Below are 115,000 nucleotides of genomic sequence, written 5' to 3'. Positions count from 1 at the left end.
CTTTCTAAGAATGTATAATCCCAACAGAGTGTCCTCACTTAACGTCATCCCGGTGAATGTTGTTTCATTTATCACGTCTATAATAATTAAATATCAAGGCTTCAAAGAACATCGTGATTATTTACCCATAACTTTATATTATGCCTTTGAGATATATATATATATATATATATATATATATATATATTTATTATGAGATAAATTTATCCATTTTACGTCGTCTCTCACTTAACGTCGTGCTTTCAGAGAATGGAACCATGACCTTGTCCTCGGACCAAGTGTGTGTGTGTGTGTGTGTGTGTGTGTGTGTGTGTGTGTGTGTGTGTGTGTGTGTGTGTGCGTGTGCAGGTGTGTGCTTGCGTGCGTATATACAGTATATGTATCTATCTATAATTCCAGTAATCTCTGTGTGTATGTATGTATGTATGTATGTATGTATGTATGTATGTATGTCTGTGACCGCTGTTTCTCGACAACCACGGGTCCGATATACTTTAAACTTGCCAGGTATATTGCTGGGGACCCGAGGATGTGCCTTTTCAAGGTTTCATATTAATCGGACAAGTAGTTACCGAGCTATGTCCAAAAAACGATTCAACCAATCAGAGAGCAGCGAGCTATCACGTGTGCCGAACGTGGCGAACAGACTCTGCCTCGGACGGCACATTTGAGAGCGTATTCATTTATTTCACGTTGGCAAACTATGTTGCCGCTATGTTGGCGTTAAACGATGTTTTAAAACTAATTAAAACTAATTTGCGATTCTTTCGCTTTCCTGCGCGTTTGTGCATGCTATGGCGATTTCTTTACCAAACTCCGCAAGCCGTTCGCTTTGGACCAAACCATTTCATGTAAATAGAGGGGGGGATTGTCACCGTACTCGCAAGCCGTTCGCTTTGGACCAAACCATTTCATGTAAATAGAGGGGGGGGGATTGTCACCGTACTCGCAAGCCGTTCGCTTTGGACCAAACCATTTCATGTAAATAGAGGGGGGGGATTGTCACCGTACTCGCAAGCCATTCGCTTTGGACCAAACCATTTCATGTAAATAGAGGGGGGGGGATATAATTTTAGATATATATATAGTACGGGCATGCCCTAGTATATATAAACATAGGAGGTTGACTCAACCTGTCATCCTTCCGAGGTCGGCAAATTTGAGTACAAGCTTGCTGGGATAAATGATCCCGATGTGTACCCCGATTTAGAATAGGTACACCGTATCCCTGCGCATCGTAAGAGGCGACCAATGGTTGCCGTCAGGAAGGGCATCCGGCCATAAAAACATTGCCTCAAACAGGGAACCATGATTGTCATGGGGGGCGCAAGGCTAACCCCTGCTCTAGCAGGGAAAAATGGCCTTAAAACGATCATTCATATAAACATAGGGTGTCACAACATAAACAAAGGGTGTCACAATCACATGCATACAGACTTTAAATATAAAAAACGATACTATATTGCCGTTCTGCACTGACTTATGAGAAATATCTGACTGATGACATAAAATCATTCCATCACATACATGCTAACATCATCTTTTAGGTATCAATGCCACTCAACATCACCGTGATCTGTATACATTTCATTGAGGCACCATGTGTGCGTGTGCATGCGTGTATATATATATACTGGTCCAGAAACGCTGGGCACATTTTGAAGAACGATACCTGCAACAAACAACTAAGTTTATTATTGCTCTTTCGTGCAAATCAAAACATGATTACTCGTTAAACAGACTAATCAGTCTAATATACATGGAACAGATCAGTTCAAATGTTCAAACTGCACTCTGACATACTCTGACACACAGTTCTGCATGTTTCAGTCGTTAAGGCAACAGTCTCATTACAGATTAATTGTTTCAAGCCTCTCAAGGGTCGTAGGATTCCTCATAGGATTCCTCACAGGTCGTAGGATTCCTTTGTGTTTGACGAAACCCCAAAGGAAGAAATCACGGGGTGTTAAATCACAAGATCACGGCGGCCATTCAACCGGAGAATGACGGCCAATCCATTTGTCTGTAAAGTTCAAATCAAGGGCCTGGCGTACACTGGCAGCATAATGAGCAGGCGCACCATCATGCATGAACCACATTTGGCCATCATTGAGTGGAAATACATGCTTCTCCAACATTAGAAGGTAATTTGCAGCATTCACATTTTCTTCGAAAAATATTGGTCCAACAATGCCTCCAGAAGAAATGCCTGCCCAGGTGGACACGCTAGCCTGATACTGGAAGAAATGCCTGCCCAGGTGGACACACTATCTTGATACTGGAAATTGTGCTCAACAGTAAATTGTGGGTTGTCTACTGCCCATATCACACTGTTATGATGATTCACAGAACCAGATAAAGTAAACTTGGATTAACCTGACCACAAGAACCTGTTCTGCAAAGCATTGTCCATATCCATTAACCCAAGCAATGTCTCACATGCCTCAACACACCTGTCAAAATCATCCTCAGATAGTTGGTGAATTAATCTGGTTGTGTATGGTTTCGCATTAAGGTCTTTTAGTATTCTTCGAATCGATGATCAGCTTATGTTGGTGACGTTTGATAAACGACGAGTTGATAATGGTGTGTTACTGTTGAGTTGTTGTTGAATGACCGCTCTGCTTTGCTCAGTTTGAACAGTACGAGGCATACCTGGTGACTGTTTTGGAAGAATGCTGCCGGTTTCATCAAACTGCTTGTTTATTCTGCCGATGTTCTTCTGTCGATTGTGTCGGCGCCACATTCTTTGACAAGTTGTCTGTGAACTTCAGCCGAATTTCCAGATACAGAATACAAGCGTACAGCGCAAATTTTCTGTCTCATGATATCCTCCGTCATATTAGGGCATCTAATTCACAATTAACTGAACTAATGCAAAGACAAATGCGTGCAGCACAGTGAGCGAAGCTCACCTTGATCCATATCACGTGATGCACCTCACCCTGTTGGGTATCACGTGATGCCTGTGCGTGTTGAAGCGGTCACATCCATTTACGAGCAACCATGTTTTGTCTTGCACCAAAGAACAATAATAAACTTAGTTGTTTGTTGCAGGTATCGTTCTTCAAAATGTGCTCAGGATTACTGGACCTCCCTATATGTATGTATGTATATATATATATATATATATATATATATATATATATATATATATATATATATATATATATAATAATAATAATAATAATTCATTTATTTTGTATAGCGCTTTTCCAGAAGCCCAAAGGCGCTTTGACAGAGTGGCAAACATAATGCATAACAATACATGAAAACAACAATTTCAAAAAAGACAAGAATCAATAGGGAAATATTTAAAGCAAAAGGAGGGAGAAGGAGAAGAGATAGTCAGGGGTTAAATGCTGTGGGTTGAATGTTGAATGCAGTGTTGAACAGGTGGGTCTTTAGTGATGTTTTGAATGTGGTGAGTGAGGAGGAGTCTCTGATGGTGTGAGGTAGTGAGTTCCAGAGGGTGGGCGCAGCGATGGAGAAGGCCCTGTCCCCCCAGGATCTGAATTTGGTCCGGATGGAGGGGGTCAGGAGGTTTGTACCAGCAGAGCGGAGGTTGCGGGTGGGAGTGTGTCTGGAGAGGAGGTCAGCCAGGTAGGATGGGGCCAGGTTATGGAGGGCTTTGTATGTCAAGAGGAGGATTTTGTACTGGATTCTCTGGGGGATGGGGAGCCAGTGAAGCTTGTAAAGGACGGGGGTGATGTGGTCACGGGTCCGGGAATGGGTGAGTAGACGGGCAGCGGAGTTCTGAATGTATTGGAGTTTATTGGTGATTTTTGAGGGTGAACCATAGAGGAGGCTATTGCAGTAGTCCAGACGGGAGGTGATGAAGGCGTGGATGAGGGTTTCTGCAGCCGTGGAGGAGAGGGATGAGCGGAGACGGGAATGTTTTTCAGGTGAAAGAAGGCTGACTTTGTGATCTGTTTAGTGTATTTGTCGAAGGAAAGGGTTTGGTCAAAGATGACGCCAAGATTCCGGATGTGAGGGGAGGTGGATACTGGGATACCGTCGATGTTGAGGGCAAAGTTATGGGTGGATTTTGTGAGCGTTTTTGGGCCAATGATGATTATTTCAGATTTATCACAGTTAAGCTTGAGGAAGTTGATTTGAAGCCAGGATTTTATTTCAGTGATGCAGTTTGTCAGGATAGAGTGGGTGTCGGTGGAGACGAACTTGGTGGAGATGAAAAGCTGGATGTCATCGGCGAAGCAGTGGAATTGGAGACCATGACGGCGGATTAAGTGACCGAGCGGGGACAGGTAAAGGATGAAGAGGAGGGGGCCAAGAACTGAACCTTGGGGGACACCTTGGGGGAGGGGAGCAGTGGGGGATTTGCAGTTATTGATGGAGATGAACTGGCATCTGTCATAGAGGTATGATTTAATCCAAGAGAGGGCAGTGCCGGTAACGTTAAAGGTGGATTCAAGTCGGGTGAGGAGGATAGTGTGATCGATGGTGCCAAAGGCAGCGCTGAGGTCGAGGAGGACGAGAATGTTGAGGTTGCCAGCGTCAGAGGAGAGGAGGAGGTCGTTGGTGATTTTGAGGAGAGCAGTTTCAGTACTGTGGTTGGACCGGAATCCGGATTGGAATGTTTCATACAGGTTATTGGCAGAGAGATGATGTTTGAGTTGAGTGGCTACAGCGCGTTCCAAAACTTTTGACAGAAAGGGTAGGTTGGAGATGGGTCTGAAGTTGTTTAGGGTGTCAGGGTTTAGACCAGGTTTTTTTAGAATGGGGGTAACAGCAGCAATTTTGAGGGAAGGTGGGACGATGCCTGTAGACAGGGAGGAGTTTATTGTTGCAATGATAAGTGGAGAGAGAGCAGGGAGGGAGGCTTTGACAAAGCTGGAGGGGATGGGGTCAAGAGTGCAGGTGGCAGTTTTCATTCCTATGAGGAGTTCAGAGAGGTCAGTAGGGGAGATTGGGGAGAACCGAGACAGGGGATGGCAGGACAAGGGGGGGCAGGTGGTTGGAGGGGGAGCGGGTGCGGCGGTGGTCAAGCTGTTGTAGATGTTGTCAATTTTGCGTTGGAAGAAAGAGAGGAAGGAGATGCAGTTGTCTACTGTGAATGACTGGGTGGTGGTGTTCAGGGGGCGGAGGAGTTTGTTTATTGTCGAGAAGAGTGCTTTTGGGTTTCCGGAGCCAGAGTGGATAATTTGAGAGTAGTAGGCAGAGCGGGCGCGGGAGAGGGCATCTTTGTAGTGTTGTAGGTGGTCCTTGTAGGCTTGGGAGTGAACTGTGAGACCCGTTTTATTGCGGAGTCTTTCATGTTGGCGAGCACGAGTTTTCATCAGGTGGAGTTCAGGGGTAAACCAGGGAGCAGAATGGGTGAAAGAAACTGTTTTGGTTTTTACAGGCGCAAGCTGGTCAAGGCAGGAGGAGAGAGTGTGGTTGTAGTAGTCAGTGAGGTCAGAAGGGGTGTGGAGGTCAATGAAGGGAGAAGTGGACATTTTTTCAGAGAGGGTGGATGAGAATGAGGTAGGTGAAAGAGCGTTTAGCTTACGGAAGTTGATTGTGCGATAATGCCTTGGTGTTGGGGCGGGGATGTTGATGGTCAGAGTGATGGCTAAGTGGTCAGAGAGGTGAGGTCAGAGCCATAGAGATGGTGCAAATTTAATCCAGTGGAGCAGACAAGGTCCAAAATGTGACCACGGATATGGGTAGGAAAGTCGACATGTTGAGTGAGGTTAAAGCAGGTGAGTAAATCAGTGAAGTCAGTGGTTATTGTGGAGTCAGTGGAGTCCATGTGGATATTGAAATCACCAAGGAGGAGGATTGAGGGGGAGAGGGAACATAGCTGGGTCAGAAAGTAGGAGAAGTCAGACAGGAATGATGGGTGTGGTTTGGGAGGGCGGTAGACGACAGCCATGACTGACTGCGTGTGACCAGAGAGTTTTAAAGCCAGGTGTTCAAATGATGGAGCAGATGAGATGGAGATGAGGTTGGTCTTGATGTCTTGACGGTGGATAACGGCAATTCCACCACCTCGGCCCTCCGAGCGTGGTTTATTGACGTAGGAATATCCATTGGGTGTGGTGAGGTTAAGTGTGTAGTAGTCCAGAGGTTGTTGCCAGGTTTCGGTGAGACAGAGAAAGTCCAGTTTGTTATCCAGGATGTATTCGTTCAGGATGAGGCATTTGTTGTTGAGGGACCGGGTGTTGAACAGGGTGAGCTTGATGTTGTTTTGAACAGCAGGGATGAATTCAGGTGATTTAGCCAGGGTTCGTAGGCAGGAGGTGCGATCGTGTGCGTTGCTGTGACCAGGTGCGCTGGGACGAAGAGTGAGAGTGCGCTGAGCCGACCAGAGGACGGGGATGGAGTGACCTGATTGCAAATAAACAAACTTACGACCGGAGCCACGGTGAATGTACCTGGGTCGTCGGAGGAGTCCATTTGATTTGATGGCAGAGATGCATGATGGGGTGGAGCGGGTATTGAGCAGGAGAAGCCTTGCGGCGGAGTACCTCAGAGCCATGCCAGGCAGGAGCGAAGGGACGAGTACGAGGCCAAGGTCGAGGAGGCAAAGCGGCAAACGCAGCGGCAAACGACTGCAGCCGCTAATCAAGACCACAGCGGCAAACAGCCACCGCCGCAAACAACGGGAGCGGGCCTGAGGAAACAGTGGAGGAGCCGGGCAGGCGAAGCCAGGAGCAGAGCCGGGACCGAGCAGAGGGCAGACCCAACGGTCAAAAATCCGCCACGACCACCAGAAAAGCAAACTATGTACAATGGCCCAGTCGGAGAAGCGGCGAACAAGTAACGCCAGCGTCCTCTCCAGACCGGACTCCCATATATATAGTGTATATATATATATATATAGTGTATATATATATATATATATATATATATATATATATATAGTGTATATATATATATATATGTATATATATATATATATATATATATATATATATATATATATATATAATATATATATATATATATATATATATATTATAGTATATTATATATATATATATATATATATTATAGTATATTATATATATATATATATATATATTATAGTATATAATATATATATATATATATACTATAATATATATTGTATATATATATTATACTGCATCTGCACCCTGTATGTTTATGTTAAGATTTTACAGATTTAAAGGAAACTGGTCTTGGAAAGCATGCTCACATTTTATGATTGGACATCATTAACAATGTCTCAGTTGCAGTAGGGGAGCTTACTGTCCTGTTAACATAATGCTTGTGCATCAAATATACTGTAATGCCATTTGGATTAAACAATAATGTCAAAGAGTGGTGAGATGAACAATGATGGTTACTTATTCTCTTTAGCCCGTCCCCCATGCAGCGTGAGCCGGGGTTCTGCAATCACTTGTGTGTGTTTGTGTGTGCACATTGTCGGGACCGTAACTTTTTTACCATTTGAGATTTAGTCATCAAATTTTAAACAAATAATTATTATGAGAATATGGAGAAGGCAAATTCAGAATTTCTTCAAAAGGTCAAAAGTCAGCATCACATAAAATCATCAATTTTCATCCAGTTTACCTCAATTTTAAAGAATTTCCATATTGGGTGGATGAATTGGTTCACCACCCCCACTCCCCTCTCTTTCCCACCCCCACTCCCCTCTCTTTCCCACCCCCCACTTCCCTCTCTTTCCCACACCTCACTCCCCTCTCTTTCCCACCCCCCACTCCCCTCTCTTTCCCACCCCCACTCCCCTCTCTTTCCCACCCCCCACTCCCCTCTCTTTCCCACGCCCCACTCCCCTCTCTTTCCCACCCCCCTCTCTCCTCTCTTTCCCACCCCCCTCTCCCCTCTCTTTCCCACCCCCACTCCGCTCTCTTTCCCACCCCCCACTCCCCTCTCTTTCCCACACCCCACTCCCCTCTCTTTCCCACACCCCACTCCCCTCTCTTTCCCACCCCCCACTCCCCTCTCTTTCCCACACCCCACTCCCCTCTCTTTCCCACCCCCCACTCCCCTCTCTTTCCCACCCCCCACTCCCCTGTCTTTCCCACACCCCACTCCCCTCTCTTTCCCACACCCCACTCCCCTCTCTTTCCCACACCCCACTCCCCTCTCTTTCCCACCCCTCACACCCCACTCCCCTCTCTTTCCCACCCCCCACTCCCCTCTCTTTCCCACCCCCCACTCCCCTCTCTTTCCCACACCCCACTCCCCTCTCTTTCCCACCCCCCACTCCCCTCTTTTTCCCACCCCCCACTCCCCTCTCTTTCCCACCCCCACTCCCCTCTCTTTCCCACCCCCCACTCCCCTCTCTTTCCCACCCCCCACTCCCCTCTCTTTCCCACCCCCACTCCCCTCTCTTTCCCACCCCCCACTCCCCTCTCTTTCCCACACCCCACTCCCCTCTCTTTCCCACCCCCCACTCCTCTCTCTTTCCCACCCCCCACTCCTCTCTCTTTCCCACCCCCCACTCCCCTCTCTTTCCCACCCCCCACTCCCCTCTCTCTCTCTCCCACCCCCACTCCCCTCTCTCCCTCTCTCTCTCTCTCTCTCTCTCTCTCTCTCTCTATATATATATATATATATATATATATAATTTGTGACCTGACCGGCAGTCATGGCACACATATATATTTACCCATGGAATTGATTCTGACAAAAAAAAAACTACCATCCTGGCACAGTGCAGATGAAGAGTGCTGCAAGTCGAAGCACGCTGTCCTTCTGATGGCAATGCACAGCAGGTTGTCCTTTCTGTATTTGGGTTGTGGATGTTAAATATCCCGTGGTACACCATTGTGCACTAGCTCCCTGACCAAATTCTCCACCTAGATTGAATGGAGATATATAATTTGTTTCAAGAGATTATAGATCCTGCATTAGATTAAGTGAACGATAAGAATGGTATTATTGCATATAGTCACATTGAAGTAAATTTCAGAGAGATTCAGATACATTCATTGGTAGATTCAGATGAGAGGGTGTGGATATGACACACACACACACACACACACACACACACACACACACACACACACACACACACACACACACACACACACACACACACACACACACACACTATGGGCCAAACTTTTGGAAGGTCTAAACTTATATGAATTTATTATTCTACCCACAGCTCTTTTGGAGCTGATATATTGGCTGCACCTCTTGGGCATTGCACCTTCTTGAAGAGTGTTAAACGGGCGTTTTATTATCCTTGCACTCATTGCTTTATGTTAATTACACAATATACTCAGCAAGCAGTAAACCCAAGCCGGTTGACTGTCAACTTCCTGGTTTTCACTTTCTGGAATTATTCATCCTTCGATAGCCATCAGGACTTGAAAGCGGGACACTGATTGGTTCATCAATTGCAAACACTAAAGTCCCTTCAAAGCAAACCTTTTATCTTCCTCTTTTTTCCTTTTCATCCTTTTTTCTTCTTCTCCTTCAACACCTGCAAGATCAGACAGATACTTAAACATTTTCTTTATTATAAGGAACAGTTGATTGCACAATAAACAGCACTTCATGTTATAAGTAATGTTTGATTCCCCTTTCCCATCAGAAAATCTTGTGGCTAATGATTGCACATGGCCAAGGGGGCCATATCTATTTAATACGTATGCAAATATGTCATAATTTTTGACCGTTTCTTTCATTTAGGCTCCATGCATGTCCCTTTCTTCCCTCTCCTTAGCCTTTTCACCTCTCAACCCTCCCTCTCTTTCATCCCACTTCTCCCATACTCTCCTACCCTATCCTCACTCCCATCAACCCTTCTGTTCCTTTTTCAATATAATTATTCACCTTTTAGCACCATGAGTCCATGATAAATATATTTCCCCTTAGATACTGTGGTTACAACTAGAGCTTGTTGACACTCAAATAAATGATAATGTGTACACAGCAGCGCAATTCATTATCATCTGCTTATTCTCGCAATGGCTTTCTTGTGAGCCCAGCACAGTCATCATTTTTATCAGTGTCCTGGCAGATGAGCCCGCTAACGAGCACACTGCCTAGCGATTGGCAATAGTATGTCGATACTTTGCTGTGTAGTTCTCATTCCATGTTCTCCTCCCTGCCCTCTCCCCCAACCCCTCCTCTTTCCTGTCCAGCCCTCAATGAGCCCACCATCGACTACGGCTTCCAGCGCCTGCAGAAACTCATCCCCCGCCACCCCGGAGATCCCGAGAGGCTGCCTAAGGTGAGTGGCAACCTGTCGAGACAAGTTGCTAGGAGTGAGAATATTGCGGAGATTCTGGGGTAGGGAAAACGTTGGGATGTACCTTAAGAGTACAAGAGGAGACCACATTGCTATAGTAAAGAAAACAAAATGTCCTACTCTGCGCAAGAGGCTTCAATGAGTCTCCTATAAGAATCATGTCTTCCTTGTATCATCACTCATGATCTTACACCAATTTTTTAACCAAGCTGCTGACACGAGACACCATCTTGACATTTCAATATGCACTGTTTACCCAGGGATGCTACTTGATGGTTCTCATGCATAACTGTGATCCCTCTGGACATTAATGAAGGCGTGTTGTGAGTCGTTGGCTTAGGAGTTATCTCCAAACAACTCACTCCCCCATGACCCAATTTCTCATTTGATCTTTCTCTGCAGGAGTCTTTCCCTCAGTATTATTATGCTTCATGAAATATTTACAGATATCCACCACGACTAAAAAATTGCTCCATAAAGTTAACCATTGTTGTTGTGTGTTGCATCGACAAGAATGTTCTGTTCTTCCATTTCATTTTGTGTGTTATCAGTCGTGGGATCTGTTCTTTCCTCACTCTATATTATTACGTTCCTTTCAAGTGGCTGACATTTCCAATGCGGTGCTCTCCAAATTTGAGAGTGCGTCCATGACGGGGAAGGGCATACTGAGATGCCAGGCCGACTCTGGCAAGACACTCTGCCGGCCGTACCGACATTGGCCAGCTGTGGTCCGGGGTCGTTGGCTACCTGGGTAGAGACGGGAGGCGATGCCAGAGATAAATAATAGCACAAGCAAAAAGTTATACTCCAGATAATGTCTGCTCTTCAATTTTGTCAGGGACATGATTGCATTGTGAGAAGGCAACCGAAGCTGAAATGGCTTTGTCTTTCAAAATCAATGGCGGAATAATCATTGTCATGATGAGGTATTTTTACATTGGAAAAGGGGGTTTGGTTGGTTATAGGAAGTGGGACAAATTATTTAATAATCCTGTTAGAGGTGTTGTTTTCCTTAAAAAAAACCATTAGTAGGATATAATGAATAAACAAGTTACGGAACCATCTCTTACAGGATGGGAGCTAATGAACAATCTGTGCAGAAAGTTCTTACATCATTTCCAATTAGACATAGTATATATGGTGATTTTAAAAAATGGCAGTTGTTTGATCACACTATTTGTACATTTGTATTCAAGTCAGAAATACACCTTTCAACATATTGATTCAATACATGCGGCAAACTTTATGATTCTCCTTTGTGCAACCTTTTTAGTTTTTCATCAGAATATTGTTAACGTTAGAAAATAGTCGTGTTTAAAATTCAATTGTCATTTATTAACATCAGCACCCCATGAAGAAAATGCTATTTTTTCCACTGTTTTAGCATTAAATTATGTTTCTTGGATTGTTCAAGTACCAACATTTCAAAATACTAGAAGCACCCACTACCTTCGGGAGCATTGGGAAGTCGTCTCCCCCCACCCTCCTTGCAGGGAGTGAGGGGAGGGGGTTACACTGGGTCGAAGGGGGAGGGGACATTGTACCCATGACCTGACCCTGGGTACCACCAACATGTGTGCAAAATTTGGTGGAGATTGGCCCAAACCTGTTTTTTTCATTATTTTCAGATCCACATACATCGATTCATATACATACATAATACATATATACATACATTACATACAAAGAAATGCCTTATTTAATATAGTAGGATTATTGAATGAATCGGGATCACAGAGCTACTAATACTACAAGTTATTCAACTGCCCTGTGTATCCCCATCGTCTTGTAGCGTTGGCCAGAGGAAGGTTTTGGCTCAAGTCTTTCATCAACCAGCTGGCAAGACCTGATGTTTGAATGAAGGTTCAGGAACTTGTAATTTGGCCAAACTGTACGCAATAACTCACCTTCTCTTGGCAAAACCCACCATTGGATCTTTAATGTCCACCGATGATCAATGTCGGTAGATGGGTTCTCCAGCTTAACGTCCTTCCAATGGATGGTGCACACTTTGATACCTCAAACCCTCCATGTGAAACGCCAGGGTGACAGTTTATAGCTGGGCCGAGATTCAACCCCAGGTTAGACAGCTCAAAGGCAAGTAGGCATACCTCTAAGATAACCTGCCAGACAAACAGGGAACACGTATACGTTTCAAGAAATAGAGATCATGGTCAAAACTGAATATAAAAAAATACTTTTTCCCACTACAGATCCACCCAAATAACCTTTGACCATTAGATTCCTATAGTTTTGTTATCAGGCGGCAAATCTGATTGGATGCTGGACAATTAGGAGAAATATTAGTCGGACCATATTCAGTAGTTTCCCAAAAATATTTCCATATCAGTAAGAAAGGATTCTGGGGGAGAGATATTGGTCATTTCAGTTGCTCCCTCTTGATCCACTAAAGTGTAGGATAGGGATAGGATAGCTCATGGCATTTAATGCAAGTAATAGTTGTTTCATTGGTTGTAATGATGGATGATGAAGGCAATAGTTTGTGAAATGTCTCCTTACTCTTCTGTTTTTGACGCGTGTCTACGTACCGTAATTTGTGTGCTGCATTTTACTCGGTCGATGCAATTCTGTAAAACAGAATGTCAGATATGATCTCCAGTTGAACACTCACCATTCATGGAATGCCTCATCAGACTGCTTCAGCAGTTATAAACTAGGAATTTTTTTTTGAAAGGTGCTAAATTAGCTGTGGGAAAACCTTAAAATGTAGTGCTTCAAAAAGAGGTTGTGGGACCATTCTCGTCTGCAGGTACAAACAATCATGAGATAGTCCAGTTGTAGATTCATCTGATAACGGATCTGCTCCATAATACATTCTCCTGGAAATGAGCATATGACAGCTTTAGTCACATCCACTTTATATTTCAAGGAATTCAACACAGGACCAGACGGCTCATTGGCAAACATGCCACCAGCATATATAACCTGCTAGGCCTGAAATTGAATGTACTCGTGGAATATCATAATTCTATTACGTTGTTATAACATTAAATTATGCCTTGTAATGAGGCATGTTAAAGGCCTATCGAAGGCCTGCCTGCCTTATTGTTTTTGTCGACGAGATGAAAACGTTATAACATCACCAGCGACTGAAACAAAATCGTTTCGGGTGAGAATAGAGCTGACGCGTGATGTTTTCCTATTTCGATGTTACAGCGGTTGAAAAATGAAACTGCTCGAAAACACTTAAGAGGCCGTAGTGCATTTCCTAGATTGTAAAGGTGTTCAGATGAAAACAGTGTAAGAACACATCAGCTAGGGTCAGATCAGTTCGGCGGAAATTCTTGAGTGAGTCCAAGCAAAGTGGCAGTAACTAAACTCAGGCATAATTAGTGAATTATAAACAAAGAAAAATGTAGAAATAGAATTTTAACATCGATGAGTCGCATTCTAGTATACTGATCAGATGGGCATTTTCGGGTTAAAATACGCAAAACAAAACAAGCAAATCTGACACAAAATCACAAATGATGTCACAAAAAGTGCTTTTGACCAACTTTCTTGTTTCTTGTTCGATAGGCTTCTGTGGCCTTTAAATGAACACAAGCTTTTGTCGAGTTTGCTCAGTTATGGCTTTAGTCAGTGTGTTTTTTTTTTTTTTAAGGTTGAAGGCTCCAGCCACGGACTATATAGTCCTCATCGAGGCCAGGCCTTAAATACAAGAAAATAAAAGTGTATGATGTTTGTTTGCGTGAAAGAGAGATTGAAGCTAGCCCGGTAGCTATAGTTTGAGTGAGACAGAAAGTAAGATCAGCAACCCTGACACGGAGAGTGTAACATTGTTCCGGGCACCACTTTAACACTCCTAAGTCGGAACCGTAGTACTGCCCTGAGCGGTTGCTGTCCACAACTATATCATATTAGGTGCAACTGAAAGTTGTTTTTTTTTCATTCCTATACCTAACTTGAGAGTGCAAATGCCATGCACGGATTCTACCCCTAACTTCATCGTGCATACCGGCATTGCCCGATACTCTGTAATATCCCTTACCAAGTGCATATGCGATTGCAAGGTGGCCAATCCATGAGCATTTGGGCATTAGGCTAGCAAACAGGTCAATCTAAGCTCGGCTATGCAGTAAGACTGGACTTTGCAGGCCATGGAATCATTACAATAGTCGGCGAGAGCTCGTTTCCTCTTTACAAGTGCTAATATATCATCACTTTCTGATAAAACACCCTATCGCTTAGAGACTTGTTCAGAGACTATGAAGCTTATTTATCGAAAGCCTGAATGCCAGCAAGAGGAAAAGGAAGAGTCACAGCACGCTTGGCCCACTGCGCAATTTCAAGCACGCGGACTGGCGAGGAAAGTGAGATCTGTTCAAGATAGTACATACAACAAAGTTCCAGCCAATAACCACAATGAGAAATATTTTTGGCTTTCACTCTTTTTAGAGCTTGTTTTCTCCAACATCAAGCAATGAGTGCAGTTAAAAATCAGAATTCTAAAAAAACAAGAACAAAACATTTGTTTACAGCCAGAACAGTCACAATTCATGGAAGTTGTTGGCGTTGGAGTTCCTCGTACACCCAATGTCGAATCACAAATCGTTCCTGATATGCTTGGATTATCCTGTTTGTCTTGAGCACCAAGACGAGTGCGTCTTGGTTTATTGAGCACACCAAAACTGCCTTGAGAATAAGTCCTCCATCTGAGCTCTTCCCGGGTGCTGGATGGAAATTACAGCTTAAATCATCACTCGCTGTTAAAGGGATATCAGATGATGAATACAAGCAGCGAAATAGAAATATGAATAGATTTGAAATTTTTCTATTGAAAAAATAACCTCCTGTAACACAAGCACACTCTGATTATAATTTGCAAATTTTTAACTATCCACGAGGAAACCATCATGGTTTAGTTGTAATTGAAAGTCAAACTCCATTTAAAATTGCTCATTTCAAGTCTCCATTAAATTACCAGGATGACATAGGCTAGTTCAACGAACTGTTGTCAAATTAATAACGCAGAAGTGGACGTACGTCACCTTAGCACAGAAAATGATGGATAAGCGGTGAATAACTTTTAGCCTCAGGGTATGCTTTTTAGGGTTTTAGCTCTGCAGGATTATTTATAATATCAATTTTGAGTCGTGGCCAAAAATATTGGCACCCTTGCACTTTTTCAAATAATGCACCATTTCTTCCAGAAAATTGTTGAAATAAAAATATATTTTGGTATCCACATATGTATTTCTTTGGTTTGCAGTGGAATAAAACCAAAAAAGCTGAAAAATTACTAAATCTTAGCTTATTCCACACAGAAATCCTAAAATCGCCCAGACAATATTATTGGCTCCTTTTAGAAGTTGTTAGAAATAATTAGATTTCAAGCAGGTGATTTTCCCTTACTTTGGAATTGAACTCACCTTTGGTGAGTTGCAGGTGTCTGCAATATAAAAATCACTCATTCAACCAGTTTGAATAGAGAAAAGGAGCCATTCTGCTGTTTTGTGTCACTGTGTCTACCGCAATGAGCATGGAGAAAAGAAAGAAAACCAGAGAATTGTCTGAGGAGGTCAGACACAAGATTTTAGCCAAGCATGGACAACCTCAAGGCGACAAGTCCATCTCCAGAGACCTTGATGTTCCTGTGTCCACCATACGCAATGTTATCAGGAAGTTTAAGGCCCATGGCACTGGAGCCAACCTCCCTGGACCTGGCCGCAAGAGAAAGCTTGATTGAAGATTGCAGCGAAGGATTGTTTGAATGGTGGAGAAAGCACCTCGATCAACTGCCAAACACATTCAAGCTGACCTTCAAACACAAGGTACGACAGTTTCAACTCGCACCATCCGTCACCAACTCGATGAAACAGGGTTCTATGGTAGGAGACGCAGGAGGACCCCACTGCTGAGAGAGAGACATGAGAAAGCCTGACTGGAGTTGGCCAAAACACACCTGAACAAGCCAAAATCCTTCTGGGAGAATGTCCTGTGGACAGAGGAGACCAAATTAGAGCTTTTTGGGAAAGGACATCATCTCTATGTTTACAGAAAACAAAATGAAGACTTCAAAGAAAAGATCACCTCCCCTATAGTCAAACATGGAGGAGGTTCAGTGATGTTTTGGGGTTGCTGTACTGCCTCTGGCACTTGGGTACCTTGAATGTGTGGATTGCATCATGAAATCAGGAGATTATCAAGGCATTTTAGAGTGCAATGTTCAACCCAATGTCAGAAAGCTGGGTCTCCGTCGAAGGTCATGGGCCTTGCAGCAGGACAATGACCCCAAACACACTTCAAAAAGCACCCAGAAATGGTTCAAGATAAAATGCTGGACTGTTCTGAAGTGGCCAGCAATGAGTCCAGATCTAAATCCCATTGAACACCTGTGGGGAGATCTGAAAACAACAGTTGGGAGAAGGCACTCTTCAAATCTGGGAGAACTGGAGCAGTTTGCACAAGAAGAGTGGGCCAAACTGCCAGTAGCGAGGTGTCGGAATCTCATTCATGGCTCCAGGAAGCGCTTGACTGCAGTTATTTTGTCCAAAGGCCGTGCTACCAAATATTAAGTCTTGGGTGTCAATAATTTTGTCAATGCCATTTATTTTTATTTTTTGATTTAAAAGGATATATTAAGTTCTGAATAAAAAACAAAGCTTCTGTAATATTAACAGTGAAATAAAGGATTGTGGAGACCAAATACTTTTGTCAATTTCAACTTATTTTTAGAGAAAATTGTGAGTTACTTGAAAAAAGTTCAAGGGCGCCAATATATTTAGCCACGACAGTACGTTTGTAATATTTATTTATTATACCATTGAATGGTTGTTTCATTATGATGAGGCATTGGTTCGGTGGAAATCATTGACCAACTTGTGTTCCCAAAGCACACTAAGACTGTTCATAAAGTAAATAAATGTGTTTCAGATGTACCTAAATTGAAGGGAAAGCCTTATAGTTTTCCTTTACAACTGATAAAATCTCATTACCCTTCAAAAAGCTTCCACGTACCAAATCCAGGCCATTCTATCACACCACTATTAAGCCGATACATTCTTAACCGTAAGGTCAAAATAAACGGTCTCATGAGGTCTTCTAAAAATTCTGCAACAAGTAATTTTTTTTAGATCCTACTATAAATTTGCAATTGGTCACTGGCTTTGCCACCAATATTGCAGACCCTAGGCTTCAAAACGCTACGTATATCGAACAAACTGCTTCAAATGGAGCGCCGTGCTGCCATTAGAGCATTTGAATTGCATCAGATGCGGCAATAAGTGTGAATTGTTGCTCCCAGCTTGCCGACTCGATGACAGAAGACGCCATTTGCATTTTTGTTGCACTCATCCCTATCCCGATCAGAATCCCGTGCAGGCACGGGCAACTCGGTCGTTAAGCAAACAGCTTGTGTAGCTAAATGATTACTACTGAATCTTGCAAATATCATATTAAGAACTTTAGAACCTGGGTTTAGTCTTTTTAAATAAGGAAGCATTGTACAATGGAAGTAAACATCAGTAGTTGGACAAAAATTCAGTGGCCTGCAGATGTGAGTGTATGTACGTGTGCAGAGGAGGTATGGGAAGGAAAGCATCGGAAAGGTTGAGTGTTGTGGGTGCTGGGGAGGGTGTAGTCATGAAGCAGCGATATCCGGCCTTCACTTCAAAATGGTAGCATTAGCACCCAGAACATTGATCATAGCACATGAGTCTGGTTGATTTCCCAATCGATTGCACCACTTTATGTATTCAGAGGGACCTGGCTTTCCCAAGACAAGCAGATGTGTGTAAAACACCTCTTACGATGCACTGAGCTGCAATGAACGATGACAACTTGTCTAAAACATTGGATGAAGAGTATAATGGTTGAGTTATATATCTTGTTTGGTTATAATAACAAAATGAGATGATGATTCTTTTAAAATACAACATCTATGCTCATTGAAGATTAAGATGAAAGAGGGTAAAAAACAATGTATTGCCAGTCGAGTAGTGGGGCCACAGTTGGATACAACAGGCCAGAGAATAAACAAATAGGAAGAAACAAAGAAACCTGCAAGTAAGAGATAGGGTTGGGACATATATCCGACCATTCAACAACGTCTACCTGGGCTACTGTCTGTTTTCCTTCCCTTATTCTCCCTCAATAAATTTAAACCCCTCCACTCCTTACACTGAACTTGTTCTGCTCACTCTTCCACTCCATATTCTCTTAGTATATCCCTGTCTTCCTCTATCCCAATTCTACCATTCATACCCTCCCCATCATTCCTGCTCATCAAAATTTATTTCGAATTTTCTTTCTGTGCCACATGATTCATTTCTTCTACTTTTGTCACCAGACACCATCCCCGCATACTGTACGTGACTGGTCCTGGAAGGAAAGTCTTGTTTCTTCTTCATCCTCTCCTCCCTTTCTCTCCCACTGTTTCTCATTCTCCTACCATGCATCTTCCTCTTTTCACGCATCTCTTCCTAGGCCGTATATAAACCCACTCACATCAATCCATCACATCTTTCTCTGAGCATCCAGTAAACAGGCTCTTCACCCCAATCCTGATGTGTGTGACTGGGTTGCCAATGGCAGTATTCAGAAACAGAAACCGATTTGTGATAAATGCAGACACATGGGTCCATCATTCCCTCTCAACCCCTTCTGGCCTTCTGCCTCTTCAGCTGTCACCCCTGCCCACACCCCCACTCGCAAGACACACGACACCCCCTCCTCCTATAACCATACACCCACCCCTCACACGGCCCTCCTACCCTAATATGCTTCCTTCTTGCCCCACCATACTTCCCACTAATCCTACCAACAATCACAATCATGTAGCTACGTCCTTTCCCTTTCATTCTGGTCCATTAGCATCAGCGGTCTCTGTATGTGGCCACCTCATCCCAAATTCATCGGTCTCTGCAGGTGGCCTCCTCATCCCAAGCTACATGTCATATGTTTAAACAAACTTTTCTTTCACAGGATATTATGCATGCACTGATCTGTCTCCTCAGTTATTCCTGGTCACACTTTCAGAAGTCCAATGGTTGTGTTGGTAGTTAGTAGTGTCATGGACTACATCAGGAGCTCCCTTCCCCATGCCCCACCAGGTGTTATTGCAGACACACATGGGGTAGACACACTTGAGTCAAATCTTTAATGTCTCGCACCATCTGCAAAATCGTGGTGGCAGTGGGTGAAGTTCATCACCATGACATGTACCTCATTTGTTCCTTTCTTCTTCAAAGATAGAGTCATGAGAGACACTGCTCTTCCTAAATCCGTGTCTTAACTCTGTCTTTGCAGAAAATGCTATGGGTCTCATGTTCTCCTCTTCTTGGACATGTGCTACCCTCACCCCCTTATGTAAACTCCTTTGAATACATGTGAACTTCTTTCCCACGGAGGTGGAGAACTTCCAAGCAAGTCTTGACTCCTCCACTGCAAATGGGCCAAATGACAGAGTACACATACCCAGAGTACCTGAATTAATTCAGACTTGTTCATCTGCTCTACCGATTCCTTTTTCTGTCCTCTTTTCCAGGTCTTTCTCTGAAGTCCACATGCATGCATCATTTAAAGTTGCCAAAGTTAGCCCAATTCATAGTATGGTTGCCAAAAATGAAAATCTCAACTATAGATCAGTCAGCCTTATCCCATCATATTGAAATAATTAAATCAATCATCACTGCAGACCTCCAGACTCTTCTCTCTAACTCTCTGATCTCATCAGTTTGGCTTCCACCAAGGTCATTCCGCTCCAGACATTCTGCTTCCATTATGTTAACAATAGATGGATACCCTCAATCTAAAAGAAAAAAAAAGTCAGAGTCGTCTCACCAGACCAATCCTAACCCTTGTATTTGAATCTGTCTGGCTCCTTGTCCTGCTTTCCAAACTGTCAGCTAATGGTATTCTATGTCTCCTCTTAAAACTACCTGTCAGTTTTCCTCTGTGTTCAGAAGTACGGTATTGCGTTGCTTTGGATGATATTCTCTCACATGACATAACTGTAGAGGATGGCATCTCTTAAGGAGCATTCTGGGACCAGTCCATGTTCCTTGTGGTACAGGGTGTGCCATAAGTCGCATTATCCCCTATATGTATTGTTACAGACGCGGTGGTGGATGTTAGTTTACCGAGCGGTTTGGTATGACCACGTCTGCACAGTTTACCCGATTATGCTCGAACGTTGACTAAGTCGCGCTATACTAAATCAATGAAGGAAAAGGACACACGGCTGGGATTCAAATGACACGACACCAGGGGTTCAGTTCTCAAGACCTCCGGAGGAGGTTATATTAGGGCGGAAGGTTAGATTACAACTACAAGAGGTACAGCATAGTAAGATAAGCACTTAGACACACTCTTATATTATTCCCAACAGACGACAGATAAACGGGACAAAAGGCTGACTCACACGGGGATTGATGGCAAGGAAAGGCAGGCAGTCGATGGCTCAAGGTGCACTCTTGGCTCAAGGCAGAATCGACTCGGTCCGGTCCAGAGATGCAGGGAGGTCACAGCGCTCGGAAGGCAACGTTCTTTCTCCAAGCTGGGGGCGCATCTGACGTCACGTCCGGTACGTGGCCGCGTATATCCGGCGGGGAGTGACACGCCCTCGGCTCGTTAGCTCCGCCCCAGATGGAATCGGCTCGTTGCTTCTCATTGGGTGCGTGCGGGGGGGGGGGGGGTTACCGGCTCCACCCTTGACGAGGGGCTGACAGGGAGCCCCTTCGTGGTAACCCCGTGGAGCGCATGGTCATGGCGGCTAACCGAGCCGGTGTGAGGACGCACACTCCCCCCGCGCGCCGTGGTTGTAGTTGTTGTTGTAGCTGTAGTTGTTGTTGTTGCTGTAGTTGTTGTTGTTGTTGTTGTTTGGGGAAGAAGATGGGAGGAGGTAAGGGAAGGTCCTAAACTCACTACTGGTGCCATATAATCACATTCTGGTGCAACGAAGAGTCAGAATTAATGGAAACGAGTCCTTAACTGACATAGACTAAGAATAACTAGCAAGATGTCCGAAAGTTGTCTACGTGAGATGCGGTGGACCTGGGCACGACATTTAATGGGGGAAAAAGGGGAAGGTCGGTTCTACAGAGTGTTGTTTACAGACAATGGGACTAGGGAATGGGGGATTGGGGATAGTTGGGGAGTATTGGGGAAATAGGGGACTATTTACAAGCGGATATGGAGGCCAAATTCCATATTCGCAACATTGCACCCTTCTCTACCCTCGGGGCGTCCCGACCCGATAAATTTTTACCTATTTTAGTGTGGCACTCAGATGTAGTTCCCTCTACTATTAACTCTACCCTGAGTGCGACAGTTTTACAGATATTCACAAATGAGTAAATATGTCCCCCTGCGACGTTGCACCCTTCTCCTCTCAGAAACACACCCACAGGATAACCGAATCCGGAAAGAATTCGCAAACTAAACATACAGCCGGTAGGGAGCATTATTTACAAGACTACGCTGCTATTTACACTACGATCCAGGACCTGTTTTTGGAGGAACACATGCAGATGTTATGCATAGAGAGCGCACGCATGCCAGCATCGATACACCAACCCACGAGTGCTCTGTGGCCTACGGCCTTTAATAACGTGCAGAGCACCCTTTCCCAGTACGAAAAGCACCACCCCATCACAAAGCACCACCCCATCACACAGTCAGCACCATCCGGTGCACCAATAAAATGTTTAGTGATCATTGTGTGGTGTCGCAGCCGGCCGATGTTCTGCCGCTGGTCTTGCCTTCATGTGGTGCACTTGGCCTTCTTACTTCTTTAAAAAATCAAGAAAGGCGCCAACCGCGTCCATTTCTGTATTTTGTGGCCGTCAGGGGGCCAACTGTTAGTGGTTCACCTTGTATGGCATAGGTGCCACGTTGACCCATAGGTCCTTCCACGGGTGGTGCTTGGCCGCAAAAGAACTGCGGTCCATTGTGGGTGGCCACAAACATTGCGGTCCATATGGTGTATCGATCCAGGCAGCAAGCAGCGAAAGTGCAGGCCCACAACTGCGAAGCCAGCACCTCTCTCTCCTCTCTCTCTGCCCCAAAACCAGATCCTCGGAGGTGGGAGACAAAAGAAGAAGACAAGTGAGTAAGGTGGTAAGGGCGCAAAAGTGCACGCAATACAAGGTGATGCACACTGGGGGCACATGGGAACCAGGTGAGACAGGTACGTTCCTATCGTACGCCCCCCCACCCCACCAGGTAACCTACATGGCCCCTCCCTTACCCCTTACTGTATCCACAAAACACAACACTACCCATAAACATCTACTTTACAAATCAACAAACATCCCTACTGTCTTCCCCGTTCCTCCCATATACCAAATTCGTCTTCTCTCCCTCCTAACCAATCAAATTTGCTATTCCCAACTCTCATCAAAATTTGCCATCTCCAACTCAACATCAAAATTTGCCATCACCAATTCATCATCAGTCCCTCCTAAGGAGGGAGAGATGGAATCACCCCAATGTCTCATCCACGTCGTGATGCGTCTCACAAATCCACAGCAATCTCATTTCCTGCAACAAAACAAAGAAATCACAGGTGTGGAGTCATCATCATCACCACAGGTGAGTGGCTGCGTATGGTGCGACAGGTTCATCAATCCTAACTATTTCCTAAATGACTTTAACAACTTTACACTACCCGGGGTCTTTCTCCGGCCAAACCATTGGCCCTCTTACACTATGGGTTCTAAAAACCAATTCCCATTGGCCAAACTGTGGTGCTTTTCAATTTGGGGTCTCACTCCCCCGATTCATCTCCCGGTGCCCTCGCACAATTTCTGGGCTGTGGCGTGTACCTCTCCCAGCGGGTCTACCCACCTGCACACCTCCACCACTGCAGTTGCCTCCGAGCTTACCTGCTCCTTACCCTAACCTAACTACCTGGGGAAGGCCCTCTGGCGCTCTCCCCACTCGGTGCCCTCTCTGGCACTGGGCTGCCCGATCCACACCCGGGATCCTCAGGCACCCACTCACAACTACCGGCTCCCAGAGCCCACCTGCGGCCTCACCTGGCCGACATCCTCACAGTGGTGGGGTGCCCAACCAACTACACACACTAACAGGCTACACGCCCAGCCATTTCCACAACACTAATGCACCCATTCACAACACCATTCTGCAACCGCACCACAGATGCCAATATCCAACCACAATTTACCTATACCCTCTACCTAACACTTACACTACCCGCCCCGGGTATCCGTGATGGGGGTCCACTCTTCCCCCATTCACACCTTCGCACCATGCACACCACTCCGTACCACTTACTCCAACTCTCTCTCCACACCTGTACTTGCACACCTGTGCTCTCACACCTGGTGCCACCTGCACCCTTCTCTCCCCAAGCGCATTCGCGCTGATCCACACACTCACTACTCATACACTGCTCCACACACCTGTCCAGTTCTCACACACACGGCATCATCTCAGCTAACTACTCCCTTCTGAAACTTGCGCTTCCCAGTCGTCCCTTTAAACTTTTGCGCTCCCTCGTCATTATCATCCACACTAATCTACCTGCGTCCCCACTACAGGTATCAGTCACTAACTAAACTTAACGTTACCTTAGGTCATCTTCTCTAGATCCCTATCAATATAACCTAACCCACCCGGGCTAGTTTTCACTGCCATACACCCCATAAGCTATTGCTCCTTTGCCCCCTCGGGAAGGGTGGCAGGGATGCCACCCTTACCCACCGGGCCCATCGCTCACTACCAATTTGGCACATCAAATTTCCACAAATCAAAAATTTGCCAATCACTACCCATCATCTGCCAATCACTACTGCCAATCCCTTGCCAATCATCAAATTTTGTTTTTCTCTAATTTTGGGGCCAAAACACTAACCTCATCACCCAGTCTACTCACTAATACCTCTCGGTGCGCCAATCCCTGTCCAAAGCCCGGCTTTGTAAAGCCAAGCCATGAATGCGGGTTGTTCTGTGCCAGCGGCTGGATGCGTCCGGCACTCGGTGCAGGGACGGGGGCTTACCCGGGCCGAGATCCCACGCACCATCTCGGCGTGGAGCCATCCAATGTCCCGATCTCGACCTGCCGGACTGCCTCAACAAAAAGTGGTCGCCATGACGACCCTTTCTATCGGGCTGCCCGCTCCGCCTAGTGGAGCACGGACGCGGCCGTTCAAAGCGAGGCCCAGCACGCACCGAGGGCCCGATTCGGCTAAAAGTCGACCTAACCTCTAACCCGTGTAACGTCGATGCTTCACCTGCATGCTTACACCCCGCAGCCCGTTCCTTGCTCACACATCCAGCCGTGCCCATGCTCCTCGTACCTTTCCTTACACACCCAGGTACACCCATTCCACTCACAGCCTTGGTCACACACCTGACCACCGAACACTTTGGCACACATTCGTTGGTCGCACACCTCACCAAAACACCTCTTCGCGCCCCCTCCTCAGTCACCTCCTCTGTGACAATCACAGGTGTGCCCTCATTCGCACACCCAACCACGTGCCTCACTACCAACTCAAATGTGCCTTCCCACACACGCTCTACCATTCCAGGTGTGCATCCTTCCATCCCAGGTGTACATCCTCGCTCACCTGTCACAACCAGCTCACTCTCCTTGTCACTCTCACTACTCTCACCTCCATTCTTGACAGCGCACTCACCCTTACTCTTGACAGCGCACTCTTTCCTCATGCACCTGTCTGTCACACACCTTTCTCGCGCACACTCTCCAGTTACACCCTCTGTAACACTCACCACAGGTGGACACTCTTCCTTACTTCTGACAGCGCACTCTTCCCTCATGCACCTGTCCGTCACACACCTTTCTCGCGCACACTCTTGCGCACACTCTCCCGTCACACCCTCTGTAACACTCACCACACCGCGCTTCCACATGCTCCCTCGCACACGCGCTACGACCGACTCACTCTCGCCAGCACACTCACTCCTTGGCACGCACTTTTTCCTCACACACCCCAGAGTCGGACTTTCTTGCACACCTCCTTTTTCGCACACCAGACCGGTCGCACACTTCACCAACGGCCTCTCACGAACACCCGGGTCCATCTCGACCCCCAAGCTTCTTAAATCCCCTGGCGCATCATACGCACGACCATATTGGTCACCACTTACACCAGGTCCTCTTCCTCTTCGCTTCTCCTCCATCACCTGCGAATCCCTCATCCGGTTAATGAGCACATCATCACGATCCAAACACAGACTTTGGACCAATTCTTTTATCTCCTCTTTTATTTCTTTCTTATCCCCTCTCCGTCGCTTCTTAATTTCGCTCATCCCTTCTTCCACTTCTTCTAGTTTCTGCTTCACCTCTTTCATTCCCCGGTACGTCTCCTCCAGCTCATCCTCTAAGGCTACCTTGACCGTTTCCAGGTGCATCCTCACCTGCCGGTCCTTCGTCTCCATTACCTCTACCACCTCGTCCAACCTCGCTGTCAGTCCCTCACGTACCATCTGACATTCCCTCTTTGTCGCTTTTAAGTCGTTTTTTATGTCGTTTTGTGTCGCTTTTAAACCTCCTAATACCGCAGTGTTCCTCTTTACCTGGTCCGTTAGTTCTTTTTGTCCCTCTGTTAGCTGCTCCACCTCCTGCGTCAGGTCCTCTATGCCCCCTTGTAACTTTACAGTCCCCTTTCTCACCTCCTTCTCCATGTGCTCCTTACAGTGCCTCACCTCCTCGCGCACTCCTCCGACCTCCTCACTCACTCCTCTTCTGATCTCTTCTCCCATCACTTGCATCTCCTGCCCAGATGCCACCCTCATCTGCTCCATTTCCTCCCTGTGAGCATCCAGTTTGGTTTCTACCCCCATTCTGACCCCCTCTATCTGCTGCCCCATTTGGTTAACTTCCCTTTCCGCTTGGTCCCTCATGTCCCTCAATTTGCCTTCCATCCTGTTTTCTAACCCCTCTAACCCATTTTTCACTCCCTCTATCTGATTCTCCTGGGCAGCCATTCTATTTTCTACCCCCGTTAACCCCTCCTGTATTTCCCCTAATCTATTGTCTAATTTCCCAAATTTCTTGTCTAATCCCTTAAAATTATTGTCTAATTTCCCAAATTTCTTGTCTAATCCCTCACCGGTACCCCTCGCTTCGTCCCTCATGTCCCTCAATTTGCCTTTCAATCGCTCACTATTAGTCCTCATTCCCACCATTATTCTGTTTTCCATTTCTTCCTTATTCTTGTCCATAAGGGCCTTCATTTGCATAAAAAAACAAGTTCAAATCCACCGGGGGCGCTGCCACGGTCGCGGGCGCGGTGACCAGCGAGGCGCCATTTTGTGCGTTTGCTACCCTCGCTGCTTCGCTCTCCTCGCGTCCCTCAATTTGGTCCTGGACCGACCCTGCCTCACTCTCCCCTACCGGACCCCAGCTGTCTTGGTCTGCCATAGCGCGACTTTCAAAATTCGGGTTTTTATTTCCGTATAACAAAATCAAATTTCGCCGTTATAATTTCGCGCGGGAAACGCGCTCCGAATCGATTCTACTACAAATTTGGGCCTAATAACGCGCGGGAAACGCGCTCCGAATCGATACTACTACAAATTTGGGCCTAATAACGCGCGGGAAACGCGCTCCGAATCGATTCTACTACAAATTTGGGCCTAATAACGCACGGGAAACGCGCTCCGAATCGATTCTACTACAAATTTGGGCCTAATAAATTTAGTCCCGGGTTCGAATTCCACTCCTCGACACCAATTGTTACAGACGCGGTGGTGGATGTTAGTTTACCGAGCGGTTTGGTATGACCACGTCTGCACAGTTTACCCGATTATGCTCGAACGTTGACTAAGTCGCGCTATACTAAATCAATGAAGGAAAAGGACACATGGCTGGGATTCAAATGACACGACACCAGGGGTTCAGTTCTCAAGACCTCCGGAGGAGGTTATATTAGGGCGGAAGGTTAGATTACAACTACAAGAGGTACAGCATAGTAAGATAAGCACTTAGACACACTCTTATATTATTCCCAACAGACGACAGATAAACGGGACAAAAGGCTGACTCACACGGGGATTGATGGCAAGGAAAGGCAGGCAGTCGATGGCTCAAGGTGCACTCTTGGCTCAAGGCAGAATCGACTCGGTCCGGTCCAGAGATGCAGGGAGGTCACAGCGCTCGGAAGGCAACGTTCTTTCTCCAAGCTGGGGGCGCATCTGACGTCACGTCCGGTACGTGGCCGCGTATATCCGGCGGGGAGTGACACGCCCTCGGCTCGTTAGCTCCGCCCCAGATGGAATCGGCTCGTTGCTTCTCATTGGGTGCGTGCGGGGGGGGGTTACCGGCTCCACCCTTGACGAGGGGCTGACAGGGAGCCCCTTCGTGGTAACCCCGTGGAGCGCATGGTCATGGCGGCTAACCGAGCCGGTGTGAGGACGCACACTCCCCCCGCGCGCCGTGGTTGTAGTTGTTGTTGTAGCTGTAGTTGTTGTTGTTGCTGTAGTTGTTGTTGTTGTTGTTGTTTGGGGAAGAAGATGGGAGGAGGTAAGGGAAGGTCCTAAACTCACTACTGGTGCCATATAATCACATTCTGGTGCAACGAAGAGTCAGAATTAATGGAAACGAGTCCTTAACTGACATAGACTAAGAATAACTAGCAAGATGTCCGAAAGTTGTCTACGTGAGATGCGGTGGACCTGGGCACGACATTTAATGGGGGAAAAAGGGGAAGGTCGGTTCTACAGAGTGTTGTTTACAGACAATGGGACTAGGGAATGGGGGATTGGGGATAGTTGGGGAGTATTGGGGAAATAGGGGACTATTTACAAGCGGATATGGAGGCCAAATTCCATATTCGCAACAGTATTATATACAGTCACGTGAAAAAGTAAGTACACCCCATGTAAAGTTTTGACTTTTTCAACATATTTCAACATACAGCTATTTGATCTTCATTTCAACAATATTGATAGATAAAGGTGATATAATATAACAATTATCATGAAACATTTACATTTTGAAGTCTATTGCATAATTTAAATAAACATAAATGCAAATTTCGCATGTGGAAAAAGTAAGTACACCCTTGGCTCTAATAGGTGGTATTGCTCCCTTTGGCAGAAACAACCTCAAGTAGGCGTTTCTTATTACTGTCTACCAGTCTCTGACATCGACTGGGAGAAATTTTTGCCCACTCCTCCATGCAGAATTCTTTCAGCTGTGCGATGTTTGAGGGGTTTCTTGCATGCACAGCTCGTTTCAAATCCCCCCCACAACATCTCGATGGGATTTAGATCCGGGCTTTGACTTGGCCATTCCGGAACCCTACATTTCTTTCTTTTCAGCCATTCCTTGGTGGATGTACTGGTATGTTTCGGGTCATTGTCATGTTCCATTGTCCACCTTTGGTTGAGCTTCAACTTTCCGACAGATGGCCTCACATTATCCTCAAGCACCCTCTGGTACAATGAAGAATTCATAGTGGATTCTATGATGGTGAGCTGCCAAGGCCCTGATGCAGCAAAGCTGCCCCAAACCATAATATTTCCACCACCATGCTTTAGAGTTGGTATCAGGTTCTTGTGGTCAAATGCTGTCTTTGGATTTCGCCAAACATGTCTTCTGGTACTGTGGCCAAATAGCTCTACCTTTGACTCATCTGTCCAGAGCACATTGTTCCAGAAGTGCTCGTCTTTGCCTAGGTGTTCATTGGCAAACTTTAGTCTTGCCCTGATGTTCTTTCTGGACAGCAAAGGTTTCCTCCTGGCACACCTCCCATGTCGATCAAATTTGTGCAGCCTCTTTCTAATGGTAGACTCATGCACTTTGACATCAACAGTGGCAAGAGCTACCTGTAGGTCCCATGATGACATTCTGGGGTTCTTAGAGACTTCTTTCAGCATCTTGCGGTCTGCTCTCGGGCTGAACTTGCTGGGGCGGCCTGGCCTGAACAAGTTGGCAGTTGTTTGGAATCTTCGCCACTTGTAGATGATCTTCCGGACAGTCGAATGATTGATTTCAAATTGTTTGGAGATCTTTTAAAATCCCTTCGCAGACTCGTAGGCATCTATAACCTTCTTTCTGAAGGCCTCAGAGAGCTCTTTTGATCTGGGCATGGTGACGCCGCACACTTCAACAACAAAGAGCAAACCAAACTAAATGTCTGAGGTTTAAATAAAACAGGTTCCTCCAAGATCCTCTCTAATGATGTTCTAATCATTTGCACCTCAGCTGGTGCACCTGATTCTAATTTTAGGTATTTGAAGTAGTGATAAATGTCGGGGTGTACTTACTTTTTCCACATGCGAAATTTGCATTTATGTTTATTTAAATTATACAATGGACTACAAAATGCAAATGTTTCATGATATTTGTTATATTATATCACCTTTGTCTATCAATATTGTTGAAATGAAGATCAAATAGCTGTATGTTGAAATATGTTGAAAAAGTCAAAACTTTACATGGGGTGTACTTACTTTTTGACGTGACTGTATGTATATGTGTCAAAGACCCTCTATGGAATATTAATAAATACAGCTATATAGGTGTCTACATACCTGTGTATTCCGTACATATAAGCATGCATGCAATACTTGTCGGGGGTAACGAGACTTATGCATGCAATACTAGTAGTGGGTAACATACCCTGTACATGAGCACTCTATCTTTGTCACTCAATATCCATTGTTTCATTTTTCAGACATCTACAGCCTGCGCAGGGCTCTTCCTCACCCCTCTTCCAATTCCTCTTTGATCATATAGACAAAATATGCAAGTGGTCATTTACCTGGAACACGTCTTTTATTGCGGGAGTCTCACAATCTCTTTTTGTCATTTCATATAAAAACAGCAGAATAATCCACCAACCCATTTCTGTGGTCAGCCTCTGAGAGAAGTCAAGTCTCTGGATCTCTTGAGCCTCACCATCAGCTGTAACCTGTCTTGGGAGGATCACATCCCCCAGCTGGTCTCCAAGGCTAACTGCCACCTTGGGATGCTGTGCAGGGACGAGTATTTCCTCTGCCATCCTCAACTCATAATGGTGTATAATGCTTTAATCCAAAGTGCCGTGGAATATGACTTCCCACTTTGTGCTGGTTCCCATATTGACCTCTCGAGTCTGCAGATGGGAAGACCCTCTATGTGGTTGGCATCTCACAAGAGCAGGCTGACTCTCAAGGTCTGCTTCCTGCTCGCCACAGGCAGGTTAGTGGAAGTATTTTAATGACTGTCTCTTGGTGTTATTCCTTCTGTCCTCTTCTGCTTCTCTGTCCAAACTCTGCGCCTCCAGGTCACACATGCTCACTTACTCTGTTACCCTCCCCAAGTCTTAGCTTAATCCTTACCTCTATTTTGTCATCCTCCTCTTCTTTCACCCATGGATCTAACTTCATAATTCTATTGCCTCGTGCTCTTCACTTCAGCCATTCGAGTTACCTGCTAACCACCACCTCATGGCCTTTTCCATTTCTACCTCCTAGCTTCTCCACATCCACTAAGACAATTCCCTTGTAAGTCATTCCCTTGTGCTGTCGTGCTCTTCTTCTTTGTGGTGACCTGATCCAGATGTTTATCCTTCACCCCACTTTGTCGACCATTTGTCCTCTGTTCTTCTGCTCTTCAATCAACCACCTCAACTGTGCAAAAGCAATAAGATAAACTTGTTAACTATGTTAGAATTTACACAGTCGCAAGTAAATTCAGTATTTTTTCCTCTGCAAAAATATGACCAAAGACAAACTCGAAGACATTCGGGGTTGCATCTTGTACTGGGTTGCATCTTGTACTGGGTTGCATCTTGTACTGGGTTGCATCTTGTACTGGGTTGCATCTTGTACTGGGTCGCATCTTGCACTGGGTCGCATCTTGTACTGGGTCGCATCTTGTACTGGGTTGCGTCTTGTACTGGGTTGCGTCTTGTACTGGGTTGCGTCTTGTACTGGGTTGCGTCTTGTACTGGGTTGCATCTTGTACTGGGTTGCATCTTGTACTGGGTTGCATCTTGTACTGGGTCGCATCTTGTACTGGGTTGCATCTTGTACTGGGTTGCATCTTGTACTGGGTCGCATCTTGTACTGGGTCGCATCTTGTACTGGGTCGCATCTTGTACTGGGTTGCGTCTTGTACTGGGTTGCGTCTTGTACTGGGTTGCGTCTTGTACTGGGTTGCGTCTTGTACTGGGTTGCATCTTGTACTGGGTTGCATCTTGTACTGGGTTGCATCTTGTACTGGGTCGCATCTTGTACTGGGTCGCATCTTGTACTGGGTTGCATCTTGTACTGGGTTGCATCTTGTACTGGGTTGCATCTTGTACTGGGTCGCATCTTGTACTGGGTTGCATCTTGTACTGGGTTGCATCTTGTACTGGGTTGCATCTTGTACTGGGTTGCATCTTGTACTGGGTTGCATCTTGTACTGGGTTGCATCATCACGAAAGGAGGGATAACGAACGCGTCGCCCTGTAAATAATCGTATATAAGAAGCAAATCAGTCTCACTGATTCGAAAGAGAGAGAAAAGTATGAGTGTGAAGGACACAGTGAAACAGTCTAAATAGGTAGACAAGAAGAGAGTGAATCAGTCCTACTGAGTAGCACACGGAGTGCATCAATTTTGTGGGCCTGGAAAGGGCTGCGGCGGAATCATGTAAATGGCATTGCGTACCAGAAACGGGAACAGAGACACACGTTGAATGGCGATTAATCTTTGTTAGGTGGAGCCGTGTAATCTGTCATTGTTAGAGCGCCTGTCGCTGGCTGAACCGATCACACTTGCCACTTAATTCACTGAACTCTCTGACTGCTTTGCGAGAAATTGCAAAGAGAGCCAGTGAGCATGTGGAAGAGAGGGGATGGAGGGAGTCAAAGTGGGAAATGCGGTGATTGGGGGACTTGAGGAATGAGACAACATGAGTGGAGGCATGCACCCGAACATTTATAGAGAGAAATTGAGAGTGAGAAAGAGAGATGGAGGGAAGGAGGAGCGAGGGGAGGTTGGTTAGGGTCGAAGGACAGAGATGTGCATGGTTTTAGAGTGAGGAGGGCTAGTTGATGCCATAATGCAGGGGCAGAGCAGGAATGGTGGTGAGCCTGAGACTTGAGTGGGGAAAACGTGGCCGACATGATATGACAAACACGAAACGACATGAATCACTTGCTCCCTGGTCTGTCAACAAGTGCGGTGGTGACAGCGGTTAGGGCTGATGAACCCTTCGCCTCCTCATCTGAGCCCCGTTGCAGTTGATGATAATATCATAAAATGGATTTTTGCCGATCATCAATAATACATGAGCTTTGACGGGAGGTCTGCCATGACAGGAAGTCGATAATACGCCTTTCTACGCGCGCTGCACAGTCGTGGTGATTGGCGGTGCTGGCTGAGTGGGTCCATGGTGAGAAAAAATGGTGCAAAGGAAGAAATGCGTAGGAGGGTTAAACTTTATTTGTTGTTGTTGTTGTTGCTGTTGCTGTTGTGTTGTCAGGTTTGAGACTTGGGGCTCCCTGCTCTGTGATGGTGTACTCCTAATTGGCTGCTAAGTATGTGCACAATGGGTAGAAATGCTTCCTGTTACCAATGATGCACTTCTTCTCATGTTCCTCTGTGCTTTATCGTGAGGTCGCATGTGTGCTGGTGCATGAGGCACACTAATTGCCAAAAGCAGTCCACAAAGTATTTGGAGGAGATTTGACATCAAGTATAATGATATGTTGTGTAGATCTTTCAGTGCTTTTTTTTCCATTTTATTTCTGAGACGTTTGACATTTTGTCCTGTAATCGGTGTCCTACTACTACTACTACTACTTTAATAGCACCAATTACTCCCACCTTATTGTGGGGTTAGCCACATAAAGTTTTTGGCCCAAGTCTTTTAGTACGAACTGGCTTGCCTGGCCTGACATTGGACTGAAGGTCATTTTGGCAGGAATTTTTAATTTGTACCGGGGCACCTCCGATAACTTGGCAACTCTTCACGAAATACACTGTGAGATCTTTAACATCAACCATCTAATGTTAATTAATAGATCGAACACCTACCTTGATGTCTATCTGAGGGATGGAACACTTTGCGATTTGCCTGAGAAGCACCATCCGACAGTTCTATAGTCGTGTCGGGAATCGAACCCAGACTAGCCAGCTCAAAGGTAAGTGCGCTACCTTTCCGCCATCCCATCAGACCCATCTTGTAACTGAAGTATCTGAATCTGAAAATCCGAATTCGTGTTTAATTAACTAGCAACGGTACCCGCCCTATGGGCGGGGCTTCAATTGGGAGGCCCAAATGAAAAGGCAAAATATCAGAAATTGAAGGGTTTTTTTGAGAAAAAAAAATCGTGTTTGGAAAAACTGGAAAATTGGAAAAATTGGAAATTCGGAAAATTGGAAAAAAAAATTGGAAAAACAATATAGCCTATTTTACTCCAGGGGATCCCAGGATTACCCACTCAAAATTTCGTTGCGATTGGTTCAGCCGTTTTTGCGCTACATGGGAACGGACGGACAGACAGACAGACAGACAGACAGACAGACGGACGGACAGACATTTGGTGAATTATAGTAAGATACTTAATAATATTAAATAATGCATCCATCAGTTGTGTTGAAATTGTAGTTGAGGAGATTGTTCTCACCTTTGAGCTGTCGTGACTGGGTTCGATTCCTGACCTGATGATAAACTGTCAACCTGATGCTTTGTGTTGCCTCAAAGTGCACGCCGTCTTTCGGAGGGATGCGAGGATGCGCTGTTCAATGTGTTGGGATTTCATTGTGGATGTTAAGGATTTAATGATACCTTTCAGAAAGGTCGGACATTGTGTGCCAGGTATGCTGGTCAAATTCTGAAGTCCTGCCACAAATCCATGAAGATACTGCGTCAATGGCAGAGCCGCACCATCAATGGTATCATGGCACAGCCTGCGAACTGATCTGGTAATTTAGTCCTTGTCAAATATGACAGATACAGCAAATCCATCAGTTGAAGTACAAAATTAGTATGGTATACCCTTTGGTATGATACCTTGACCATCCTCAATTGACTCTTGCAATACCTTCAAGTCAATATATATGATATATACATGACTCAATATTAATTATTTTATGTCTTAAAATAAGGATGAAGGCCCAGCTCCGATACCAACCTTCATGGCTGTGCAGAACCCCTAAAATTGCATCCATACATGCTCTTTACAGGGACAATCATTAGCATAAACATACGCATACACAGTATATATATATATATATATACGTAGGAAAACCTATTTTATGATCTCTTCATTTAATTACCACATTGGTCGTCGTAAATGTAGGAAGCATAACATTTTATGGCCTCATACAATTTCACCAAAACAGAAGACCTTTCACTGAAGCTTCTTTGGGATTCATATCAGGAGTGGCGAGTACTTTGGACTCGATCTAAACTGTAAAGGTATTTTCGAAGAAGCAATATGAGAGAGAGCGAGGAGGAAACGTTCTCCATCACTGTTTTAAATTCAAATATCCGGTCAGAAATTATTTTGATAACTCTGAATTTTTATACAATAATACAAATGCAACTAGAAAAAGCAATCAGGGATTGCAGACCCTTTGCAGGACTTGCTTTGAGTGGTTTTGTGTGGTGTTTTGTATGGTGTTTGTGTGGTTTGGTGTGGTGTTTGTGTGGTTTGGTGTGGTGTTTGTGTGGTTTGGTGTGGTGTAATATGTGGTATTTGTGTGGTATTGTGGGGTTTTTGTGTGGTTTGGTGTGGTTTGGTGTGGTGTAATATGTGGTGTTTGTGTGGTATTGTGTGGTGTTTGTGTGGTGTTTGTGTGGTTTGGTGTGGTGTTTGTGTGGTTTGGTGTGGTGTAATATGTGGTGTTTGTGTGGTATTGTGTGGTGTATTATGTGTGGTATTTGTGTGCCTGTATGTTTGTTTGGTGTATTTTGTGTTTGTGTGGTGTTTATGTTGTGTATTTTGTGTGGTGGTACGTTTGTGTTTGTGTGGTGTAATTTGTGTGGTGTTTGTGTGCTGGTATGTTTGTGTGGTGTATTTTCTGTGGCGTTTGTGTGCTGGTGTGGTGTATGATGTGTGGTGTATTATGTGGGGTGTTTGTGTGCTTGTATGTTTGTGTTTGTGTGGTGTATTTTGTATGATGGTGTGTTTGTGTTTGTATGGTATATTTGTGTGGTGTTTGTATGTCTGTATGTTAGTGTGGTGTATTTTGTATGCTGTTATGTTTGTGTTTGTATGGTATATTTGTGTGGTATTTGTGTGCTGGTATGTTTGTTTGTGTAGTGTATTTTGTATGATGGTGTGTTTATGTTTGTATGGTGTATATTGTGTGGTGTTTGTATGCTGTTATGGTTGTGCTTGTATGGTTTATTACTCCCCCCAGGGAGTAATGCATTCATTCGTGTCCATGTGTTTGTGTGTGTGTGTGTGTTCGTGTGTTTGTGAACAAGATATCTGGAAAAGTTGTGAACGGATTTGGATGAAAGTTGGTGGGATGATTGCCCTTCGGATAAGGAAGAATTGTTTAGTTTTTGGTGAAGCTCAGGATATTATTCCCGATCCAGGATTTTATTGAAGGATTTTTTTACCATTGGAAGATAGTGCTCATTTTTTTTAAACATTATCTTCTATATATTCTATATTTAACATTGTGATATGAAAATAGTTTTCATATTTGTTGTAAATGTAGTTTAAACTTGTGGTTATGCGTTAGAGCAGTGTATTTTTTTTAGCAGCGTCGTCTTCAATGTTCTTTTTTTTCTTCTAATAAAGACATATTCTGTCATTTTAAAACCACCAAAGTGTGTATTAGGTTTCCCCGTTTCATAAAATGTATCGTTTGATACGTGTAATGCTTTAAAACTGTTTATTTTTTATATATTTTTTATTTTTACCTCAGAAGAGATATCAACATTTAGCTCAGCGAATGTCATTCGCGGTGTCAGTATTTGATGAACTTATAAAGACTTAGTTCCAGATTTGTCAATGGCTGAGGTATATTAACAAAAGAATAAAACAGATTTGGCAAAAGTCCAACTTTTTTTTGAAAGATCGCATATTCACCCAGGGTTGTGAGAGGCTGAAGAAGAAGAAACCTCGCATGGGCTTCCCAGACCAAATAAATAATTCTGGTTCTGGCTCTGCGATTTTCAGGTTTATTACTCCCGCCAGGGAGTAACGCATTCGATCGTGTCCGTCCGTGTGTGTGTGTGTGTCCGTATGTTCGTGTGTTCGTGTGTTTGTGACAAGATATCTGGAAAAGTTCTGAACGGATTTGGATGAAAGTTGGTGGGATGATTGCCCTTGAGATAAGGAAGAATTGATTCGTTTTTGTGAAGCTCAGGATATTATTCCGGATCCAGGAATGTTTTGGGGAAATTTTTTTGGGAAAGATTTTTTCTGTTTTACTGCATTAAAGCTTTTATTCTTATTCTTAAATGATGTTTTTCTCATCTAATTCCGAGATATATAAAAATACATTCTCTGACAGTTAGGGCTTACTTTCTTTTTCATTTATTGTTTTGGGGAGAGGGGATGTTAAACAAAACGTATTATTCCAACTAAACCCACGGCGGGAGTATGCGCTCTACTGAGTGGCGTTCTCGTTTTGTATGCTGTTATGTTTGTGTGGTGTATTTTATGTGCTGGTGTGTTTGTGTTTGTATGGTTTGTAGATGATGCGTTGACGACATAGGTTTATGTTCATACAGCGGACAAACAGATCTTTTCAGTTTTAGTATCGAGATTCACATTCCAATCATATGTATTATATAGACGTACGTATTTTATAGATACTATACTGACGTAGGCATATTTTAATAGTACGTACTTTATAGACATTCCAATTGTACATATTTTATAGATGTAGTCAGTTGACAAAAAAGATAACGTGTAATACTGGCTCCCACCAGAAGGCGTTTGTGGATGACGTTATCACATTATGTGCAGACAGACAGACAGACAAACAGACCCAAATGCAATACCCTGTGGTATCATGAGGGGAATTATATTACTTTTTAAAAGATGTATTAATGGATAAAATCAACAGAACGTTGATTGAGGTATGCTAACCGCCATTGGAAGCAAGGAGAAGTCGGGGCAAAAGAGGTGTTTCGGGCATTAACTCTCTTGTGCATGGATGAAGGGTTAACAGCTGAAACGTCTTCCCAGGACGGTTAGCGTACCTCAATCAACGTCCTGTTCGTCTCATCCATTGCTCTCTCTGTCCACCGATACAGATCAGCACCAGCCTTCACCAGCAAGGCTAGTTCTTCATCTTAATTTGAAACAGATGTAAAACAACAACACCTGGAATAAGTTGCAGAAAGTGTAACAAACACCCCTGTTAAGCCCTGCTAAGCATAACATTTCGAAGCCATCTATTTATTACGTATGCAAATATGGCAGGTTTTTTTTATATAACCCCAGCACCCCTCACCTTCCTCCATCCTCGTATGCTCAGCGAATCTAACTTCCCTTCCCCTCTGTTACTTATTTTTCCAATAATTCTTCCGTTTTTTCAATTTTTATTTTCTCATTTTAGCTTTGCACACACATTATAAATAGAGGACGAATCCGAAAAAGGGAGTGGGAGTGAAAAAGGGAGTGAAAGAGGAAAGCCATTAAGCATGCTCGGGCACCTAAACAACTCTATTCTTATATTTACCCTCACCAGTGGAAGAGGGTATTCCATTTGGGTCCTTTTGTTTGTCTGTTTGCCTGTCTGTCTGTTTGTTTGTCCACACAGAACATGAGTATGCTTTTCTCTGTAACCGTATGTCTGATTGACATGAAATTCTCTTCATTGGATTGCCTCCTCCAGTAAAAAAAATTTGTGATAATTATGACGTCAGATCACGTGTTATGACGCCATCTTGGAAAAACCGAAAAACATTTGCACCTCGAAATCTCTGAAACCGCTCCATGGAAAAAATTGAAACCTGGCTCATTGTCAAGTACTCCCCATGGGGAACAACATATGTTAATGATGATTTCATCCGTGCCTTCATTATGACGTCGTAATTAGACAAGTAGAACGGTTGATCCGCTAAATTTGAAATTTCTTGAGCGTGATCGACACAAAAATTGTATGGCAGAATTAAATTGATGACGTCATCAGTCACGTGGTTCACAATCAGATTGGATTGCACATAAATCTACGTCATCAATAAACCACACAAACACAACAGCTAATAAACACCACACAAAATACACCACATAAACATGTCCTGGATAGGGTCAGCGATCTCTGATTGCTCTTTCTTGTTACCTTTGTATTTGTTACTTGACCAGGTCCATCAACTGCTGAAAAATAAATACCGAAAAATCAATTATGACTTCCTTCCCTCTCTGGATCTACCATGTACAATAGGTGTTTAATAACAACCGTCCGAGTCTGTAATCCACAGAAGCTTTCCACAAAATATGTTCACAAATCCAACATTTCAAGGCAGAACATTTCTCTAAGAGGGAGAGTGATAATAAAAACCTGCTCACTCAAAGCACTGTGGCCCAGATATCAGCAGACGCGGCCTACAGTTACAAAGAATGTCGTTAAATCACAACCAGGAAGTAAAAGTGATATTCTACAGTTCTCCTGCTTTTGGCACGGTGTGATGGCCTGCTTTTCTTTACTAACTCCCCCCTCTTCCCCCACACCTCTGGCAGACCCAATTTCTGCTGATTTTCAGATTCTTTATCTCAACCCCAACGAGTAGCCATTGAGGTTCATGTTCATGCTCCTCATCCCTTTGTTTCTGCTGATGTTACATAGGGCACTGTATTAGGTGTTTTACTTTTATTACCTGCATGAATTACCCAAAATTTGGGTTAACCCTCTGTTTCACTTTTCTAATGATTCCAGGTTGCTGAGTAAAGTCTTCCATTCTTCATAAATGCTAAGTTCTTCGTATTCCTCTACATTTGTTGCAGACAAATCTCGACTTGTTATTTGTGTGGGTCAGAATTTGAATCACTTCTTGAGTTATTTGTCTCCTGTTTTTCCTTCTTTTTAGCACTTCCTTACAATTTCAGTTTTCTCTGCAGTCTTAAAGCACACAACAACAACAACATGCAGCACGATGGTCAATATCACCTGATGCTGCACCCTCCTCTATGATATGTCAGACTTCATAAATTCTGTTTTAGGAATCCGGAATCTATTTTAGGTTGACTTTATTTTCTCTCCATTTTGTACTCACGGATGAGCTCTGGTTTCTTGAGAATGGTTTGTAGTGTCTTATTTGATGGCTCCAATATTTGAAATGAAACTCCATCAAAATTCTTTATTTTTTCAAGCAAAACTTCAACATTCACAAGAAGATTCTGATCGGACAATGCGTATGCTGTTCGCTGGTATTCTGCGAGATCAAGTATTCCATCTATCAGTTCTCTGACATTGTACAAATAATTTTCAGATCAAAATGCTCTCAAGGTGTTAAAACAAAGAAGAAAAGCTATCACTGGTAGAGTGATTAAATAACGAGGATAGACCCGAGGTCTTGTAAGGAGTGGCATTGCCAAACTCTGTGGCACAATGGTTAGAGCATCCATTTTGGAAGGTCAGTGGTTCGCTTCCGATGCCAGCACAGTCTTCTAAACACTTTTAAAATTGTACTTCCTGGCTTGACACTCAGCATTTAGAGGACAGTGCATAAACAAACCCCATGTGTTGACATGCAATGTGGGAGGAGGAAGAGGGAAGGCAAGAAGGTGGAAGGGATTTGTCAAAAGTTGTCTCATTGATTGTCGAGAGAAAAGAGATGTCACAAATTTCTCATCACTGATACCTTTAATGCCATGGGAAATTACGTCACTTCCCCAAAGGTCAAGGGCAATGTTTGGCTGAAATCAAGTCCGGTGCTGTGTCGTGTGTGTGTGTGTGTGTGTGTGTGTGTGTGTGTGTGTGTGTGTGTGTGTGTGTGTGTGTGATACACTACATGGCCGAAAGTATGCGGACACCCCTTTTAATGAGTGGATTCGGCTGTTTCAGCCACACCCATTGCTGACAGGTATATATAATCAAGCACACAGCCATGCAATCTCCATAGACAAACATTGGCAGAAGAATGGGCCATACTGAAGAGCTCAGTGACTTTCAAGGTGGCACCGTCATAGGATGCCAGCTTTCCAACAAGTCAGTTCATCAAATTTCTGCCCTGCTAGAGCTGCTCCGGTCAAATATAAGTGCTGTTATTGTGAAGTGGAAACGTCTAGGAACAACAATAGCTCAGCCTTGAACTGGTCGGACCCACAAGCTCACAGAACGGGACTGCCAAGTGCTGAAGCGCATAAAAATCGTCTGTCCTCAGTTGCAACACTCACTACCGAGTTCCAAACTGCCTCTGGAAGCAATATCAGCACAACAACTGTTCGTCGGGAGCTTCATGAAATGTGTTTCCATGGCCGGGCAGCCACAGACAAGCCTAAGATCACCATGCGCAATGCCAAGCATCGGCTGGAGTGGTGTAAAGCTCACCGCCATTGGACTCTGGAGCAGTGGAAACGCATTCTCTGGAGTGATGAATCACGCTTCAACATCCGGTAGTCCGATGGATGAATCTGGGTTTGGCGGATGCCAGGAGAACATAGTGCCAACCCGAATGCATAGTGCCAACTGTAAAGTTTGGTGGAGGAGGAAATAATGGTCTGGGGCTGTTTTTAATGGTTCGGGCTGGGCCCCTTAGTTCCAGTGAAGGGGAATCTTAATGCTACAGCATACAATGACATTCTAGACAATAGTGTGCTTCCAAGATTGTGGCAACAGTTTGGGGAAGACCCTTTCCGGTTTCAGCATGACAATACCCCTGTGCACAAAGCAAAGTCCATACAGACATGGTTTGTCGAGATCGGTGTGGAAGAACTTGACTGGCCTGCACAGAGCCATGACCTCAACCTCATCGAACACCTTTGGGATGAATTGGAGTGCCGACTGTGAGCTGTGCCTAATCGCTCAACATCAGTGCCCGACCTCACTAATGCTCTTGTGGCTGAATGGAAGCAAGTCCCCACAGCAATGTTCCAACATCTTGTGGAAAGCCTTCCCAGAAGAGTGGAGGTTGTTGTAGCAGCAAAGGGGGGGACCAACTCCATATTAATGCCCATGATTTTGGAATGAGATGTTCGACGAGCACATACAGGTGTGATGTTCGGGTGTCCACATACTTTTGGCCATGTAGTGTATGTTGCAGCTTTTCCAATAGCCCTAGACCTTGTAAAAAAAAAGAAAAAAACCGTGGGGGGGGGGGGGGGGGGGGGCGGGGGGGGGTGGGTAAGGGTGGGAACAAATTTACAACGGTAAAAATCGTTTGGACCAAGTACTTGTAGTGGTAACCTGAAGAATACCTTTTGAATTCAGAACAATGAGGAACGATTTTTTGTGCCAACAACTTAAATTAACTAAATGAAGCTTTTATGAAATGTTTCAACATTGAGGGCAGCAACAAATATATGAAGACCCTTCAACAATTTTTTAAGCTGATGGTGCTTCATGAATATTGTTTTGAAAGCAAGTGCACCAGACATGGAATTTGGCATGACTCCGTTTGGATGCCGTGAGCCATCTTGGAGAGGCTCCAGCACAGCCTGGCAATATACTCGTTTAATGGTCTCGATTTGTTGAATTCATGAGATAACAAATGTCACATAATAACATAATGGAACATATTTCAACACTTCAGATTAATGATGAAATTGAATGCATTTCAAGGGGGAAGGACATGAATCTATGCACAGAATTAAAGCAAGCTTTCAAAATTATTTTGTACTATAATATTATTGGAAGAAGGACAAAATAGTTTTAAAGTTGTTTCTGGCTTATGAAGGTCCCAATCCATTATTTTGTCTGTTGATCAGAATGCTTATATGATATAAAAATATTACCTTGGAGCAAAAGGCAACCTATAACCTGAGAGAGTATTGGCCTTATTTGCTCAGATACTTGTTCACCCACTGTACCACGAGAACTTACACATGCTAGGGTCACAGGCCTGAGAGATCTTCAACACAAAGATGACAGTCATGAAAACGTGGGTATGCAGTTCTCAAAGCAAGCTTTAACCTCCGACCTTTTGAGGGACGGTGCAGAGCACAAGGGTTGCCCGGCGCTTTCCGGGTTAGTGCAGCACAGGCAGACCTAATTACAGCACAAGGCAGGCTGTCGAGGCCTGCATCCACCGTCATTCCAGCCCTCTCCACTCGTAATTTAGTTCCCACTAGCGACGGCGTCTGACTCCAGCTGGGGCGCACGCAGCCCGTAGTGCCATGGCGGCGAGAAACGAAGCATGAAACGCGGGCGCGGAGCGGGCCGGGCCATGAATGTGCGACATAATCACGGGGGCCACACTCGAACGCATCACAGCAAGTGCCACTTCAACTAATGATTTCACGTGTCAAGTTGTCCATTCTGAAATATTAAAAGAGGTTGTTTGTTTTTCAAACCCATTAGAGGCTTGCGGTATTAGCGCATTTATCAGCTCATTTGCCTTGGCCTTTATTTTACACAAAGAGTGCCTGTTAAATGCACATTCTTGAGTTTATCAGCCTTGGTACACATTCTGTAGACTTCTTTTGGGGTTGACTTTTATTATTTCGGAATGCCAGGCACACCGTGCATTTAAATCATGGCTTCAAAAAGCAGTTTTGACACACTAATTCAAGGCAATGGTTATTTTATCGTGCAAGCTGATAAATTGTCTTTGAAAGGGTAAATGAGTTGGCGGATTTAGTAAGGAATGTGCGAAAGATGGAAGTTGAGGTGCTGGGGCTTTGATTTATAGGCCTGCACAAACGCATTTCTTTCCGCCCGTGAGTATGGCACATTTGGCATCCTCACAATATCGTTAGCCGCTGGTGAAGACAAGCGAATCTGCTTGGTAATTGCTACGGTAATTGCAGGATCAGTGCTAGGGTAACACTTGAGGCCATGCTAAAAATGTAGCAGATGTGCAGAGACGACGGTGCCATGTGAGGGCCAGAATCAGCCCAGATAACCGAGCCGCTCCATCAAATTCCTCTGTGATCACAGCGGAAGAATGGTTTGTTCCATTACCTGGGAAGGTGAACCATGATTAAATCGCTGGAGCTGTTTATTCTCTCTCTCTCTCTCTCTCTCTCTCTCTCTCTCTCTCTCTCTCTTGAGTGAGTCAAGGCAGGCAGGTGAGGAAATGTGGATAAAAGCATAAAGCATTATATCCTCTTCCTGTTTGCATTGTTTGCTTACTGGCGTTCAAACGTCAGTCTTGCTGATCTCAGATGGCGCAAAATACAGACCAAATATAACCTGGGGGAGGTGGCTTTCATCGCGAACTAATATTATTTAACCTCCGGTCTCCGATGAAGGCCACTCCATGACTCAGACATTGGACCTTCTGATCCTTTGCCCCTTCTATCAGCAAAAAAATAAATTAATATCCTTGAGTCGGTCGTGTTTTTGCATTTTCTGGTCTGCCTCTTCCAGCAAGTCCAGTTGGTTCTACCGATTGCAAACTGTTCTTTGGTGTAGTCAATGTAAATAACAACATTTCATTCAAAATTAAGACACCACAAAATAAAATAAAGCTGCCCAGTTAGGAAGGCTTGTGTCCAACATTTCCACATCCGAGTTGACTTCATCCAGGATTATGCAGGTGCCATGAGCCTGGTGTTAGATACCCTACCAAATACCCGAAGGAAAATCCTTACCACCATGCCCACCTGCAGTCTCGGAAAGAAATCACTCGGTAGTCGATGCATCCGACCTGAGCCCTTACACCTGCTGTGCGTCTCCATGGGTTGTTTCTGACTTCATTTTGAATATGCACGTTCACAACTACAAAGTTTCTTTTGTTTTCACAAACAGTACGGCAGTTGCAGTTCTAGGTCATCCTGATCCATCTGTTCCATTGCCGCCGCATGAAACAGGGGAGAAAGAGAGAAACGAGGCATGAAAAAAATTACAAACAAATATGAGAGACGGTGACTAACAATAATGGCTGCCACCATAATTTTTGATTGAAAAGCAAAGCTCGCAACTTATGAGACCGTCTTTCCAGACAGCCACAGTCGTCCTTCGCTTACCTAGTGGAACAAGAAGAAAAGAACCACCTTTAGAGGCTATTTTTCCCCACTGAGCAGAGGTTGGCCTTTTTTTGGGCACCATGGTCCCCTTTTTTGAGGCAACGTTTTATGGCCGGATATTATTCCTGCCACCAACCCTGTTAGTCACCTTTTGCGACACACAAGGAACTACCAGTGAGCTAGTACTCAATTTGCCAACCTCGGAAGGATGACAGGCTGAGTCAACCTCCCTGACGTTAATTCAGCGATCGACCAGGATTCGAACCCAGGATCCTAGGATCCCAACCCGGCACCCTAACCGCTAAGATTCAGCGACTGACTGGGATTCGAACCCAGGATCCTAGGATCCCAACCCAGCACCCTAACTGCTAAAATTCAGCGATTGACCAGGATTCGAACCCAGGATCCTAGGATCCCAACCCGGCACCCTAACCGCTAAGATTCAGCGACCGACTGGGATTTGAACACAGGATCCTAGGATCCCAACCCGGCACCCTAACCGCTAAGATTCAGCGACCGACCGGGATTCGAACCCAGGATCCAAGGATCCCAACCCGGCACCCTAACTGCTAGGATTCAGCAACCAACCGGGATTTGAACCCAGGATCCTAGGATCCCAACCCGGCACCCTAACTGCTAAGATTCAGTGACCGACCGGAATTCGAACCCAGGATCCAAGAATCCCAACACAGCTCCCTAACCGCTAAGATTCAGCGACCAACCGGGATTCGAACCTAGGATCCTAGGATCCCAACCCGGCACCCTAACCACTAAGATTCAGCGACCGACCGGGATTTGAACCCAGGATCCTAGGATCCCAACCCGGCACCCTAACCGCTAAGATTCAGCGACCGACCGGGATTCGAACCCAGGATCCAAGGATCCCAACCCGGCACCCTAACCGCTAAGATTCAGCAACCAACCGGGATTTGAACCCAGGATCCTAGGATCCCAACCCGGCACCCTAACTGCTAAGATTCAGCGATCGACCAGGATTCGAACCCAGGATCCTAGGATCCCAACCCGGCACCCTAACTGCTAAGATTCAGTGACCGACCGGAATTCGAACCCAGGATCCAAGAATCCCAACCCAGCTCCCTAACCGCTAAGATTCAGCAACCGACCGGGATTCGAACCTAGGATCCTAGGATCCCAACCCGGCACCCTAACCGCTAAGATTCAGTGACCGACCAGAATTCGAACCCAGGATCCAAGAATCCCAACCCAGCTCCCTAACCGCTAAGATTCAGCGACCGACCGGGATTCGAACCTAGGATCCTAGGATCCCAACCCGGCACCCTATCCGCTAAGATTCAGTGACCGACCGGAATTCGAACCCAGGATCCAAGAATCCCAACCCGGCACCCTAACCACTAAGGTTCAGCGACCGACCGGGATTCAAACCCAGGATCCTAGGATCCCAACCTGGCACCCCAACCGCTAAGATTCAGCGACCGACCAGGATTCGAACCCAGGATCCTAGGATCCCAACCCGGCACCCTAATCGCTAAGCCAACACCAGGCTACTCTCTTACCTAGTGGCTCTGATATTATTATTATTTTCACAAAGCTACTACATGGCGGGTTAAAAGCGACATGCAAACCGCTCCTTTTACCCCGCAACGTGTTGTTAGAGCAATTCGCAGGTGAATGCTATTGGAAGCATGCTTGTTGTACTTTGGGAGAGACATTATAATTTCCAAGGGTTTGATGAAAAGCGGAGTGATAGGTAATTTGAGCTCAGTGTCGTATAAGAATGTGTTTTCCAAGCATTAGTGCAGGAAGGTCGCCAGTATCCACGCAGTTAGCGGTAATGGGAGCCACTTGCCGTGCGTGGCAAGAGACGGTGGAGCATAAGGGTATGCATATGTTTTGCCGCTAGTTGGTTTGGAGGAAGCATGAGAGTGAAAAGAAGCGGCGCACAACATATTAACAGTCACCGCTAGCAGGCGGTGAAAGTGTGCTTAAAAAGAGCGTTCTCCGTATTCGGTAATTGCAGCATGTCACACGCTTTGTGTGCGCATTAATTCACTCGTTGCTGCGTTAATTGGTGTCACAAAGCCAGTTAAAAAGATATTTAGCTGAATTTGCTGCCCCTGCTTCCTAGTGTCTACAAATGCATTATTATTTTATTGTGGGAGGGGGAGGCATTGCATGCGAAGGGGTTGTGAAAGTCATAAAATTGACCTCATAAATGCACAGGCATGGACCAGCATCTAATTTACTTTGGATTATTGCAAGATCATTTGTAGAAAGAAACGACTCTCGGCAGGTGCAGTTATCCGACAGGTGTAAAGGAGTTTGAGTGAGAGTTCATGCTTGTGTGGTTGTGGAAACGCTGGACTGAAGGAGTAACCCTACCCACCATTTAATTTCATCTTTCTACTGGACAATATGAAAAATGTAAAAACTTGTATTATTCACTCACTGCTTATAAACATGTTCACCTTGCCTCATGTGGCCAAGATCTCATGCACAGCAAAATCTATTGTGCTTAGGAAAGTTGTATTATGCAGAAAATTGAAGAGAAATGCAATGGTGTTGTAACTTTGATGTGCACATTTGCCAGTTATTTTATAACCAGTGTATACTTTGCAATAATGAGAAATGAAGAAATAGAGGGACTGTTTGATGAATCTTGCTCGTGTTAAAAACCTTCCAAATTCTCTCACCTGGAGGCTGATTTGATGGCATCTGTATATATATATATATTTTGTACACAAAAATACACACACACTGTATATTGTCGGCATTCTCATCGCAAACAGTGTGTGCTGAAAATGACAATTATGGTTGCACCTATACGATACACACATTGTATACTATACGAGTATATATATATATATATATATATATATATATATATATACATATATATATATATATATATATTCATACATACATACATATATATATTTCGAACATATACATACATACATATATTCATACATACATTTCATACATACATATATATATATATATATATATCAAAATGTTCACCTTTTGTTGCCTTATAGCTTATAGGCTGGAATTAAATTGCATCAAATCGGACTTTTTTCACTTCTATTTACACATTGTAACCCACAACTTTTAAATGAAAAAACAAATTCTATAAATTTCAGAAAATTAATTAAAAACACAAAAGTATAATATCTTGGTTGGATAAGTGTCCACCCCCCTGTGTTAATACATGGTGTAAGCACCTTTGACAGCAATTACAGCTGGGAGTCTGTTGGGATAGGTCCCTACCAACTTTGCACACCTTGATTGGGCAATATTTGCCCATTCTTCTGCACAAAACTGTTCAAGCTCAGTCAAGTTGTGTGGAGAGGGTTGATGGACAGAAATCTTCAAGTCGTGCCACGGATTTTCGATTGGATTTAGGTCGGTGCTCTGACTTGGCCACTCAAGGCCATTTATCCTTTTCTTCTAGCCACTTCAGTGTAGCTTTGGCTGTGTGCATCGGATCGTTCTCATGCTGAAAGGTGAACTTCCGTCCCAATTTTAACTTTCTGGCAGAGGGCTGCAGGTTTTCCTGTAGGATTTTTCTGTATTTTGCTCCATTCATTTTGCCTTCCATCCCGACAAGTGCCCCATGCCCTGCTGATGATAAACATCCCCATAACATGATGCTGCCACCCTCATGCTTCACAGTAGGAATGGTGTTCTTTGGGTTATGTGCTGTGTCAGGTATGCACCAAACATAACGTTTTGCATTTAGGCCAAAAAGTTACATCTTGGTTTCGTCAGACCACAAAAGCTTTTACCACATGGCTTCAGAATCTCCACAGTGGTTTTTTGCATACCTCAAACGGGATTCAAGGTGGGCTTTTTTGAGCAATGGCTTCCTTCCTCCCACTCTACTGTGCAGGCCAGACTTCTTGTGGAACGCTTGGGATATTGTTATAAGATGCATCCAGTGACTAGTCTTTGCCATAAAGGCCTGTAGCTCAATCAAAGCGGCCATTGGCCTCTTTGGTCAGTGTCCTCTTGCTTGGTCATCTAGTGTGAAGGGACGGCCTGATCTAGGCAGGGTCTTGGTGGTACCATATATCTTCCACTTCTTAATGAGTGTCTTGACAGTACTCCAAGGGATATTCAAGGCCTTTGAAATATTTCCATAAACATCCCCTGATCTGTGGTTTTCTGCTAATTTATCTCAGAGATCTTTTGAAAGCTCCTTGGTGTTCAAAGTTGAGTCTTTGCTGTGAAATGCTCTACCCAGCAGAGGAAACATCCAGGAACAGCTGATATTATTCTGATATAATCAGAATCACTACAATTTAACACAGGTGGAGGCCAATTAACTTGGTGTGTGATTATGAAGGTGATTGGTTACACCTGAGGTAATTTACAATTGTTATTATAAAGGGGGGGGGGGGGGGGTGGGGCTGGACACTTATCCAACCAAGATAACCTAGTTTTGTATTTTCAATTAATTTCCTGAAATTTGTAGAATTTGTTTTTCACTTGGAAGTTGTGGGTTACAATGTGTAAATAAATGTGGAAAAAGTCTGATTTTATGCATTTTAATTCCAGGTTGTAAGGCAACAAAAGGTGAAAATTTTCAAAGGGGGTGTGGACTTTATCTAGGCACTGTATATACCATTAGCCAAGAAATTGCTTCGGCAACACGATCCATCTGAAAATGCAAAAAGGAGTGGTCATCATCATCATATATGTATATATATATATATAACTAAGTCTTTGGCCGAAGTGGTTCACAAACTGGCTGGTGAGACCTGACCTTCAACTGCAACTGATTTGGAATTGTTAACATATATACTCTTGTCACATGACACCATGGGATCTTTATAACGTCCAGCAACTAACGCTAGCAGATGGGACACCGAGCTTAACGTCCATCCAAGGGACGGCACACTTTGTAATATCGCACACTGTATGTGAAGTACTAGTGGGACAGTTTGTAGTTGGGTTGGGAATTGAACCCACACTAGACAGCTCAAGGATGAATGCACTACCTCTACACCATCCTATCAGGATACACCTCCACCCCCTACACATACACACTCTCTTACACCCACACACACCCCTACACTTACACATCTTATCTTTGAATTACCTGATAGCAATCCACTTGTGGCTATAATAGAATATTACTGAAACAAAAATCATTTGTATTCAGTGTGAAGAACAAGCTTGGCTCGAAGCAAAACCCCTGGAAGCAGTATAAGAAGCCTCTTTTTCCTCTTCACCCTACAACCTGTATTACGCAGTCACTGGCCTAGGTTTCTCACATGTCCACCTGTGCTATGGGACCAAACGTTTTTGTGAACAAATTGAAAGCTGATTGAAGAGCTTCAAATTTGTCTTTTGGAATGTTTTAAAATACCTCTTATGGGTCCAGAAATTTTACGTGGCAACTTTTAGTTGGTAGTTTTTAATTGGTGAACAATTTGATGTGGCAATTTAAATTTGCAATCACGCAAGATATATTTTACTGTATTAGTAAGAAAAGTATGGGGTGGGAGGGGAGATCTATTAACAATACATATCTTTTTGGCAATGAAGACATGTTTTTGAGGATCATTACTCTGCCAAAACCTTATGTTGCTCTAATGAAGTTGAGTCTTGTAGTGAGCGGGTCGTGCATGTATTTGTCTGCAGGAGATCATCCTAAAGCGAGCAGCGGACATTGCGGAGGCGCTGTACAGTGTTCCGCGGAACCACAACCAGATACCCGCCATCAACAACTCTCCTCCCGGCTTGCCTGGAATGATGGGCATGAACTCATTTGGAGGTCAACTTGCCATCAGTGTGACGGAGACCACGCAAGGTGCAGAGCAGGGTGAGACTGCCTCCAGCGGCTGTCCCACCTCGGTGCCTTATGGCATCGTACCTTAATATATATTTTTTTCCAATGACCAAAATGCCCTTGGCTGAGTGGCTGAGGGGCTGAGTCACTGTGGCTGAGTTGTCAAATCGGACCTGTGGCTCTTGAACTGAAAAATCACGTTCGCTCTTCTCATTTACACTGAAAAAGCCCATTATAAGTCTGATTGTGATTCAGCAAATCACTGGGTCGGGAGGTATAGTCTTGGTTTTCATATTGTTTCGAGAATGGCAAACTCACAAACTTTAAAAAGAGAATCCCAAACTTTAAAAAAAAGAATCACTCTCCAAGTATAAATAATTAGTTAGGTAAAATTAGTTAGATAATTAAAAATAATTATTAAAAAATTGTTGGATCAAAATAAAATATTCCCTTAATAATTATATTTATAAGTGCTGTGCTGTGTAAGAGCAAGTCGAGCTGTTTGTTTGTTTATTATTTTGTTTGTTCCTTTTATTTTCCCAAATTCCTCAGATAATTATTTCTCTGAAATCTTCAGCACTGCATTATTTTCACTGGCAGAGCGTCAACGTCACAATAACAACTTCAATCATCAAATTTATGTAAAAACATGAAAAGAAATCCATTGCGCAATAAATCGCTGTTTGCCAGGTGCCATTTTTGTTTGGGGATATGAGCGGAGCTTGGACTACGTATTCGAAGGTCGATGCTCTGTCGCAGTCAAACTCTGCAGTTAAATATTTATTTTCCTTGCACAGAATGGAAAATAATATGCAAAAGGTCCTCAGTCTCTGGAGGACTACATTGAATCCAACGAGTGGTCGCATGATCCTGTATGACCTTAAATATGGAAATGTGGAGGCCATTTGGCCCATCATTGCCATGTTGCACTCTCGAGTTTATTTATTCTCCAGGCATAAAACTTCCATTTCTGGGTTCAGACCTTTTTCCTGTGTTTCTTGCCCTCGCCCTTTCTTCTACCAACTATCCATCTGTTGTGTCCCTCGACCTGCTATTGGTGTGTTTCCCTCCTTTCCACTGCGTTCATATATTTGTAGCGCTGCTTATTTATGATTTAATCTTAGCTGATTACAATCTTCTATATGCTTTATTTAAGTCGAGCAACCCAAGTTGTGTACTTATCTTTATATTAAAGTAGCCGGATATCTCTGTCTGTCTGCCCCTTCTGTATGCCACGCTATTTTTGCTGGTATGGCGATACGTCTGGGAGGTCATTATGGCTTTATGTCTAGCGCTAGGCTCGGCCTATATGGACGTGCACGTCATCCCGGCATTCAGCACTCGACCAGTCCCATCGCTTCACACTAATCTGACCATCTGACGTCCATAGGCGTTATGTCTAGCCCTAGCCTAGATGCACGCATGCACTCACGAACACACACACACACACACACACACACACACACACACACACACACACACACACACACACACACACACACACACACACACACACACACACACACACACCACATTCCATTATTTTACAGAATGACAGTTTTTCAGGACAACTTCCCATGAAGGTGGAAAAAATCGTGGGCGTTAAAGAAGTAGTAACCAATTTTTTTTGTAAATTGTATTAAATTAGAAAAACCTTTTGCAAAAGTAGTAAAAAAAAAATTGGACTGTGTCCTCAGGTCCTCAGGATGTCCTCAGGACAAAAAAATGTCCTCAGGATACTATATGACCATAATACTGTACCTGATATGTAAAAATCGAGAAAGAAACTAAACAATGAAATGTCTCAAAAAAAAAACAAATTTAGGGAGGAAATTCAGTGTATAATGTGTAGTATAAATTGCAATACGATTCCTTATCTTAAATATAGGTGGAAAACTATGGTGATGAAGGTTTTTGGAAAAACTTAATCAAAGTGGGAATTAAGGTGTTTTGGGTGTGGAGGTGTTGGGGTAGGGACGGACGAAAACGAGAAATAAGGGGTAATGAGTGGTTTGTTTTGTTGGTATCTTGCTCATCTATTAGTCCTGAAGTCTGTATGTTCTAGAAGATTGGGGGAAAGTAATTCCTTAAAAAAATAGAGAGTATTAAAGTGTTGCTGGAGCCCTGTCTTTAAACCTGCCCTTGCCCCCCCGCACCTCCAATCCTCCTGATTCTCTGAGTCTCCCCTAACCTAGATTCCTTGTGGCATGAGCAATGTGTTTTGTTTACCACCCCGATACCTTATTAATCATGGCTATGAGCTATATTCATGTATCATGACAAAATTTCAGTGGGGACCTGGAACAACTGGAATGGAAAACAGACGAGGTGCTGTCAATGTGGGCAATACTTTTAATCTGCTATTATGAGTGCCCCATGCTGGCTTCACCATAATGAATATTTTATAAGCTTTAGTAACTCATCTTTATTATTACTTGTTTTTTATTTTATTCTTCTGAACCGTTTTAGTTTTGTTTATAATGCCTCGCCATTTTGTAGATGCAATTACAATGAGCTAGTCTAATTTCTGCACATATCAAAAGCAACAAAAGTGTGATAATTTTAGGGAGATTATGTATATATTGTACAGAACTTTATTCAATAATTATTCTTGTCATCAGTATGTCATAAGTGAATGGAATGCTTAGATTAAAAGGTGATTAAAAACAAAGCCAAATCTAATTAATTAATAAAATAATTCCTCCATGACCATACTGTTTTAGTTCTGCCAAAGTAATTCCCACATCGCTGAGAAGCAAACATAAATAGGGCACCACTCGGTTGTAGGGTGCTGAGATTAGTGCAGGATTTTTGGAATTTGGTGAGGCTACTGGCACATAATGGCCTACTATTTTTCACATGTACCGTGCGATCATATAACGTCCACCAGTGAGTGCTAACAGATGGGACAGCCAGGTTAATGTCCCCGCCAAAGCATAGCAAACTCATTTATGATTTCTCCAACTTTATGATTTATGAGCAAACTCAGCAACCTTTGACAGCAAAATCAAGGGCCTGAGGAAGTTTTTGGGTTAGGAATCAAAGGTCTCGTGAGATTCGGGCTGCTCGATTCTGTTTCTTCCAAAAGTAGCACTATGGGCAATTCTTGGTTGGCTGTTGCTTTTTTCTTTACTTCTCTTTTTTTAAACACAAAGTCTAGGCTTCTTTGAATATGCATTGGCTTGTTTGAAATTGCATGGTGTTGGTTCACGTACTTCGGTACATAGCTGTCATTTTCTGAAATAACTGGACTTAGTCTATATCTTTACCAACACACATCTCCCAAATGGCAACAATTCATTACTGGGCTTTGTCATATCAAACGTTTTCTCCTTGTCCTGCTCGTAATCAACTCCTTTAGGTGCCTCTGACCATGTGCTGCTAGTGCATCTCTTTGGCAGTTATTAGAGAACTCAAAAGCCATAGATACGTATGGCATTTTGATAAAGCTGATTGGTTGGGTCTAAAATCTGCTCTCTCCAGTCGAGACTGGTCCATCATCACATCAGCTCCCAACATTGATTATTTCTGGAATTTATTCCACAACGGACCAAGTTATCTTCTTCACAAGTTGAAAACCATCCTGAATTCAGCTCTTACAATTACAAACCTGCTGCCCTTTATCATTTATCTCCTCCAAGAGCCTAGACCTTTTAAATGAGGTGAGGATAACTGGTACTGAGCTGCTGTTCTGCTCTGTCCACAACATTCCTCCACCGCCCTCGATCCCCAGCCTTCTCTCTCCACTCTCCATCCACCTCCAACTTTCTGGCAACCCCTTCACACAATCCTCACATCTCAACAGTGGTGAACCTCTTTTTCTCCTGGGTTGCTTTTTAACAAATCTGAGTTCTTTGGAAGTCTACTTTCTTCCATACGCAATGGGTGCCTGCTTTGTGTTTATTTACCACACCCACTCCTGCAACACACACACTCCTGCAACACACACACACACACACCATTCACACATCTCCATTACTCTTCCATGCTCAGTCACTACCCCTTTAGGCTGAAATGAACCACCAACCACACCCTCAACCTACACCATTCGACGTGCCTCCATAAACTTCCTACATATCCAAAGTGAGCCTTTCAAGGCAACCTGGGCCACCTTGTCACACATCCTCCTTCTTTCTGTACCACACACTCCAAGCCGAGCAAGAAATGCAGAAAAGGAATTGCCAATATACCCTCTTCACCCCAACTCAAATGGCTGACACGAAAGTCTCCAACCCTTCTCCCGACACTCTGCCTCCAGCTCACGGTACTTTCCTCTCTTCCTCTCGTGCACCTCCTCCATGTTCTCTTCCCAAGGTACAGACAATTCCCCTAAGATGACCTATCTTGTTGCACCTGACTGGATGACAATGTCAGGCCACAACCTTGTCACACAGATCTCCTCTGGGAATACCAATTGTGGCTTTAGGTCTGCCACCACCTGCCAATCACAAGCATCTGACAGCCCTCTTGCTTTCCACCTCATCCTCTTTCCACCTCTTACCACTTGGCCCTCTTTGACAAACAACTCCTCTCCCCCATCGGTCTCCTTCTCCACTATTCCCTCCCTTGATCTCAGCACCTCTTGTTGCACCATCTGCACTACCACCGCCAGCACCTGATCATGCCGCCACTTGTATCTTCCTGCTGCCAATGTTACTGAGCATGCACTCAGTGCATGCTGCACCATTCCCAAACTTCCACACAAATAACATCTCTCCTCCTGCAACAACCCCCACAATCTCAAGTTTACTGGTGACGGAAGCACATCATACATTTCGCGCAACAGGAAACTCAACAATATTGGTTCCATCCTCCAAATCTCTTGCCACTTCAATGTCCTCATCCGCACACCTTCCCACTTAGTCCAAGCACCTTGCTGTGCCTGACCGACTGCTTTCACATGTCTCCCCTCCTCCTCCTTTCTTCTCACCTCCCTCTCAACCATCTTCCTCCTCTCTTTCACACATGCCTTTCCCCATCGCTCATGCTTCATCCACCCCAAGCCATGCTTCCCGTGCTGAACCATCCCCACGACGTCCTGCTGTTGCAACCGCTCCTCCATCTCATCCACCTCTGCTCTTGCATTCCACTTCCGAATTCCCGTCTTCTCTGGGAGAGCATTCTTTACCACTGCATCACTTGAATCCCGCAACATCATGGACTCCCGCACTCTCACCACCTTAAACTCCTCGGCTAATGATGTGAAGGGAGTATATATATCTATATTATAATAGCCGTAGATGATTCTGTCTGTCTGTCTGTCTATCTGTTGGGTGTCTGTCCGGGGTGTGGCTTACTCGGTTTGCAGAGTAGCTCCACCCATAGCTCCACCCATTCTGGGAGTGGCTTCATATAATTATAAACAAATATCCACCATTTTATTAACTCGCATAGCTTTGAGTCCTGTTTTGTAGGCCCGTGGTGTCTTGCTCTCCCCCAGTTTTATTTCAAATCAAATTCGATAAATCATTTCATTTTTCACAGTCGCTAACATAGTTTTAGACTCGGTTGAAAAAAAACGGGAAGAAAATCCGATGAAAGTTGCCGTTTATAGAACGAAATGAATTCTCAAAGGCCTGTAACTTCAAGGCCATTGAGTCTCTCTCACGCCTTTATCTCCAATCTAACTCACCATATGATTTCATTTTTATCGATGGTTTTACTTTTAGACTCGGTGTCAGCAATAATTGAGAACAATCCACACACGCGGGAAAATGCAGAGATATATTTTTTAAAATCGCGTCATGGTGTATCATACACCGCCCAACATGACACCGCCGGCAATGTGTCGATATATATTAAAAATTCGCTTTTGCTTTTCCGTTATGATATATTACTATTTCGTTTGATGATAGTCGTCACAAAAACGTCAACAATGATGCCGACATATATTTCTTCGTTTTTATTTCATTCAACATATTAGCCGGAAGTAAAATATGTTTCAGGAAATTACCGAGAGATATTTCTTCGTTTTTTTTATTAGTTATGTGCGCATACACTTTAAATAGGTTTATTTGAAATCTTTAATTTTCCACAAACATTCCACACACGCGGGAAAATGCAGAGATATATTTTTTAAAATCGCGTCATGGTGTATCATACACCGCCCAACATGACACCGACGGCAATGTGTCGATATCTATTTTAAATTCGATATATCATTTCATTTTTCACAGTCGCTAACATAGTTTTAGACTCGATTGGAAAAAAACGAGAAGAAAATCCGATGAAAGTTGCCGTTTATAGAACGAAATGAATTCTCAAATGCCTGTAACTTCAAGGCCATTGAGTCTCTCTCACGCCTTTATCTCCAATATAACTCACCATCATGGTTTTAGACTCGGTGTCAGCAACGCGGGAAAACGCAGAGATATATTTTTAAAAATACACCATATCACCGCCCAACAGCCAACAATATCATACACCGCCCAACATGACACAGACGTCAACATTTCGACATTATCGCTTTTTCTTTAAACCGAGCCGAACCGAATAAACCGAGTGAATTCACCGTTTACCTTTGATGACAGTCGTCACAAAACGACATATATTTCTTCGTTTTTATTTCATTCAACATATTAGCCGGAAGTAAAATATGTTTCAGGAAATTACCGAGAGATATTTCTTCGTTTTTTTTATTAGTTATGTGCGCATACACTTTAAATAGGTTTATTTGAAATCTTTAATTTTCCACAAACATTCCACACACGCGGGAAAATGCAGAGATATATTTTTTAAAATCGCGTCATGGTGTATCATACACCGCCCAACATGACACCGACGGCAATGTGTCGATATCTATTTTAAATTCGATATATCATTTCATTTTTCACAGTCGCTAACATAGTTTTAGACTCGGTTGAAAAAAAACGAGAAGAAAATCCGATGAAAGTTGCCGTTTATAGAACGAAATGAATTCTCAAATGCCTGTAACTTCAAGGCCATTGAGTCTCTCTCACGCCTTTATCTCCAATATAACTCACCATCATGGTTTTAGACTCGGTGTCAGCAACGCGGGAAAACGCAGAGATATATTTTTAAAAATACACCATATCACCGCCCAACAGCCAACAAGTATCATACACCGCCCAACATGACACAGACGTCAACATTTCGACATTATCGCTTTTTCTTTAAACCGAGCCGAACCGAATAAACCGAGTGAATTCACCGTTTACCTTTGATGACAGTCGTCACAAAACGACATATATTTCTTCGTTTTTATTTCATTCAACATTTTTAGCCGGAAGTAAAATTACCGAGAAATTACCGAGTTCAGGAAATTACCGAGACATATTTCTTCGTTTTTTTATTTATTAGTTATTTGCGCATACACTTTAAATAGGTCTATTTGAAATATTAAATTTTCACAATGTAATTTACTTGCCATTTGTCATTTGATAATTATGAGACACTTCCTATTGAGGATCGTGACAATTCATGCGGTGCGTGGAAACTTCCATTTCCAAAATGGATGAAGAACGCAGCCCTGAACAGGATGCAGCAAGAAAACGAATGAGAAGGGCGAACGAGTCCGTCGTCGAACGTCAATGCAGACTTGAACAGGATGCAGCCAGAAAACGAATGAGACGGGAGAACGAGTCCATCGACGAACGTCAATGCAAACTTGCGGGGTCACCCGTGGGAATCCCTCGGGCATGGATGTGTGTGACATTTCGACATATTGAGTTAGATGCTGCACATTCATTTTTACAAAATGGTTATGGCAAGTCATCAGATCCAGAAATGGTGTAAAAACCACCGTTTAGAGGCCATTTTTCCCCGCAAAGCGGGGGTTTGCCTTTTCGGGGACCGTGGTAGTTGTTGTTTTTTTGTCCCCTTTTTGAAGCAATGTTTTACGGCCGGATGCCCTTCCTGACGCCAACCCTTTTTGCCGCCTTCAACGACAAACAGGGAATTACCAGTGAACTGGTACTCAATTAGCCGACCTCGGAAGGATGACAGGCTGAGTCAACCCCCCTGGCATTAATTCGGCGATCGACCGAGATTCGAACCCAGGATCCTAAGCCGGCACCCTAGCCGCTAGCCCAACACCAGAAATGGTGTCATGAACACAATTTATTTACGCACAAGCACAAAAGCAAGACGGGCCGATTTCCGATTCCGACGGGCCGACGGGCGAGACGGGCCGATTTCCGATTCCGACGGGCCGATTTGGAGCAAGAAAAAGAACGAGACGGGAGAAAAAGGAGAGAAACGAGACGGGGAAAGCCGATTGGAGAGGCGAGTGAGGCGCGATTGGAGAGGAGTGTGAGGCGCGATTGGAGAGGAGTGTGAGGCATGATTGGAGAGGAGTGTGAGGCGCGATTGGAGAGGAGTGTGAGGCACGATTGGAGAGGAGTGATTGGAGGGGAGTGTGAGGCACGATTGGAGAGGAGTGTGAGGCACGATTGGAGAGGAGTGTGAGGAGCGATTGGAGAGGAGTGTGAGGCGCGATTGGAGAGGTGAGGGATTGGAAAGGAGAGGGATGTGAGGGTTTGGAGAGGAGAGGAGTGCTGGGTGGAGAGAGGAGAGTGTCAGGTGGAGACAGGAGAGTGTCAGGTGGAGGCAGGAGAGTGTCAGGTGGAGAGGAGTGAGGGGTCACATATTATGTGAAATAAATAAATTGTGTTCATCACACCATTTCTGGATCTGATGACTTGCCAGTAACCATTTTGTAAAAATGAATGTGCAGCATATAACTCAATATGTCGAAATGTCACACACATCCATGCCCGTGGGATTCCCACGGGTGACCCCGCTAGTATATATATATTGTTACGGACGTGGCTTAGATGTTAGTTTACCGAGCGGTTTTGGTATGACCACGTCTGCACAAGTTACCGATTATACTCGACGTTGACGAAGCCGCGCGATGCTGGCTCAATAAGGAAAAGAAGACACCCGGCTGGATTACAATAACACAATACGACACCAATGTTTCAGTTCTCAAGACCTCCGGAGGAGATTATATTCGTACGGAAAGGTCAGATTACAGGGGCTAGAGTTATAATCACAGAAAGACAGGCACTTAGACACACTCTTATATTAACCCCGGACAGACGACAGACAAACGGGACAAGGCTGACTCACACGGGGGTTGATGAAAAGGACAGCGGGTATCGATGGCTCAAGGTGCACTCTTGGCTCAAAGCAGGGTCCAGTACGGTCCGGTCCAAAGATGCGGGGAGGTATCGTCGCGCTGGGGGTGGCGGTGGCTTCCTCTGCTCTCCGTAGTTCAGGCGCATCTGACGTCACATCCGGCGCGGGGCCGCGTATATCCGGCGGGGAGTGACACGCCCTCGGCTCGTTAGCTCCGCCTCGTGGAATCGGCACGTTGCTTCTCATTGGGTGCGTGCGGGGGGTTTACCAGGCTCCGCCCTTGACGAGGAGCTGACAAGGAGCCCCTTCGTGGTAACCCCGTGGAGCGCATGGTCTATGGCGCTAATCGAGCCGGTGTGAGGACGCATCCTCCCCCGCTCCGCCGCCATCTCCTCTGTTGTTGTTGTAATTGTTGGGGAAGAAGATGGAAGGAGGTATGGGAAAGGTCCTAAACTCACTACTGATGCCATATAATCACATTCTGGTGCAACGAAGAGTCATAATTAATGGAGACGAGGCCTTAACTGACATAGAATAAGAATAACTAGGAAGATGTCCGAAAGTTGTCTACGTGTGGTGCGGTGGACCTGGGCACGACATTTAATGGGGGAATAAGGGGAAGGTCGGCTCTACTGATTGTTATTTACATGCAATGGGACTAGGGAATGGGGGATCGGGGAAAGTTGGGGAGTATTGGAGAAAATAGGGGAATATTTACAAGCGGATATGGAGGCCAAATTCCATATTCGCAACATTGCACCCTTCTCTACCCTCGGGGCGTCCCGACCCGATAAATTTTTACCTACTTTAGTGTGGCACGCAATGTAGTTCCCTCTACTATTAACTCTACCCTGAGTGCGACAGTTTTACAGATATTCACAAATGAGTAAATATGTCCCCCTGCGACGTTGCACCCTTCTCCTCACAGAAACACACCCACAGGATAACCGAATCCGGAAAGAATTCTCAAACTAAACATACAGCCGGTAGGGAGCATTATTTACAAGACTACGCTGCTATTTACACTACGATCCAGGACCTGTTTTTGGAGGAACACATGCAGATGTTATGCATAGAGAGAGCGCGCTTGCCAACATCGATACACCAACCCACGAGTGCTCTGTGGCCGACGGCCTTTAATAACGTGCAGAGCACCCTTCCCGAGCATCAACAGCACCACCCCACCACCAATCGGTGCAGTCACCATTGTTCATTGGAATAAAAATAAATTCGACAACCCCTAACCCTGCAGGTGTCTCTTGCTCTTCTTGTGGTGCACTTGGTGGTGTTAACTATTAGTGGTTCACCTGTATGGCATAGGTGCCACGTTGACCCATAGGTCCATCCCCGGGTGGTGCTTGGCCGCAAACGAACTGCGGTCCATTGTGGGTGGCCACAAACATTGCGGTCCATATGGTGTATCGATCCCGGCAGCAAACAGCGAAAGTGCAGGCCCACAACTGCGCAGCCAGCACCTCTCTCTCCTCTCTCTCTACCCCAAAGCCAGATCCTCGGAGGTGGGAGACAAAAGAAGCAGACAAGTGAGTAAGGTGGTAAGGGCGCAAAAGTGCACGCAATGTAAGGTGATGCACACTGGGGGCACATGGGAACCAGGTGAGACAGGTACGTTCCTATCGTACGCCCCCCCCCCACCAGGTAACCTACATGGCCCCTCCCTTACCCCTTACTGTATCCACACAACACAACACTACCCATAAACATCTACTTTACAAATCAACAAACATCCCTACTGTCTTCCCCGTTCCTCCCATATACCAAATTCGTCTTCTCTCCCTCCTAACCAATCAAATTTGCCATTTTCAACTCTCATCAAAATTTGCCATCTCCAACTCAACATCATAATTTGCCATTACCAATTCATCATCAGTCCCTCCTAGGGAGGGAGAGATGGAATCACCCCAATGTCTCATCCACGTCGTGATGCGTCTCACAAATCCACACAGCGATTCATCTCCTGCAACAAAACAAAGAAAACACAGGTGTGGAGTCATCATCATCACCACAGGTAAGTGGCTGCGTATGGTGCGACAGGTTCATTAATCCTAACTATTTCCTAAATGACTTTAACAACTTTACACTACCCGGGGTCTTTCTCCGGCCAAACCATTGGCCCTCTTACACTATGGGTTCTAAAAACCAATTCCCATTGGCCAACTGTGGTGCTCTTCAATTTGGGGTCTCACTCCCCCGATTCATCTCCCGGTGCCCTCGCACAATTTCCGGGCTGTGGCGTGTACCTCTCCCAGTGGGTCTACCCACCTGCACACCTCCACCACTGCAGTTGCCTCCGAGCTTACCTAGCTCCTCACCCTAACCTAACTAACTGGGGCAGGCCCTCTGGCGCTCTCCCCACTCGGTGCCCTCTCTGGCACTGGGCTACCCGATCCACACCCGGGATCCTCAGGCACCCACTCACAACTCTACCGGCTCCCAGAGCCCACCTGCGGCCTCACCTGGCCGACATCCTCACAGTGGTGGAGTGCTCAACCAACTACACACACTAACAGGCTACACGCCCAGCCATTTCCACAACACTAATGCACCCATTCACAACACCATTCTGCAACCGCACCACAGATGCCAATATCCAACCACAATTTACCTGTAGCCTCTACCTAACACTTACACTACCCGCCCCGGGTATCCGTGATGGGGGTCCACTCTTCCCCCATCCACACCTTCGCACCATGCACACCACTCCGTACCACTTACTCCAACTCTCTCCACACACCTGTACTTGCACACCTGTGCTCTCACACCTGGTGCCACCTGCACCCTTCTCTCCCCAAGCGCATTCGCGCTGATCCACACACTCACTACTCATACACTGCTCCACACACCTGTCCAGTTGCACACCTGTGCAATCACACCTGTTCCATCCTCACACACACACGGCATCATCTCAGCTAACTACTCCCCTCTGAAACTTGCGCTTCCCAGTCGTCCCTTTAAACTATTGCGCTCCCACGTCATTATCATCCACACTAAACTACCTGCGTCCCCACTACAGGTATCAGTCACTAACTAATCTTAACGTTACCTACTGTCATCTTCGCTAGATCCCTACACACCATATCCTAACCCACCCGGGCTAGTTTTCACTGCCATACACCCCTTAAGCTATTGCTCCTTTGCCCCCATATGGGAAAGGTGGCAGGGATGCCATCCCACCCCATCGGGGGTCTCTCACTACCAATTTTGCACATCAAATTGCAACAAATTAAAAATTTGCCAATCACTACCCATCATCTGCCAATCACTACTGCCAATCCCTTGCCAATCATCTAATTTTGTTTTTCTCTAATTTTGGGTCCAAAACACTAACCTCATCACCCAGTCGACTCACTAATACCTCTCGGTGCGCCAATCCCTGTCCAAAGCCCGGCTTCGTAAAGCCAAGCAATGGATGCTGGTTGTTTTGTGCCAGCGGTTGGATACGTCCGGCACTCGGTGCAGGGAAGGAGGTTTACCCGGCCCGAGATCCCACGCACCTTCTCGGCACGGAACCATCCAATGTCCCGATCTCGACCTGCCGGAATTCCTCAACAAAAAGTGGTCGCCATGACGACTCTTTCTATCGGGCCGCCCGCTCCGCCTAGTGGAGCCCGGACGCGGCCGTTCCACGCGAGGCCCAGCGTGGATCGCGCACGGCGGTTCTTTCGAAACCGCCGTGGTTCGGATCCCCGCTGGTTCTCGCGGCACGCGAAGCCCGGCACGCACCGAGGGCCCGATTCGGCTATAAGTCGTTCTAAACTCTACCCCGTCTAACGTCGATGCTTCACCTGGACGCTTACACCCCGCAGCCCGTTCCTTGCTCACACATCCAGTCGTGCCCATGCTCCTCGTACCGTTCCTTACACACCCAGGTACACCCATTCCACTCACAGCCTTGGTCACACACCTGACCACCGAACACTTTGGCACACATTCGTTGGTCGCACACCTCACCAACACACCTCTTCGCGCCCCCTCCTCTGTCACCTCCTCTGTGACAATCACAGGTGTGCTCTCATTCGCACACCCAACCACGTGCCTCACTACCAATTCCAGCGTGCATTCCCACTCACGCTCTACCATTCCAGGTGTGCATCCTTCCATCCCAGGTGTACATCCTCGCTCACCTGTCACAACTAACTCACGCTCCATGTCACTCTCACTACTTTCACCTCCATTCCTGACAGAGCACTCACCCTTACTCTTGACAGCGCACTCTTTCCCCATGCACCTGTCCGTCACACACCTTTCTCGCGCACACTCCTGCGCACACTCTCCCGTCACACCCTCTGTAACACTCCCCACAGGTGGACACTCTTCCTTACTTCTGACAGCGCACTCTTTCCTCATGCACCTGTCCGTCACACACCTTTCTCGCGCACACTCCTGCGCACACTCTCCCGTCACACCCTCTGTAACACTCACCACACCACGCTTCCATGTGCTCCCTCGCACACGCGCTACGACCGACTCACTCTCGCCAGCACACTCACTACTCCTTGGCACGCACTTTTTCCTCACACACCCCAGAGTCGGACTTTCTCGCACACCTCCTTTTTCGCACACCAGACCTGTCGCACACTTCACCAACGGCCTCTCACGAACACCCGGGTCTATCTCGACCCCCAAGCTTATTAAATCACCTGGCGCATCATACGCACGACCATATTGGTCACCACTTACACCGGGTCCTCTTCCTCTTCGCTTCTCCTCCATCACCTGCGAATCCCTCATCCGGTTAATGAGCACATCATCACGATCCAAACACAGACTTTGGACCAATTCTTTTATCTCCTCTTTTATCTCTTTCTTATCCCCTCTCCGTCGCTTCTTAATTTCGCTCACCCCTTCTTCCACTTCTTCTAATTTGTGCCTCACCTCTTTTATTCCCCGGTATGTCTCCTCAAGCTCGTCCTCCAAGGCTACCTTGACCGTTTCCATGTGCGTCCTCACCTGCCGGTCCTTCGTCTCCATTACCTCTATCACCTCGTCCAACCTCGTTGTCAGTCCCTCACGTACCATCTGACATTCCCTCTTCGTCGCTACCAAGTCATCTTTGAGTTCTTTCTGTGTCGCCTTTAAACCTCCTAATACCGCAGTGTTCCTTTGAACCTGCTCCACTAACTCCGTCTGTCCCACCGTCAGCTGCTCCACCTCTTGCGTCAGGTCCTCTATGCCCCCTTGTAACTTTACAGTCGCCTTTCTCACCTCCTTTTCCATGTGCTCCTCACAGTGCCTCACCTCCTCGCGCACTCCTCCGACCTCCTCACTCACTCCTCTTCTGATCTCCTCTCCCATCACTTGCATCTCCTGCCCAGATGCCACCCTCATCTGCTCCATTTCCTCCCTGTGAGCATCCAATTTGGTTTCTACCCCCATTCTGACCCCCTCGATCTGCTGCCCCATTTGGTTAACTTCCCTTTCCGCTTGGTCCCTCATGTCCCTCAATTTGCCTTCCATGGTGTTTTCTAACCCCTCTAACCCATTTTTCACTCCCTCTATCTGATTCTCCTGGGCAGCCATTCTATTTTCTACCCCCATTAACCCATTTTTCACTTCTTTTATCCCGTTGTCTAACCCCTCAAAATTATTGTCTAACTTCCCAAATTTCTTGTCTAACTCCTCAAAATTATTGTCTAACTTCCCAAATTTCTTGTCTAATCCCTTAAAATTATTGTCTAACCCCTCACCGGTACCCCTCGCTTCGTCCCTCATTACCCCCATTTCGTCCCTCATTGCCCCCATACTGTTTTTCATTTCTTCATTATTCTTGTCCATAAGGGCCTTCATTTGTATAAAAAAAAGGTTCAAATCCACCAGGGGCGCTGCCACGGTCGCGGGCGCGGTGACCAGCGAGGCGCCATTTTGCGCTCCCGCAATGTCGGGCACAACGACGCTATTTTGTGCGTCTGCTACCCTCGCTGCTTCGCTCTCCTCCTGTCCCTCATGTCCCTCAATTTGGTCCTGGACCGACCCTGCTTCACTCTCCCCTACCGGACCCCAGCCGTCTTGATCCGCCATAGCGCGACTTGCAAAATTCGGTTTTTTATTTTATTTTCGTAAAACAAATTCAAATTTCGCCGTTATAATTTCGCGCGGGAAACGCGCTCCGAATCGATTCTACTTGTTACCAATTTGGGCCTAATAAATTTAGTCCCGGGTTCGAATTCCACTCCTCGACACCAATTGTTACTCTAATAGTACAATTGGTGTTCCAAAATTTGGGCTAAATAAATTTAGTCCCAGGTTCGAATCCAACTCCTGACAACCAATTGTTACAGACGTGGCTTAGATGTTAGTTTACCGAGCGGTTTTGGTATGACCACGTCTGCACAAGTTACCGATTATACTCGACGTTGACGAAGCCGCGCGATGCTGGCTCAATAAGGAAAAGAAGACACCCGGCTGGATTACAATAACACAATACGACACCAATGTTTCAGTTCTCAAGACCTCCGGAGGAGATTATATTCGTACGGAAAGGTCAGATTACAGGGGCTAGAGTTATAATCACAGAAAGACAGGCACTTAGACACACTCTTATATTAACCCCGGACAGACGACAGACAAACGGGACAAGGCTGACTCACACGGGGGTTGATGAAAAGGACAGCGGGTATCGATGGCTCAAGGTGCACTCTTGGCTCAAAGCAGGGTCCAGTACGGTCCGGTCCAAAGATGCGGGGAGGTATCGTCGCGCTGGGGGTGGCGGTGGCTTCCTCTGCTCTCCGTAGTTCAGGCGCATCTGACGTCACATCCGGCGCGGGGCCGCGTATATCCGGCGGGGAGTGACACGCCCTCGGCTCGTTAGCTCCGCCTCGTGGAATCGGCACGTTGCTTCTCATTGGGTGCGTGCGGGGGGTTTACCAGGCTCCGCCCTTGACGAGGAGCTGACAAGGAGCCCCTTCGTGGTAACCCCGTGGAGCGCATGGTCTATGGCGCTAATCGAGCCGGTGTGAGGACGCATCCTCCCCCGCTCCGCCGCCATCTCCTCTGTTGTTGTTGTAATTGTTGGGGAAGAAGATGGAAGGAGGTATGGGAAAGGTCCTAAACTCACTACTGATGCCATATAATCACATTCTGGTGCAACGAAGAGTCATAATTAATGGAGACGAGGCCTTAACTGACATAGAATAAGAATAACTAGGAAGATGTCCGAAAGTTGTCTACGTGTGGTGCGGTGGACCTGGGCACGACATTTAATGGGGGAATAAGGGGAAGGTCGGCTCTACTGATTGTTATTTACATGCAATGGGACTAGGGAATGGGGGATCGGGGAAAGTTGGGGAGTATTGGAGAAAATAGGGGAATATTTACAAGCGGATATGGAGGCCAAATTCCATATTCGCAACAATATATATATATATATTCAACGCCTCGTTCTTCCATCAGCCTGGATGTTTATAAATTAATCCCGGTGGCTATAATATCACTTGTTATATCAAAATAAAATTCCATGTGATCATAATAGTAGTCAGTTCATCATGCAAGTTTTCTTGTTTTTCAGGTTGTAAATAAACACAAAAATTGACTACAACACTTTGTCATATGGAATGACGATAATGAAATCAGTCAGCATGCAGCAGAGGAAACAGTTTGCGGAACAGAGATTTGTATCTGAGTCCACTATTAATGAAGCACACTGAAAACACCGGGAATAGTTTGATCACCAGTTTAGACAAGAAAGTGTATTGTCAGAATTTTTCAACTAAAAATTTAATAAGCGTCGATTAGCATTTTTAATGATGGTATGAATCAATGCGCATTGCTTCATGCACCTGCATTAGGCCTATGTTTGTATGAAATTTTGTATGAAGATAAGTAAATATAAATAATGCTCTGTATTGTCCTACAATTAAGGATTCCTTACACTTATACAGTGATTAATTTTTAACCCTTTTATACAGACAGTGCTTTAAGGGAGACTGAGCAGACATAGTCTGGGCCATTGCGAGACAACTTATTCGAACCTGACTTGGTTGTGTAATGGTTAGAGCATCCACTCCGAATCTGGTAGGTCAGTAGTTTGAACCCCGACTGTGTCGCCAATATGCCTCCGCATAGTACCTGCCCGTACCAATGGATAGATGCCCTGGTTCACTGTCCTAAAATAAACAAGTTTGATTTAAATCCCTTCAGTTGTTTTCACCAGACAGGACAGGTTTCACAATGATCGGTGAAGCAGTTTTCGGCTTTCAAGCTAATGATATGGCTGCCACACGATGTGACATATGACCTTTAAAATGTACACTCTGCATATGTATGGGTAGGGGATCACGTTTGTGAAGTTTCGTGTTGATCGGATAAGGTTCGTTTTTCTATCCAACATGGCTGCCAGACCACGTGACCTACGACATCATCATTTTCAAACTATATGCAACAGTGGTGTTATCTGATATATTAAAAAATTCGCATCGATAGGGTAAGTGGTTTCAGAGATATAATTATTAAATATATTCCTTCAATCCAATATGGCTGCCACACCATGTGACCAATGATGTTTTCGTGTTAAAGTTTTATTCGCCATTCCTAGTCAATGACACACGTAAAGTTTCGAGTCAATCAATTTGGTGGTTTGGGAGAACATGTTTTCTTAGATTAATAGGTTAAATCCAATATGGCTGCCAAACCATGTGACCTACGTCATAAATGTAATATTTCAATACAAATGGGTCATATATCATATGCTTGCAATTTCAGATATTTAGGATAAGGAATTCGATTAAAACATTTTTGCCTGGTATACCACTTCACCGAAGATGTCATCATTGTCATGCTTTTGTTCCCCATTGGGAGTACAGTACTTGACAATGTGCCAAGTTTCAAATTCTTCCATTCAGCGGTTTCCGAGAATTTTTTGTAAATTATTTGCATTTAAACCAAGATGGCTGCCATACCACGTAACCTATGACGTGACAATTATCAAAAAAAAAATGCATGGGTGTCACTCCTACCCTGAACGTTTCACTTCAATCGGACATGTGGTTGCTGAGAAAAACGAGGTTTAGCCCGCACAGACGTACAGACGGACAACCCGAAAACATAATGCCTCCGGCCACCTTTGGGGGTGGAGACATAAAAAAGACTTTACAATGGTACGTTCTGCTTCCTTGCTTGAAGTTCAGCTTTTTTTTAAAGATAGAGCGTGGCCAAACAACCATATGTTGCCAACCATTGTGCAGGCTTGATGGGCCTCATGGCTTTCTCCTGCATTGAATTTTCTTTGTAAGGGAACACCTTATAGTATAACCATAAAATAGGCCTCACGCTTATGCATTTACTACCCAGAGTCCCACTTATAATGCATGCAAAATATAACTCGAAAAATACATTTTAAATATACACAAAAGCGAACCAAAGTATGACAAAACAGTATTCCCTTTTACACATCTTTAGCTTTGTAGCCAGCACAGAAATCTCCGGCTGTCTGTGGTTCTGCCATTCATCACATCATTTCCCGTCACATCAGTGAGATTGATTGTAGTTTCATGATTGTGTGAATGAAACTCTGACAGTCATGAATGGGGTTGAATAGCCTTTTCCTATGCTTTGAACATTTCCATACACCGTGTGCCACTCTGTGGTTAACCACAGCGCACGGTTTCATATCAAAACGGCATTGGGAACTTCACTCACGTCATCCGTATTGTACTATGAGATCATTCGATGCCAGTCACTCACATTCTTCATTGCTCAGTTTCATCGTGATATTTTCTTGGGATTTATTGTTGTTTGGAGATTAATATTTTAATTTGCATTTGTAACTTTGTTACAATGTTCTGTTTTTTTCTGTCTCAATGCGTTCTTGTTCGCATCTCGTATATCATGAATCTCTGCGCTGTTTATACCATATTTAAATCTATAACGGCACTCAGTAGAGCGCATACCTCCACCTGGTTGGCCATATCACTCAATGGTGAAGAATCACTTTAAAATTATACTAGCTGGATCTGTATCGGGATCTTCACCAAAATTGAATCGATTCTTCCTTGTCAGACACCCAACTGGTCCAACAAGTTTCATCCAAATCCGTCCACAACTTTTTGAGATATCCTGCTATGTATCGTTTTTGGCCCTATCTCCCAATGGTGAAGAATCACTTAGAAAATTAAATAACTCATATCCGAATCCATATTCAGATCTTCACCAAAATCGAATTGACTCGTCCTTGTCAAACACCCAACATCTCCACCAAGTTTCATCCAAATCCGTCCACAACCTTTTGAGATATAATGCTATGTATCGTTTTTGGCCCTATCTTCCAATGGTGAAGAATGACTTATAACTTCCACTAGCCGGATCTGGATCTTCACCAAAATTGAATCGATTCTTCCTTGTCACACACACAAACTGTCCAACAAGTTTCGTCCAAATCTGTCCATAACTTTTTGAGATATCCTGCTATGTATCGTTTTTGGCCCGATCTCCCAATGGTGAAGAATCACTTAATAAATTAAATAATTCTCATATCCGAATCCACATTCAGATCTTCACCAAAATCGAATTGACTCGTCCTTGTCAGACACCCAACCAGTCCACCAAGTTTCATCCAAATCCGTCCACAACTTTTTGAGATATCATGCTATGTGTAGTTTTTGGCCCTATCTCCCAATGGTGAAGAATGACTTTAAAATTCCACTAGCCGGATCTGGATCTTCACCAAAATTGAATCGATTCTTCCTTGTCACACACACAAATTGTCCAACAAGTTTCGTCCAAATCTGTCCATAACATTTTGAGATATCCTGCTATGTATAATTTTGGCCCTATCTCCCAATGGTGAAGAATGACTTAAAAATTCCACTAGCCGGATCTGGATCTTCACCAAAATTGAATCGATTCTTCCTTGTCACACACACAAACTGTCCAACAAGTTTCGTCCAAATCCGTCCATAACTTTTTGAGATATCCTGCTATGTATAGTTTTGGCCCTATCTCCCAATGGTGAAGAATCACTTAATAAATTAAATAATTCTCATATCCGAATCCACATTCAGATCTTCACCAAAATCGAATTGACTCGTCCTAGTCAGACACCCAACCAGTCCACCAAGTTTCATCCAAATCCGTCCACAACTTTTTGAGATATCATGCTATGTATCGTTTTTGGCCCTATCTCCCAATGGTGAAGAATCACTTAAGAATTCCACTAGCCGAATCTGGATCTTCACCAAAATTGAATCGATTCTTCCTTGTCACACACACAAACTGTCCAACAAGGTTCGTCCAAATCTGTCCATAACTTTTTGAGATATCCTGCTATGTATCGTTTTTGGCCCTATCTCCCAATGGTGAAGAATCACTTTAAAATTATAGTAGCCGAATCCGTATCTTCACCAAAATGTAAACATTTCGTCGCTGTCACATGTACTACATCTCTGCCAAATTTCGTCCGAATCCGTCCACAACTTTTTGAGATTTTTTTTCACAAACGGACAGACAAACGGACAGACAGGGGTGAAAACATAATCTCCATGCACCTTTGGTGCCGAGGTAACAACAACAACAACAAAGATAAGAACAATGAGGTTTAGCAAAGAAGGAGGCCGTTTGGCCCATCATGTTTGCACTACACCAATACCAGTTACCATCACACATCCACAACCCTGTGCATTACTTAACATGTGCATGCATCCAAAAGGATAAACAATCTGTTCAATTTGACTCAAATTTGAAATAAGTAAAACAGGAATAATAATATTAATAGTAGTCATAATAATAATAACAGCAAGAAAGAATATGAGAGATTACAGACCCTCGCCAGGACTTGTTTTAGTGGTTTTTTTAAAGGCTTCCTTGTTAAAACAAATAAAGTGGACGAACCACGTGACCGATGACGTCATCATTATTTATTTCTCCCCCAATTTATCCCGAGATGACGCTCAAGAAATTTCATCTTGATCGGATGAAGTTTTGTACTTGTCGAATTGTACTTGTCGAGATTCATCCAATATTATGTAACTTTCATTCAAAAGAAATGAAGAATAAATAAAACTGAATATACTTTTCCATTTAATGGTTCTGCTCATTCACATGTCCCGTGAATGGTTACCTTTTTTTTTTTTTTTTTTTTTTTTTTTTTGTATACTGAATCGAGGCTCGTGAAAGAGCTAACATTTATTTCACAAACAAATCAACCAGACAAACAAAATATACAAAAAGAGGGAGCGGAAGACAAGATGGGGAGAGAAGGGGAAGCACACAACCACAACATTTGAGAGCAGGGAGAAGTGTGGGAGGGAGAGGGCTTGGGGGCAGGAGGCGTGGGAAGGGCGGGGGGGGGTGGGGGGGGGGGGGAGAGGTATAAAACACAAGGGGACCGAAACTAGCGGGGGTAGAAAATATCAAGGTTTTGGATGGGGGAGGATAAGAGATGGTGGTGAACAGCTGTTTTAAAGACCTGGAGGGTGGAGTGGGATTGAAGAGAGTGAGGGAGTTTGTTCCAGAGGTGGGAGAAAAGAGGAATGAAGGAGTGAAGGTGAGCAGAAAGTCTTGATTTTGGCAGTTTAACCATAAGAGGGTTGCAGGCAGATCTTGTGCGACCTGTTGGAATATTTGTGGGACAGAGCCCAGAGAGAGCTGGGGGGGGGCAAGGCCAGAGAGGAGTCGGTAGAAGACGGAAAGACCACCAATCTGACTGCGGTGAGTGAGTGAAAGGCCCTTGGAGTTAGCTTCATCGCGGGAGATTCCAATGATTCTGAACGCTTTGGTTTCAACAGCGTGAAGACGAGCTAGGTGTGAGGCAGGAGCACCGGCCCATAGGGGAGAGCAGTATTCCATAGAGCTGCGGATGAAAGCCTTGTATGTGGTGAGGAGCTCATGTGTGCCAAGGAAGGAATTCACACGACGGAGGATGCCCAGTCGGCGACTGGCTTTTGAGGCCAGATTTGAACTGTGGTTTTCCCAGGAAAGATCATGGCAAATAGTGAGGCCCAAAAGCTTGAGTGACAGAACTTCTTGGAGAGGATTATTCAGAAAGTGGATGGGAGGGTTTTCCAGTCGGTCTTTTCGGAGAGACATCGTAAGAGTGTGAGATTTATCAGGATTGAAAGACATGTTCCATTTGTTTGCCCAGTCTGTGATTTTGTCCAGGTCTGCAGAGAGTGAGGAGGATATGCAATATGGGATGAGCGCAGATTTTTATGCTTAATATGTACACAATAAACCTATAATATGTTACAGGTAATAAAAGTCGCTATTGATTCGTGTCCATATGGATGTAGCTTCGGCTCTTGATTAACTTTGAGCGTTTCATACCCGACAAGCTCATACCGAGTGCTCATAGTTCTCCAAAAGGAAAACGAATTTGGCCTAAACATTATTTCTCGGCTCTTTCAAACCTTTCCAGTCACTACCTGGTCACTACCTACCTTGGATGCATTGTGACAATGCGAATAATAAAATATAAAGATAGCCTACCTTGGATCTTTCTTTTTGAACAACCCTGGTGTACTCTATTTTTCAGTGTGTTTACTGTAACATTCGACACAGACATCAAGACTTTTGTCATGGGGTTTTACCTCGTAAATATTTGTCGATATGAGGAAGCCATTAAGGTTGGGGGTGGGGAGAGGGAGTGTTCTGACAAATTTGATCACATAATATGTGTACCACACCTGTCGTGTATGTTAAAACATACACTCTACATTCAGATTGCTGTGGTATTTGCTTTTCATCAACAACATTGATGAAAAGTGAACTTTGCGCTCATGATTGACGAGTTATTTTTACCTGCGACATGTCAAACAAGAGCTTCCCATTTATTGTTGTTGTCAATGTTGTTGTTGGGGTTCTTGTTGGGGGTCAATTTTTGACATGTGCACCCATTGGTCGGACAGCTGCCGGACCACACCCACAAATGTCGCTTGACTCCACCCACCATAGTGGCAAAAGGAAATGATATGGTTGCCATCTTGTTTCCAGGGCCTAGCAGATTCGGCCTATATTGGTATCTGCTGATTATAATACACTGTCCACCTTTTTTGCATCAGATTTCCATTGGCTTTGTTTGGGTCGAGTGTAAAATTATTCGTGAGGTTTAATCAAGCCCGTATGTGCGTCCCTAAAAAAAATAGCGTTATGTAATTTTTGAACAGCGCCATATACGCATTTCCCAATTAGCCGTTGCCGGATTTTTAAACCTAATTCCGTGACACTTAATGACAAATTCCTGCACCTTGAATGACCACGTACAGGTTTTTATGAACAAAATGTTTGTGATCACAGAGAGAGTGGGAGGGCGGAAACTTGCCAACTGAATACACCTCTGACGTTTTTAAGGACCGAGCCTAGATCTATTCTAACCTATATAACCCACAGAGATAATAACATAACCCTGCTGCGCCTGTCTGGAGTGGGTGCACGAGTTGCCTGAAACCAGACCCAGCTGTACGTCAAACTCGTAATTCATATTGAACCAAACTGTGAAGAACCTCGGAGATGAATTGTATTGAACCCTGCAGGGGCTACGGTTCCAGGGGGGGGGGGGCATCTACCTACACAGATCGACCTGAATCTATATATCAATCTACCCCACCGACATAACAGTAAAATACCTTCAACAGCAAGAATGCGGGAGTTGAGTGGACAGAGGAGGTGAAAAAAAAAATATATATATAGTCTCACAGGTTGTGACCACAGTGTGGTTATTCTTGTTATTTCATTAACCTTTTACATCTCAACAAGTTCAAGCAGAGCATTTATGGGGATATAATGCAGTAACTTGTGACAAAAAGTTTTATTTCATAAAATATGAACAAACAACATGGAGCTAGCAAGTCGTATCAGAGTGGGATCTCTTTTTGAAATCTACATAATACTGTTATCGTCATCAATTACTTCAGTTTATAAAAGGTGCGTTATGTCCTGCGGTGAAATAATCATCATAATACGCATTGTGCGCCGGTGTCGGACCATATTACAAACTCAAGAATCCAGCGTAGTTGTCCATCGACATCACCGTCTCTGCCGATAGACATGGCAAGTAAGGCCGAAACAATTGTCCTGCGGCTGGAAACTGCTGGCACATTAAAGTGAATGAAAAGTCAAATTTCAAAAATGGAGACTCACTTGAATAATGGTCATTATTTAATTTTTCAGGTTACATATTTTATTCAAGAAAAAAATTCACTTACCAATAACCTATAAATGTAAGGTCAGTGGATTTCCAAATCTTTCCCTATAAAATGTCTGTTTTTATAAAATATATAAAATATGCCTGTTTTGTTTTTAATCTAAAAATATCTTTCTTTTTTTTTACTTTTAAGAATGTAATATTGAATAATGATAAAATCTAGGAATTATCTGTTTTTGATACATGAGTTTGGTTTCAGGTAATTCCCTTAGAGCTGAGGTTGAGTGCTGTCCTTCAGGAAGCTGTACAGCTGTTATCGCTATTTGGTGGACATACCCTCAATTGTGATGTTGTAATTTCCAGATCACAATGAGTGACATTGCTCGTCTTTGCTTCCCCTCCCACCTCCTTTTCCTCCTTTGTGTCCTTGCCTACAGGCTATTCACGTAACAGCAGCAGCGTATCCCCGCACGGTTATGTACCGAGCAGCACACCTCAGCAGTCGCACTACTCATCCGTAAGCAGCAGCATGAACGGTTACGGTGTTGCTGGCGGCATGGGCGGCCTTGGCATGGGTGCATCTCCCGGCTACCTCACAAGCTCAGGGAGCTCACCCTATGGCAGTATGTAACACAGCATAATTCACTCTGAATTTGAACCCTTCTTCCTCTTCTTCTTCTTCTTCTTCTTCTTCTGCGTCTCTCTCTCTCTCTCTCTCTCTCTCTCTCTCTCTCTCTCTCTCTCTCTCTCTTTGTCTTTTGTTTTCCTGACCTCATTCATCCTTCAGCAGACACATGACAGGATATGTTCATGCTATACCAGATGACACCCCCTCACGCACCCTCCCCCCTCCCCATTCGTGGTTTCATTTGGCAGGAACATTTATTGCACATCGACATGTTTTTAGAGATTGTGGCAGCTGCCCCTCAACGTGAGCGGATGAGCTGTACAGTAGATTTGATTTTGGGTCTCCATCGGACTGTTTTTAAAAATCTGCTTCTTAAAGGAACAGAAACAAAACCACCTCCCAGACCCCACCAGTAGGCCTTGTGGATCACTACATCATGGCCGGATTTACCCCCATAATATTTTTTGTGTTGACCTCACTTTTGTTTATATTATTTTTGCTGGCAAGGTTACATGTCTGAGAGCATATAACTGTGATCCTTTCTTTACAATTGGTCTCCATTCTTTTCTGTTTGTTTTCCCAACAGTGAAGCAAAAGAGTGCATTCGCGCCAGTGGTCAGGCCTCAACCATCCCCTCCCCCGACCTGCACCAGTAATAATGCCAATGGCTTGCAAGGTTAGTTCAGATAGGGGGGGGCGGCACATAACAATTGCAAAACTTTTGAGTACAACTTCAAAAAATAACATTAAATGGGTAACAATTGCATTGCATGCGCAAAGATAACAGTAATAATAATAATAATAATACCATTTAAATACTCATTTACATACAACCACCATGCACTGTTTGCGGGTACGGGCTGGGAATGTAGCATGGTGCTTTTCACCAGGAGATCGTTAAACGACCCACAACCTCATTGGTTGAACTTTGCCTCCCTACAGAGAAATAACTCCCTTGCCCTGAAGTTATGGTGGCGCTGATAAATATCAACAGACACGTGACAACACCTGTGGGGAAAAGGGGACTCAAAATCAGTCCATCACTGCTACCTGCTTATAATCACTCGTGCCAAATTGTCCTGATCCAAAACTACTTTCGATCTCAAATCTACCCGTTGCTGATCGAAACTGTTTTTGAGCTGCCTCTTTGATTTGAGACTGCACAATTTGTTACTCGGAGTGATGTATTTTGTCAGAACGCTCATGAATGACTCACTTTTTTTTTTTAAAGAACTGACCGGTAAACGGTGACGGAATGCAGTTTTGCCTTGTTGATGTCATTGATATAAAGCGGGATCTGATAGGCCTCATATCAGCTTTGCAGGAGGACATATCTTTGGTGGTTTTGTTGTATGTCGTCTACTATATTGTCCACTTGTTGGAAAGAGCTGTTCTTTTCTTTCTTTTTTATTCTGTCCCAGTTCATTTGCGTCAATAACCTTTTCCAGGTCTTCTAGTTGGCCTGTGATAGAAGATTGCAATACCTCCAGGCCTCATGGTGTAGAATCGAATGCGCTGTTTGTCTGTAGCACCTTGAGTTCTAGTTAGTGAATGAACTCAAACACCATGGAGTTGTAGCAACACCAAATCAAGGACTATGTATGTGTTTGTATGTGTAGAAGGTGTATAGCTTTGTATTTCTGGTGTTAATTAATTCTAGCACATTTCAGCAATTCACCTTTCCATCTTCCTTCGAGGCTGCTAGTGGATTTTGAGGCTTGTTTTGTCCCCTTAATACAAGTTCATCGAGCAAAGTTAGTCCCCACAGTGCGCAATTCTCACGATTCCTCGGGTTGATGTCACTTGTGTTTCAGGTAAGGGCCCGAAGCCATTGCGTTCTGGATATTAGGCCTGTTGCTGGTGAGAGCACTCCAGCATGATCTAACTGTGATAAATTGAAAAGGAAGCGAGGAGCCTTTTGTCTGCAATCTGGAAGTGCCACTTTGCCTGTGCGATCGGGCCCAGAATAATCCTGTGAACGCCTTTCCCTGGCATTATAAAGCTAAGCAAGGTTTTCAGCTAAAGGTCATTTACGTTCTGTCTCATACCGTCTTATTCGTCTCTCACTGTTCATCTCATCAGATGTGAGGAGCAAATAGACTGCTTGCTTCAGTAGCAATAAAAACTGGACCGGAAAAACAAGAATGATGATCTGGTATTTCAACAATCTGATACTTTTGGTACTATGTGTAATTTAATTTTCTGTAACACTTCACCTGAAGAAGAAGAAGAAGAGGAAGAAGAAGACTTAACAGAAGAAGAGGATGAAAAGATAAATAACAAGATAAAGAAGAAGAAGAAGAAGAAGCATGGTTTAAAGTTAGTCTCTGCAGAAATGATGTTGACATTTATTCCACAGCTGTGCCTCCAATCCATTAGAAGTTGCTGAGCGGAATTTGAAGACGCAGCCTGCGGGCTACAAGGTGTACCATCTTACATGTTGAGATGAGCCTATTTTGTCTCGCTTAATGGCTGGCATAGTGCGGATCGTGGTGTTTTGTCTATTGGGCTAACCACAGGTACCCTCCCGGGAGGCTGTAACGCAAGGAGGTCTATAAGAAGACTGCTGCAAGAAAAATGAGAACAGGACCAATTCTGAAGGTCCTTGTTACTTGAAGGTCCTTGTTGAAATCGTGCCAACCGATGGCTCAGAATGGAAAGTTGCTTTTGAATATGACATTTGCACAAGGTGTAATGCCGTTCAACTATAAAAATAGGTTGGTGAGTAAGCACCTGTATTGCTGTTGATAAAGTATGGTTATCACATAACAGCACTCCTGGACACGTATTGCCTCCGCGTTGCCTAGGATAGCAGCTCTCAGACACTTTGCAGCAATTAAATAGCATTTGGAGAGTTGTGCACTTTGATATTACATAGTTTTTGGGTAAAACATGAAAATAAGTCGATGCAATGGCGTTGTGCTGAAAAGAAACCTACCCCCCCCCCCCTCTTTGTGCCCCAAAGAAAAAAATGCCCAGGATATATTGTTGCATTATATTTTTAATTTGTGTAATTATGATCTGTGAATTCCACCTATTATAATTTAGTCTCTGGAGCTTTTATTTTTACATAGAAATGGAGTTCTTTCCACGCTGCCAAGGTGATATTCGCTGAAAGCAAGTGCAGGCTTGAAATATGAAATCTTTTCACCGCGAACCATTCCTAAAAATGGTGAACGTACAGTACATTTTGATTTTTTTTATTAAAAACTGATCGTCATAACAGCTGTGTGGCCATTGCTTAACAATGTCTTGTTGCTTTACAATTCGGGAATAGCAATCAATGTGAAATTATTCCATGCAATAAGTCACTGAAACAAACCATCTTGTTCTCTTTTGTTTTGCAGTCATGTCCGGCCTGGTGGTTCCACCCATGTGACTAGGAGACCAGCAGATCGGATGTGACCCTCCTCATCCGAAACTGAGCAGAAACATTGTATGATGATGGACGACAACCTTAATAGTTTACAATATCCCCACGGGCAAAAACAAACAAAAAACAAAAAAATCTAAATCAAGAAACGAAATACGCTGTGCAAGCAGCAATGTAATTTACTTATTTTACAACCGTGGACTGGAGATGAAGACCGAAAGGTCTTAAGGCCTGATTATTTTTGTCGAGGTTTATTACATATTGACACGGAAGTTGAGACTCCATTGACCGTAACTCTTCGCTCTGATTTTGTACGGAATGCTCCATTTAGAATGAAGTTGCAGTGGCGTGTAAGGCATTGTATAGAAAAGAAAACACAAAAAAAGGTACTTCGAAGTTGACTCCTTGGTTGTGAAATCCTTTTGGTGTTTGTTTTACAAAAGGTTTTATTTCTTCTTTTTTTCCTTCTTTTTTTTCGAAATTTGGAGTTTATTCATTACCGACGTGGCACTGCGTGTTGGCAGGTAATGGTACGGTCTTACACAGAGCGGGGTCGGGGTCACTCGGACAAAAGGAGGCCGGGGGGTGGTTTGGCGGGGATGGTGGGGGGATTAAATTAATGTAGTCTCGTGGAATTACGCTATCTTATTTAGCAATGTTTTGTTTTTTTGGTTTACAAACGTTCATCCATAAAAGGAATAGAGAGCTTCCTGTGAATCGGCAAAGATCGGAATGATACCTTTGTAGCTGTGTACAGAAACGGTACTTTAATATGTACCTATATGATAATTGTAACTTTGTGATGCATAACTTTACCTTCGACATGTATGCTGTCTTTAGAGGTTGGAAAACATTCCGTAGTGTGTTTATATATGTAGACATAATTAGCATAGAATGACTGTTGTTTCACCAAACAAAACTATTTATATAAAATGATGTCTTGACATTTTTATTTTTATTTTTTTTTCTTTTATTTTTTTATTTTATTTTATTTTTTAGAAATAATGTGGTTAAGTCACTTTTAAAGAAATGGCAAAGCATTTGATATTGTAAAACTTTAAATGGACCATAATGCTTTCGTTTTTTGCCTGTAAATGCATCTATAAATATTGTAATTATTTTTGCCATTGTTTATTTGTGTCTTATGGTTTTGTTTATTGTTTTTGGGCACGCCATTACGCGGGAATCATTTTTTTATATCGGTGCAAAAATGTGAGAATTTTGAACATTTGGAAAGTTTTTTTTTGTATTATTATTTCACATAATTCTGTTACGCTCTACTTTGTTGCTTAGCCAAACCAGTGTTTATTTTTATATTTTTGTAAGTTATCAGCAAAGAAGCCTTTGTTACAATCAAATGTCACGTGCGTTTCTTCACCTATTCACACAAGGCCATTTTGGTAAAAAATAATAATCAAAAATACAGCACACTCTATCAGATATTCTTGGCCAATCAGGTCCGAGGATGTAACATTATCACTGGTGTTATTAGCTTATCTTGTTCAATAATATTTTCAGATTATTTTTTAATTTGACAAATGGCTGCATTCTGAATATCTCACCACCTGCTTTCATACGTTTCTCTTTCATATAACTGATTTGAACGTGTTTTAGAAATATTCAATTAAATGGCTGAATTTAAACGTACGTGGAATCCTTTGTGTTTCTTTTTAGCCTCACCTGTTCCCCGTCGGTGTGAGTCCGCATGCAGATCTACTTCGATGTGGATTGTTTATTCTCAGATCTACTGTAATCTATATACCCCAGCGACAAGATGCAGTTTAATGTGAGTGGGTGTATCCGCAATGATTCTCAGATCTACTGTGATCTATATAACCCCTGCGAGGCGAGGCATTGTTAAATGCTCAGTCTTGTAATTCTTCTTGTTATGAGTAAATTGATTCATACATGTAATTGTAAAGTTAAAATGCTTTGGGGGGCACTTCCACCAAAGTTCCTTTTCAAGTTCAATTAACACTTCTTCAACAATACTACTTTCACGGTTTAATTGTTTTTAGGTGTTTCATTATTACCTGCAAACAGCTATCAAGGCACACATTTAGAAGGCTTAATCACTTTTGTTGGATAAAAAAAAACCAACTAGGACTACATTGTTTCCGTTCTGACCTGAAAATCTCTTTGCTGGTTATGGAGTTTCAAGATGAAAAGTCAATTTTGCGAGATTACACTCTGTAATTCATAGAAGCTAGACATCTGTTTTTACACTGAGATTAACAAGGTTAAACATTCATGTACCATCTTCAAAGGCGCTAATCTGAAGTCATTGGGAAAAAATCTTCCTTCTGTGTCACTTTGGGGAAAGATCGACTGAGATCTTTTCACACGGGCTTTTCCGCAATGACATCAAAGGCATCGGAGAGTCGCGCATGGTCGTTTTCTCCCCTCTCCCCCAATCCCACGAGCGATCGATGCCGAACAAATCATAGCTTTTGTTTTATTTTGGGAGTCCCTTTATGGTACGACTTGCGCGATCCATACTCCATCAAGGCAGGCCTGATAATGAAACGATGGCACGGACGCTTCATGCTCATACATCTCCGCCCAACACTGAGGTCACCTAGCTAAGTAGGGACCTCATTTTAAAATGTCAATTTTCTCCTACAGTCAATAGCAGGCCGGGACCAGAATTGGACAGCCATGGGGCCAAAGCTGGCATCAATATATTTTTCAGTGGCTCCATTGTAGTGTTTGATTAGCTTTTTAACGATTATCTGCAGGTGTTTGCTATCCCCTGGGATTAAGTGAAGTGGCTGATGTCCTATCTGTAAATGAGCTGCTTGCACTCATATTTTATTAGATAATTTCATGATGTGCTTGTGGCTAAACCTGGCCCCGGTCTCATCGGCTGCTCCAATTGCTTTCCTCTGGAACAGAACGTGTAAATGAATGAATTGCCAATTTGCAGGCCGCATTATCCTTGCCACGGATGCTTCAAATGTGAAACCTGCGAAGTGTATGGTCGCAAATTCTAATTGCTCATTGCATCAATGCAGAAATATTGGTCAACCAAAATTACAGCTGCCATGATGCCATGAGTACCCTCTTGAAAAATTGTGACATTTCTCCAAAGGCTTCAAAATAAACTCAAACCAAATATATATATACACATCATGAAAGTTTTTGAGGGATGTTCTTTTCACCTTGCACTTCTTGAAGTATTAAATAAAGTATAGAGATATAATAAAGCATTTAAAAAAAAAAAAAGAAATTTGTTTCCGCAATGTAGCAAAACAATATTGTACTTGTTTGATCAAGAAATCTTGCCAGTGGTTGTTAGGTGGGGTGAAATTGTGGGCCAATGATGAAGGAAGACGAGTTGATAAGGTGTTATTCTTCACTTCCTCTCTTTCTAAGTTTCAACCAGGCCAAGAGAGCATCCAGAGTTGGGTCAACCGAAGCTGAAGGTTTGATAAGTTGATCAAATATTTGCTTCCATGTTAAATTGTTCAAATGTTCAAATGGAAAGGTATAGTTTCCTTGATTCCTTCTGTCTTTATTTTATTATCTTTCCTTCTTCCTTGGTTTCTTTGGTCCTGTAAATAGAAATAAATCATATTCGTATTTCAAACCTTTTTTGTCTTCTTCTTCTTCACATCCACGTCATCTTTGTCTTTTCCTCATTGAATATCTGTGGCACGATTTGGCCAACGTTCAGAATCGGGTCTAGTCATTGTAAAAACGGTTCGGGCCGCGGCGCCATCCGCTCGGCAAATTAACATCTTATCCGCGGTCCATATTCAAAGAAAATAGAGTTAAAATGAAAAGCCTTACAAACAATGCAGCAAAAAAAAACAACATCTGTCTCAAATTTTCATTTTCCTTTCCTCATCCCTCGTGATTAGTGTTTTCAGAGATCTTCCAGTAGTTCTGCAACACTATACTTCAGGAGGACATGGCAATGGATTTGCCAGACGACATGGGAAACTGAGCTAATACACCTCCCATGAGACCCACCGTCAGATACATTTTCATAGTCACCTCCAGGGCAAAATAAAAGAAAATAAAATCGAGTGGAGATAAATGAACTGAAAACGATGACTACTTAATGCTACTCTTAATAACAACGTGGAGATCAATGTGTAGCTGTATATTACAATGTGCCAAATAAAATGGGTCTAATGTAGTGAAAGCATATTATCCTGTCAATGAAAGGATGCACAATTGGTTGAGAATCTCAAATGGTTACTTTGCTGATTGATGCACGAGGTATAGGGAGCTGAGTATTGAGAGGATGTATAATATGAGTCCGTTACAAGGAACTTCAATGCAGGACGAGGCCAAATTAGGTCTATCAAGCCTGTGCAATGGCAACCAAACGATGGCTGTTTATGTATACTCTATCCTGTGAATGCTGAGCATCAAGCGAGGAAGCAACACATCCCATTTTAATAAAAAAAAGTATTTGGTATTACAGCTGGGGTTGTGGTCGGGTTCGAAACGCGGACCTCACAACGGACGATCCAAACAATACACCAACAAGTCTGGTACAGAAAGAGTGTTTTCTTATTGAGGTTGTGTACTGATCTCTCTGAAAGCAATTGATCAAATTGGACAACCTTTGTCGGTAAAACTCCCACACAACATTTCCACCAGCAGCTGTTTGTGCTGAGAGGTTCTCCACATTATACCTGTTGGGTGTCCAACTTTTTGCCAACCATGCGATGAACGTAAACAACAAAATGGCAGCTTGGAAGGCCTCAGCAAGACCTCAAGCCTTATTAAGCAATACCTCCATATTAGAACACATCAAACACAGAAAAACTGTTTTAGGATGTGTCATACACAGGGTTGTGCAATGAGATGTTTTTTTTAAAAATGTATTCCTTGCTGAATGTCAGGTCAGGAATGGAGAAACATTTTAACAAGGAAAGTTTTTTTTCCCTAAATGAACATCAAGGATTGTCGAAGAGTCCACTGAAAGAGGAGGGAAGGGTTATATATACACAAAGAATTAAGTTAAGCACCCCCCCCCCGTTTTTTTACAACCTCGCACATTACAAGTTTGTTGTCGTCAAAACAGTGTAATATACCCATGATATTGCTATATTTTCTGGAGAAGTGATATTATGGTCACATAAAAACATAACAATCATGCCGTTTTCAATATGTTATTCTGAATAATTTAAGGTGAAATTTTTTGGGAATTTTAGGCATATTTTCACCTCAATTTAAGTATGGAGCTATAGGTCCATCACGGACAGTGTGGATGACGTTTATGTTTTCTAACGTACAGTCATTGTTCTGAGAAGACCTCTAGCGATCTTTGCGTCAATAACGTGTGTAGGACCCACGTGATCGGATCACTGACTAAACCCTACGTCTCATAGACCCTGTAAGCCGTCGTATGCGTTGCTGTGGCAGGTTGTTCCATTCCCGATGTAATGCACGTTCGGGACATGTTGGGACGACAAATTGCGAAGATGGTCCCTCCAATAGCCAATCTGGATGAATTGGAACGTGCATTACATCGGGAAGGGAACAACCTGCCACAGCAACGCATACGACGGCTTACAGGGTCTATGAGACGTAGGGTTGAGTCAGTGATCCGATCACGTGGGTCCTACACACGTTATTGACGCAAAGATCGCTAGAGGTCTTCTCAGAACAATGACTGTACGTTAGAAAACATAAACGTCATCCACACTGTCCGTGATGGACCTATAGCTCCATACTTAAATTGTGGTGAAAATATGCCTAAAATTCCCAAAAAATTTCACCTTAAATTATTCAGACTAACATATTGAAAACGGCATGATTGTTATGTTTTTATGTGACCATAATATCACTTCTCCAGAAAATATAGCAATAACATGGGTATATTACACTGTTTTGACGACAACAAACTTGTAATGTGCGAGGTTGTAAAAAAACGGGGGGGGTGCTTAACTTAATTCTTTGTGTATATTATAAAGGACGATGAAACAATAGGAAACAGACAAGCATGGATGTACAGGGTTTAAAAGGTCGGTGTGAGCGACAAAATGAGATGGAAACGAGACATTGTTGGGCTGGAGGGAAAAGTGGGATTAATTAGTGTGAGCAGGGAAAATGGGAAACGTGTGCTGGCAGGATAGCCTGGAGGTATGAACACTCACCTCTGAGTTGTTCAGCCTGGGTTCAAATCTCGACCCAGCTCCTTCACGAGGAGCAGGTGTCCAGGTGAGTTATTGCCACCACCTTGGTCAAACTGAAAATTCCTGCTTCGACTGATTGACATGAATGCAATGGCAAACCACTTAGCATAACCTGCGTTAAGAAACTGCTTTGGCAGAGCCATTGGTGTCAAAAGTATGGTACTATGATGATGATAATAATCAATTGGAGAGAAGCAATTCCACACACAAATAGAAAAGTTAAACTTTCATTTAGAGCTCATCAAATTTACACAATGCTGTTTCCACTTCAGTTAAAACATGTACAACTAAAGAAAAGGCACGGGAAGAGAACTCAATGCAGCAAAAAAAACATTCACCACCAGAGAGAGGCATTAATTACTGTACATACCACAGTTATGAAAATAAATACCAATTAGCGATATGCACAGCCTGGTATTATCCATTTGCTCTAAAGTTTTGTGAATTTTTGGATCGAATGTGAATTACGCATTTTGGGGTTCCTTATTTGGCATATAATATATTTATGTATGTGTATATATATATATATATATATTTACACGTACATAATATATACAGGGTGGGCCAAAAGTTACTGAAAGTTTTCTTCTTTTTAAAAAACTTTTTTATTTTCAAATAAAAATTAATGAAATAAATTGCAAATGGTAGTTTAATTCATGGAAATTTTTTTTTTAGATTAATTGTGAAAAATAATGTTCTGCAAATGGCCCCCGTTGGCTTCTTCGCAAAGTCTTGCTCTTTCCAAAACGTGATCCATTACAGAGGACAAAACTCCTTGATCAATCGCTACAATCTCCTCGGAAAAATCAGGTCGTCCCTCACGAGTTGCTGCAACTTAGTTGCAAATGTTAGTCGATTTGCTGGATCTTGTGGTGGCATTTCGTGCACCATTTAAATCTTGTAAGGAAACAGCAACAAATCTTTCTGCATTATCCTTCGCAATGATGAGCTTGCCATTCCGAGCTGAGTTGCACGGTTACAAGTTCATGTTTCTGGGTTTTTGTTAACACTCTCCCTAACATGGTCAATGTTTTCTGGAGTACGACTTGTTTTTGGTCTTCCACTGCGGGCTGAGTTCTGGACATATCCTTTTGATTAAAAACGAACAATCAAGTTCCGAATCGTGATTTCTGATGGTTATTCTCAAACAATAAAATGATTGCGAAATTTGCTTTGAGTTTGAATTATTGATTTCCAACGGGAGTAATAAAATTCAACAATTCTCATGCTCTGGTCATTGGTAAATTTCTTCATAATGTATCTCCCTGGTCTTCTTTATCTGTAAAAAAAAATTATTTAAAAAAAAAAGTTATAAAAACAAGAAAACCTTCATTTAGAGCTCATCAAGAGAAACCTTTATTTAGAGCTCATCAAGAGAAAAAAAACAAGAAAACCTTCAATGACTTTTGGCCCACCCTGTGCAGATAGAAAGTGCACACATCCTTTCAAAAATTTCACCCGTTGTTACCTTATAGCCTGGAATTAAATTGCATTAAATTATACTTTTTCCACCTTTATTGACACATCGTAACCCACAACTTCCAAGTGGAAAACAAATTCGACCAATTTCAGAAAATTATATAAAAATACAAAAAAAACTAGAATATCTTGGTTGAATAAGTGTCCACCCCCCTGAGTTAATACTTGGTGGAAGCACCTTTGACAGCAATTACAGCTGTTGGTCTGTTGGGATAGGTATCTTCCAGCTTTGTACACCTTGATTGGGCAATACTTGTCCATTATTCTGTACAAAACTGTTCAAGGTCAGTCAACTTGTGTGGGGAAGCATTGATGGATAGAAATCTTCCAGACATGTCGTTGATTTTTGATTGGATTTAGGTCGGGACTCTGACTGAGCCACTCAAGGATATTTACAGTAACGTGAAAAAGTAAGTACACCCCATGTAAAGTTTTGACTTTTTCAACATATTTCAACATGCAGCTATTTGATCTTCATTTCAACAATATTGATAGATAAAGGTGATATAATATAACAAATATCATGAAACATTTACATTTTGTAGTTCATTGTATAATTTAAATAAATATAAATGCAAATTTCGCATGTGGAAAAAGTAAGTACACCCCTACATTTATCACTACTTCAAATACCTAAAATTAGAATCAGGTGTACCAGCTCAGGTGCAAATGATAAGAACATCCTTAGAGAGGATCTTGGAGGAACCTGTCTTATTTAAACCTCAGACATTTAGTTTGGTTTGCTCTTTGTTGTTGAAGTGTGCGGCGTCACCATGCCTAGATCAAAAGAGCTCTCTGAGGCCTTGAGAAAGAAGGTTGTAGATGCCTACGAGTCTGGGAAGGGATTTAAAAATATCTCCAAACAATTTGAAATCAATCATTCTACTGTCCGGAAGATCATCTACAAGTGGAGAAGATTCCAAACAACTGCCAACTTGTTCAGGCCAGGCCGCCCCAGCAAGTTCAGCCCGAGAGCAGACCGCAAGATGCTGAAAGAAGTCTCTAAGAACCCCAGAATTTCATCACGGGACCTACAGGTAGCTCTTGCCACTTTTGATGTCAAAGTGCACGAGTCTACCATTAGAAAGAGGCTGCACAAATTTGATCTACATGGGAGGTGTGCCAGGAGGAAACCTTTGCTGTCCAGAAAGAACATCAGGGCAAGACTAAAGTTTGCCAATGAACACCTAGGCAAAGACCAGCACTTCTGCAACAATGTGCTCTGGACAGATGAGTCAAAGGTAGAGCTATTTGGCCACAGTACCAGAAGACATGTTTGGCGAAAACCAAAGACAGCATTTGACCACAAGAACCTGATACCAACTGTTAAGCATGGTGGTGGAAATATTATGGTTTGGGGAAGCTTTGCTGCATCAGGGCTCACCATCATAGAATACACTATGAATTCTTCATTGTACCAGAGGGTGCTTGAGGTTAATGTGAGGCTATCTGTCGGAAAGTTGAAGCTCAACCGAAGGTGGACCTTGCAACATGACAATGACCCTAACATCTATCTATAATTCCACTAATCTCTGTGTGTGTGTATGTTTGTTTGTGACCGCTGTTTCTCGACAACCACGGGTCCGATATACTTTAAACTTGCCAGGTATATTGCTGGGGACCCGAGGATGTGCCTTTTCAAGGTTTCATATTAATCGGACAAGTAGTTACCGAGCTATGGCGATTTAGCCGTTCGCCGTTCGCTTTGGCGTTGCGAATGGACCAAACCATTTCATGTAAATAGAGGGGGGGGGGGGGGGTTCTGTGGTCGTTGCGAATGGACCAAACCATTTCATGTAAATAGAGGGGGGGGGGGGGATTGTCACTGTACTCGCAAGCCGTTCGCCGTTCGCTTTGGCGTTGCGAATGGACCAAACCATTTCATGTAAATAGAGGGGGGGGGGGGATATAATTTTAGATATATATATAGTACGGGCATATATATAGTACGGGCATGCCCTAGTACCAGTAAATCCACCAAGGAATGGCTGAAAAGAAAGAAATGGAGGGTTCTGGAATGGCCAGGTCAAAGCCCGGATCAAAATCCCATCGAGATATTGTGGGGGGATTTGAAACGAGCTGTGCATGCAAGAAACCCCTCAAACATCGCACAGCTGAAAGAATTCTGCATGGATGAGTGGGCAAAAAATTCTCCCAGTCGATGTCAGAGACTGGTAGACAGTTATAAGAAACGCCTCCTTGAGGTTGTTTCTGCCAAAGGGGGCAATACCACCTATTAGAGCCAAGGGTGTACTTACTTTTTCCACATGCGAAATTTGCATTTATGTTTATTGAAATTATACAATGGACTCCAAAATGTAAATGTTTCATGATATTTGTTATATTATATCACCTTTATCTATCAATATTGTTGAAATGAAGATCAAATAGCTGTATGGTGAAATATGTTGAAAAAGTCAAAACTTTACATGGGGTGTCCTTACTTTTTCACGTGACTGTATATGTTTGCTCCTTAGCCACTCTAGTGTAGCTTTGTCTGTAATATTCGGGTCATTCTCATGCTGAAATGTGAACTTCCATCTCAATTTCAGCTTTCTTGTAGAGGGCAGCAGGTTTTCCTCTGGGAATTTTCTGTATTTTGCTCCATCCATTTTCCCTTTTATCCTGACAAGTGCCCCAGTCCCTGCTGATGAAAAACATCCTCATAACATGATGCTGCTACCAACAGGCTTTACAGTAGGGATGGTGTTATTTGGGTGATGTGCTGTGTTAGGTTTGTGCCAAACACAACGTTTTGAATTTAGGCCAAAAAGTTCCATCTCGGTTTCGTCAGACCACAAAACCTTTTGCTACATATCTTGCATACCTCAAATGGGACTCGAGGTATGCTTTTTTTGAGTAATGGCTTCCTTCTTGCCACACTACCATACATGCCAGACTTGTGGAGTGCTTGAGATATTGTTGTCACATGCACACAATGACCAGTCTTTGCCAAAAGGCCTGCAGCTCTTTCAACGTTGCCATTGGCCTCTTAGTGGCCTCTCTGATCAGTCTCCTGTTTTGTTGGTCATACAGTTTGGAAGGACGGCCTGATCTAGGCATGGCCTTGGTTGTACCATGCACCTTCCACTTCTTTATTATTATCTTGACTGTGCTCCAAGGGATATTCAAGGCCTTTGAAATAGGTTTATACCCGATCGCCTGATCTGTGCCTTTCCACAACTTTATCCCGGAGATCTTTTGAAAGCTCCTTGGTGCTCATGGTTGAGTTTTTGCTGTGAAATGCACTAACCAGCAGAGGAACCCTACAGGAACAGCTCATTTTATTCTGAAATAATTAGAACTACAATTTAAATCAGTAGGAGGCCAATTAACTTGGTGTGTGATTTTGAAGGTGATTGGTTACACCTGACCTAACTTACAATTGCTATTATAAAGGGGGTGGACACTTATCCAACAAAGATACTGTATTGTAGTTTTGTATTTTTAATTAATTTTGTTAAATTTGTAGAATTTTTTTTACACTTGGAAGTTGTGCGTTATAATGTGTAAATAAAGGTGGAAAAAGTGGATCTTGCCCAATAGCCATGATACCGTGCAAATTGGAAGTCCAAATTCAATGTCACACAGCAGATGGTATGAGCCAGCTGATGGTGTTTGGTGGTGGGAGCAGGAGTGTGTGGTGGCAGCAAGTATATTCGTCTAGGGAGACCAGCCTCAGCCCTAACTTAACTCTAACCTTAGAAATCCCTCTACTCTAATCCATGGCTCCTGCTCTTCTAAACCTTTATCGGCTAATCTATCACCCCCAGGGCCTCTAATCCCATTAACTCCTCTATCTCCCAGAAGGAGAATCAAGGCACGTGTGGTGACTAAAACAATGAGGAGGCATGGCCTGACATAGCTCACAGGCATTGTAGCCTGATTGTGAGGGGGGCATTCCTCATCTTACACTAACAATTTGGGATGCAGTGGGTCCATGCAAAGGCCAATTACCCTTCTATGTTATGCCCAGCAGCCACAGACATAAAGAATGGTATGAAGGGGGAGCATCCCCACTCTATTGTAGTATCATCAAAACACATTTCATTTAACTTTAACTCCCCATCTACAGTGGTTTTAAGTGACAAATTTACCTGCCACTCTGCATGTTGGTGCTCTATCTGGTTTGGGCCTCAACCTCAATTTTTCTCCCTTTGCTCCGACACAATACTGGGGCAGGGCAGTGTGGCTCCCTTTTTCAAGCTTCCTGCCTGTCTGACTGGCCAAGCTACTGGGGCCACCTCTGAGCTTACCTGCTCCAAGCTGAATTCTTGGGAAGCCTTCTCTGGCTTTCCCCTGGAGCACTCCCTGGCATTTGGCACCCCGGGACCAATCCTTTGGTACATGGGCCCACAAGTCTGGATTGCACCTCTGGGCCCATGGCCTTCTCTGGGCCGGCATAACCCTGCTCCCAGGGTGCCCTTCTCCAAACAAAAATCTACCCTCAATGAGCTACTCTTTGACCCTCCGTGCATGCTTAGTGGTCTGTCGTGCATACTCCATGGAGCCCCCACATGACCCTGCACGTCTTGGTACCTCTGCCTTCCCGCAAATTGTCACAACCATGCAAATTTACCTTGCATATTCCACTCCCTTCTGAGGAGACTCCTGCGAGTAACATCCCCTTCCACAATTTCCCTTCCTGTCCCATCCTTTTCTCCAAGGCTTTTCTGTTGTGGCTCCGTTTGGAACAAATCAGTGGTAAAAGTTGACGAGGCCCAAAAACTATCACAGTTTGTGTTGAGATGACGATAAAAGGAAATCTTCTCCTCGAGCGGACGGATGCCTGAGTGGTCAATACAGTTGCCGAGGAAATTAAACTCCAGGACACCGAATATGCACTTTGTTTGATTGATTACGATGCTGAATACCTGCAAACAGGTGAAGAGGAGAGGTAGGTGTTCCTGCTGTTCTTCTGCCGTTGCACTGGTGATTATAATATCATCGATATAAGGAGCAGAAATGTAATCCCTGCAACACCTGATCGATAAAATGTTGAAATGTTTGTGTGGCATTGCATAGGCCGAACGACATCTAAAGGAATTAAATCAGGTCTAAAGGTGTGGTAACTACTGTCTTTGGTATGTCATCTGGATCCACTGGAATCTGATGGTATACACGAACGAGTGTAGCCGTAATATCCTGAATATGTGGAATGGGGTAACGGTCTGGAACAGTCGTGTTGTTTAAGGACCAGTAATCTTCACAAGGACGCCAATCCCCAGATGTCTTTTAGGGTACGCTGTGTAGCGGTGAAGACCACCTGCTGGATAATCTCGGTCTTATAATCCCCCATTGTAAGATATCGTCAAATATGGCATGGTGGGCAGGCAATACATAATTTATTGGGTGCTAGTGGTCGAAAACATGCGAAAACCGGGGAGTCCCATGGTCTTAATGTGATGCATGTTTTTTGTTTTTTTTCCAGTGTTTGATGGGCGCGTTATGGACGAGAAGTCATAAAGTACTTTCTGAAAAGGGCACGTAGGCATGGATGTCACACTTAAGCCCATAATATGCATACAAACCTGTTATATCCTGGACAGGTGAATATGTAGGGGATTTCATGAAGTCCCTATCCTGACGGGGGCAGCAGTGTTCGAGGCTAAAGACACTGTGACATATTTTCCTGGCGGCTGGTTGTCGGACTTTGAAAAACTGTTGACACAATATCCCATGATTGGACTTGGCAAAACATTCTTTCCGAATGAGGCTTATCCTGCCCTGTCAACATTGTACAGTTTCTCCTTTGGGGCAGCAGTCTGTGTCTTTGGGAATGGATGAACAAAGGATGTTGTTTTGAGTTCCTTGGTCCTTGAGGAAAGTACATTAAGCCGACTACGGGTTTTGGCTCGCTGAGATGTTGGGGGCCGGCTCTGGAGGACCATGATGTCACTGTGATGTTTCATTTGGTGTTACTAGCTTATGCACCACGCCAACATCTTCCATGCATGTATTCTTATCTATAATAAACCTCTTGTACACTGTTCGAGTTGGGCAAGGTGCTCATTCTGGGGGCAGGAATTGGAAACCCATGACAAAGATGGCAATGAGGATGGGTTCCGCCTATAGGGGAGAGAGGCGGCGTCGTTGCTCAGTGGCGGCAAGGTTTCCGGGTGCCCTATAAAGATGTGAGAACTTTCTTGGTAAAACGGTGACTTGCCACCATTGAGGGAAGGATTCTGTCTTTGTTTGATCTCTGGTGCGGATCCGAATAAAAGGTAAAGGGAACGGACATGGTGCAGAGATTTGTTAAAGATATGGAGGTAATATTCAAGTGGCTTGGGGCCCAAGCACTTGTGAGAGTTTCCAGGAGACTTGGTTAACAGCCTGGACACTCGCATATGCACCTAGGACATCCTGCTGAGAGGGCAGAGAAGGTACTCTGCCTTGAGGACCTGAATTGAGGATCTGCGTGTGTTTCAAAGAGGCAGGCTTGAAAGACAGTCTGTACACTCGCAAATGCCCCCGGGACACCCTGCTGAGAGGGCAGAGAGGGTACTCTGGCTTGAGGACCTGAACGATGGCAACACTCTGTGGGTATTGCCGTGCACCCTTCAGTAGGGGGGGGGCAGATAAGGGGTGCCCCCTATAACCTAATGGGTGGTGGAGTAAGGGAAATAATACCAGCAAGATGGGTAATGGACAAGGAACATCTGGTGGTCCAAATCCCCGCGAGGATGGGCCAGCCGCAAAGTATATGTTTAAAAAGCATGGAGGAAAAGCTGTAAGGGATATAGAATTATGGAATGTATGGATGCGGAGTAGCAAAAATAACAGATTGGTATTCCCGATTGAGGGGATGTTTCAGCATGAGTGCATTGAAAATTTACGCGAAGTATTGAGCCGAAAGGGGAAGAAAGTGATCACTAAATCTAAGGCACATTGGAAATCATTTGGCTGGTGGGCTGAGGAATGTCTCTGTCGAGAGGATCGATCTGTAAAGGCCAGCTTGAGGGGAAGCCTTCAAAATGCAAAGGATACCATAGGGGGAAGTGCAACAGATGCTGCCGGCAGTACGACACGTAGGTGCGGCAGGGCCTCCCCAACAGGGAGTGATACCTGTGGAGACCACAGAACCACAAGGGAGACCGGCCCCGCTGGGGACGGGAGTGGCTGGGAATCCCTAACGAGCCCTGATTGCAGAACTGGCCCAAATAATAGAACCAGGGCAAGGGCCCGAATCGGTAGCCTCGGCAGCGGTGTCTGCAGCTCCGATGGCCAGGGTTCGGACCCTCCTCCCATTGCCTACCCCCCTTTCCCTGTCCCTATCCCTACCCTTTCACCGTTCTCCCCCACAAACCCGTTTGGTAGCTCATTCGCTACATACCCCTCGGTTGCGGGGGTGACATTGGGAATGGCAAATGTAAAATCCCCTACTAACTATGCCAATGCATGAAATAGGGCTGAGACCCCCAAATTCGGAGGGGATCCAGGCTGTGCATACTGTACATGTACCATGGAAGGAAACCGAGTTGACAGCTATGGAATGAACCATGAAGTCCCTGTTAACAGAACCACACCGAGTGAGGGAGAAGTTAGTTGAATGGTTTGTGAATCACGGCCTTAACCACCGGGACGTAGGGATAATGTGCAACCACGTGCTTCCAAGCAGAGTTTGGCGACAGGCGAAGTTAACTGCCAACTGGCCAGAGGATCGAGCGGGAGGTGAGGAAGCAGGGGTATGGGAGGCCCAGGTCAATACCTTTTTCAATTCGATACGGGACGAGCTTCTGCCGCCTGACCAAGATTGGGATAGGGATAAGGTTTATAAAAATTCCCAGCGAAAGGATGAAAGGGTCAGTGATTTTTTGGACCGACTAACACAGGCGCTCTAGTAACTCATGGGGGGTTCGCAGATGTAGCGACTATTCCGCAAATTCTGCTCTCAAGTTTGTTCATGGAAGGACTTTTACCCCCTGTCCGAAAACATTACAAGTATGTGATGCTCGATTGGCGGGCAAAGAGAGCGCATGACTTATGCTCGGCCGCCAACCAATGTCAAGCTAGGGCAGAACACAAGGTTGAGGTAAAGGAAGAGATGTTACCAGATTTTGATACAAGAGCGAATGGCGGGGGGAGGGGGCAGAAAGGTTTGGGCCCCCCAGGTATTGGCAAAAAACAGCAGGAGGATTCAGATAGTGATGGTACAGAGACCCTAGGGTTTCCGCCGGAAGGTTTCGGCCCAGGATGGCCAGGTGAGGCTGGCGGTAGGCTGGCCCCACGTAATAAGGCCATGAGAGGGTACCCTGAGGTGCCCCCACAGTGGACGGGGCAGGTACCAGGGCAGGTGGTGCCCTCCGTGCCCCATGCCATTCGGAACATATTTCCAGTGTGGACAGGTGGGACATTGGAAAAGGGATTGCCCTTGAAGGAAGCAGGGTGGCCAGAGGTGGAGGAGGTAAGGCATGCAGGGAAAGGGCCTGTCGTATCCCCCTGGTCCACAACAATGTTGACTGGAGAAGGGGCGGCCCCTTCACAGTCTGCCCCCTCCTGACAGAGGCCCCTTCACATGAGCCAACCTATAATCTGAAGATAAATGGTAGGCCAATGCAATTTTTAGTAGATAAAGGGGCTACGCGTTCGACTATACGGGCTGGTGCCTTACCTGGCACCGGCCCGTATAGTCAGGTAAGCAGATAAAGATAATTGAAGTGTCCGGACATAGCGAAAGTATTCTGTTGTTGGAAGAACTAGCAATACAATGTGGACAACTGGAGGAGCGATACGCCTTCCTTTTGGCTGCAAACACTCCGGTAAATCTGTTGGGACGAGTTTGCTGTGTAAACTAGGCTGTGTAGTGCGCTGTTCCCCGGATTGGGTGTATTTATAAATGCCCTATGATAATAGGTCAGAGGTTCTATGCATGTTGATGCAGCCCACCCCAGAGGTATGGTGGTGGAGAATAATTTCCCCTGATGTCAGAGAAACAATCGAACATGTAGTACAGCAGGTAATGAAGATCGACGAAATATGGGAATGTAAGGGGGAAACAACAAATTAACCCCGCGGAAATTTTTATCCATTGCATTGTACAGCATACAATGACTCAGAGGGAATGGACGAGGACTATGCAGGCAAGGTGGAGGAAGAGTTGGGGTGTCAGTCCAACTTGACATTAGGAAATGTATGGATAGGACTGGAGGGTATCGGGGTTGAGGTAGAGTTGACGGCATCCCAAATGGGATTAATACAACTTCAAAATTCTTCGGTTCCACATGTTTCAGGAACAAGTGTGATGGGGCGTTGGCCGGAAGATATAGAGCCGATGATTGTTAGATTAAAGCAGCACTGGATGGGTGAAACCATATTGGCCAATGGGGGAACTATCACTAAGTTGGCAAATCAGCAGGGGGATTGTTGGACGGGGATGTGGCAGACAATAATGGGTGTGTTGGAGCATGTCATCCTACAGTCCATTGAGAAAAAGGTTCCGCGAGACTTCACAGATGGCTAATGGGAGCACTTGCAACAGGTGCATCCGCGACTGTGGACGAAGCACGATAATGCTTCGGGGCTTCCGCTTCCGGTCTTGCCGGCGAGGTTTTCGTTTATTCGCAGCTCTCCACGCTCTCCATCGAAATCGAAGTTAAGTAATTGTTCCCATCTTTATAACTGTATTTATTTTATGGTGTTGTACGTATCGTGTGTCCCGAGGAAGATTTTCGGTGCAAATCTTTCATACCTTTACACGAAAATCGTGTAAATTCGTGTCGTGTCTTTTGAGGCCTTGTACAGTGTCCAACCTTGAGGCTTTGTTTTCCTCTCAGCGGTCCGTCGTTTGTGCTCCAATAACTTTCGTTCTCTGCTTTTCCCAGTCTTTTCACCACATAGCCTACTTCCTTGTTTAAAATCAACTAAAAAAACCCAAAAAAAACATTTCCTTCTCTGTTCTTATTCTTTGTTCTCATTCGTTCTTATTCGTTCGTTCTTCGAACGATGTTCACTGTTATTACTGTTACTGTAATAACAGTTATTACTGTTATTACTGTTCACTGTTAACGTTCACTGTTATTAACCTTAAAATGTTTACACTTTCCCCTCAAGTTCTGTATTCCGTCGTATATTATAACACCTTTTTCTTCTTCTTCTTTAAAAGGCTGCTTTCGACTTGCTCACCAAATCTATTCATCCCACAAAAAAATTCCATCTCTTTCAGTGCCTCTTTTCTACATTCCCTAAACTCTCCTGCACTCCATCCTCCCTCCAGCGCCTTAAATGTATTTTTGACTCGAAGGTCACAAAAAAACTCATTTTGCAATAAATGTTCGTTTCCCATTAATCGTACACTTTCTAAAATCCAATCTCACCCCTCCCCTCCAAATCTTCCCCATAACCCCTCCCATCCAAATCTTCCCCATCAATCCTCCCCTCCAAATCTTCCCCCTTGCCACTCCCCTCCTAATCCTCCCCATCACCCATCCCTTTCAAATCTCCCCCCTTGCCCCTTCTCTCCTAAACTCCCCCCACACCCCTCCCCCCAAGACTCCCCCTCGCCCCTCCCCTCCTAGACTCCCCCCTCACCCCTCCCTTCCAAATCTCCCCCATATCCCATCCCTTTCAAATCCCTCCCCTTGTCCCTTCCCTCCTAAACTCCCCCCTCGCCCCTCCCCTTCAAATCTCCCCACCCTCATTTCTTCTCAATTTCCCCCCTCTCACTCCCCCTCCTCAAAGCATCCTCCCCGCTTCTTCCCCCTTCCAACTCTCACCTCCATCTCCCCCAACCTTCTGCCTCGCTCTTCCCCCTCCTCAAATAACACCTCATTGTGCCTCACGCAATCACCATAAAACCTTTTGTCCGCCCCATCCTTCCCTTTCTCCGAGCTATTCTGAAATCTCTGACACACCTTCAACAGCTCTCCCTACCTCTTCCACCTCTTACCCTACCCCTCCTCCCCCCTGTTCTGTATCTGATGTTCCCCCCTTCCTCTTCATTAACGGTATGGACCTCAAACATCCGGGGCATTCGTTCAAACTCAACTGATCTCTCCATACAGGTTGCTTCTGTCAAACCAGACGTGATCTGCTTAACAGAAACTTTCCTCCTTCATGATGTCTCTGATTCCTTAGTATCTCTCCCGGGCTACTCCCTCCTCCGGTATGATAGACCTGAGCCTCGTCCTGGAGGTGGGGTTGCTATCTTTATCAAAAACTCTCTTCCTCACTCGCCCTGCACTGCACGCTCTCCACCTCACCCCCAGGAATACCTCTGGCTACGGCTTCCCCTTCGCTCCCACCTCTTGTTCATATGTGTGTTGTACCATCCACCAAACAGTGATGACCATATACATCTCGCTGTCTGATAATATGGACCAACTTCTGTCTACTCATCCTAACTCTCTCTTCCTCATATGTGGTGATTTCAATTGTCACCATGCCAGTTGGCTGGGTGTGGGTACCTCTCTCACCAGCCATGGATCCTCAGCAAAGGACTTCTGCGACTTACTGGGACTGACACAATCTGTCAATTTTCCGACCCGGATCTCAATCAACGGAGCATCTTCTCTTCTGGACTTGGTTATGACTAACTTCCCTGAAAATGACTGCTGCTCTTATTCTGCTCCAATCGGCTCATCTGATCATGTGCTTGTTAAAGTGGACATCTCTCTGACCATTCTCAGGGAGCCTCCTCAGCGTCGACGAGTCTGGCATTTCACTCAGGCCAACTGGCACGGTCTTCAAGCAGCCATCAATCATCTGGACTGGTCTCCCATCTCTACCACCTCTGACATCAACTCATCCTGGGAATTCTTCCAAAGTAAATTGCTCTCTCTCATGCACAGATTTATCCCATCTCGTCGTCAGTTGTCATACCCTTCCTCCCATCCATGGTACACGGAATCTTGTGGTGAGGCTGTTGCCCAGAAACAACTTGCCTTCGTCTCCTGGAAAGCAAATCCAATGGAAGGAAATCTCATTTCCTTTCACAAAGCCCAAAACAAGTGTGTGTCCACCCTCAGGAGAGCCAGGAAGCAATATCTCTCCGTTCTCAAGACCGAACTCTCATATTTGTCTCCCTCTTCCAAATCCTGGTGGTGTCTGGTCAAATCTGTTTCTGGTGTTTGTTTCCCCTCCATCCCCTCCCTTACCTCAAATGGCTCACACAGCTGACTCCGCACGTGAAAAGCTAAATGCCTCAACTCTGTGTTTGCCTCTAAATCTTGTGTCCCAAACGCATCCCTCTCTGTACCCACCGCACCCAGTCGTACCCAGCTGCTCCTGGACTCCGTGTCCTTTCCTCCTGACAAGGTGGAAAAGTTTCTGTCAACCCTCGACTCTGATTCTGCAACTGGACCCGACGGCATCAGCCCACGGGTCCTAAAATCCTGTTCTTCCGCTCTTTCACTCCCTCTCTCTGTTCTCTTCACCCTCTCTTTTGCTCAAGGTCAACTGCCATCTGCTTGGAAATCAGCCAACATCACCGCTTTGCACAAAAAAGGTGCAAAAACAGATCCTAGCAACTACAGACCAATCAGCCTTCTCCCATTTATCAGCAAAGTCATGGAATCCATCATTGTTTCGGATATGAAATCTTTCCTTTTCTCCAATGGCTTGATCTCTGATCATCAATTTGGTTTCAGACCAGGTCACTCTACTCTGGACATGCTGCTTCTGCTGTCTCAACAATGGATGGAGGTCCTCAATGCCAAAGAGGAAATTAGAGCTGTCTCCCTCGACATATCACGTGCCTTCGATACGGTCTGGCACCCCGCTCTGCTCACCAAACTCTCCTCCTTTGGTATCCATGGAAATCTCCACACATGGCTGGCGGACTTCCTCTCTCGTCGTAGTCAACGTGTGGCCCTGAATGGATTTCTCTCATCTCCTCTTCCTGTTCAGGCTGGAGTTCCCCAAGGCAGTGTTCTGGGCTCTGTGATTTTTCTGGTCTTCATCAATGATCTCTCTGACTCTCTTGAAAATCCTCTCTATCTCTTTGATGATGACTCCACTCTCTGCCGCTCCATTCCTAATCCCTCAGATCGGCAGTCTGCAGCCTCCTCACTCTCTGCAGACCTGGACAAAATCACAGACTGGGCAAACAAGTGGAACATGTCTTTCAATCCTGACAAATCTCACACTCTTACGATGTCTCTCCGAAAAGACCGACTGGACAACCCTCACATCTACTTTCTGAATAATCCTCTCCAAGAAGTTCTGTCACTCAAGCTTTTGGGTCTCACTATCTGCCATGATCTTTCCTGGGAAAACCACATTTCCAAGCTGGCCTCCAAAGCCAGTCGCCGACTGGGCATCCTCCGTCGTGCGAAGTCCTTCCTTGGCACACCTGAGCTCCTCACCACATACAAGGCTTTCATCCGCAGCTCAATGGAATACTGCTCTCCCCTCTGGGCTGGTGCTCCTGCCTCACACCTAGCTCGTCTTCACGCTGTTGAAACCAAAGTGTTCAGAATCATTGGAATCTCCCACGATGGCGCTATCTCCGAGGGCCTTTCACTTACTCACCGCAGGCAGGTTGGTGGTCTTTCCGTCTTCTACCGACTCCTCTCCGGCCTTGCTCCCCCAGCTCTCTCTGGGCTCTGTCCCCCAAATATTCCTGCAGGTCGCACAAGATCTGCCTGCAACCCTCTTATGGTTAAACTGCCAAAATCAAGACTCTCTGCTCACCTTCACTCCTTCATTCCTCTTTTCTCCCACCTCTGGAACAAACTCCCTCACTCTCTTCAATCCCACTCCTCCCTCCAGGTCTTTAAAACGGCTGTTCACCACCATCTCTTATCTTCCCCAATCCAAAACCTTGATCTTTTCTACCCCCGCTAATTTCACCGCAAATCCACTTTTTTTGAGGTGACTTTTGTCTTCTTTCCCGGAAGTCCTTGGTGTCCTTGCGTTTTATACCTATCCTGCCTCCCCCCAGGCCCTCTCCCTCCTAAACATCTCTGGATGTCCCTGCTCTCAAATGTTGTGTTTGTGTGCTTCCTCCCCTTCTCTCCCCATCTTGTCGACCACTCCCCTTTTTATATACTTTGTTTGCTTGTTTGTTTGATTTGTTTGTTTGATAAATGTTACATCTTTCACAAGCCTCAACTCTGTATACCAAAAAAAAAAAAATGACGTCGGGAGGATCCACCAAGCAATGCCCGTATGAGTCACCATTGGTAGGGTCGGACCCTACCTTAAGGTATGCCAATACCGCATTAGACCAGAGGCCACGATGGGTATTGTCCTGGTATTCGACACTTTTCTGGAGCAAGGTGTCGTGGTTGTAACACAGAGCCCATGTAACCAGCCGATCCTTCCGTTAAGGAAACCCGGGAAGATGTTATGGCGTTTTGTGCAAGATCTGAGTGCTGTGAATAAGTTCATCGAAGGAATTGCCGCTGTAGTACCCAACCCCCCACCCTTCTTACGACAGTGCCTCCGGAGGCAGAATGCTTCTCAGTGATCGATCTGTGTTCCACCTTCTTTAGCGTCCCTGTGCTTCCAGACTCTCAGTTTTTGTTTGCATTTACATATGAGGGTCAACAGTATATGTGGAGCGCGTTACCTCAAAGGTTTTGTGATAGTCCAACATTGTTTTCTAGGGCATTGCAACAAGACTTGGCAGACGTGGTGTTTCCGGCACAATCGACATTAATTCAGTATGTTGACGACTTGCTAATCTGGTCTACCACCAAGGAGGGATGTTTGACGGACACAGTCACCTTATTAACAGGGCTTGGGGAAAAGGGCCACAAAGTTAATAAGGATAAGTTACAGTTCTGCGAGCACAGTGTGGTTTACCTGGGCCACACCCTGAGAGGGAGAGAGGGAACTCACCAGGGAACGCACCGAGGCAGTTCGAGACACCCCTGAGCCGCGGACGAAACGTCAAATGCGCCAGTTCCTCAGGACAGTGGGATATTGTCGGGAATGGATAGCCGATTTCGCACCCGTCTCACGCTACATGCAGGATTCAGTGCTCAAAGATGCATCTGCACAGGTAGAGTGGACGGAAGAACGATTATAATAGCTTTGAGTACCTCAAAAAGGCTTTAGCAGATGCTCCAGCATTAGGACTCCCGGATTATAATAAGGCATTTGTATTTTATGTGCATGAAAGAGGGGGGTTTGCCCAAGCAGTGCTGACATAGCGACATGGTTCAAAGATGCGCCCCCTGGCATATTATAGTTCACGGTTAGACACGGTAGCGCGAGGATTGCCGACGTATCTCAAATCCGTGGCGGCGGCAGCATGGGCGGTCAAGCGCATGGAAGCAGTCGTGCTGGGACACCTACTTATCCTTCGAGCACCCAATAGTGTACAGGCAATTCTATTGCAGGCACAGTCGCAGCATTTATCAACATATCGGACTTTGAAGTACTAGGGCATGCCCGTACTATATATACACTATATCTAAAATTATATCCCCCCCCCCCCTCTATTTACATGAAATGGTTTGGTCCAAAGCGAACGGCTTGCGAGTACGGTGACAATCCCCCCCCCCCTCTATTTACATGCAATGGTTTGGTCCAAAGCGAACGGCTTGCGAGTACGGTGACAATCCCCCCCCCTCTATTTACATGCAATGGTTTGGTCCAAAGCGAACGGCTTGCGGAGTTTGGTAAAGAAATCGCCATAGCTCGGTAACTACTTGTCCGATTAATATGAAACCTTGAAAAGGCACATCCTCAGGTCCCCAGCAATATACCTGGCAAGTTTAAAGTATATCGGACCCGTGGTTGTCGAGAAACAGCGGTCACAGACAAACAAACATACAAACATACACACAGAGATTACTGGAATTATAGATAGATGAAATTACACTGATAAATGCAAATAACATCATAATAGAGAAATGCACAACCCTCAATCCAGCATCCCTACTGCCGACACAAGATGATTGCAATGCACACGACTGTCATGAGGTAATACACGTCACTACGGCTTCACGCGCTGACATGCGAGACGTTGCTTTTGACAACGCGGACCTTGTACTGTACATAGACGGATCGGCTGCACGGGCCCCAGATGGTACAATGCGAGTAGGCTATGCAGTGCGCATGGACCATGAGGTGGTGACACAAGCACGACTACCAGGCACATTCTCAGCACAGAAGGTGGAGCTGTGTGCGCTGATCGCGGCATGTAAAATAGCAGAAAAGAAAAAAGTAAATATTTTCACCGACTCAGCATATGCCTGGAGTGTAGCACACAATACATGGGCCATTTGGAAAATGCGTGGGTTTCTCACCTCAGCCGGCACTCCAGTGAAAAACGGTGAGTTGATAGCGGAATTGGTTGAAGCCTTGCAGCTTCCACCAGAGATAGCTATCATTAAGTGTAAAGGCCACACCTAGGCAACGGTTGATGTCACAAAGGGGAACGCTACCATGGACATAGCAGCTAAATATGCAGCTGAATTACCAGCAGTACATCAGATGCCTCAGTACCTACAGAAGGTGTCTGCAGAGGTCCGCATGGTACAGGGTGTTATTGCCCGACAGGAAGCGGTGACCAGAGAAGAAAAAGCAGCATGGACAAAAGCCGGCTGTGAAAAACTGACAGACAACAGACTATGGGTGTGACAGGGTAAGATGGTAGCCCCCAAAGGCCTATTGCCTTGGCTTGCTCGTCTGGCGCAAGGACATGGCCATACGAGTTAAGGGGGAATGGTAAGTACAGTGTGTAGGACATGGTATGCCCCAGGTTTTACGGTGGTGGTGGAGTGGCTCTGCCGCAGATGAAGGGGGGGCTCATCCAGCCCCCTTGGGACCGGGTTATTTTTCAGCTCTGATAATTTTGGGTATACGTACTTGTGTTTTAATTTTGAGGATATTATTTACCCATAGTCATATTATTCTCGTTTGGTATGGTACTTGCCTTTGTTACCTCTAATACCTGTGAATAAAAGTGGAGCAATAGAGCGAAACAGAAATTTCAGTGTCCCAGGCCTATGTTTGATAGGGTTTTTTTTTTTTTTTTTTTTTTTTTTTTTTTTTTTTTTTTTTTTTTTTTTTTTTTTTTTTTTTTTTTTTTTTTTTTTTTTTTTTTTTTTTTTTTTTTTTTTTTTTTTTTTTTTTTTTTTTTTTTTTTTTTTTTTTTTTTTTTTTTTTTTTTTTTTTTTTTTTTTTTTTTTTTTTGTATACAATATCGAGGCTCGTGAAAGAGCGAACATTAATCACACAGAAAGACAAACCGACACATAAAACATATAACATAGGGAGCGGTAGACAAGATGGGGAGAGAGGGGGAAGGACACAAACACAACATTTGAGAGCAGGGACCGAGAGACATGGAGACATCGAGAGATCTGAGAGAGGGCGAGGGCTTTGGGGGGGGGGGGCGTGGGAAGGGGGCAGTGGGAGAGGTATAAAACATATGGACACTGCCAGGACTTCCAGGAAAGAAGTTGGAATTTCAAACAAGGTGGATCTGGGGTGAATTAGCGGGGGTAGAAAAGATCAAGGTTTTGGATGGGGGAAGATAAGAGATGGTGGTGAACAGCTGTTTTAAAGACCTGGAGGGAGGAGTGGGATTGAAGGGAGTGAGGGAGTTTGTTCCAGAGGCGGGAGAAAAGAGGAATGAAAGAGTGAAGGTGAGCGGAGAGCCGAGATTTCAGCAGTTTAACCATCATCGAGGTTAATGTTAATGCTATTAATGCTAATTTTGCTAATTGCCCAACATATGCAAGTCAGCATCCGGCAGTTTCTAAGTGCTGGGGACCCATACTGTACATTTCTAACTTAAAACGTTGGGGTACTCAACATTTCCGGGTTCACAAGAGGGCTCTATAGGCTTGGCAAGTAGACTAAACCCCTGCTCTTGCAGGGAAAATGGCCTTAAAATGCCTGTTGTTGTTGTTTGTTGTATTAAGTATTATTAGAGACAACAAACAAAGCCAGACAATAAAATATAGCGTTCCTCGTATGTATTCAATGCAAGGCCAGGACACGCGAAGATCGGACAGCAAACAACATGGCGTCCACCAACCACGTGACCAATTTTTTTCGGACTCTTCATGTCGCAACTCTCTCTATACAGGGACTCTAGTCCGCCCTCACCCCTCACATATGGAGAAAACAGGGCAGGGGGAAGAGGGGAATTCTACCATTTTTGCTCACGTAATAAATAGATGGTAAGTGTTTCAGCCAACACGTATTAACAGAAAATACATTGAAAAGTAACTTTAATAAATGTAATCTATTATTGAAATCTCAGCTGATTTTTTGTTCGTATCCTTTTCTCATTGGTTTGCAAGTTGAGCGTTATGCTTAGTGATGCTTTAAAAGGCGGTGTATAATCAGAAATACTGTTTGATAGGGCAATGTATTAATTATATGAATAAAATGGAAATTTTGAAAGAAAAAGTATTGAATATAGCAAACGTTTTCTGAATACTAGGGCATGCCCGTACTATATATAAGCTAGGACGTGCCCGTACGTGGGTGCCCGTTCCTTGCCAAAAAAAAAAAAAAAAAAAAATTTGTGTAAGGGTGTGTGTGTGTAAACATCCTAGGGCGTGCCCGTACGTGGGTGCAAAAAAACATGCGTGCAAACAACAACAACAAAAAAAAACTTTGAAACCACGTGGCAGTAACGACCACAGAACCCCCCCCCCCTCTATTTACATGAATGGTTTGGTCCATTCGCAACGACCACAGAACCCCCCCCTCTATTTACATGCAATGGTTTGGTCCATTCGCAACGCCAAAGCGAACGGCGAACGGCTAAATCGCCATAGCTCGGTAAGTACTTGTCCGATTAATTTCAAACCTTGAAAAGGCACATCCTCGGGTCCCCAGCAATATACCTGGCAAGTTGCAAGTATATCGGACCCGTGGTTGTCGAGAAACAGCGGTCACAGACAAACAAACAAACGTACAAACAAACACACAGAGATTACTGGAATTATAGATAGATAATCATACTAAAATACGCAATTTGGTGTCTGTCTGTCTGTCTGTCTGACGATTTCTGACCACGATACATTCGGTCGTTACTTATCCAATCTACACCAAACTTTCCAGGAGGACTAAGGGCCACACAATGAAGGTTGTAGCGAATTCATTTTTGCCCACCTCCCCAAGGGGTTTTTTTTCTCCGCTGAAGGGGTTTTTCCCCACCAATGGGGATGCTTGTTGAGGTGTATATCCATGTTAAGATAGCTTGATCGTGACGTTTTTCCGAGGACGCTTCTAATAACAATTATAATGATAATAGCACAAAGTTAATGTTATTACAAAACAATATTAACACCAATAATATCCCACCTCCCCAAGGAGTTTTTCCTCCTTGAACAAATGTCGAGTCAACGTTTATAAATAGCTTATAATGGCGTTTTCATGGGAGCAACGGCCCAACCACTGAACTGAAAATATATAGAATGACCATTGCCATTCACACCACACAGATGGAGATGTAGCTACCGGGCGCCATCTTGGTTGGCATTCGATGCTGGGCGATGGTGATTTCCGTCATGCGTTTGCATGTAATTCAGAGTGAAAAGCGATTGCGTTTATTCACCTTTTGTACGATCGTTTTTCAATAGGAAACCTGTCACAGTTACTACAACACTGTGGCGGACACGAAAGCCCACTGGCGTGGTGACATCATTCCGCGCACCAAGTGGGCGGCGGCCACGCCCGAGGGGTAGGCGTGGCCTCAGGATATACACCGGGCGCGCAGCCCGGAGCGCGCCAGTGCTACAGTGACCTCTTGTCAATAAAGACACTTTTGTTATAACCGCGTTGGCCGCTTCCTCCTTGTTAGCAAGTCGCGCGCATAGCACCGCGCTTCATTGGTGACCTCCGACGTTCTGGTCAGCCGTCAATGACCACCCGAACCCGCCACAGCCATGGCAACCAACGCGGTAGCGATAAAGCTCCCCGAGTTCTGGGAAGCTCAGGCGGAGATCTGGTTTCTGCAGGCCGAAGCCCAGTTCAGGCTTCGACGCATCACGGTGGACGAGACACGCTACTGCCACATGGTCGCCTCCCTCGGGGCCGGCGTGGCCGCCCGCGTCGTGTCGGTCCTGAGGAATCCACCGGCCGACGACAGGTACGAGGCGATCAAGCGTCTCCTCCTCACCATGTTCGGCCTCACGGTGGACGCAAGGGCCGATCGCCTCTTGGACCTCCCCGAGCTCGGTGACACGCGACCGTCGGTCCGAATGGACCATATGCTGTCGCTCATGGGCGACGCAACCCCGAACGCTCTATTCCGGGCGTTATTTCGACGCCAGCTGCCGGCACGAGTATGCTTCGCGTTGGCCGGTTCCGCGACAACGGAACCCCGCGCACTCGCGCCCGAGGCCGACAAGTTCTATGTGGCTTTGGACACGCAGGCGAGTTTCGGTGCGGCCGTAGCAGCTCCCGAGCCCGAAACTGCTGCGGGTGCCCACCCCTACTACGCGACGCACTGCGTAGCCACTGAACCTCCTGCGGGTGCCCACCCCTGCTATGAGGGGCGCCTCGTGGCGGCCGCCACGCCCTGCCCACCACCACCGCAGAAACCGCGGCCTCTGGCTTCGCCGCAAACCTGGTTCGCCACACTAGGTTCGGCCACGAGGCTCGGCAATGTCGCCCGCCGTGCTCATTCGGCTGGTCGGGAAACGCCCGGGCCGGCCCTCGGTAGTGGCACTGAGCGCCAGCCGATTAAACAGCCTCCTGTACATAACAGACACCTTATCCGGGCGCCGTTACCTGTGCGACACGGGAGCGCAGGTGAGTGTCATTCCCGCCGGTTCGTCCGACAAGCAGTCCACGGGCCAGGGCCCCACGCTGCTTGCTGCCAACGGTACGCCCATTCGCACATACGGAAAACGCTGCCTTTCTCTGCGGTTCGGAGGGCAGGTTTTCCGATGGTCGTTCGTGACTGCCGACGTGCCTATGGCACTGCTCGGCACGGACTTCCTCTGTGCTAATGGCCTGTTGGTCGACGTCAAGCACAGAAGGCTTGTCCAGGCTGAGACGTTCAGCTCGCTCGCTTGCGCGCTGCCCGCCTCGTTGAGCAGCTCACGGAGCGGCTCATCGAGCGGCTTGCTGAGCGGTTCGGTTCCTGGTGCCATTTCCACACCCGGCCAGGTTCATCTGCACGCTTCCCGCAGCGGACGATTTCACCCGCCTCCTCGCCCGTTTCCCGGCCCTCACAAGGCCCACCTTCTCGGCGGGGACCGTCAAGCACGGGGTGAAACATCACATCCCCACCGCCGGGCCACCGGTCTACGCTCGGGCATGCCGCCTCGAGCCGACGAAGCTCACGGTAGCTAAAGCGGAGTTTCCTACGCTGGAGCGGCTCGGCATCGTGCGGCGCTCCGAGAGCGCTTGGGCGTCGCCGCTCCACATCGTGCCCAAGCCCGGCGGGGGATGGCGACCATGCGGGGACTACCGCCGGTAGGTCTCAACGATGCCACCACCCCCGACCGCTACCCCATCCCCCATATTCAGGACTTTTCCGCCCGCTTGGCGAATATGTCCTTCTTCTCGAAGGTGGACCTCATACGCGGTTACCACCAGGTCCCCATCAGGCCGGAGGACATCCCGAAGACGGCTGTCATCACGCCGTTCTGTCTTTTCGAATTTCTTCGGATGCCCTTCGGTTTGAAGAATGCGGCTCAGGAGTTCCAGCGCCTCATGGACAGCGTCTTGCGCGACTTGGATTTCATCTACGTCTATCTGGATGACATCCTCGTCGCAAGCGCGTCCCGCGAAGAGCACCGACACCATCTCCGCACGCTCTTCGAACGTCTGGGCCAGCACGGCCCGATCGTGAACCCCGCCAAGTGCCGGTTCGGTGTCGCCGAAATCGACTTTTTGGGGCACCGCGTCACCAGGCACGGGGCCGTCCCCATACCGGCCAAGGTGGAGGCAGTGAAGGGTTTTCCGCGCCCCCGCACGATCAGGGGGCTCCAGGAGTTCCTGGGCATGGTAAACTTTTACCACCGTTTCCTGCCCCGCATCGCCCAGCTCCTGCGCCCCTTGCACGAGGCCCTCCGAGGGAAGCCGGGCAAATGTGACGTCACCTGGACCGAGCAGATGGACGCGGCGTTCGTGGGTGCAAAGCTCGCCTTGGCTAACGCCACCATGCTCGCGCACCCGGCGCCTGCACCGATCGCCCTCACCACTGACGCCTCGGACTACGCGGTGGGCGCGGTGCACGAGCAATGGGTGCATGGAGCTTGGCAACCGCTGGCGTTCTTCAGCCGGCAGCTTCGCCCGCCCGAACACCGGTACAGTACCTTCGACCGCGAGTTGCTCGGGCTCCACCTGGCGGTCAGGCACTTCCGCCATCTGCACGAGGGCTGTGCGTTCACGGCCTTCGTCGACCACAAGCCACTGGTGTTCGCGATGGGCAAGGTCGCCGAGCCGTGGTCGGCCCGGCAGCAGCGTCACCTCTCGGCCGTGTCCGAATACACGACGGACATCCGGCATGTCGCGGGGAAGGACAACCCGGTGGCGGATTGCCTTTCCCGGTCCATTGCCCACGCGGTCCACCTCGGCATCGACTATGCCCGGATGGCAGTGGACCAGGCCGCCGACCCCGACGTCCAGGCATTGCGGACCGCCGTTACGGGCCTCTGCGGCACCGAGGTGCCGTTCAACGGCATGGGCATGGCCCTCTGGTGCGACGTCTCCCTCGGGCGGCCTCGCCCCATCATGCCCGCGGGCTGGCAGTGCCGGATTTTCGACTCCATCCACGGCCTGTCCCACCCGGGCACGAGGGCCTCCCAGAGGTTGATCGCCAACAAGTTTGTCTGGCATGGCCTCCGGAAGGCCGTCCGCAGCTGGGCCAGGACGTGCCTCGTGTGCCAGCGCGCGAAGGTGCACCGACACACCCAGGCCCCATTGGCCCCGTTTGCGGTGCCGGAACGTCAGTTTGACCACGTTCACGTGGTCCTGGTGGGACCTCTGCCCCCCTCGCGGGGTTTCACCCACGTCCTGACCATGATGGACCGCACCACCCGGTGGCCGGAGGCCATGCCTTTGGCGTCAATGACGGTGGCGGACGTCGCACAGGCGTTCATCGCCACCTGGGTCGCCCGGTTCAGCGCCCCCTCGGACATCTCGTCCGACCGCGGCCCCCAGTTCACCTTGGAGCTCTGGGGGGCGGTCGCGCGGGGGCTCGGGGTCCAGCTGCACCGCACCACAGCCTACCACCCCCAGGCTAACGGCCTGTGCGAGCGGTTCCACCGCTCGTTGAAGGCCGCGCTCCGGGCCACCCTCCGCGACGGCGGCTGGGTCGACCTGCTCCCCTGGGTCCTGCTGGGCCTCCGGACGGCGCCCAAGGAGGACCTGCGCGCATCCGCGGCAGAGTTGGTCTTTGGACAACCGCTGCGGGTGCCGGGTGAGTTCCTCGCCGACCCCACGGCACGTTGGTCCGCGGCGCAGAAGCGCTCCGCGCTGCAGGAGACCGCCCGGAGGTTCGCCCCGGTGCCGACGGCGCACCACGGGCACCCACCCATGCACGTCGCCCCGGAGCTTCGCACCGCGGAGTATGTCTTCGTCCGGCACGACGCCCACCGGACAACACTGCGGCCCCCGTACGACGGGCCTTTCCACGTGCTGGAGACCGGGGTGAAATACTTCACCTTGAACATCGGCGGTACTCCCGACCGCGTCTCGGTGGATCGACTCAAGCCGGCCCACCTCGACGTGGACCACCCATCGCCGGTGGCTCGGCCCCCGCGTCGGGGCCGCCCCCCGGCAGGCGGACCCCCGGCACCGCCCAGCACTGCCGGCACGCCGCCCCCCGGTCCGGGACCCATCCCGGGTACAGCCGGGGGCATCCCATCTGGCATCCCTGCACCCCGGACGCCGCCGGTCGCCAGAGGGCGCTTCGGCTGGGTCATCCGTTTGCCCCGCAAACTGGCCCTCCAGGTGCGCGGGAATTCTTGGGGGGTGCGTGTTGCGGACACGAAAGCCCACTTGCATGGTGACATCATTCCGCGCACCAAGTGGGCGGCGGCCACGCCCGAGGGGTAGGCGTGGCCTCAGGATATACACCGGGCGCGCAGCCCGGAGTGCGCCAGTGCTACAGTGACCTCTTGTCAATAAAGACACTTTTGTTTTAACCGCGTTGTCCGCTTCCTCCTTGGTAGCAAGTCGCGCGCGTAGCACCGCACTTCAACACTTTCCTTTATCCTTTCCTTTTCACAACTTCCATAGCACTATGGACTATGAATTAAACGTCTTTGAAACAGCTGTGAAACGTCTTTCCACAACCCTTCCGTAACCGATTGGAGCAGTTTATTGCCGCACAAAATGGCATTTTAACAGTTGTCTGGCTTTTAAAATCTGGGACACGTTCAAAACAAACGAGATCCACGAAGCGAGTCGGTTGAGTCGTGCTAACCAAGATGGCGACACGGCGGCTACACTTTTCACGGAGTATGAGCGTTCTATATATTTTCAATTCAGTGGGCCCAACGGCATCTACCAGAAGTAAAAATATTATAAACCACAAACACGTATGATTACCTTATTAAACAGCCGCTAATGCTGTTTAACACTAAACTGAAAGAAATTTGAAGGAATCCGGACATCAGTCTATGCTTGTGACGCTGACAAACACACCTGATCATAGATCTACTGTGGTCTATGTACCCCACAGGGTTAATAACACTCATTACGCCCATAATATTTAATAACACTTCCTGCCGCTTCCGTAGAGTTCTTCCAAGGCATTTTTCGTGGCATTTTTCCAAAGCCACTTCTCATTACAAAAGTAATAACACTTATGATAATAGCATAATACTCGTATTAATGATATTACGAAACAATATCCACACTCCGCAAGGGGTTTTATGACTTGGGATATTGCCCCAAATCCCTGTCACCCTCCCCATAAAACACCCTTATGGAAGTACATTTTAGTATCGGGAATTTAGAATAGTGAGTCACAGTCTGATCTTTTCAATGACCTGATTCAACACAATAGTAATAATAATTGGCAATAATAATAAGGAAAATAGCATGACCCTCTGCCACTCCCGTAGTGAGTGGGTGTACTAGTCGATATGAAAAACGGGATTGAATGAGACTCCATTATAATAAGATAAAAGAGTAACAGTTTTTGTTTTAATGTAAAGTGAAAATGGCCCATCTATCCTCACCTTCCAACACTATATTATATTGTGTTGTGTTCAGATTGCCTAGCATCTGATTGATAAAAAGATGGCGACCAGAATTGATGGCGAACATATGTAGCCTACGGCATATAAATCCCCTGTAATAATAACAAAACCTATATTATAAAAGGAGCCGTGTCTGTCTGTTTGTCGTGTTATAACTTGAGAACGGATTAACGGATTTCAATAAATCAAACTACGGTAACTCCCAGGAGTGTTTGTGATCCAAAAAAAAGAAAAAAAAATTATGGGTACATGGACACGCATGTCAAAACTGAAAATGCTTGGGGTCATTGTCCTGTTGGAACAATACTTTGCATAGATATTGCAAATATAACTTACCAACATAACTTATTATAATACAACATAACTTACCTTTGCCGTAGTCTAAGGTATTTTGCACTCTGAAGCAGGTTCTCATCAAGGATTTGCCTGCATTTGGCTAAATTAATTCTTCCCTCGATCCTGACAAGTCTCCTAGTCCCTGCCGATGAAAAGTGTCCCCATAGCATGATGCTGCCACGACCATGCTTCATGGTTGGGATGGTGTTAGACGGGTGATGAGCTGGGCTTGGTTTCTGCTAAATGTAGCGCTTTGCATTCAGGCCAAAGAGTTCCATTTTTGTCTCATCAGACCAAAGAATATTTTGCCTCATGCTCGCAGAGTCTTTCACATAACCACATACCTTTTTGCAAACTCCAGGTGTGCCGTCATGTGCCTTTTTCTTAGGAATGGTTTCTGTCTGGCCACTCTCCCATAAAGCCTAGATTTGTGTAGTGCTGCAGAGACTATTGTCCTTCCAACAGGTTCTCCCATTTCAGTCAAGAAATCTGTAGTTCTGTCAGAGTGGTCATTGGGTTCTTGGTCACCTCCCTCACCAAGGTCCTACTTGCCCGGTTTGCTCAGTTTGGTCGGACGGCAAGCTCTAGGAAGAGCCTGGGTAGTTCCATATTCTTTCCATTTCCTAATGATGGAAGTCATTGTGTTCTTGGGAACTTTCAATGTAGTCAGGTTCACTATGTTAACAAATATAATTTCTTTCAAAATTTTGGGATTAGCAAACCTGTACATTTTTGGAATCTTCAGAGCATGGAGAATCTGAAAATCAATGTTGGCATTTGCACAGACACCTGCATGGCCGCCATTTTGGATTTTGAAAATGGCCGCCATAAAATACATATTTTGCGCGATCTCGGCTTCTAGTCAACCTAGAGACTTAATTAAATATGCTAATCCTATGTTTTCTGAGTCAAGGAATCCAATAAAGGCCTCAAAATAGTGCTCAGGATTATAGAAAAGCAACAAACAAAGGTAATTGAAAACCATTGTCTTTATATTTGTGATATAACTGTATTACATAATACATGATATTGCAAGTCCTTTGAAGTTATAGGTTGTTATAGGAAGTTATAGGTAGTATCAGATTGAACTATAAGTCCTATACACAGGATCTACGAGGTCTATACCGTTCAGGAATATGCTTTTACAGATCTTCATCTCTGTCCTGAGTGTCATTTTCGCAAAGGTGTCTACGCAAATGTAAACATTAATTTTTGGATTCCTCATGCTCTGAATATTCCAAAAATGTATAGTTTTGCTAATCTACCAAAATTTTGAACGAAAAAACATAGTGAACCTGACTAATGCTCTAGAAATTGTTTTATACCAGTCCCCAGATCTACGTCTCCTCACAATTCTATCTCAGAGTTATACGGACAGTTCCTTGGATGTCATAGTGAAGTTTCTGGTCTGACATGAACTGTCAACTACGTTACCTTATATAGAAAGGTGTGTTTCTTTCTAAAGTATGCCCAATCAATTGAATTGGCCACAGGTGGACTCCAATCGAGTTGTAGAGACATCTCATGGATGATCAAAGGAAAATGGATGCACCTGAGCTCAATTTGGAGTGTCATAGCAAAGGGGTAGAATACTTGACTTTCAGCTTTTCATTTTAAATTATTTTGTAAAAGAATTCTAAAAAAAAACAATTTTGACATTATGAGGTATTATGTGTAGATCAGTGACAAATACAATTCTAAATTTAATATATTTTTAATTCAAGCTGTAACACAACAAAATGTGAAAAAAGTCAAGGGTTGTGAATTCTTTCTGAAGCCACTGTATATACAGACTTGGCATTTAATATGGAATATTTTTTTTTTCTTGACTTGGGTTTACTTTCTTAACTCAGTATATCAATCTGGTGGGTTTCTTTTACACTTTGGTGATTTATTTGTCAAAAGAACCATGTCACTGATTGTCTGTCGCAGCAAGAAGTCAACAACAGGATTATATCACAGGTGGTGTGGCAAAATGTACGGACAGGTGCATTTGATGATTGGCTTCACAGTCGGGTATACAAGGGTTGTTGCGTTCTGTATTAGTGGAAAACAACTGCTGCACGTCTTCAAAAGTTATTGCCGCTTCCTCTGGGGATGGTCTGTCAACTCGACAATGCTGTTTGTCATGGAGTGGTGGCTTTACGAAATTACGGCATGAAACAGCGTGCTATTGCTCGGCAGTATGGCATCACTCAAGGTCAGGTGTCAAAGATCCTGAAACGAAATGCTCAGAGGGGTGTCCCGACTCTAATACCGAGGCCAGGACGTCCCCGCAGAACCACAAGGAGGGATGATCGCCAGCTGCACCGGTTAGCCAGCAATGGCCGTACCAAGTCAGCTAATCGGCTTAGGGCTGGGTGGCAGCAACTGACAAATGTGCCTGTATCCAGAAGGCTAGTCAACCAACGACTGGTTCAAGCAGGCTATCGTGCCAGGCGTCCCCTGAGAAAGCCACGCCTGACCAGACAACACCGCCAGCGCCGATTGCAGTGGGCCAGACAGCACCGTCAATGGTAGCCAGGACACTGGAATCACGTGATCTTCAGTGACGAGTCTAGATTTCTGGTCTATCGTCAAGATGGCCACGTCGGAGTGCGCAGACATGCGCATGAAGCCCACAACGAAGATTGTATAGTGCCAAGAGTCCAAGCTGGAGGTGGTGGGGTGACCGTTTGGGCTGCTTTTCATGCAGGGGGCAAAACTGACCTGGTTGTTCTGAATAGAAACCTGAACCAGTTCAAGTACAGGGCCATTCTGGAAGAAACATTGCTTCCATTTGCTCGTGCAGCCTTTCGAGGAAACTTTGGCTTCCAAGATGACAATGCACGGCCTCATCGTGCTCACATGATCCAACACTTTCTTGCTGACTGTGGTGTAGAGCATATGGAGTGACCTGCCATGTCCCCGGATATGAATCCGATAGAGAACTTGTGGGCAGAATTAACGCGTCAAATCGACCACTTGGACCAGCAGCCGACCTCTGTGCGTGAATTGCAGCAGGCTATTGTCACTGCATGGCAAGCGATTCCTGTCCAAACCTTGGCAAATCTCGTGAACAGCATGCCTCAATGTGTACGTGCTCTCCTGAATGCTCGTGGGGGTTACACGAAGAACTGAACTGTAATTTTACTGTCCGTAATCCCAGTCATAATTTAACTTTTGTTTTTGCAAAAAAAATTTTGGCTAATGTGCAAAATAAAGAGATACTTATGGAAAACGTACAGAAGTTTAACACAGTACTGTCCATGAATTGAGTTCGATATCAGTTTACATCACTTTCAAGGATCATTTTATTTGTTTCGAAATGTCAAATGTGGTTTTTCTTTCTTTTAAAGGTCACATTAACAAAATCTAGAATAATTTCAACATAATTCCAATGAACTTTTGGTTCTAAGACATCTTGAAAAGTAAGTTCACCCCCACAAAAAAATATTCCATATTAAATGCCAAGTCTGTAAATATAAATATGTATAAACAGTGTGACCGCAAATTGTACATACAGTATATGCAGTGGAATTGCAAACTGAAATACAGTGTGTATACATGTAGTGTGTGGCGTAAACTATACATGTAGTGCTACATACTGTGACTGCACAATGTTAAATACAGAATCCCTGCAAAAAAATGTATGCAATGTGCTATGTACAGTATATATAGTGCAATTAGAAGCTGTGGCAAACAGTGACACTGCCAAGGTATCAGAGAATTACATAACAGCAAACACTATTAATAACGACGTGGATGTTGTATTTATGCGAGAATAATCTTTCTTCCTTAAGCCTCTGATATGTAGAGGCTTGCTGTGGCTG

The 115,000-nt window shown here is 45.0% G+C and overlaps 2 protein-coding genes and 1 long non-coding RNA gene across 4 annotated transcripts; 2 read left to right on the top strand and 1 right to left on the bottom strand.

Moving 5' to 3' along the window:
* The first annotated feature begins 9,933 nt into the window (after positions 1–9,933).
* Positions 9,934–79,789, top strand: LOC144890693 (transcription factor COE3-like). 2 transcript variants are annotated; one of them, XM_078772142.1, is made up of 5 exons: positions 9,934–10,183; positions 49,804–49,972; positions 74,579–74,764; positions 75,356–75,445; positions 78,117–79,789. In XM_078772142.1, exons 1-5 carry the CDS (start codon positions 10,046–10,048, stop codon positions 78,146–78,148), a joined length of 615 nt encoding a protein of 204 aa, XP_078628268.1. In that variant the 5' UTR covers positions 9,934–10,045; the 3' UTR covers positions 78,149–79,789. The 2 variants fall into 2 exon arrangements, with proteins under 2 accessions (XP_078628268.1, XP_078628267.1); XM_078772141.1 differs by having other exon boundaries at positions 49,804–49,984.
* Positions 27,446–61,632, bottom strand: LOC144890695 (uncharacterized). The gene is made up of 2 exons (XR_013622432.1): positions 60,361–61,632; positions 27,446–27,630 (listed from the first exon to the last, which is right to left on the bottom strand). It is a non-coding gene; the product is annotated as an uncharacterized LOC144890695 (long non-coding RNA).
* Positions 79,790–101,679: 21,890 nt separating the features above from the next.
* On the top strand, positions 101,680–102,078 carry LOC144890835 (ribonuclease H-like). Its single transcript, XM_078772688.1, has one exon. The coding sequence runs from the start codon at positions 101,680–101,682 to the stop codon at positions 102,076–102,078; it is 399 nt and encodes a 132-aa protein (XP_078628814.1).
* The last annotated feature ends 12,922 nt before the right edge of the window (positions 102,079–115,000 follow it).

This window comes from Myxine glutinosa, chromosome 2 (assembly GCF_964187855.1).
Source record: "Myxine glutinosa chromosome 2, kmMyxGlut1.1, whole genome shotgun sequence".
Classification (NCBI taxonomy): Eukaryota; Metazoa; Chordata; class Myxini; order Myxiniformes; family Myxinidae; genus Myxine; species Myxine glutinosa.
This window is presented reverse-complemented; position numbering and strand designations above follow the sequence as displayed.

Bases quoted from the DNA above. Each gene is read 5' to 3' on its own strand.
- LOC144890835 (XM_078772688.1), top strand. From the start codon at position 101,680: ATGCGAGACGTTGCTTTTGACAACGCGGACCTTGTACTGTACATAGAC.
- LOC144890693 (XM_078772141.1), top strand. From the start codon at position 10,046: ATGTTCTCCTCCCTGCCCTCTCCCCCAACCCCTCCTCTTTCCTGTCCA. The intron at 49,985-74,578 runs GTGAGACTGCCT...CCTTGCCTACAG, and splicing joins CACGCAAGGTGCAGAGCAGG to GCTATTCACGTAACAGCAGC. The intron at 74,765-75,355 runs GTATGTAACACA...TTTTCCCAACAG, and splicing joins AGGGAGCTCACCCTATGGCA to TGAAGCAAAAGAGTGCATTC.